This window comes from Amblyomma maculatum, chromosome 5, assembly GCF_055883805.1.
Source record: "Amblyomma maculatum isolate TAMU_Amacu chromosome 5, ASM5588380v1, whole genome shotgun sequence".
In the NCBI taxonomy this organism is placed as follows: domain Eukaryota; kingdom Metazoa; phylum Arthropoda; class Arachnida; order Ixodida; family Ixodidae; genus Amblyomma; species Amblyomma maculatum.
Window position 1 is genome coordinate 13,848,685 of NC_139348.1, and position 144,179 is coordinate 13,992,863.

The 144,179-nt window shown below is 47.7% G+C and overlaps 1 protein-coding gene, 1 long non-coding RNA gene and 2 pseudogenes across 2 annotated transcripts; 2 read left to right on the plus strand and 2 right to left on the minus strand.

Annotated features, from left to right (window-relative positions):
• Nucleotides 1-33,310: 33,310 nt before the first annotated feature.
• Nucleotides 33,311-102,314, minus strand: LOC146187785 (uncharacterized). The gene is made up of 4 exons (XM_084603442.1): nucleotides 102,309-102,314; nucleotides 100,037-100,179; nucleotides 48,434-48,531; nucleotides 33,311-34,672 (listed from the first exon to the last, which is right to left on the minus strand). The coding sequence occupies exons 1-4, from the start codon at nucleotides 102,312-102,314 to the stop codon at nucleotides 34,503-34,505; spliced, it is 417 nt and encodes a 138-aa protein (XP_084459568.1). The 3' UTR covers nucleotides 33,311-34,502.
• Nucleotides 56,464-60,827, minus strand: LOC146187786 (uncharacterized). The gene is made up of 3 exons (XR_014707445.1): nucleotides 60,431-60,827; nucleotides 59,274-59,678; nucleotides 56,464-58,579 (listed from the first exon to the last, which is right to left on the minus strand). It is a non-coding gene; the product is annotated as an uncharacterized LOC146187786 (long non-coding RNA).
• On the plus strand, nucleotides 81,986-93,796 carry LOC146187787 (uncharacterized; annotated as a pseudogene).
• Nucleotides 102,315-114,975: 12,661 nt separating the features above from the next.
• LOC146187788 (uncharacterized) lies at nucleotides 114,976-116,346 on the plus strand (annotated as a pseudogene).
• Nucleotides 116,347-144,179: the final 27,833 nt, after the last annotated feature.

Genomic DNA, 144,179 nt, shown 5'->3' on the forward strand with positions numbered 1-144,179 from the left:
GTTGTGACCTAGGGTGCTTGGACCTCTCTTCTGTCCCTGGCGGTTTCTGTTAGCGACGCCAAGAAGCGTATTTTGACAGCCGAGGCGTAGCGGGGCCCACCGGCCGCGCTGCCGAGCGCAGTTACAAACTGCTCTACGAGTCGTGCATGGGCCCCTCGCCGATCCGCGCAGCGTCATCCCTATCCAGGTACAGTATCCAGAGTTTTGTAATGTCCAGGATTTTTTTTTTGTCTGTGTGCCTTTGCTATTTACTTGAACGACTATGAGAGATGATCGCGAGTTTGTTTGCTTGGTTTGCGCATTACCGTCGCTCATCCCACTGGTAGATACTTGTTGGTGAAATGAGCGAGGATGCAATTTATTTTGAGATGAAAGAATCGTGCGTAATTTGACGTAAGTTGGAATGGCGCTTAGCACTTTCTTGCCTACTGCCTATGCCGTCGACGCAGTAGTTGGCACGGGTCTCGGAAATAATCTGGGGCTGCGCAAAAAAAAAAAAGTGTCGTGGTTATTTCTGCTTCCAGTGAGTGAAGATTGATTGGTGTGTGATAGGCGATGATGAGTTAATAAAATATTTGTAATTAATTGATGAATTAGTGAAATAAAGAAAAAAAAAGAAAAAAATGGAAATTGAGGGTTTAAAGGTGTCAAAATGCTAGAATGAAAAACCAGTCTTGGTGATGCTAATGAAGAAAATTTAGAATGTAATTGAATAATGGAAATAATTGAAGAATGCGTTCAGAGGTGTCAAGAGTGGAAAATCGATTGTTGCTGACCTTGAGTATTGGTGTATAAAAATATAAAACATTAAATAAAGTAAAGAAGGAAATGATAGAAATATGAAAAAAAAAATAAAAACTAAAAATTTAAAACGTGAAGAAAGAAAATATGCGTGTGTGTGTGAAAGAGGCGCTATCGCGTCATACCCTTAACGGCGGAGCTTATGTGTCCCCCTAATTTTTATAACAGTATTATATAATATAAATCTGACTCCACGAACACATCCAGTTGCACCAAGCACAGACACTTCGCAGTAATTTGAGTTGACTTTTCAAATTTATTTTCGTCTCAGCCGAGTTCCTCTTCCTCCGAGTTCCTCGAAGCTTCCCATGACATCGCTTTGATATGAAATTAAGGCTTCAAATGTCTGCTATCTGACAGAGGGAATAAACAAGAAATCGGCATATTTACGAAATCAACTGAATTTCAGGTGGCTGTCAATTAGCGAACCATCAGGTGACTCGACAAAACACACAAAAGTGAAGCGCACGCTTCGTTATTTTATCGACCGCGCTGGCAGGTATGAAGGCACAGAATGCAAACCTGAGCTACGCGCTCTGGACGTGGACCGAACTTCGCATGCATTATCACATGATATCTTTCGAAACGGGCTGGACGTGAGCATATTACAACACACTAGTGGGATGTCATCTTTTCCTGCTTTACTCGACGCCGACACAGCGAAGCGCTCAAAATCACAAAGGACGAGGAGGGGACAGGACAATAGCGCACTTTCAGACAGTGTCGACGATGAACCAACACGCCCAAAAATTTTCACTTCTGAAGTACTCGACGCCGCGGGTTTGGCAGCGGCTTTTGCAGCATGAAACACGCACCTCGGGCGCACTAGACAGCCGTATTGCTCTCTGCACCAAGCACTACCATTTCGTACGACTGTGAAACGTAGGTTCGGTAATCATGCCCTTGTCTTAAATGAAATACACAATGGTAAATGCAACCTACGTACAAAAGGTTTCAAAGAACGTATTTGAACTATGGCGTTCGTATACATGCATTGCTCCTTCTCCCGTCCTCCATTGAAGCATAAGCTTATCCTTCAAGTTAACAAGGCTCCATAGAACGCAAAACAACCTTGTTGTTTTAGGTGATAGCACGTTCTGTGGGCTAGCTCCTAGTCAGAGGCACGTGAAGTAATGCTTTACATGATGCAAGTGACACGTGTAAAGTCGGATTGCAAACGAGCGGTCGCATTCACGCGTATACCTTGATTCCGAGCGCGTCTACGACGGTGCGCTTGCCGCAGAAGGGCATGCAGCAACATGCTGGCATCATTCCGAATAGAGCTTGGTGCAAGCAGCGACTGCTGTGATGCTAAAAAATGAAACAATCGCTTGTGATCATTCCAATGCACCTTTCGGTGCAAGCACGGGTTCCACGAATGCGCACGTTGACAGCGTACCTGATGGGAGGCGCGGGCGGACTGAACAAAACATGCCCGCCGCGCACAGTTTCTGTCTCTTTCACTAGATGGCGCTAACTTTTGAAAAGACTGTGACAGTTGACAGTTGACAGCCGTGTGGTGCGGACGCGTGTTCAATCGCTCCTCCGATTGCACGTGGCTACCGGAAACGGACGGACTGGCGACAGCGGGAGCTTCCGAAGCGTCAAATAGATGAGTTCTTTCTTTTATTAACTTTGTTTCGTTTTCAGCTAGTTAGGTTAGGTGCAGCCAAAAGAATAGATTTTAGCTCTTGGTCCTAGCGGCCTGGTTTTTCGTGCCGGCAACTAGGTTTTCTTGGCGTTCATTATTTAGCTATCTTGTTTAGATAAATACTTTTTTTCTAGGCTATTGGCATTCGCAGAATTGGTTTTTAACGCGTGTTTGCTAGTCCTTTCTTGTGTCTTCTTTCAGCAATTTGTATATTCTGAGAATTCGTAATAGACATGGTTCGGTCGATGAGCGCTTAAGATGTGCAATCAAAAGAAGGTAAAGTGTACTCAGTGTGAGGGGCAGTTTAATCTCAAGGAAACTCGTTTTGACTGTGTAGGTGAAGCGGAAGGCAGCGACTTTTTGTGTCGGTGTTGCGTACTGAGTGCGCGGCTAGATAGATTTGATCAAGAAAGGGGCAGTTTTGGGTCTCGTGTGGATGATTTAGAAAATGAAGTTTTTTAAGAGCGAAAAATCAGAAACTGCTTGGATAGCTTACTCAAATTGAAAAAAAAAAAAAAAAAAAAGGGGCCGACTTTATCCTTGGAACCAACGAGGATGAACATTCCAATGCGGGCCACGTGGCAGGGGCCAGCACTGGCATCGAAGGCATAAGCAAAGTAGATCAGGGGGATCCGAACTGTCATAGTTATTTGGAAGCAGCTAAGACGCCGGAAAAAAGGAAGAAGTAAGCAAGAATGAAAATCCCAGAGATAAGGACACAGATAACCGAAAGCAGGAGCCAACAGTTGGGAGAGGGAGAGATAAGGCCCAAGTGCTTATCGCCGGAGATTCTAACATGAACAGGTGCAAGCGAGATATCTTGGAACGTGTAATAGGTGATAAGAGAGTGTTGGTTGGAGCCTTCCCAGGGAGAACAATGAGGGCAGTGCTGAAAGAGAGTAAAAATAGGCTGTTGAAGAATTCCGCAGAGCGCAGTATGGTAATAGTAGCCGCGGGGCTAAACGATGTCCTAAATGGTGACGCTGCAGGAGTGGTGGAAAGTTTAGCTAAGGGAGTTGACGAGATCAGGGAGATAGCACAGCAGACGCAGATAGTTGTATGCACAGTACCAGAGGCGCTAGGATTGAGCGGAAAGATGGAAAAGGACGCGGTGACAGTTAACCAGGACATAAGAAAGTTAAGCCTGGAGAAGCGTTTCGAAGTTGTTGAGGTAAACAGGGAGGTGCATAAAGCAGGTTCTGGTAGGGCTTTTCAGCGAGATGGCATTCATTTTAACAGAAGGGCGGGAGCAGAGATCGGCTGGCGCCTGGCAGGCAGGGCTGTAGCTTTTTTAGGGGGTCCGCGAGGACTCCGTGCACAGAGGTAGTTAGAAGTGAAGGAGAAGAAAGTGTAATAATGGAGGCTGAGCCCCCAAAAATGGCAAAGAGTAGGTCGAGAAAGAAAAGTACAAAAAAGAAATTTAACACTAGGATCAGCTACATAAACATGCAAAGAGGTAGAAAAAGAGCGACATGGCTAGAGATAGAACAGCAGTTTAAGGATGACAAAATAGGTGTGTACGCTCTTTGCGAGACTCATCTCAGGGATCTAGAAGATCCGCCGTTTATAGAAGGCTACGTCTGGGAAGGGTGCAACAGAACGAGAACGGAAAAAAAGGGTGGATGGGTAGGTATGTTGATACACCAGGGAACAAATTGGCAAAGGATTAAATCATCTTGTAAAGAGCATATCTGAGTTTCAGGAACAATTGCCGGCATAAGCACATGGCTAGGGGTAGTTATTTTGGAACAGGACATCAATGAAGGCAAGAAAACAGGGATCTTGTTGAATGTCTCAGTGACGATATAAGCCAGTTTGGAAACGGGGCCAATATTATTCTACTGGGGGACATGAACGGCCACATCGACGATCTGGATGGATACACGGATTGTAACGGCAAGCTAATGCTAGATTTCTCTGAGCGACACGATCTAGTTATAGTAAATAGAGAAACAAAATGGGAAGGCCAAATCACGTGGAAATTCCGCAACAGGCAGACGACCATTGACAATTGTCTAATGTCGCAGGATACTTATAGCAAGGTCACAAAAATGGAAATAGACGAAGAAGGGGAGTGTAGTCTGGGAAGTGATCATAAACGTATTAGTCTGCAGATGGGGCCCTTAATGAAAAGAGAAATGTAATTTAGACAAAACGTAAACACAAAATTAAACGACGATCAAATAGCGCAGATAGCAGCAGACATAGTAAGCAATAGAGAAAAGCCCTATGGAAGACTGGGATTATGAACAGGTAGAACTACTGATAAGGAGGAAAATTCAGGAGGTTAAAGTAGCAAACCGCTGGAATGGAAAGAGGAAGCCACGGAGCTGGTGGAATAAGGAAATCAAGGAAGATATTGAACAACGACGGGCTGCTTCAAGGGAACACCGAACGGCAAAGAAAGAACAGGTATCTCAGGAGGAAATCGACCAAAAATGGGAATCACATCGACAAAAGAAACTTCAGATGCAGGCCCTCGTCCAAAGTAAAATAAGACAGTCCACCGATCGCGGATGGCTGATATACACGATGCCTCTAGAGGCAGAGCAAGAAAATTCTGGAACCATATAAGCTGGCTAGGGAAGAAGAATAAAAAAAAGCAGGATCGGATTCAAGATAACAAGGGAAATTGCTTAAAGGGAGATAACGCAGTGAACTACATTACATCAGTTATAGCCGAGTCATTTAAGAGCGACGATAGGGTAATCTCCGCAAATCAGGAAGCAACACAAGGTAGCAGAATACAAAGCAGCTTAGAACTGACCAATCTAAACTGGAAAAAGGAAGAAAAAAATATTCCTAAAAACACATCTACAGGAATAGATGGAATTCCGATCAAGCTGATTAATGAACTCGGTCCAAAAAGTAAGGAAACGTTGTTGAAAGCTCTGGAAACAGTCATAACGAATAAGCAAATTCCGGACAGCTGGCGGCAGAGTGAAATGAATTTGATTTATAAAGGGAAAGGAGACAGGATGCGCATAAAGTCCTACAGTCCGATTACCATAACATCTGTTATGTACAGGTTAGCCACACAGGCGGTGAAATTAAAGGAGCAAGCATGGGTTGAAAGTAACAAGATACTCGGAGAACTTCAGAACGGCTTTAGGAATGGTAGGCGCTTAGATGATAGCCTGTTCGTGCTTACCCAATGCATCGAAATATCTAGAGTGGAAAATAGACCTTTGTATTTGGCCTTCCTGGACATAAACGGGGCGTACGACAACGTAAGCAGGGAACTCCTGTGGAACATATTAAAAGAAGAAGGTATCGGGTATGAGATAATAGAGTTCCTACAGGAAATATACCGGGATAACAAAGTAGAAATTACGTGGGAAGGGATAAGAAGTACGGAGGATGTGAAAGTATGCAAAGGATTAAGTCAAGGCTGTCCTCTATCACCGGTGCTGTTCATGCTTTATATGAAATACCTGGAACAGAGGATACAAGACAGTAACCTAGGTTTTAACCTGTCATATAGATTAGGTGGAAAGGCGGTAGAGCAGCGCCTCCCCGGTTTGATGTATGCGGACGGTATTGTGCTGTTAGCTGAGAGTCTGGAAGAATTGTAAACTCTAGTTAAGTATTGCGGAGATGAAGGGGACGCTCTAGGCTTCAGTTTCAGCGCAGTTAAGTCGGGTCTGATGATTTTCAGCGGCTGAAGTGATCAGGGTCTTATAATACAAGACCTTGAAATACCTAGAGTAGCAAAATATAAATATGGGGGGGTATGGGTAAACGAAGGATTGGCATACATTGGAAAGCATGAGCAATCACTTAAGGCCAAAGGGCGAAGGATTGCCGGGATAATGAAGCATAAGGCATTGTGGGGATACAATAGGTATGAGGTTTTGAGGGGTATTTGGAAAGGAATTATGGTGCCCGGATGTACTTTCGGAAATGCGGTTTTGTGCCTAAAATTAGAGGTACAGTCGACATTAGAAACAAATCAGAGATCCGATGGCCGATTAGCACTAGGTGCCCACGGCAAAACTACAAATAAGGCGGCACAGGGAGATATGGGCTGGGCATCTTTCGAAGTGCGGGAAGCTCAGAGTAAAATATTATATGAGGAACACCTGAGGAAATTGGACGGTAACAGATGGGCAGCTAAAGTATTTAAATACCTGTACCTAAAAAGCGTTGACTCAAAATGGAGGAAAAGAACTAGGAAACTAACTAGTAAGTATGCTAGTCACAAGGACGGAGAAATAAAGAGCATTAAGCAACAGTTGAAAAACACAGAATCTAAAAATTGGATAAATTCGATGGAAAAGAAACAGAGTGTGGATTTATACCGAAAGTGGAAAATGCAGATCAGGAAGGAAGATTTCTTTGATAACTCAAGAGGCAGTGCCCTACTTTTTGAAGCTAGATCAGGGTGCCTTAGAACACGCAGCTACAAGAAGAAATTTAACAATGGAGATGACGCATGTGCTGTATGTGGAAAGTAAGATGTGTTGTCGGCCTAGTTGGTGTAGTACTTCAGACATCTTATAGTAGCGCGAACAAAAACACACACAAGACAGGGTACAGGACGAGCGCTAACTGCCAACTGTTTATTGGAAGAAAAGAGGAACGTATATTTAAACCCTCGGCCACTCATTTGTTCATAGCCCCCAACGCACTCACCCCACCCGGTATCAAAATTCATCAATGACAAGCCTAGGCATGTGTGAATAAACACAACAAGGAAGCGATAAATAAACGATACATATCTTAACAACAGTCAAACGTAGCAAAGCATTGTGAAGACTTGAAGCAAAAGCAGTCAAAACTAAACAACGTAAAAATTAGAGCTCACAACAAGGTAATAACCAAAGGTAACTAGCAAAGAGGCAATAGCAGTCAATCCCCCGTAGCAAAAGCAGTGTCCATAGCAAAGCAAAAGCAGTCTAACAAAAAGCCGTAAAAACCAGAACAAACAACAAGGTAACAAAAGCATTTTAACAAAAAAACCAACAAGGTAAGACCAAGGTAAAAAACCAAACCCAAGGGTAACCAACAAAACAAATTGTAGCAAAAGCAGTCAATATCTCGTAGCGAAGGCAGTGTCATGTATACGAAGCAAAAGCAGTCAAAATCTAAAAATTAATCAAGGTAAAAAAATCTATATATAAAAATATATATATATAAAAAAATATATATAAAAACGCCACTAATACCAAAGACAGGTCGTCCGAAGCAGGTTACAAACAGTGGACAATGGAATACTCCATTGGAGTATTCCATTGTCCACTGTTTGTAACCTGCTTCGGACGACCTGTCTTTGGTATTAGTGGCGTTTTTATATATTTTTTTTTATATATATATTTTTATATATAGATTTTTTTACCTTGATTAATTTTTAGATTTTGACTGCTTTTGCTTCGTATACATGACACTGCCTTCGCTACGAGATATTGACTGCTTTTGCTACAATTTGTTTTGTTGGTTACCCTTGGGTTTGGTTTTTTACCTTGGTCTTACCTTGTTGGTTTTTTTGTTAAAATGCTTTTGTTACCTTGTTGTTTGTTCTGGTTTTTACGGCTTTTTGTTAGACTGCTTTTGCTTTGCTATGGACACTGCTTTTGCTACGGGGGATTGACTGCTATTGCCTCTTTGCTAGTTACCTTTGGTTATTACCTTGTTGTGAGCTCTAATTTTTACGTTGTTTAGTTTTGACTGCTTTTGCTTCAAGTCTTCACAATGCTTTGCTACGTTTGACTGTTGTTAAGATATGTATCGTTTATTTATCGCTTCCTTGTTGTGTTTATTCACACATGCCTAGGCTTGTCATTGATGAATTTTGATACCGGGTGGGGTGAGTGCGTTGGGGGCTATGAACACCTGAGTGGCCGAGGGTTTAAATATACGTTCCTCTTTTCTTCCAATAAACAGTTGGCAGTTAGCGCTCGTCCTGTACCCTTTCTTGTGTGTGTTTTTGTTCGCGCTACTATAAGATGTCTGATGTATGTGGAAACTCCAGTGAAACAATTGCCCATATTATACTCGAGTGTAATGGTATCCATCCGGAAGTTGGTGCAGGCGCAATCACTGTTCCTGAAGCTCTGGGGTTTAGAGATAACAGTGGCCGGGTGAATAAACCGGTGGTGGAAACTAGCAAAAAGCAACTGGAAGATTGGCGGCTTAAAAGCAGAGAAGTGACATAATGTTAGTAATTTAAAAACAAAAATTTAATAAATAAAATGACGGTTTACTTAACCAATCTAAATCAGTATATAAGATATAGGGAGAAAAATGAGCATGATAGCTACTGCTACCACCCCGTTTCAAAGGGGACGCGCCTATATTTCATCCATCCATCCTGTATTGTGTAGCACGTGTAAATAAGTGCTGATGCTATCGCAGGCATTTGGTTTCGCTGCTGCATATTCAAGCGTGTGAAATGCAGCAGAAAAATAAAGATGCACAGTGGACACACGTGCTTATAAAAAAAAACTTCAGTGAGACTTTCCCATTCCCATAGGCAACACTTTAATCATGTACTCAAACACATGCACACACACAAACATCAACATGCACGGTTGCAAGCAACAGTGAATGGGGTGTATGAAGACAAATTTGACTTGACAGATAAGGCGTTTTAACGCACGATTCGAGAAGATGCATCTTTACCACAGCAGGGTTCTTGGCATGAAACATGAAATGAGAAGCTGGACTTGGCTGCCTGTGACTAGTTGGTCAGCTACGTGTGGTATATGACGGCCGATTTTTGTGCTGGGATTGACGCCGCGGCTGTTACCGCACCATGCGCAGCTGTTCCAGGCTCTGGTGACACGTTCTGTGGAACAGGCTCACGACATGATTCTGCATGGCTTTTCCCTAGATATGCATGGCACCAGTGATCCCACTTCCAAGTAGCCAGTACACAGATGGGACCTTTTCTTGTCCAACCCCACCCTCCTCGTCTGCAGGCAGAAGACCTGCAAAGAAGTTATGCAACACGGCACATGCTACACGCCCTGGCTGGTAGAGGAGCGTCTGGTATTTTTGAAGCGGTTCTTTAGCAAGCCGATGCATTCATCCACCAATAATCTTGTGGAGGTGTATGCCTTGTTGTATAACTCTTCTGGGGTGGCCGGAATGGGATTCCATGGCACTGGCAGTCACTTCTCTAACAGGTGCCCTCTCACCAGCATATTCAAAAATGGCATGCTGTTAAGCACAATCATCATCGTTGTTGACCTCAATAGCCTCATAAGCTTTAACAGCCTTACTGACGCAATGAAATAGTCACATCAAGTAGCTCATTGCCAGGTTTTGCTGACAGTGACATTCATGGGCGTGCAGACAATGCATGATTGAACGTTTCAGCAACACTGCTGTAAGGACAGCCTTGCACTTCATATTTGTATAAATGACGCCCTATTCCTACTCAATGCAGGCATCAAACACACGCATTCCCAGTTTCGTTTCTTACGTAGGCATTTCAACAATGTACGACGTGTCTTATGTTTCAGTTTAAAAACGCAAGAATGGAAATACACGTGAGGCATGTGGAGCCTACTGTAACTTATCTTGCAAAGAGCAGCGCGGCTCATTGTTGTGAATTCAACGTCTTGCAGCAGGCCTGCATCGACCTGTGTGCAGCCGAGAATGCCGCCAGAAGAAAGCATCACGCCAATATCCCAGGCAGGGAGGTTCATGACCCAAATCATGTTGGCATCTCATATCTGAAACAGGGACATTACAAGGCTACTCGTGGACGCCGAGATGTGCCGTCGACAAGCTCGACGACGCCGGGTATGCTGCCGTGACGAAGGAAGCCTTTCTTCGCCGCTGCCTTAGCTGCACGCAGGACACGCTTTCGAAATGTCGGCTGCGTGAGCCCGATGTTTGCCTCGTTGCCATTAGCGGCTTGAAAGCCACTAGCAGTTCGCAAAAAGCGCAGTGCACATATTTATCTGCCGCAGCACAGACAGCGCACTCGGCCGCACACACCTATCTCAGTTCATCACGTCGCACAGTCACTGTACTATATCCTTCTCGAGTAGCAACATGCGTCGAAACATCTCGCCTGGCACGTCAAGCAGTCGTCGTACCTCATCCTTCACCAATTATCGCGCGGAGCGCCGCCGCTACCGCCTCAGGAGAACGCCGGCCGCTGCATAGATCTTCGCCATTTTCCCTTTGTGAGCGCTCACAAACGGGTTGTCAGCGGCTCGCGTCGCTCACAACCCCCGCTCACAATTGGCCCGTAGCCAGCGTCATCACTTCAAGTGTGTTCATGACGTAAACAGCAGACGCCGATGACGTAAAGAAAGGCCACTCCCGCCGTGTCGCCGCTGGCCAATAGGAAGATTGTGAGTGTGATTGTGAGTGTGAGCCGTCTGTAATACGGCCCCAGTTGTCGCACACATGAAGAGCATGTTCTCAGCGCAGTAGCGCCTGGTGTTGTTTGTTTGTTTTTGTTTTGTATGCTTTTCCGTTTACCCGGAATAAACCGGTGTTTTTAAGAGACTGGATTTTTCACTCGTCGGGCGGGACCATGGTTCGCAGACCCGTTTTTTGAAGGCGAGGCCTTTAATCTTCATTCAAGAAGATCATTCCAGTGTCCCACAGATAACCGAGATGGATAATCAGTACATGAAACCTATAACCACAGATTCTGCTGTAATTGCATCCCCGATCGACAATCTCAAGTTATCAAGTTTTGGAATTCCACGATGGCATCAATATTAAAATTAGCTGCGTTGTGCGCTGGACCCCTCGATACTCGCCCTTTTAGCTGCGGAAAGATCCTTGGTCTGTGGCCACTGCAGTCGACCGCCTTATAGGCATACAGGGCACTGTTTAGTTTTCTAACAACCACCAGCTTGTGTGACCAACTCTGAGTGCACCACGTCCCCTTTCTCTTCCCCTCTTTAATGCCGTTATTCCTTTTCTTCAGTGTAGAGTAGCCAACGGGAGGCCTTTCTGGTTAATATCCCCGCCTTCCATCCTCATCCCTATCTATACCATCAATAGTTGTAAGAATACCGTCAATAATTGTAGTGCTATCTTTGCTCACATCTTCGAACAATCACTGCCTACTGGGGAAATGGCGGGGGAATGGAAAATAATCACACTAGTTCCACTTTTTAAAGCTGTTAATAGATATAATGTCAGTAAATACCGTCCCACATCACTAAGCAGTATCACACACAAAATTCAGCGCTATGTCCGTCTTCTTCCCTGTGTCCATGTCTGTCTGCGCTACATAATATCTCAATCACACACAAACTTCTTAAAAACTTCACACACAAACTTCTTGAGGCTAAGGTGGAGTCATCTTCTACCTTAGCCTGGTGCATTCACTGAAAGATGGCGAGCTTCTTCTTACGATATCATCGCCTCATGGATCGTGCCCAAGCTGGAACACAATAACTTTTTTCCCATACCAATGTGGATTTAGGAAGGTAGTGTTCTATGGACGAAGGTTCCCTGACTGACTGCGGGTTCCTCGACTACTGTAAGGCATTAGATCGTGGTTCACACTCCCGCCTAACAGCCACACTTTCAGCGCTACTTGCATTCTTGAGGTATCTCCTAGGTGCGTAATTTTTGTCATTTCGCAAGCAGTTCATCGTCGCTGACTGATGCTCATCCGGTCTAACTGATGTGTACTCCTGTGTTCCCCAGGGTAATGTCTTGAGTTCATTACTGTTGTAAAGAAGTAGTTACGATTATGCGGACAGATGGTAGAGAGAGAGAAAGAAGTGCTTTTGCGGACTAGTTGTCTGCGAGCTCAACTACCACCACTCTGGTCCTGCCAGCTACCAGTGCCTGAACCACCGCTTAACACTTGGTGGAGGTCGCGAGTTTTATATTCCATTTCCTCATCTAGAGCTCCCAAGTCGCCACATTCCGACCGCAGTGACTGATTCCAGCGCCAAAACATTCGACCCCGCGTACTCGGCCCCTTCACTTCCATGGTCCAGGATGCTTCGCCAGCGGTACCCGAAGTCTTCTGTGGCATGGACGATCAGGACGTGGAAGACTGGCTTTCGTTGTACGAACGCGTAAGCACCCATCGTAAGTGGGATGTTTTGAAGCACAACAACGCCATATTTTAACTTACGCAAGTAGCCACATTATGGTACGCAAACCCCGAGGCTGACATCCTAACTTGGGCTTCATTCAAATCTCGCTTCGTGGATGTCTTCGATCGCCCTGCGGTGCGCAAGCCTCGCGTCGAGCATCGTTTGCACGAGTGGGCGCGGCAGGCCGGAGAAGCTCACCACCTACATCGAAGACGTTTTAGATTTGTGCCTACATGTAATCAAATCGATGCCTCAAGCCGAAAAGATTCGCCACATCATGAGGGACATTCATGACATCCATTCCACAGGTGCATGCCAAAGATCTCCGCACTGTAACTGGTGTTGTCACCATCTGCCAAAGTTAAGATCTTCGCCAACGCTTCGTCTCTCGACAACCTCAAGCTACGATCGCGACTTTGTCTGAAGCCACCGTCCGCTGCACCTTTATTCAACAAATCAAACATCGTGCAAGAAGAGATTGCTTGGCGATTGTCCCACATTTCAAATACTCCGCACTCCACCTCACACCTGCCACCAACGATTAGTCAGGTTATTCAGGAACAAGTTGCCGAATCCCTATCAACCACTCGATAACCGACTCTTTTTATCGCTCCGCTCACACCTCATCTTACTCATGCCGACGCTGTCCCAACACCAGGACACACTCCACTATATTAAGCTGCAGTTGCTGCGCGACCACCCTCTCCTACGCCATTTCCATCGTACTGTTCACCCCAGCGGGCATATTTCACTCATCGCCGTGCAGCGCCGGCCAATTTGCTTCCCATGTGGTCTCACTGGCCATGTTGCACGCCTGTGCCGCCGTCGTCTAACCCTGTAAGTCTCCGATCAGAGCCCAGCCACATATGATCAGCCGCCGTCCCCTGCCCGTGCACCTCCTCAGCCCTCTCCCCCTTTGCGAAGGAATTCTCGCCTGCACACCGCTCATCCTCTCCGCGTCGTCGCTATCCGTCGCCGATGCGTCGCTGTGCTACTTCACCAACGCCAGGAAACCACTAGACGCAGTTCCGCGAGCGAGAACTGCGCTTGAGGTGACCACTGAAAGTCCTGCGAACAATTTATAGCGCATTCGGTTGGGGGGACAAGAGGAGAGGCACCGTGTATTGCAGGAGCACGCCGAGCGAGGCTGTAACTGTCCTCCCATGGGAACGATTTCTGCGTCTGGAGAGAAGTGCGCCACCACCACATGACCACACTTCTCTCCCGTGTTCTCCTCCTGCACGCAGTGGCGGCAGTTGAAACCCGAGGAAAGGCCAACGCTCCGTGAAGAACCGCTTGTTTTGTATGCCTTTGTTCTCACAGCGCGGCGATTTGCCTCCTTTGGCCCTTTCGACGCCAGCAGCGACTCTAAAACAGCTGTACAGCACCTGAGCAATGCTTTCCGCTCCTGACGCAAATTCGCTTGATTCCGAAGAGCTCGCTTAGCGCTGACGCTTAGCAGCCGCCATTTTAAGCGTCGCCGACCAGAGAGGAAAAAAAAGATTGCGCGGATATGACGCTTTATGCCTTGCGAGTTCCCGTACACTCGCTTTAGGTGAGTGAGCAGCCGGGAGTGTACTTGACTGCTCTCAGCGGAGGAAAAGTCCTCCTCCTCCACCAAGCGGACAAGTCGAGGGAATGGAAATTTAAAGGTGAAGATGGAGACGTAATGAATGTGAATAGATTAATGGCATGTTTCCTGTTGTGCGATTCATGACTCCGGTTGTCGTTTGAATGAAAGACGACTCAAGCGGCAACCGCGTCAGCAGATTCTTTTCTTTAGCTAAGATTGTAGCATCGGTCCAGGAAATTTGGTGCTCCGTCTTGTGCGCGTGCTCTGCCAGTGCTTGCAGCAATCTTATTGTTTCGGACGGGGCTGGGGTAGGTAGGTCACCGCCGCTTGCGGCGGGGGCTAGCCTGCCACCGAATTTTTATCTTTTGTAGCCCGCCATTGCACCCGCCAACGCTTCGGTGGTGGACGACTGCTGTTGCATGCGGCGCGCGTCTTTCTTTCCCTCTTCCTTTTCTATCTTCTCTATTTTCTCTTCTGTCTGCACGAGGCAGCGGAGATGGCTCAGCTACAGAGCCAGTAGCAGGCGCGTCTTTCTTTCCCTCTTCCTTTTCTTTCTTCTCTATTTTCTCTTGTGTCTGCACGAGGCAGCGGAGGTGGCTCAGCTACAGAGCCAGTAACAGGCGCGTCTTTCTTTCCCTCTTCCTTTTCTTTCTTCTCTATTTTCTCTTCTGTCTGCACGAGGCAGCGGAGGTGGCTCAGCTACAGAGCCAGTAGCAGGCGCGTCTTTCTTTCCCTCTTCCTTTTCTATCTTCTCTATTTTCTCTTCTGTCTGCACGAGGCAGCGGAGATGGCTCAGCTACAGAGCCAGTAGCAGGCGCGTCTTTCTTTCCCACTTCCTTTTCTTTCTTCTCTATTTTCTCTTCTGTCTGCACGAGGCAGCGGAGGTGGCTCAGCTACAGAGCCAGAAGCAGGCGCGTCTTTCTTTCCCTCTTCCTTTTCTTTCTTCTCTATTTTCTCTTCTGTCTGCACGAGGCAGCGGAGATGGCTCAGCTACAGAGCCAGTAGCAGGCGCGTCTTTCTTTCCCTCTTCCTTTTCTTTCTTCTCTATTTTCTCTTCTGTCTGCACGAGGCAGCGGAGATGGCTACGCTACAGAGCCAGTAGCAGGCGCGTCTTTCTTTCCCTCTTCCTTTTCTTTCTTCTCTATTTTCTCTTCTGTCTGCACGAGGCAGCGGAGGTGGCTCAGCTACAGAGCCAGTAGCAGGCGTGTCTTTCTTTCCCTCTTTCTTTTCTTTCTTCTCTATTTTCTCTTCTGTCTGCACGAGGCAGCGGAGGTGGCTCAGCTACAGAGCCAGTAGCAGGCGCGTCTTTCTTTCCCGCTTCCTTTTCTTTCTTCTCTATTTTCTCTTCTGTCTGCACGAGGCAGCGGAGGTGGCTCAGCTACAGAGCCAGAAGCAGGCGCGTATTTCTTTCCCTCTTCCTTTTCTTTCTTCTCTATTTTCTCTTCTGTCTGCACGAGGCAGCGAAGATGGCTCAGCTACAGAGCCAGTAGCAGGCGCGTCTTTCTTTCCCTCTTCCTTTTCTTTCTTCTCTATTTTCTCTTCTGTCTGCGCGAGGCAGCGGAGGTGGCTCAGCTACAGAGCCAGTAGCAGGCGCGTCTTTCTTTCCCTCTTCCTTTCTTTCTTCTCTATTTTCTCTTCTGTCTGCACGAGGCAGCGGAGGTGGCTCAGCTACAGAGCCAGTAGCAGGCGCGTCTTTCTTTCCCTCTTCCTTTTCTTTCTTCTCTATTTTCTCTTCTGTCTGCACGAGGCAGCGGAGGTGACTCAGCTACCGAGCCAGTAGCAGGCCTGTGCATCTTTTTTTCTTTCTTCCTACACACAACAACAACAATTATTGTTTCGGACGTCACGCTGGTGTTCTTTCAATCCTCGTGTGAATTTCCCAGTTTTACCGATATAAACTCACTGCAATCGCGACAGGGTATCTTACAGACCACACCAGGGAATTGAACAGAAGGCAGGGGGTCCGTAACATTAACTACCATATTGTTCAATTCCCTGGTATGGTCTATAAAATACCCTGTGGAAATTGCAGTGTAGTTTATATCGGTGAAACTGAGAAAAAAAGGGTGTTCCTTTATGAGGATGACTTTCTTGTAGTTGTAGAAGGGTCACCAGACATCCCGTCAATCTTACATCATTTCAGAACATTGTCAGGTAGCTTCCCTTTCACTTGGGCAGCAGCTGAAAATGACGGTTCACTATCTAGATTTATGCTTATGTGCTTCTCAGAGTCACCTAAGCTGGTTTTACAACCTGCAGTCACGAAAAGCCCCACTTTCATTTAACAGCGCCCACTCTAAGCTTGTGAAGCGAGGCGTAGTTACCAACAGCCTTCGTGCTGCTTTAACAGAAAGCTGTGAGCAGTGTCAGAAAGATGGTTCCAATGCGTAGGTTAAACGAATAGAGAGAGCAGGCTATCCGCCCAATGTAATTTCTAGCGTTTGTGAGAGCCTGCTACATCATCATCATCATCATCATCATCATCCGCCGGACAATGCCCACTGCAGGGCGAATGCCTCTCCCATATTTCTCCAATTAACCGGGTTCTGTGCTAGCTGCATCCACTTGACCCCTGCGAACTTCTTAACCTCATCCACCCACCTAACTTTCTGCTGCCCCCTGCTACGCTTTCCTTCCCTTGGCATCCAGTTTGTTACCCTAAGCGACCATCAGTTATCCTCTCTTCGCACTACATGTCCTGCCCATGCCCATTCCTTCTTCTTAATTTCCACTAGAATTCGGTAGCCTGAGTTATTTCTCTGACCCACTCTGCACGCTTCCTAGACTGAACTTTGTTACTGCAACTTTGAACTTGGGATTCGAATAAAATTGAAGAAATCACACGTGGACAAAAACTGTTTAACGGTAACAAAAACACTGGATATATTCAGTAAAGTTTACACGCGTCTTTCTCCGACGAAGGGTGCGTTCCGCACTGTCCCGTCCGCTCTTCTCTCACTCTCTCTCTCTCGGCCAGTCGTTCAGAGCAGCACTCGCACCCCGCACGTGCGCACAGCCTCCTCGTCGCCGGCCCAGGCTCCTCCTTCTCCTCAGCGGGGTGCCACGCCGACCCTTGTTCCCAATCGCGCGTTCCCCGGTCGTTCCGGGAAAGTGGACCATGCCGTCTTTGGTTTGTAACTTGAAACCAAGGAACGTGCTGACATTTGTTGGCTGTTCTTTCGGGAGCAAGAGTTCGGCATTTCTTCTCTGCTTTGTGCTCAGATTTATGGCCCTTTTTCGTTTCTGAAGTGGAGCTACGGGATTGTCGGTTCTTTTTCTTTATATGTTCTCTACATTCCCCCCCCCCCCCCAAACAAAAAAAAATGAGTGCAACTCATTTTATGCGCGTTTCCAAGGGATAGAGGAGCTGCACCGGTCGCCTTATGATGGCCCCGGGTGGCATCTTTCTCTGCTTTCATGCCTCTCGTGAGGCAGTCCGCTGGGTTACTGTTTCACGCGCAATGCCGCCATCTCTCCGTGTTGGTGGCACCTTGTATCTCTGTCACTCTGTTTGCACGAATGGTTTCCAGTTTTTCGCTGTGCTTCTAATCCAGTGAAGAGTAATCATCGAATCAGTCCAAAAGAATACATTCATTTGATGATCAATTGCTCCTTGTAAGTAGGTGGCCATACGTGATCCAATTACAGCCGCCATCAGCTCCAACCGAGGCAGCGACAAGGCCTTCAGAGGCGCTACGCGTGACTTGGCAAGGATGAGATTGACGCTCACATGTTTCGTTGTCTTCTCCGATGCGGAGGTAGGCACAGCACCCGGCCGTCGGACTTGCGTCGCAAAAAATGTGGAGCTGCCCGGAAACTTGGTCGTTCTGTGCGATGCAACGTGGGAAGGAGAGTTGTCTCAGGTTGGCGAGGTCTAAACACCAACTTCTCCATTCCGCTTCCAAGTCGCTCGGTAATTCGATACCTCTCTCCCGTAGCCTTCGGAAAAGTATCTTTGCCCGCACCACGAATGGCGCGACGAGGCCCAAGGGGTCGAATATTCTTGCCGACGCCTGCAGCACCGCGCGCCTCGACGCAGCTCCGCTAGTTAATGAGCTGATCACACTGGCCAGGGATATTGTGATCTTGTCGTCAGCTGCGTTCCATTTCATTCCCAGGTTATTCTGTTCACCGTTCGAGGGTGTAGGTTCGTCGTCCCCAAGCGCCGCGCGGATTGCATCGGAATTCGAGGACCATTTCCTTAAGCTCATGCCGGCGTCGTTCATTATGTCGGTGGCTTCAGTGGCCATTCTCAACTCCTCGTTTACTGTAGCAGTTCCCGTCACCAGATCGTCCACGTAAAGGGAGACCTTCATGAGGCCCGCCGTTTTGGAAACTTCATTTGTCGTGCATTCCAGGTGGTGGAGAAGGGTAGCGGTCAGCAAATACTGGCTGGCTGTCGTATCGAACGGTACTCGAGTCATTCTCCATTCTTCGATATCCGGCAATGCTGACGGGTCAAGCGGTGGGCTACTGTACCAGAAGAACCGCAGGGCGTCTCTATCCTCAGGCCGCACGCTTATCTGCAGAAATGCTTTCTCGATGTCTGCTACGAGAGCAACCTTGTGTAGGCGGAACCGCAAGAGAATCTGCACCAAATCACTGACGAGGTTAGGCCCTTTTTCCAAGTGGTCATTGAGTGACCGTGATCACAGGGAGTCCAGCCGAAGCACAAGCGAACACGTCGCAAACACTGACTGACTGACTGCACAAGCGGCGCAGTCTCTTTAGGTAGGGCGCGTCGCGTCTGTCTGTTAGCACGCGCCAAAGCTAGCGCGCACACACACTTAGCTTCGCTGGTTATAGCGCTCTCTCTTCCTCCAGTCAAGCCGCGCGTCCTCATTGGCCACGACCCGTAGAACATTCTGGAACTTTCTGGCGTATTCCAGACTGATGAATCTGCGTCATCGCCGGGTGACGAGAAAGAGGGCGATGGCGACGCGTACAAAGCTAGGAAGGAGGTTTTTCGCGAGCTTTACATGCGACGCCGCGCGGGCCTCGCGCCGTGCCGGCTTGATGAAAATGTGCGCCAATTTCGTGACACTGCCCCTACCTTAAAGAATATTGTCCAACAATATTCACAACAACCACGAACATCGCGCGCACATGCATGCGCTCACAAATTATATGGGGCAAATGCCCACATCACAAACATAGCAAATTGCACAAGCTGCAATAACACATTACAAAATTCACACATCAATGCCACGATGTTCACAAACATAACAACGCACTGTTGTCAGGGTACACATAAAATAGGCAACACAGAAACACGCAGTTATTCAAATGTGAAGCGCACAAACCTAAATTTCCGAGCGTAATTCCAACCTGCGATCAGTGCGTGACACGCTTCTGTCCGCCAGGGATTCTGCCTTCGATCTATAGGCTCTCGCATTTGAGGTGTTTCCATGCTCCCAGAGCGGGCTACTGCAACTTCCTTTAGGCATGTCTGATAGTCACCTTTCAAGTCACACAACCAATGTGTGCAGATAAATGCCCCTACAACTAGTAGCGCCGAAGGATACACGGGAGCCTGTGCCAACGTGCACAGTCCAACAAAAAGAATCACTGTAGTGCTCTTTCCTAGGCACCGGTATTCCTTCCGCTGAAGGTGAAATATCATAAGTAATGCCCCCATAAGTAGGAAAAACACTTGGGCTACCTGCATCAACGAAGGCCTAGGCCTTCCTGACTTAATTTCCTGAGTCGTCTCTTTCTTTTCAGTTTCCTCCTGAAGTGTTTCCTTTTCTTTCTTCTTTTCTTGGGGCTTTTCCTCCGGCTTCTCAGGGCCTTGCTTTCCTCGCCTTGCCTTTTTTTTTAGATTCACAGCAGCGCACAGGCGCGGAACTTCGATCAGGATCCGCGGGAAATGTTGCGCCCTTGATATTGCCCACACCAAATCGTAGATAGGGCGTTCCATGCACAGGGCTGTTAGTTTTCCAGAATAATATGGCATTTGCACATCAAATTTTGCCTCAGGTAGCAACTGAATCGAGCCGTCAATTAGCCTCACATGGCATTTCTCACCAGTCAGGCCACTCTCCTGAATCAGACTGCGTTTAACAATTACGGCACTGCTACCTGTATCTCGTAGCACAGAACCTGATTTTCCTTTTATCTTTCCCTTCGAAACCGGCATCCGATTCACCGCAGATCCAGGTGGTGCGTGTACTACGGCGTTCACCGCCCGGATTTTCTTGCCCTTCTTCCGATTAACAACCTTCTCTGCTTCCTCCTCTTCTAGGTCGTGCACCACACGGACTTTTTTGCCGTTCTTAAGCTCAACGAAGCTATCGGCATCTTCTTCCTCCAGACGACACTCCGACTCTGACAGAGTCCTTGCGCATGCCGCCTGCGGAGCTGCCTTGTCAGCGTCGGGACAGGACATCGCTTTGTGGCCCTTCTGTCCGCATTTCCAACACGCGGATGGATTGTTGGTTGCGAGTTTGCGGCAGTTAGGTGCATAATGGCCTCGTTGTCCGTAGAGATAGCACCTCGGGAGTGACTTTACGCAGGTTGTGTCTGCCGGTATTCTGGCTTTCGAGGGGTTTCAGAATTTGCATTCCTGCTCAAATTTTCGCCTCCCTGGGCTTCCAAATATTGGTTTGCCAGATCGATCATTTCGGCCAATGTATGCGCTTTCCTTTCTTTTAAATAAAGCGACAGACCAGGGTGACAGCTGCCCAGGAATTGTTCCTTAATTAGGAGCTCGCGAAGTGCGCCATACTCTGGTATAATTTTTGAGAGTTCAGTCCAGCGGTCAAAATAATGCCTCAATCGAGCAACATACTGTGTTACCGTTTCACCGTCTATAAGTTTTCCAGTCCTGAACTTCTCACGAAGCCAATCCGTCGTAAATCCGAACCTTTTAAGTAATGCCTGCATCCTCAGGAGGAAGTCTTCCAAATATGCTTAATGCTTCGCCACTAAGGCAAGTGCTCAAGATGGTAGCCCATTCACTGTCTGTCCAATTTTCATTAATGGCGATCCTTTCGAAGCGCAAGAGGAATGCGTCGAGATCGTCTCTTCTCTCGTCGTACTTCGGGATCAATTTACTTGCGTCTATCCGCAAGCTGCTATGTCCTTCACTGGGGCTATGCACTTCAGCAAAACAGTTGTTCCCTGAGTTTTGGAGCTGTAGTTTCATGGTAAGTAATTCTTTTTCTCGCTGAAATTCCTCTTCCCGCTCCTTTCGAGCCTACTCTCGTTCTTTTTCTGCTCTCTCTCTTTCTTCCTCGGCTTCCTTTCGAGCCCACTCTCGTTCTTTTTCTGCTCTCTCTCGTTCTTCCTCGGCTTCCTTTCGAGCCCTCTCTCGTTCCTTTTCTTCTCTCTCTCTTTCTTCTTTTTCTCTCTGGCTAACCCATTTGCGCAGTTCGGCACCGGACAACCCCAGCTGGGTGCCAGCCTCAATCAACTCTTTCAGATTCATCTCTGAAGCGCGAACCGTTTGGGTGTAGCCTAAAGTCTGCTTAGCGAACCTCGCTTAAACGCTTCCGCGCGGCACAACCTCTCGCTATCACTCTGCTGCTACACAGTTTACGACCTCTTCGTAAACTCTTCAAACTCGTTCTCCGCCCTCTGAGCTTGAGTGCACCAAACGTCCTGTCGCGGACGCCAGAATAATTGTCACGCGTTAATAATTAGGGGGATTATTAACGCTGCGCCCTTAACGGTGCGCACACTCCCAGACACCCTTAGAGGGAGTGGGGGAAGCTGTTCCGATCGCAAAGGAGATGCCCTCGACCTGCGTGGCAAGCTCAGCCGGAATTCACCTACCTTGTAGTGACAGAAGGAGGTGGCCGTTTGGTGTCCTGCGGTCACCGGTTCAAGCCAGAGTAAGGTTCGGAGTCAGAAGTAACAAACGAAACAAACTTTATACACAGCAAGAGACGATACAAAGGAATACACAAGATCACTTGAAATGCACAGACGAGAGGTTCACAGAATAACAAACGCTAAGCATGCAATTACAGAGGTATTCAATAACATAGACGCTTTACCACACAGATGAAACACGAGAGAGTTACATAAACAAACACCAAATTGTTCACCGGGCAGTGTTGCAGTCCGACGCCTCAAGAGTCACGATGTGGCCTCCATACAAGACGAGCGCCGCTCCCTTGCAGGTCCGTGGGCTTGCCAGCAGCGGGTGATCCCCGGGAGTCCAGCCGAAGCACAAGCGAACACGTCGCAAACACTGACTTACTGACTGACTGCACAAGCGGCGCGGTCTTTTAAAATAGGGCGCGCCGCGTCTGTTTGTTAGCACGCGCCAAAGCTGGCGAGCACACACACTTAGCTTCGCTGGTTATAGCGCTCTCTCTTCCTCCCGTCGAGCCGCGCGTCGTCATTGGCCACGACCCGTAGAACATTCTGGAACTTTCTGGCGTATTCCAGACTGATGAGTGCGCGCCATCACCGGGTGATGGGAAAGAGGGCGGCGGCGACGCGTACAAAGCTACACGCTCTCTCGCGCGGGGAAGGAGGTTTTTCTCGAGCTTTCCATGCGACGCCGCGCGGGCCTCGCGCCGTGCCGGCCTAATTAAAATGTAAGCCGATTTCGTGACACCTTCTAACCCAAATGTCTGTCTAGGATTACTGATTGATTGTGCCACATACTGCATTCAGCTGTTTTGTTATTCTGTTTTGTTTCAGCGGTTATATTAAGCCTCTAAAGCCCTTTCTGTTCTTTTTTCGTTTGAATTATAATGTATATTAAAGGTTTTTTTTACTTATGTTTTTTCTGTAAATTTTTATTATGTATTCTTGCGTGTCAATGCTTCCCCCTACGTAATATCCTCGAGTGAGGACCGTTAGGTGTTTTGTGAATGAATAAATAAATAAATGTTGTGCGTATCACTGCTGCATTACAGCAGCACCTCCCCTTCCCCCCAGCCTCGGCTACTTGGGGACTGTGCAGTAAAGCAGACAGGTTCTGCCAAGTGTGAAACTGAATGGACTAGATTTTATCCAGTTATAAGGAAAACAAAGTGGAAACAAAAAGCACGAAAACAAGGCGCACAAGCAGCAGTTGTACTGGTCAATGTTATCTAACGTAACCAAAAGGCCTAGAGAGTGAATGAAGAGAAATGACAAGTAGAAAAGTGACAATCGCAGAGAAGGAAATGAACGCACTACAGTGCAGGCTGGAACGCATCCACAAAGGTTCGCAGGAATTTGTGCAAAGCCTGGAAACACCTAAAAAGAAGTATCGAAACACTGGCAAAAGAACAAAAGAGAAGAATACAACCAGCAATGCATATAAAAACCTACACGAATCTAACACATCACAGAATGACATATGATACAGCTTGAGCTCTACAGGCGAGCAGAATTAGTGGGGCGATCTAAACCCAGAACTGTTGAACCAGGCGCAAACTAGAACCTTTCAGTGGCAGGGAAGTGAAGGCACTGTTACCCATTAAGGAAATGATAACCGAGCATAACATGACCAATAAAACGGTGAAAGAACCCGATCACAGGAAAAGAAGAGGAATTGATTCCTATGATCGTGTCCTTGCGCCGTTACAATGGTCAGTATGAACCAACTAGCCCTACAGCAAATACTTCTACAAGCATAAGATGGGCAACACGTGTAGCTATTTGAGTTTCGAAATCACACATGGATTAGTTGCAAATGGCTATTACATATGCATGCGTCCACTGGCAGTTACGTAAAACGTCGGTGGTCCATACATTTACATTCAATGCTTTTGTAGAGACAGACTCCCTGACGAAGGACCCTGCAGTGGTTGGCCAGAACACCAAATGTGTTCTTTACGATACACATGCAGTTTGGCGACATTGTAAAATAACCCAGAAGCCTCCTGGTGCCCGTAAATACACAAACTCAGTGAGAATGAGCAGTCCAAAGCACGAAGCTACATTAGATGAATTTTAAAGCATAGGTGGCATTCATGAAAGAAAGCACTGCCAGTTTAAGGTGATTAAGGGAATAAGCGTAATACAAATTACAACCGTAATTCCAAACAGCTCAATGGCGGCCATCGCCAGCATTTTTTAATCAGTCTCAAACAGGTCAGGTGATTGTAAACACTCGTAAGCCTATTTCTTGAATTGAAAGATTATCTATCAGCTCATTATATGCAATAATAATATTGACTTAGTAAACCTCTTGCAGTTCAGTGCTGCCTTAATTTCCTATCCGTCTTATCTTAGCATTCGTTACTTCTTATACGAGCGACCGAGTACAAAACATGTGGGTTTGCAAGTCATTTAGCCTCCCATGGCAAGGACTCCTAACATCCACACACACTCGCGTTTCCATTTTTTTTTTTTTTTTGACAGTTCACAGTTCCAAGCACAGCTTTCTTTCCCAGGTGACGTTTTAGTTGTCAGAGATTTTTTTTATTTGATACCGCAAGGCGCAGTTTTGTCATGACTTTTTTGGAGAACCCGACTGTGTGTTTAGATGCCACTAAAACTCTGTTCTTTGAATTGTATTGAGGATATCTGTATTCACTCCAAGATGAGTCCTTAGCTAATGCAAGGCAGTGGGGGCTTAGCATTCAATACTTGGTGCCAACTGACCACTACAGCTGTGCATCATTAATATGCCATGCAGTGCCGCAACTTTTCAGTGCTTACTCTTAACTGGATTGTTTTTAAGTACGCAAAACACTGCAATAAAACTACAACAGAAGAATAAAAAACCCATTCTACACAGAACAAAAAAAAATCTACATATTTTTGTACTTAGAGTAGTAATTGCATATCACGCAATGTTTCGAAAACATTATGGACTCTTCCTCGGCAGCAGCACAGTTGTGCCACACCTATTGTTTATTGGTGCCCAACACTAACTGTGCAATTATTTCACCTGAAATGTGGCTGGCAGAGGCTGTATAAATTGGTAACAATTTTTTTCAGTACATGCCACAGCTGAGTAGCTTGAGCTGGGTTGCATGTTAACATTCAATCGCCAGATTTCATTTGTAACTTTCAGTGTCTGAAATGACAAACGCAGTGCACACATATGAAACCCAGGAAGAACAAATAGCATAAGTCAAGAATTGGAAGTTTATGCTGCAATATGGCATGAAGGCACTCAATATTATGGAGAAACTGTGGTATTTTGTACTAGGGGAATGCAAATTGTAGTTTTTCCAACCCAACTATTATGAATAGCACAGTCTTGCAGCTGGCACTGTTTGATACTGATTCATACTGTTTGTGTTGTATATGAAGCGGATCAATAACTCTACAGCTAGGGTAAAAAATAATTTTATAGCCCGCAAGAGCCACCGTAATGAGGAAAAATTTCCTCAAACCTTTGCCGCAGCCTCTATATGCTGTTTCGGCTTTCGAGACAGCCCGCGCCGGGAGCGCCAATCAGCGCTCACGGAGCGCCGCCTCGGTCGCATGCACCAAAAGCGACCGTGTAGCACCCTATGCGCCTCCCGTGACCGAACGCATCCGCCAGCTGGCGGAAATCGGATGGGCGCAGCGCCTCTAAAAACGACCGTACAGCGACCTTGACCTTCGCCGTACAGCGACCGTACAGCGAAGGTCGCGCCTAGAGCGCCGCCCGACGCTGGTGGTCGAGGCGGCAGCAAATCGAAGCGCTTTCGGGCATTTGGAAAATAGTTTGCCATTCTGCTGCGTGGTCTTCGGTCCGGATGACCATTCTCTCTTTAGCAGCCGGTTGTGTACACGCTTGGGAAGCACCCGAACGAGCTGATTCTCGTATGTCAGGCAAGTGCCTCTTCGCGGACTGTCACAGAATAGGCGGCATCAATTAATTTGCCCATGTTGCATTGATACACACGCGGAATTGTTGTTCTGCAAACCCCATATGTTCACGGGACCTATATATGTGACCATCGGTCGGGCGCGCAAGAACGCGCACGTGCACGTTGCCTCGGAACAGTATAGCTTTCCCTGTGTTAGCCATGCTCGAGCAGAAGAGTACTGTTGTGACCGGAATTCTGGCCAGACTTCAGTAGCTGACAATGGAGGCTGTTGTAACCGGAGTTCCGGCCAGGCTTCAGCAGCTCACAATGGAGGCGTACTTAGCGGATGCCGGCGAGCGACCGCGAACAAAAGCAGCGAAGCGACGGCGGCAATAGGGCACCTATTCTTGTGCTTAATGGGCACGAGACGCGTCGCCGAGCAGCATTGACCCCGCTCGCCGAATTCTCGAGGCAAGCAGGTGGCCCCCTTGGAATTTCGCGGGGTGAATGACCACCGTCAATAGGCGACTTCTCGGACCATTTCGCCCTGGTACCGAAACTCCATCGCCCGCACAAAACCGTCATCGATATCAGAAGATTTGCCCTCGCCACCGGAAAATGTGCAAGGAGGTTCATCCTCGGCAGTGGGAGGCACCTCGAGTGATCCCTGGCCCCCACTGATTGGATAGCATCGATGAACTTTGTTTCCCCAGCTAGGGAACTGGGGATACCAAACCATATTTAACTGACGAATTTTTGTATCTACAGATAGCTCCGTTTTTCCTCTCATGACTTGTACCCTCTTCAGTATGTAGAAAGTGTATATAAATTTTACTTTTTGCCTCTCCTCCCTGGCTGTCTTCCGTCTCGATGCATCGTCGCCTCCTGAGCCCGCTGCGGTGAAGCTCGCCCCCTGAACCCAACACACATCAGAACGTGCTGTCTGTGTCGTACGTTCCCCACTCAGTCACCCCTCTACGTCCAAAGTATAGAGCTCCCTTTGTATATCCGTATATTCTTTTTTCCCTGGCAACGTGACCCCTAGAAGAACCGACGTTGGGGGCGTACGTGACTGTTGTTTTTGTTGTGCGTTATGTTTTTGAAACCTAAGATGGCGGCCATGCAGTGCTAACGTGTGGTGTGTCTACGTGCGCCTTCCTCTGTGAGTGAACTACTTTGTGCGCTCTAAGTGTGCGTTTTGCTTCGGACCCCGACCCTGCGCAGAAGGCATCGTCGACAAGGGTTTAAAAAGGAGCCGCCGAGGCCCCAAAGTCAGTCCGCCCAGTTCGCTCCCGAAGAAGGAAACCCGAGCTGCCGCGTGCTCCCGGGGGTACCCGAGCGCCGCCGCCGGCACCGCATCCTGAGAGCGCAAGCTGCACCGGAAGGACCGTCGCCTTCGAGTGCCTCCCGTCTTCGTCGCCCCAGTGATGGACTGCCGCCGCGCTCCCCGGTCAATTGTATGTTCGAAACTGCTCTGATCTTTCTTTCCCTTACTGTTACTCGAATTGTTACTTCCATCCCGGAAACGCATGACCCTGTATACGTAATTCGAAGTACTTAACTAGATTGTTTCTTCACTCATGTCGTTGCCTTTTAGAATGTTAATTGCCGCCCTCTAAATGTTTTGTGTATTCCTCGTTCTGTGCCTATAAACGTCTTATTGTTGTTTCAAGTCAACGCGTCTTCGTCTCATTCTCCACGTTTGCTTACCGGCTACGCCGGGCATCGAACGACCACCCCCCTTTTTTCATGTCTCAGTGATGACCTCCGGTGATTACCGAGCGCGTGACAATTAAACTGGCGTCCGCGAACAGGGCATTCGATGCAAAGGGAACGTGGCAAACGAAGAAAGAGACGTGTTGATTCTTGAGGTGTGTCTCAGTAGACTGGAGGAGTGTGGTGCGTGAACAGGATTTTTTGTTGCGAGCTTTTATTTGAATTGTTGAAAGTGTTTCCGTAGATAGAAGCATGGATTTTGAAAAGTTGATTGCGATGGGCAGCCGGCTTGGCGTGAGTGGCACTGAGCTTAGGAAATGAGTAGAGGATAAGCAGCGTGAGGAGCGAGCGTTTACTAGACAGGCAGCGGAGGAAGAGCGTACGGCTGCAAAAGAAGCTGACGAACGTCCGATTGAGATGATCCGCTTGAGAATACAGCGCCAGCAACTGGAGAAAAGGAAGGAAGCCGAGAAAAGGGCGAACTAAAGCTAAACGCAAGTAAACTCCTTATCCCATTTGATGAAAAAAAGAATGATTTAGACGCGTACACAAGACGTTTTGAAAGCCTTGCGAAAAGCCAGAAGCGGCCAGAGAGCCAGTGGTCGACGGTTGTGGCTACTTGTTTGAGTGGGGTAGCTGTCAGGTAAAAAAACGGAATTCAAAGACCTGCGGGAGCTCCTGATTAGGGAAAAGGTTCTGCATAGATGTCATTCCCATATGGCGCTTTACCTGAAGGAAAGAAAGGCGAATACGCTGGAAGAGATGCTGGATTTAGCTGACCAGTTTTTAGAGGCTCAGGGAAGTCTAAATCTCGCGAAATCAAAGAAAGACAGCCAAGACGATGCCGGGAGGCCCGAGGTAGACGATAATAGAGGATGTCAAAGGACAGCTCCTCGATGTTATCTTTGCAAACGCATTGGGCATCAGGCTTCACAATGCCGGACTCACGACACTAACTACAGCCCCCCCCTGCTTTAAGTGCGGGTGAAAGGGTCCCAAGGCGGACGCGTGCCGTGCAGGGCCAAACGATAGGACACAGGCGTCATGTGTTTATTCGCAATCGGCAAAGCATTCGCGGTGGCTATGGGGAGCTCAAAAACAGGGAGAGAATCCCTGTCGTGAATGCAGTTATGATGACGCGACCAAAGTTTCGGGTCGACGGACTGCCGGTGGTGGCGGGCACGTATGATGGTAAAGAAATTTCCGTATTACGGGATACCGGATGCAATACAGCCACCATGAGGAAAGGGCTCGTCCACTACGATCACCTGACTGGAAACAGCAGGCCTGTTTACTTAGTCGACGGAACAGCGAAAATGCTGCCCGAGGCGCGGGATGAGGTTGACACCCCGTATTTTTCGGGGATCATCACAGCTCTCTGCATGGAGGAACCTCTTTACGACTTAATTCTGGGAAATATAGAAGGAACAAGGGCACCTGATGACCCGATCGAAGGAGGCGGTTGAAGAACCAATTTGTAGCGAGCCCGTCGACGAGGAAGCTGTAGCAGCAGTTGTAACTCGCGCACAAACCAAGAGAGTTCCAAACGCTCAAAACGCCCTATGTCGCGGAGGAGCCGAAAGGAAAGAGTTACGCGGATCAACAAGCAGAGGACAAGTCGCTCGAGCCTTGTGTTTCCCAAATTGACAAGAAGCTTACATGCCGGGACACAGAGCACAAGATAGAATTCAGGCGGGAAGATGGGCTAATATACAGAAGCTACACAGAGAAAACTGGGCAAGTGCTGCGTCAGATGGTTGTCCCAAAATTACACCGCGAGGCGGTATTGAAAACCGCACACGACGGTATAATGGCCGGGAATTTGGCGCGCAAAAGACCAAAGGAAGGATGTTCGGTCCTGGAGACAAGGTCCTGATTTTGCTGCCTATCGACCACAAGCTACTACTTCAGTGGAAGGGGCCCTTCGAGATCAAGGAAAAGAAAGGGAAAGCAGTCTACGTAATCGGGACCTCAGGAGGGAGAAAGATTTTTCTCGCCAACCTGCTTAAAAGATACGAGGAGCGAGAAAGCCAGCAAAGAGAAAGGGTATGCCAAGCTGTCTGCGGCGTCACTGAATCGGACAGTGATGGGGCTATTCCTGTTCCCGCTTGTCAGAAGACAGAGGGCGAACAAGACGTGAAGCTTTCTGATAGCTTGATGGTGGATGAACGACAGCAGCTTCGAGGTGTAATTTCAGAACGCGCTCGCATTTTCTCCGACGTTCCGGGAAAAACCGACTGGGCTGAATGTCGGTTAGAGCTCACCACCAGCACTCCGTTGCACGTAAGGCAATATCTCCTTCTATTCGCGACGACGAGACAAGGTGTCAAAAGAGGTGCAGCAGATCGAGAAACTCAGAATTATCGAGAAATCGCAGTCCCCTTACAATTCTCCAGTCATTTTGGTGAAGAAACCGGACGGCATGAACCGGCTTTGCATCAATTTCCGGCGCCTGAACGACGTATGGGTCGCCGATTCGGAACCCATGCCCAGAGCTGACGCGGTCTTCGCTACAGCCGGAGATAAAAAATACTTCTCCAAGGTGGACTTCGTCAAAGGATATTAGCAAATTACGTTGACCGAAGAGTCCAAGCCCAAGACAGCGTCTTGAACAACTGCGGGACTCTTCCAGTTTTATGCCATTTGGCATAAAGACAGCTCCCGCAGTATTTTCCAAGTTGATGCAGAGAGTTGTGGAAGGAATTCCGGGAGTGCAACACTATTATGGCGATGTCCTGGTTGCCAGTACTACGTGGGAAGAGCATCTCTCTTCGCTACGACAGCTGTTTGCAAGGAACCAAGCAGCCAGTCTGACAGTGCGACCCAGCAAATGCGAGTTCGGGATGGATAACATCGAGTTCCTCGGGTATCGCATCGGTAGTAGTGACCTCGCGCCACTTGGAAAAACGCTGGAGAAGATTCAGGCGGCACAAACCCCTCGAACAAAGCGTCAGGTACGAGCATTCCTCGGTTTGAGTGGATATTACCGCGACTTCATTTCAGAATATGCCCGAATAAGCGAACCCCTAACCCAGCTCACGAGGAAGGGTGAGAGTCACGTCGTAAAGTGGACTCCGGTCCACCAGGAAGCTTTTGAAGAACTCAAGCGGGGAGTTTCAGCGCCTCCCATACTACGAATCCCAGCCTTTTCCAAGCAGTTCGTGCTGCGCACGGACGCCTCTGACACCAGCCTCGGCGCGGTGCTAATGCAGGAGCATGGCGGGACGCTTCACCCAGTAGCTTACGCTAATATAAAGTTGCTCCCCAGGGAAGTAGCATACAGTACAATCGAGAGAGAGTGCTTGGCATTGGTTTCGGGGATTCAGAAGTTTTCCACCTACATGTACGGGGTGCCCTTCCTTGTTCAAACGGACCACCAACCGCTGAGCACCTGCATCGGGCCCAGCAACTAAACAGCAGGGTCCTGCGCTGGAGCTTGCTGCTTCAAGGGTATCAGTTCAGAATCCAGCAAATAAAGCGCAAGGAAAATATGGAAGCCGATTATCTTAGCAGGTTATAGATTCTTTCGCAAGATATTCACTGTATTGACATTAAAATGCTGTATCATACGTGTAGGTTGACTTATGTGCTAGCTTTATAGAACGGTTAGGTTTGCCCCGCAAGCTTACTTGTGTATAGTATAGGCCCATGTGCCGCCTTCTGTGTGTCTAGAATATTATGCGATAATATTCCGAAAGCGGGGGGTCGTATCACAGAATAGGCGGCATCCATTAATTTGCCCATGTTGCATTTATACACAGGCGGAATTGTTGTTCTGTAAACCCCATATGCTCACGGGACCTGTATATGTCACCATCGGTCGGGCGCGCAAGAACGCGCACGTGCACGTTGCCACTCTCTCCATGCTCGAGCAGAAGAGTACGTGCTGCCTGTATAGTACGTTCCCCACTCAAGGTTACCCCTACTACGTCCAAAGTATAGAGCTTCCTTTGTATATCCATATATTCTTTTTTTCCTGGCAATGTGACCCCCAGAAGAACCGACGTTGGGGGCGTACGTGACTGTTGTTTTTGTTGTGCGTTATGTTTTTCAAACCTAAGATGGCGGCCAAGCAGTGCTAAAGTGTGTTGTGCCTACGTGCGCCTTCCTCTGTGAGTGAACTACTTTGTGCGCTCTAAGTGTGTGTTTTGCTTCGGACCCCAACCCTGCGCACAAGACATCGTTGACAAGGGTTTAAAAAGGAGCCCCAAAGGCAGTCCGCCCAGTTCGCTCCCGAAGAAGGAAACCTGAGCTGCCGCGTACTCCCGGGGGGTACCCGAGCGCCGCCGCCGGCCCCGCATCCTCAGACCGCAAGCTGCACCGGAAGGACCGTCGCCGTCGAGTGCCTCCCGTCTGCGTCGTCCTAGTGATGGCGTGCCGCCGCGCTCCCCGGTCAATTGTATGTTCGAAACTGCTCTGATTTTCCTTTCCCTTACGGTTACTTGAATTGTTACTTCCATCCCGGAAAAAAGCATGACCCTGAATACGTAATTCGAAGTATTTACCTAGATTGTTTCTTCACTCATGTCGTTGCATTTTAGAATGTTAATTGCTGCCCTCTAAATGTTTTGTGTATTCCTCGTTCTGAGCCTATAATCGTCTTCTTATTGTTGTTTCTAGTCAACGCGTCTTTGTCTCATTCTCCACGTTTGCTTACCGGCTACGCAGGGCATCGAACGATCCTTTTGTCATGTCTCGGTGATGACCTCCGGTGATTACCGAGCGCATGACACGGACGCATCTGTTTCGTTCTGCATTTCAATGCCGCCATGTTAGAACAATGAAGCCTTATGAAGGGGAAATGTCTGGCGGTAATTCATTGCTTTGCGGATTAATCTGCACAGCAGATGCCTGCTCGCCTCTGCCGACAGCATGCTATACACGTTACATGTTTACATATGCTCTCGATTGCGGGAGAGGCAGTAATTTTTTCTTTTCGTATTCCTGCTAATAAATGTAGGCCTGCTCTTCTATATCTCAGAGTTATTTTACGACCCCCAGCTTGGTTCCTTATACAAAAACGATGACCGAGGACACATATATTGCAAGCCTCTATTACCGCTCCAGGTCTATCCTTATAAAAACTGGCATACATAGTAATTAGGACACGTAATTGGTTAACTGCACCAAGAAACAAGTTAATGATAGGATTATCTCATATAAATAAGTACAAATACTACATACAACTAAGTAACAATAATCGTCAATATATTGCCGCGAAACCTTCAAAACTGTATTTGTTGTTTTTTAACAGCAGCCGGCATACGGCCTTATAATTCTGATTCTGGATCGCATATCTGTTCTGTATGCTTTGTTTGTTAATGCCCGATGTGGCGTGTCGCAACATTTATCAGTTCTGTTGTAGCGCAAGAGGCTCCGAGATCTGTCTCGAAGATTCCGGCCACTCATGTGTCTTTCTATGTTCCACAACAGTTTGTGACGTTATCTAGATTGTTCTGAGCAGCCTTTAAATTGAGCGTGGACGATTGTGACGAGCATTTTTTGTTCGACGATCGACGAGCACGTTTTTTGCTATCGCCGCCGCCGAGTTGCTTAGTTCTTTGCGGGTGCAAGTCAGCCCAATAAAGAGTTTCTTCAGTGCAATACTGTGAAGAACATGTGATAATTGGATAAAAGACGAAGAAACAAAACCACGTTTGGAGAAAGAAGAAGAGGAAAACGTGGAGGTTGGCTCGAGGAGCGCGAGGCACGAGCGGGGGAGAACTGGCTAGCAGCGGAGCCGATCGGCTGTCCACGGAGCTCGGAGCTGTGCGTTTTCTGCCAGGCTTGTCCCGGGGATCCAGATCTGGGGCCTGCCGGCCGTATCCTGTCCTGTTCTCCTGTTGCCCACGAAGCTCGGAACGGTGGTCGGGCCCGGGAGTGCCACAACGCCAGCTCTTCACTGGCACGAGCGTTCGGCGCCGTGCTGAGCCCAGGCACGTCGGGGAGGCCTGACGCGCATCGGCCGTGGAAAGGCAACCCGAGGCCTCTTGCCTCTACTGGGCCCCGTCCGCATCAGCAGGACTGGGCGATAGTGCAGGACTGGGCGATAGTGCGAAGCTGAGCTGTGCTTGGCCTCGATAAGGTCGATAAGGAAAGCCATGGCTGAAACTGTACCGGCGACACTTCGGGAGACTTGCATGAGCAGATAGGAACGCATTTTGTTGTAAGTTATGTCATTGGTTGTGGACAAACGTGGTGTTGTTACTGTTACATAATATGCCAATATTGTGCATTAGGTTTAAATATTGTCACCTGGTGGTGACAAAGTCGATGATACAAATGAAGAGTCGAGTATTGCACTGAAGAAACTTTTTATTGGGGTGACTTGTGCCCGCAAAAGAACTAAGCAACTCGGCGGCGGTGATAGCAACAAACGTGCTCGTCGATCGTCGAACAAAGAATGCTCGTCACAATCATCAACGCTCAATTTAAAGGCTGCCGTATTAAAGAACCACGTAACGGTTTATCTGCGTTGACCAATCACCTCAACACTCAGTGGGGATGCGAAATTATCGTTGCTCTCCAAATAGGCCTTTGAAAAGGCTAAATGCACACACGATTAGAAACTGGTGCCTAAGTTGATAAGACAAGAGGTTGATTGGCTTCTATTAATTCTAATGCGCATATTTTTTTTCTTTCACATCTTAAAATAGGAGCATATCCTATTCGCGTTTCAAGTATCTCCAACACGCCTGCTTTTAAGCTTGTAGCTTTTGCAATACGAAGCTAGAGAAGCTTTAACAAATTGCTCGGAGTCTCTGAACCTGTCCCTAAAATAGATCCGGATAGCACCCTTTCTCCCGCTCAATTACTTGCCCGTGGCCCAGAAAACGTTCTTAACAAAGACCACGTCGTGTAAATGTAAAACGTTTCTTCCTAGCGGACTCTGTCCGGCTGAAAGGGTGATGCGAGGTCATTAGGCTGCATTTATTCCAGTACACCATTTGTATAAGGCTCATTGTAACAACGCTAGTTAATAAGGAATAACTGTAGAAAAACGGCGTCTACTCTGGAGAGCAGTTCTGCTCATGACAGGGTTATGTGGTCGACGCTCGGGCTGCCCGATGTAGCGGTGCGCTCGACATGACGGGAGCGGCACCGCCAGTGGCGATCGTTGGCGACGTGCTTTCCCTTGGCGCCACCGTCGACGACGGCAGCGTCCCAATCTCGGACCTCGTGGGGATGCCACTGCTCCCCGGAAGAAACACTGCGACCAAGATGTTCTGGTTCAGATCCATGCGGCTGACACATATCAGCTGGCGAAATTGAATAACACCAGCAGGAACGTTACTGAAAAAGAACTTACAGAACGGTTACTGTATTCTAAGTTCACAAGAGATGAAAGAAATTTGATAAAGGCTTCTTTGGCGGCCATTGCTTCTGTGCGAATTGATATGGTGCCACTACAAGCCGGATGCCGTGCAGAGACCGTGGGGGGATTGCTTTCAATCCATATGTGCCTCTGCGAAAAATTCCAAAGTATTTTTATTTGTACGATTCAGACTGGCTAGCGATGCACCTTCAGCAATATCCCGATTACCAAAGAAGTAGGGCAGCACACATGTGTCAGCTTTACACCTCTTCTAAAATTTCCGCTCTCTCATGAGGAAAAAGCTTCCCCGTTCTCAGCATCACGGATATTTAGCTGGGATACCTAGGGAGCGAAACGTGGTGGCTGCGTTTTTTCTTCATTACACGAGCGTTAATCGTGGATTGTATTTATTCTTCTGCTCCAAACGTGTCTTGAAGGTAATCTGGTATGTTCACAACTCGTTTTTTCTTCTTCTCTCATAAATGCAAATGCACGGTCCTTGCTGTCTATTAGGGTTCTCAAGATGTAGGCATTATACACGTTCTCTTTGCTCTTAATAATAATAATAATAATAATAATAATAATAATAATAATAATAATAATAATAATAATAATAATAATAATAATAATAATAATCTTTATTGCACACCCAGGAGTAAAAACAGCAAAACGGGCCCATCTGAGCCAATAATGGCTTGTTACGTGGCCCGGCATCATCGGCTGGGCGATGTGGATACAATATACCGGCATACATTAAAATACCATCGAAGAAAAGAAAACAATGATTTGAAAAAAAAGATTCCACATAAAATGAGACCAAAAGTAAGGAGCAGTTAGAGCCAGAAGGTTTGACATGTAACATTCATATGTGAAAAACGCGGAATGAACAAAATGTTACATGTCTACAAACACTTCAATTCGACCGGGAAGCAACAGAAAAACATTACGCAAACTGTTAAACACATTTGGGACATACATACAACGTCTTGCTGCTCCATATCTAGTCGTGAGAACCGGAATAACACGCCGTTCTTTGCGAAGCAGGCGTGAGCGTATGTAAGGATGTTTGAAATCATTGGTCCAGAAATGTCGCGGCGCTACCGTAGAAAGGAAACAGAGTTATAAAGGAAGGCAAGCCAATCTCATGAAAAACATCTCTGCCCGAACATGCGACGCTATTGCAGGCAACTCTTTTAATTATGTTTTTTAACAAGCTATCAATTTTGTTTTGCCAACGTCGGGAACAGAAATCGTAAACAGTTATAGCGTATCTCAACACAATGTATGTAAGATAGTGCACTATCATCTTTTTGATCTGAAACGGCGCCAAAATTTTGATATTAAAAAGCAAACAGGCCACAGCTCTAAGTTTGAATGACACATGCGCCCCATGGTTTTGCCATGACAAGCCACTGTCAAAGGAAACATCGAGATATTTAACAGTGCTTGTGTATTCAACAAGAGTACATTCACACGATCTACAGGCTTCCTGATGAAGGAACAATGGAGTTATCGTAGCCCCAATATTCAAGGGGTTTTTGAACCATACAAATTTTCTATTGCTTTGATTGACAGTAAGGTTACTATCAGAAAACCAGGACCTAGCTTTATGTACCGACTGCTGCAGATACTTAACTGCCACATTATAATCAACATCTTGTGTAAGAAGGACAATGTCACGCGTAATAAAATACTTTACCCTATGAAATAACTGAACCAAAATCATTTTCAAATATATTGAAGAGAAGAGGGGACAAAATAGACCCTTGAGGGACCCCGGCACCGAAAGGTAATTTGCTGCTTCTATTGTTATGCCAAATACGCTGCGTCACGCTGCATTGTGCTTGTGAAAGAGAAGAACGAGGTGGATGGGTGAGGACTGGTTCTGGGACAAGCATTACTGTGAATGTTCCTGGTTTTCATGCATTCTGAAGTCAAGGAAAAACGTAGTGTTCAGACAGGACTAGGGAGACGAGGAGAACTCTGAGCTACAACTTAGAACTGAATGGAATCGTACGACGAAAAAAAAAAAAAAAACCCTTCATTAACCACTAATACACATGCGCATACCTTGAAGAACTGATAACACCCTTCATTGGCGAACTAAAACCGACAAGAAAAAAGAGCAGTTACTAATCATGAAATGTCCCGCAACCTCATTAATGTTTAAAAAAAACTTTTTGTTGTTTTTTCATATAAAAAAAAAACAGATGGTGCGCTAATGCACGTGTCACTGCTGCATTTCGCAATCTCGTGTTTAATGAAGGGATGTTTTTTTACTTTTTCGTCTTACGATTCCGTTCAGTTATAAATTGTAGCTCTGTCCTGTCTTCGTCTCCGTAGTCCTGTCTTAACGCTTGTTTTTATCGTTGAGCTATGCAGTGCAGCGGTGGCGTAGCGGTAGAACATCCGCCTCGCATGCAAGAGGACCGGGGTTCAAATCCCGGTCCCGCGCAATTCTCCACCGGATTTAAAGAAAACGAAAACAAAAAAGAATAAAAAATCCGCGTGCCGATGGAATTGCATAAACAGGTTTGGGGTGCGACCTGATGCCGGTGAACACCTCCGGCAACGCACTCCCTCACCAGAACATAAGTTGGCCACCCTGGTGCAGTAATTGGCCGCAACCTATCATCATAAGGTCCATAAAAACCCTGCCCTCAGTCACCAGAGGCTGCGGAACAACTGACCACGGCGGCGGTCAGACCTGTGACGCGGCAGGGGGTAGTAAGAACTTCTGGCTCCGCTCGACAGGCCGCCACTGGAAACTGACATTGGCAACGTTTAACGCTAAACCCTAGCTAGTGAAGCTAGTTTAGCAGTGCTGTTAGAGGAACTAGAGGGTATAAAATGGGATGCCATAGGGCTTAGTGAGGCTAGGAGGCCGAATGAGGCATATACCATACTGAAGGATGGCCATTTACTATGTTATCTAGGCTTACCAGAGAGGCGATAACTAAGAGTAGGTTTCCTTGTCAATAAGTATATAGCAGGTATTATAGATGAACTCTATAGTATTAATGAGAGGGTGGCAGTCATTAGGCCTAATAAACGGCATAAACTGAAGGTTGTACAAGCCTATGCACCTACATGTAGTTATGATGACCAGGCAGTTGAAAGCTTCTAGGAAGCTTCTAGAAGATGTAGAATCGGCATTGCGAAACGTAAACACGCAGTATACTGTACTAATTGGCGACTTCGATGCCAAGGTAGGGAAAAAGCAGGCAGGCGACCAGGCAGTAGGTGACTATGGCATTGGCTCTAGGAATAGCAGGGGGGAGTTACTAGTTGAGTTTGCAGAGCGCAAATAACTTAAGAATCACGAATACGTTCTCAGCAAACGGAAGAACCGGAAATGGACATGGAAAAGTCCTAACGGGCAGACTAAAAATGAAATTGACTTTATAATGTGCACATCCCCAGCCATTGTGCAAGATGTAGAGGTAATCGGGAAAGTGCGATGCAGTGACCCCAGGATGGTGAGGTCCCGAATTAGCCTAAATTTGAAGAAGGAACGCAACAGATTACTAAGGAGGAAACCCATCAACGATTTAGCGGTGAGGGGGAGGGCAAAAGAATTCATGATCTTACTACAGAATAGATATTCTGCTCTAACCGAGGATGGCGACATTACCCTAGAAGCAATGAACAATAATTTCAGATATATCATTACTGAGTGTGCGGTAGAATTAGGCGGTAGGATAGTTAGACAGGACACCGGTAAGCTGTCTAAGGAGACGAAAGATTTGATTAAGAAACGCCAGAGGAGTATGCAAGCTTCTAATCCAACCAACCGGATCGAATTGGCCGAGATATCAAAGCTAATCAATAAGCGCAAGGTGGCCGATATAATGAAGTATAAAAATTTAGCATGCTGTAAAGAACGGGGGAAGCCTTAAAGCGGTAAAAAGAAATTGGGCATAGGCAAAAACCAGATGTATGTGATATGGGACAAGGCGGGCAACGTCATCACGATAATGGAAAAGATAGTCAAAGTAGCAGAGGAGTTCTATACAAATCTCCACAGTAGCCAAAGTAGTCAGGACCGTAATGAGATTGGCGGTAGGGAAAAACAGTCAGACGTTCCACCAGTGACGAAGGTTGAGGTCAAGAAAGCATTAGAAACTATGAAAAGGGGGAAATCTGCTGGAGGGGATCAGATAACTACAGATTTGCTAAAAGAACATTGAGATAGGAAGCGTGCAGAGTGGTTCAGAGAAATAACTCAAGTTACCGACATTCTAGTGGAAATTAAGAAATGGGCATGGGCAGAACATGTTGGGCGAAGAGAGGATAACCGATGGTGGCTTAGGATAACAAACTGGATTCCAAGGGAAGGAAAGTGTAGCAGGGGGCGGCAGAAAGTTAGGTGGGCGGTTTAGGTTAAGAAGTTCGCAGGGGTCAAGTGGATGCAGCTAGCACCGAACCGGGTAAGTGGAGAAATATGGAAGAGTCCTTCGCCCTGCAGTGGGTATAGTCAGGCTGATGATGATGATGACAGTGAGAAGTTTGACTAATGCTTTTTTAATTGCTAGTGTTTTCATGTACGCTATCTTTACTGTTTTGCCTTAAATGCATGTAAATGCTCATGTCGTATAATCCTGTGTATATTACTGAGAATATATTGTTGTTCCATCATTGACTTCGTGGCTTTGTTAACATTCGCAAAGCTGAACATAACCGGCTAACGCTGGGCGTAAAAGTTCCAACTACCTTTGCCTCGGATCGAGAAGGTGTCTCGCACCCCTTCCGGAGCCGTGACTGAGGGCCACCTTTAGGGATCAAGCGGGCAAGCCCAAACTGGGCTTGCCCCTGCTTTTTCCATCTGGGCATTATATAGGCGCGTAAAGGGCTGACTGAGTACATAATCCCACAGCTGGCTCTCAAGGGTCCTGCTTGGGGAATTTTACGGACGATGCGAAGAAAATTTGAGCTTTGTGTAGGAAAAGCCTGGGCTAATCTAAATGGAGCTGCCCATTCAAAAGCCGAATAGGTCCCGCATGGGCCGCGGCGGGGCTAAATGCGGGTATGCCCTCACATTGCCTACACGGGACCCTTTAGGGGTACTTGAGGGAAGGTCAGACGAAAATGTGGGATTCATGCAGAAAATTCTTGGGCTGACCCAAATAGGGCTGCCCAACAAAAACCTAGATAATTTCCGCATGGCCGTTAGCGGGGCAGGCAAGTGCTCCTTCCCGCTTTTGTCCGCATCGGTCTTTTGCTGAGCAATTTAGGGCAATCCGATGCAAATGTGGGCTTAAAGCAAATAGAAGACGGGCTAGTCCGATTGGGGCTGCCCACGCAAAAGCCGAATAGGTCCTGCATGGTTTGCGGCCGGGCTGAAAGCGAGTACGCCCCCACGCTGCCCACACGGGTATTTCTTGGCGTACTTGCCGGAAAATGCAACATATATTCGTAGTTCATGCGGTAAAATTAAGATCAGCCCAATTGGGGCGGCCCATGAAAGGCCGCAGTGGGCCCGACATTGGCCGTAGGCAGGCTCACCGCTCTGAAACGTCTGCACCCTATTTTTAAGGCACCATTTTATTTATGTAAATCATGTTATACCGGCCACTAATTGCCTCTTCTGGAGGTTTCACATTACTTTCCTAAGCATATCCATTCCATGAATAAAGACTATCTATTTTCACTCTAAATACCATGCAGTATTGACAGAAAATATGGAACAGTAACTGTTCCGCTTTACGAGTATGTACTGAACGACCTCCAAATGTTCCCGGCGGCATTGCTATCCTACACACTCCACCAAAATAAATATTCAGACCAACATGTTGGGGGTGATGTGGGCCAGCCCATATTATTGTAATGTTGGGAATAAATTTCTCTTAAGTTACTGAGTGTCGCATACAAGGCAAAAAGTACTGATTAATGTTTCACACGTGATGATTATTGGAACTTGGGCAGCCCTGAAAATGCCAGATGCAACCCATGAGGGCAGCACGTGGGTCAGCCCGAAACGGACTGGCCTCCGCAAATCCCCCGCCTGTACAATTCAGGTACTGGAGGGATTAATTGACCTAAAAATTAAAACCTTGATCAATGGGACGGCACTGCCGGCACGAACGTGGGACCCATTAATATTTCTCTTGGGCTGCCCACAATCGGCTACCTGGGCTGAATGCGGGCAGCCCTATTTGGGCTCCCCACACGCATACAGATTGGGACCGATCGGGGCAAAATTGAGCAGCCCACGCGGGGCCCCTCTGGGTACGTGTTGCAAATCCCGCATGGGGCCCGTATGGGCTGCCCCCTCGGGCTCAACGCGGGCCCCCACGTCATAGCCCACTTTGTGCTACTTGGGTACGTCAAGCTACAAAACAGTGATACGATAACCCTTGCATGGTAACGCAAGATTACAGAGAATGATTGAGGGAACAAACAGCTATATGGTCTAGCATGATGTCACTAAACGGTCATTTCGAATACCTTGTCTTGTTGGGCAGTTATGATTGAGGAGAAACTGCATGATTCAAAACGGATAGATAATCCCATACAACAGCATTTGTTGGTCCACGGACGACCATGTCTTCAATAAATCGTCTAATTCCAAGACAACACAAGCAGCACTGTTTCAAGGGGGCCGATATACAGCTAACTGCATGAGTTCATAATTGAAACATTGAATTTTCATAGCTAGGCATTCCGCATATATGAAGACAAAGTCTACCAATGAGGTATCATAGTTTTAACTGGCAAAAGAAACAATGCCGTCACCTCTTCGATTCGGCCGCGTTACACTGTGTACTTGCAGCCATTTAAAAATGAGCTGAGAAAGTCTTCCTCCATGTTAATGTCTCTCACCGCAAACGTATCTACAAAGTCAGCCAAGTGCTCAGCGAGTGTCTTTAATTCCTCTCCGTATTTCTATAGACTCCTGATGGTGTGTTCACAAGTGTAAAGTCCCGTGGAGACGCTTGCTCGAAAGACCTTTGCATTACAGAGAAATCAGCTAATTCATTGAACGTAGATGGCATGTGGTTCATGCAATTATTTTGATATGAGATCAGCGGTTTATGCGAATGAGAGGGGCACTTTCAGCTGTTTCCGCGAAGATCTTTCCGCCTTTTACCCAATAAAACTTGAAGCCCGTTTCTTTCGCGGCAGTACGCCTTCATCAGAACAATTCCCTGTCTGACTTTGGAAGATTATCATTGAAGAAAATGTTCGGATCTAGTCAAGTCTAGTGCAAGCGTCGAACGTGCTTACAAGCCTCAAAGCACGACTTCTTTGAAGCCACAGCAGTCGAGAAACGGATAAGAGCAGTTCGAATTTTCTTTTTGCTAGGCGACCGGTTGGTTGTTACTACATCAGAAGATGAAAACGCTCATTTAAGGTTGTTAGCAACTCGCACAGTTTTTTGTTTAGGTTTTCAAGGAAGAAAGAAAGGAAGGGAAAGGCGCTGTATCTATCACTCTTGTTCTGTAGACACCTGAGCCGCGCCCTACGACAAGGAACTTGGAAGGAAAGTGGAAAGACGGAAACAATTAGCTGTGGTTTAGCTCCGGTTAGACCTGTATGAAAGCGGAAGCTTTTTTTTCCTGCTACATTAATCGGCTATCACGTCCTATAAGTATTGGGGAAACTTTATCTCAGCCTTTAAGTGTATGCCATGAGAGAGCAATCTAACAGCCCGCTCTAACCAAGCCTACGGACATGCTTACATGTCCTCTGGGTAACGCGAATGCTAAGGGTTCTGGCAGGCTGATTCTGATACCGCCCTCCCATATAAAAGCAGCAACCCGAGTTGGCTTCTCCTGCCCGTGGCATAGGAGTAACGTGAATTCAAATGCCATGGCATGCTGGTTTTAATCTCACCCTCCCACATGAAAGGAGATGCCCGAGTTGGCGGCCACCAACACTGACGCTGAAGGCTTGAGCTAGCTCTCGTAGTGAAGCGTCCGCTTCAAAAGCTGCCGTAGTGGAGGGCTACGGAGCAATTTCGACTGCCTGGGGATCTTTAACGTGCACTCATATCGCACAGAATGCTAACGGTTGTCACTTTTCTACTACATGGAAACGCAGCCCTACTTTTTCAGTAGGGCTGCGTTTCAATGTAGTAGAAAAGTTCTACGGGGCAATAACCTCACAAAATCTCACCAAATTGCATAGACTTTATACGGTGGACACCATTATCATAAAATATTTCGCATAATTTATGATAATGTACAAGAAACTAGGAGATCTTATGCAATGCAATTATATGCAACCTGCATGTGATTTCTTATGCGAATTAAGTGAGATTGTGTGAAAAGTGTGAGTCTATTGCCTCATAAAATTTTTTCTTAGGGAGCCGCAGGTGATTGGGATCGAATAACACGAACTGCCGGGTTAGTTGGTTGTGGTTGCGATCCATTTGTATCAGCAGCGCGCACAATCAGGAAAAAGGAGGCGATAGAACAAAGCGCTGAACCCGGCTACTCCGGCACATTACGGCTGGGCATTCTTAGAAAAATGGTTTGTTTTATAGGTCTGAACGCTCCAAGGCAGTTCAGCCTACAAGAGAAGTCGTAGATTGGAAAACTCAGGACTTTTCCACCCCCCAGGGTTATTTAACGTGCACTGGCATCGCATAGCACACGGACGCCTTGATTCTAGACTGCATGAAAAAGCGGCCGTCGCGACCGGGAACGAATCCACCTCCTAGGGATCAGCTCACTGACCACTGTGCCACCCTGACATGGTAACATGTAAAGGTGTGCATACCTCACAAGTTTCCTCTATACTGACACCCATTTTCGTAGTTGATTTTCTTACACATGCCGTTTTCTACACAGGAGTAGACGCTTAGGGCAGTTAAAGGTCCCCTGAAACGTTACTTGCTTTAAACGTCTGATACATGAAATCTTTGCGAGTGTTCGAGTAAATTTTGAAAGCTTTGCGTATAGCGATATATTCCATGTGATGTTTAAATTGTGCTACTGGCGACGATATAATTGATTGATTGACTGAAAAAAACTTCATTTTCCACCAGAAAAAGCCCGTCACGCAGGCCTCGAAGAGCCGCGTTAAAGGCTGGCTGGCTGGTCCTTCCGCCAGGTGGACGATGCTTGACCGGAGGTCAGGGTCTCTACTAGCTATTTTTGTCCCACCCCGGGAGAATTCCCGTATTATCTGATGGAGGGTCCCTCTCAACCCACAATGACAACAATCATGCTCCCTCGTATCGGGGTTCATATACGTATTAGTTTGCAAGCACCTCCAAGCAGCAGCTTCAATTTCGGGTCTGGCGGGAATACCAGCCTAGTGCCGATCGATAATGGTTCATGTCCCTACAATTTGTCAACAGCTCCCAGTTATCAGGGGACCTGCCCGGTGGTAGAGTGCTCAGGCTAGCTAATCGGCCGTCTCGTTCCCAGGGAAAACAGCGAGCACGGGCGGCGTCACGATTTTCTAAACTTTCCTGTTCAGTGGCTGTTGGCTAAGGATCTTTGCCGTCTCCGGTAAGATCCTGCATTTTGCAAAATTTAGAATGGCAGTCTTACTGGCGCTGATGATCAACTTTTCTTTTTTTCTTGGGCAAGCTGACGCGATCGTCATTTCCTCCGCAGCCTCTATATTGCGTCCACGGAGAGCCGCAGCGCAGACTGGCACTCCTCAGCACTCCTCAGAACATGCGGCCTCGAGCTGTATGGCTCATTGTCCGGCCCCGTTGTCTTCAATATTTCAGAACCTTAGATTTAAGGCATCAGCCTCTCTTCTCTCTGCGGTCTTTATTTAGCTCCGGATACATATAATTAGAGAGGGGGGGGGGGTAATATCAGGGCATTCCTTACTTCCCTGTGCTCTTCAACTTTCTTTTTCAACCATCTCTCCCAACTCGGCCAACAACATACATTTCCCCGTGTTTATTCCTATATTTGCAAAAATTTCCCTGTCCGTGTTCGTCGTGCTAAGCCTCTCTATATGAGAGACTAACCACCTCTGCTAGCTCTCTGCAAGTATTATGCACTCCCAACGCGAACAGTCGTTCTGTTGGGCGAAGCATAAAGGTAGCCATAGTGCTCCCTTTATGCATTTGCGTACGAGAGCGTGTATCCTGTTCTTCTCAGCTGCTTTGGCGTCCAAATATAGCGTCCGTGTGCCCATTCTGATAATCAAGTACGCTTGTAGTACTTTCATGAAGTTCATTCTTTCAGTCCTGTGCCCTTGACTGCTTTGCGCCTCGAATTTGACCATCGAATTTGATCGAATTTGACCGAATTTGATCAGCGAGGAATTGTGTCGCTCTTGGAGAACTTAAAGGATAACAGTGCCACAGGACCTGACGGCTTATCCACGGTGCTGCTCTCTTCTTGTGCTCTTGCCTTGTCAAGTTACCTGCAAAAATCTTTTCACTAAATCATTACAGGACGTCTCATTGCCTGAAGAATGGAGCTTGCTAATGTTGTACCAATATATGAATCGCGACCTAGGAACGTTGTTTCAAATTATTGACCAGTGTCTTTGACCAGTGTAGCATGTAAAGGTGTTTTATACTAATTCTATTGATTATCTTAGTATACAATTATTAATAAATAACCATCAGCATGGCTCTCGCAGTGGTTACTCGTGTGTCACCCATGTTACCGAATTTGTACATGACCTGCCAAGTGCAATGGATAAGAGATATTCTGTCGACTGTGTATTTCTAGATTTCAGGAAGGCCTTTGACGTTGTATCACATTCCTTATTAATACAAGCATTATTCTGGTCCAACATAAATGAGAACGTTATTAGGTGGATAAAGGAATATTTGAGCTCTAGGCGTCAGTGTGTTGTTGTCAACGGGAAACAGTCGCATGAGGTTGCTGTAACATCAGGGGTGCCGCGGAGGTCCGTCTTGGGCCCATACTGTTCATTATTTACATGAATGACATCTTTTCAGCTATTTCTTCACGCATAAGCGTCTTTTCGCGGACGATTGTGTATTGTATATAATTATTAACGATCGAAGTGACTGCGATGCATTACAACTTGACGTGTGTAAAGTAGCCCAGTGTTGTAACAATTGGGGAATGCATGTTAATTTACAAAAATCTCTACATATGTGTTTCACTAATAAGAAGGTTCCACATAATTTCACTTATAATAATAATAATAGTAGATTGATTCCTGTGTTCGAATTTAAATATCTTGGTGTTCATTTAACCAGTGCAATGTATTGGCATCATCACGTGGATTTTGTTACTGCCAAAGCCTGTAGTATATTGGGCTTCCTGAAACGTAACGCTAAACTTTTCCCTTTAAAGACGAAAGAACTGCTGTATAAAATGTTAGAAGCATACTTTAGTATGCTTGCACAATCTGGGACTCGAAATCCTTGACTGGCATTCAAAGCTAGAAAGAGTTCAGAACTTGGCCGTTCGTTTTGGTTTTAATAATTATGGGCGATAGTTTAGTGTAAATAGCGCGAACAACGCTTTGGGTTGGAACTCACTTCAAAAACGTAGGAAAGTTCTGCAAGCAATGCTGTAATGGCGGCTAGTTGGTTTTGCATCATCAAGTAGGCGCGCTATACTTTAACACAAGGACGATTCACTAAAACAAGACAAGACTAGTACTAGCCTTGTCTTGTTTTAGTGAATCGTCCTTGTGTTAAAGTATAGCTTGCCTATCTGATGAAGGTTTTGCGTTGAAAATATTTCATAATATATTTCGTTCAAGAACTGGAATAGACAGAACGAAATATTTAGTCAACCCTGATTATGTGTCTTTAGGGAGAGATCACTCACTTAAAGAATACAGATGCCGGATTGACCTTTTAAAAATGGCTTTTTTTCCCCAAAACGATTTCGGAATGGAACAAGCTGTCCGAGGAATTAGTGTCCATATTATCAAATGATTTATTTTCTTCCATGCTGTGACATTTTCTGTGTATAATAATTCCCTGTTCTTTCTATCTAAATATTATCTTTTTTGTAGCCACCTGCATGCGCGGTGGAATTTGTTTACTTTTTAGTTTTCAACCCCCACCCCTGTAATGCCAGACAATGGCGCTGTGGGTATGATGATAAATACTTAAAAAATAAATAAAAAGGCCCAGACTCTGCATCACGTGCTGATCGCGCTTCTTAATGATTCTTCATTGTACCCTTTGGCCTGAAGGATGAACCCTAACATTCTCACCCGTTACATCTTTGGTACTGTAAAGAAGAAGTTCCGATTAAACGGACGGACAGATAGCCGAGAAGGAGGAAGAGGAAGTGCTTTTGCGGACCAGCTGACTCAAAGTTAAGCCACCACCGCTCCGGTTCTCGCTACCAATGCCCGCTACCAGTGCCTGGATCCCCGCTTAACAGTACTTCTATACCTGCCACTTCAATCGTTATGTCCGCTGATGTTTTGCATCCGAGGTGCTTTGAATTATACACTAAATAGTTGTGATTTTCACGGCGAGCCCCTGTCATCTGCATACTCGACAATGATCTCAGTAACCGCATTGCTCCCCTGCTTAGGGAAAGACTGATGCCATCCGCGTAGATCTCTGCCCCTCTGTGAGGTTCCCTGGTAGTTAAAAAGAAGGGACATATCACCGAGTCATGTGGCGTACCACTTCTTCACAGTTTCGTTACAGGCTATTTTAAATATCCAAACATTATGCGAGCAGTCCTGCCCGATAGAAAGTCCTAGATGTACCTTTATATTTTCTTCCCTACCCCGACTTCAGAGGATTGCGTCGTCTTTAACGTTATGAGCCTTTGTGATGATCAGTTCCAGCATTACCTTTGCGTCTGTAGTGTGCATGTCCAAAATGGCATGTTTGCAACTGATAATGGCGCCACCACACCACTCGCTCCCTCCCCGATGATGTCATCGGCGCTTACTGGGTGCTCCCACTCAAAGTGCACTCCCAAGTAGCGCGAGTGGGAAACGGTGCTAATGAAGCTAGCTGAGAAATTTCCGCTTTACGGTGAGGGATGATGGGACACCTATTGCTCTAGGTAAGCTCGTACTCCACTACAAGCAATGAGCACGCTACCCTGATTATCACGCGAGCACAATTCTGGAAACTTCCGGAACCAAAGTGGTCGGCGAACTTTTCAAAGTTGTTTCATCCTACAATGAGCTCAATTTATGAGCGCATCTTAAGTAAGCATAACAGGATGCTTGCAAGTACAGCCATACACAGGGGCCTGTGGCAAGCCGAGTGCGAACGGAAATTTTAATCGAAATGGCGGGCATTTATGAGCAGTGCCCTTCCTTGCCGGAAACGCTGCTTGTAGCTCTTAGCCCGTGTCCTGTTTCCATTCGTATGCCGTCGTTGCCAGCGTATCGGAGAATGCAATCTGCAGCGACTCCTTTATTACAGTGCCTGCAGCGTCACTCCCATTTCCAAAGTCAATCTGTTTCATGGGAGACCGCGTGGTGGGGCTAGCTTATTACCCAACCTCCGCAATAGTATTTAGTGAGCAATATAGGCACAAAAATGCAGGATGTGTTCAATTGTTATTGAAGACTTATTATCGTTGACAAAAAATGAGAACATTTCTGCAGGAAGTGTCTCTTGGAGGGTAATTCTGCGTTGTGGACGCGAGGCAGCCATGCGCTATTACCTAGTTCGTATGAGAGAACTGGAGAGGGATGCGAGGTCATTTGGAGTGTTCACGATACCCGCAGTACCAAAAAAAGGCACTGTTTGAAGCGGTTGTTATTCACCTCTGTTGGCGACAGCAAACAGGAACAGTGAAGCAGCCAGCGCAATGACGAAGATGAAGCCGCAGGCAAAGTACAGCGTACTAGCAGCCTCGAATTCCCTGTAACAGAAATTAAGCATTGCAATAACTACTGCTGTATACAGCATTTCACGCCACTGCCGACAAGGCTCGTCCGTTTGAAAAGGCGTATATGGTTTTATAAAAGCCCAAAATCGCAAAAACGCACGCCTTCGCGCACCGTTCAGTGTGGTGTCGTTTAGTTTCGCTGTCCATTGAGCAGTTATGTTCTAGCCATGTAGGCACCTCTGATTGTGCGCCGTTCATTGTAAATATAGGTGTCGAACGAGAGACGCTGTTCTTTCATTTCCCTAAAGACCGAATAGCTAGAGATGTTTACCTTTGCCGCCGTCTGAGTTTCGATGGAGGACAGATGGATAGGAGTCCATGTGCTCTTAAATATCATTGCACGTTAACCATCCCCAGAAAAACTCATGGCCATTCAATTGCAAAACACCTTCGAAGAGCTGCACGAGGCACAGCTTGAGCAGCAAAACTTCAGGCTGCAGCGGACAACGACTGCAAGAGCGCTCGTACAGAAACTCGGATGGCACGAGCAGATGCGAGAAATGGCGAGGACGGAAACACTCCCCGACGAGCCTCGCAAGTCCCCCAAAGTAGCGCCAACACCGAGGAACCTGTATCCCAACGTCCCACAGTTCACAACGGCAAGTCCAACGTCCAACGTCCCAACCTTACACAGTATCCCACAGTTCTCTCAGCAGAGTAGTAGCTGTCATTTAGTGACAATTACAGGCAGGCTCCTTCCAAACCTACACATAATAAACAAAATGCACCCTACGATACAGGTGGACGTGTATCGGCGCATGAGGGACGTGTTTCGTCCCTGGTGCGACGAAAACCCTGCACTGTATCACATCTCATGCGCCTGTCAAAACATAGACGCGGTCCCCTGAATAGAAATCCGATTGTGGAGCAAGGGAGACTGCTGTCTAGCGACCGCTGCGAAGATCAGCAAGGTCTGGTACAGCGATCTCAATGGGCGGCAGTGGCCAGCGTAACCCTGCACTGATGGCAACCTACCGTTGATTGGAGGTGGACAAGTTGGACGGAGAAGACTCCTGGGGATGCAACAAGGGGATGTTTCTGAAGACGCCCCAAAGCCGCTGAAAATAACATCGAGCCAGAAAAGTTTTGTAGCGATAGCTACATTGCGCCGATTTCGTCTGTTCGCCGTCACCGCACCTTGAGACATGGCCGCACTGTCACGGCCTTCGAATCTCCAGCAACTCAGCTTATCGTGGTCGCCGCGTGGCCAATGCGCTTGCCGTTGGGCGCTCGCCGCGCCAACTGTATGACGTCACAGAACGGCCGGCGATTCTCCAGCAACCGCTCGGCCACCGCTCCTACAGGCACACGGCCGGCGTTGCCCGGCAACCGCCAGAACTGCCGCGGCGCCGCAGTACTAAGTTTGCGCTGAGCCTGTCTCCTCCTAAACAAAAAAACAAAAACAAAAACGTGTCCACCGGAAATCGAACTGCCATCCCTCGGATCCCCAGCCGAGCGCTTTACCCAATGCGTCACACCCGGGACTGAGAGTAGCACATCTTAATATTTCTCTAGCGTGAGGATGATAGCAGTGATGATAGGCTAGTCAGCGGCGCATTTCGGGTGAGCGTGCACTCAGCACTGGACATGATTGGATTGGACTAGATTAGATTGAATTGGGACTAACTAGTCACTAACTATTAGTAATCAGTCATGAGTAATAACGACTGCCAATTCTATCTGGTTTGTTGGATTGAAACGTTCATTTTTTGGCGTTTCTTAATCCAATCCTTCGTCTCCTTAGACAGCTTACCGGTATCCTCTCTAACTACCCTACCGCCTACTTCTGCAGCGCACTCGGTAATGATATTGTCACGACTCGAGCTACAGGGAGCCGAAAGTAGACATAGACGAGAACCCGAGAATAAGGTCGGCTTCTAGTTCTGATCACAGAGTCCAGCACCAGCGCGCCTCTGTAGCCAACAACCACTTCGGCGTCGTCGACACCAAGCACGGCAATCGCGCGGAGCTAGGCACGTGGCATTATTCCCCCCTGAGACGAGAGAAAAAAAATTAGGCGTGAGGTCAACTGTACAATAACTCAAGGTCTCACTTGCAGGAGGCGCTCAGTCACGCAAAAAGTACGGCTTTAAGCGCACCGCATGCACAATTTCAGGCCGCTGACGCTGAACACTGACGGTGACAGTTACATCTGGAATAACTTCGTAATTAACGTTGTTTAAGCGGCGCAGGACTTTGTAGGGTCCGAAATACCAATGGAGCAGTTTCTCGCACAAGCCTTTGTGGCGCACGGAGGTCCATACCCAAGCTTGGTCCCCTGGTTCGTAGCGGACTTCCCTGTGCCGAAGGTTATAATGTCGAGCGTCGGTGGCATGCTGATGTGCAAGCGTGCCAGCTGACGGGCTTGCTCGGCCTGTTATGGGAAATGGGCGGCATCGGAATCGACAGCTTCATCCCCGAGCGGGATCGCGTCTAACATCGCGCGGGCCTCCCTGCCATACACGAGACGGAACGGCGTAAACTTCGTGGTTTCCTGCGGCGCCGTATTGTAGGCGAAGGTGACATGCGGCAGGATCTCGCCCCACATTTTATGTTCAACGTCGATGTACATTGAGATCATGTCCGCCAAAGTTTTGTTGAGTCGTTATGTTAGGCCATTTGTCTGAAGGTGGTACGCTGTTGTTATGCGATGCTCGGCATGGCTGAGAGTTAAGTTGTCCCACAGTAGCCGAGCTGTAAACGCCTTTCCTTGGTCAGTAATGATAGTCGACGGTGCACCGTGTCTGAGCACAATGTCGTTCATAAAGAATCGAGCAACTTCGCCGGCAGTACCTCGGGCAAGGGCCTTCGTTTCAGCGTAGCGTGTTAAGTAGTCTGTGGCGACTACGATCCACTTGTGTCCGTTCGAGGATAAAGGAAATGGGCCTAAAAGGTACATGCCCACTCTCTCGAAGGGTGTGAGGGGTGGTTCGATATATTGTAACATGCCGGATGGCTTGAGTGCGGGTTTTTTCGCCGCTGGCATTGTCGACAAGTCTGTACGTAACGTCTAACGCTCGGAGAAAGATGTGGCCAGTAATACTTCAGCCGGACTCGGTTTAGGGTGCGTGTAAAGCCAAGATGACTTGAAGTTAGTTCGTCGTGGCAGGCCAGGAGCATTTCGTGCCTTAGATCAGCCGGTATGAGTAGCAAGTATGTTTTTGCACTCGACGTAGAATTTTTCTTATAAAGCACCCTATTGCGGAGGCAATACGACGACAGCCCCCGAGCAAGATACCGGGGTATTGTATGGTACCCACCTTCAAGATGGTCAATAATCAGTCGCAGCTCGGCGTCGGTACGCTGTTTGGAAACGAGGTCGGACGTAGTGACTGCTCCTAGGAAGCTATCGTCCTCGGTGGCATCTGACAAAAAAGGGCCGATGGGCGCGCGGGACAGACTATCAGTATCGGTGTGCTTTCGGCCGGACTTATATATAACATCGAAATCGAACTCCTGCAGGTGCAATGCAACAACGTGCTCAGCGGCCACAAGGATCCTTTAAGTTTTACAGCCAACACAACGAGTGATGGTCAGTGATGACACGAAATAGTCGGCCATAAAGGTACGGGCGGAACTTGGCAGCGGCCCATACTACCGCCAAACATTCTTTTTCAGTGGTGGCATAGTTGCACTCAGCACAGGAAAGTGCACGGCTGGCGTAGGCAATTACTTTCTCGACCCCGTCTTGGTGCTGAACTAGAACGGCATCAAGGCCGACGTTGCTCGCATCCGTGTGTATCTCTGTGTCGGCATCATCGTCGAAATGTGCCAGGGTCGGGGGTGACCGGAGCCGGCGTCGTAACTCGTCGAAAGCCATTTGCTGCTCGGCGCCCCAGGAAAATGATGCATCATATCGAGTCAGGAGTGTCAGAGGGCTGGCCAACTGTGCAAAGTTTTTTATAAAGCGACGATAATAGGAGCACAGCCCCAAAAATCGTCGGACTGCTTTTTTGTGGGCTGGGACGGGAAAGGCAGCAACAGCAGCACGTTTCTCAGGGTCAGCTCGGATGCCATCAGCACTCACGATGTGCCCAAAAAACTTCAATTCGGTGAACCCGAAGCGGCACTTTTGAAACTTGAGAGAAAGGTTGGCAGACTGAACGGCTTCTAGAACAGTTCTCAGGCGGCGCAGGTGTTCCGTGAACGTCGGTGAAAAGATTGTCACGTCTTCGAGATAAACAAGGCATGTCTGCCACTTAAGACCTGTGAGTACAGTGTCCATCATCCGCTGGAAGGTGGCAGGAGCACAGCAGAGCCCGAATGGGAGGACGCGGAATTCATAGAGCCCATCTGGTGTTACGAAGGCAGTTTTCCCACGGTCCCTCTCATCAACTTCTATTTGCCAATAGCCATTCTTGAGGTTAATAGAGGAGAAGTACTTGGCTCGGCGATGTTGGTCGAGAGAGTCGCCGATCCGTGTCAGCGGATAGACGTCCTTCTTTGTCATACTGTTAAGTTTCCGACAGTCAACGCATAAACAAAGTGTTCCGTCTTTCTTTTTAACGAGGACTACAGGCGACGACCATGGGCTGCTTGAAGGTTGAATGATGCCATTGGCGAGCATCTCCTTGACTTGCTATTGGATAGCGTCTCTCTCCCGAGGAGACACACGATAGGGCTGCTGATGGATGGGTCGAGTGCCTTCATACGTAATAATACGGTGTTTAATAACCGACGTTTGCTGCACTTTAGACGAAGACGTGAAGCGCGCGCGAAACTCCAGCAGTAGACTCTAGAGTTGCCTCTTTTCAGCGGAGGAAAGACTAGAATTGATGTCGACAGCGTATACGGCACCATCCGGTTCGGGGCTAGGCGTAGCTTCCTCGGAAGCAAAACATTCTGCGACTTCCTGCAGATGGTCGACGTAAACAATGACAGTGTCACGGAACAGATGTCGATGTTCATTGCAGAAATTGGTGACAGGCACCTCCGTCTCTCTGCACGAAAGAAAGAAAGACCTGTTGCCATAGAAACTCCCAAGGCGAGTGAGAGGGAGACATTAGGCTCAACAACCTGCAGGCCGTGATGGGGCTCGTCACAGGTAACTCTGGCGAGGATGCTGGCGCGTGGTGGAACTGTGAGGCTATCATCGGCGACTCGCAGCATGGAGTGGGACCCACGGTACTCATGCTTTTCAGTGGTCAGTTTGGCGGAAAACGTCACCAAGCGGTTCGGGAGATCTATAGTGGCACCGTGCTCACGAAGGAAGTCGATGCCAAGAATAACATCGCGGGAGCATTCGCGTAGAACAAGAAACGTCGCGACAATGTGCAGCCTCGCACCGTAACCCGGGCTGTACACATACCCAGTGGTGCAACTACATGTCCGTCTGCCGTACTTATGTCTGGTCCGTTCCATGGCGTCATCACGTTTCTCAGTGTCCTTGTAAGCCGCCCGCTAAGGATAGAATAATCGGCTCCCGTATCAACTAAAGCGCCGACCGCCTTCGTGCCGACTATAACAGGGATGTCCAGGGAGACCTGACCAAGACCAGGGCCTGTCGACGTCGGTTCGGAGTGAAGCGAGCGGTGCGGCGGCGGAAGCTGGGCGGCCTTTGGGTGGTTTGCGTCGGGGCGGTTCAATGTTGACAGCAGATAGGAATGAAGCGAGCGGTGCGGCGGCGGAAGCTGGGCGGCAGTTGTGTGGTCTGCGTCGGGGCGATTCAGCCGACACGGCGGTGATAACTTGTCGGCGATGCGGACGACGCCGGGCCATCTGGGCCCGCTTGCACGATAAAGTCCGCGCTAAGTCGAGACTTAAACAGTGTCTTTAGTAAGACCAGACTTTTTCAGGACCGGAGTTATTCAGGGCTGTCTTAACATACCCATAGAGACAGTGGATACCTAGTTTGAGGACAGCGGGTACCTATACATGGGAAATCTTGGCCCCTGCTTAGGGAACGCGCCGTGGCACCTGACGGTGCTTTCCGTCTGTCCGGCGTGGTGAGGGCGAAAAACTTTATTGAAGAAAAAAAAAAGAAAGAGTGCAGGTCAAGGGTCCTTTGCATGAGTGGAATGCCTAGTATGGGAGGCCACTGGACAAAGCTATCACCATTGCCCGTTGGCCAGGGCCAGTTGGGACTCTAGCGATGAGCAGCTAAGCAAGGCCGCCTCCAAAGTCGAATTTTCATGCATGTGTAATCTCTTAGGGGGCATGATGCGAGCGCACGTTAAAGCGTGCTGCAGTCGTTGCTGTCTAAAAAAGAGCTCAACTTCGCATGCATATGACGCGACGTTCACGTCTTAAGCAGCAGACACCGTAGCCGTCGTGCGTGCTTCATTGGCAATCAGAATGTTCATTCTAGCAATGACAATTAAAATGTTAAGCCACTAGTTTTTCTCAAGCATTTGCCTCATTTTGATTAATTACCACGTCTTTGCTTGGGTTTTTTTTTCCCCTCATAATATGCCTACAGGAATGCGCCACGCCCTTCCACAACACGTTTTCGGGATGACTTCAAAAAGCCTCCTAGGGCAGCGGTTATATGCATTTGGGTAAGCAGTGTAAGTGCGTGCGCGTACTGGTGCTGGTGTGTGAGGTGGGAGGGGGGGGGGGCAGACAGGCCGCGGATATCAGACTTGTACGTAGCAGCGCTTTTAGGGAGCTTTAATTAACTGCAGTCCTTAAAAGCAAGTATTGTGCTGACGTCAGTGCCGGTTGAATCGCTACTGAGGCATATTATAGGAATCGACCAGTTACATTTAGACGCTGTCCTAACAGCTATCAAAAGCTGAGAGTTGTCTCCCACAATTTTAGAGCACTCTACGCACTGCAGCTACAATTGAGGTTATGTGCGCCGCAAATGTGACCTAAAATCAGGTTGTGACAAAAGATGCCGTATTGGAAGGCTCACAGAATTTCGACCTCTCTAAAGGTCGCTCATTCACGGATCGTGCGTTTTATCTCGACGCAAGATTCACCAATCATGCATTTTATCTTGACGCGAAACTGTCGAGTCGCTCATTCACCAATATCAATCCAATATTCAATATCATTCCGTTTTTAGAAAACGCCTCACTAGCTGCCACGCTCACACATTCCAATTTTTGGAGCCGTCACCACATCCTTTCTTCGACACGGTTTCCTTACCCACTGCTGGCACAGGCTCGTCGCTCGGAACGTTGCCTGTAAACCTACTTACCAGCGGTATACAAAACGGACCGCAATAGCACTAAAAGAATAACTTGCGCTTAGCAGCGGCACAGGTTGGAAAACATGCCTGCAACACCCCTGAATAGAAAACTTCAAGATATGCGGTTTTCGTTTTAGAGGGACTTCGCGAAAAAACCCATAAGATTGAAATATGCTTGTTAATCTATCTGTCTTCCGAAAAGTTGATTTGAATTTGTGACTAGTGTAAAAATACCAAATATACCGTTAATTTCTCAATCACCTTACTTTGAAAGCTTCCACGCTTCACCGTGATCGCGTGGACCATGCAGTGAAGTATTCTCAAAACGCGACGGGGCCGTTTCGTAAAGAGGGCCATTGCGACGGTGTGCCCAATAAAGCGCTTTACGAAAACCGATAATAACGTCGTTCTCAATGCGCTTTCATTTAAAAAGCAGACAAAATCGCGCAAGTGCACGTCAGGTACAAATGGTTTCTGTCAATTTATTCAGGCCCCTTAAATAAATAATGCTTTCTTATAAAGCGCCGATTTTTCTGGATCCTTAAAGGCTGATATAGGTATATGGAAGTTTACTGCATTCTGCCACGATATGACAACTCCCACTAGTTTTATGCAGGGCCTTATTGAAAAAAACATTGTATGTCCAAAGCTGTGTAACATTTGTAATGTACTTTTAGTTTCGGTGTATGCCTATGCACAATATCAGTCATTAGCAAATGTTAGGCAAAAATGACAAAATTTTATTTTTATTAATTTTTATTATTTTTGCACCAGTTTGTAGAATATTCTAATGCATTCTTCCCCACAAATGTACTCGATTTGTATATCAAAATATCAGTACTCCACACCCCAATTTCTGAAACACAAATGAACACAAATATGTTACAGTATTGTTGACAAATACAGCTGTTCATATGACTACAGCAGTTGCCACCATGACAGTAATGTGGTATACTTGTGCAACCACAGCATTTGCTCTCACCGTTTTTTCCTGCAGATAAACAAAAACGACCAGGTACTTTTCTTCCAGTCATATAATTTTGGCCTGTTCTGGGTGTTGGATGTGCACAGGTTACGAGTGGTATTGCAACCCTATACAGATATGCAAGATCAGTAGCCCTTGAGGTGATTTAATCCACGCATGCGACCAGCACCAGCACGACATTGAGCAAAATCATTTGCACATACTGTTCTCGCAGCATACAATTGAGGAAATGGTGGCCCACATTGGCAAGAAATATTATCATACAAGCAAAACAACATATACTTGAGAAAAGTACAGAATGACAGTTGTAGATGCCTTACACACACCAGACATGCTGATATTTGTTCTGCAGGTCACGCTACACAGTGAGCAGCAGAGAATAAATAACAAACAACAGTTTGTAATGGTTACAGGTATTGGTCTCAAAGGGTGGAATTAATACTTTTGAAGCACTTGCAAGAGTATAATGCAGAAAAGCTTAGTTGACATAAAAACTTGACACAACAAAACATGCACATGATTTGAATCACGGTGGGTGAGGAGTGCTACAAAAGGCTATAAACATTCTAATACAAGGTTAACCAAAATGTTGTTGAATATTGTACCTGCAAATAATAAGACAGTTTTCTGTGGCCCTATATATACTCTTCAGTTGTTGCAACTGTAATTGCAATGTAAGCACTGCCAACAATACAGGTGTGATCACTGAAAGTTGATGGCAAAATTACTCGTTACACTTTGAGCAGGTAGTTCGCATTTTATTTTTATGCCACATGGCTCGTCCAAGCATTGCTGCCATGGATGCCATACGAGACAATTTATACAAAACCTGGGGCTGTGAACACCTACCACAATATGGTAGCCCGTGCTTCTACTTTTGCATACATTCACCAAGTCTCCCAGAGTTTGCCATTGCACTCTGATGCCATGCAAGTATTTGACAAAATGGCAATCTTTGAGTGATGGAAAAACATATTGACTGTAACAAAATATATATTGTAGGTATTAAAATAACAAACTCACAGCTTAAAAACATATCTGTAATCTGTTAAGTACCATACTTTACCACACTGAACCTACTCTTGGTGTAACCGATGTTAAGGTTATGCTTGGTTTCATTTATTGGGCTTAACATCCCACAGTGACTCAAGCTATGAGAGATGCAGTAGTGGAGAGGTAGGAAAATTTCGACCACCTCGGATCTTTTAAAAATCACTGACATTGCACAGCAGACGGGCGCCTATGTTTTTGTCTCCATCGAAATGTGGCCACCATGGCCAGGATTCAATCCTTCATCTTCGGGTGCAGTAGTTGAGCACCCTAACCACTGTAACTCCACTGCAGGTAGACATTAAGCTTAGTGCTCAAATGTAATCTCCTGTTTACATGTCTCGAATTGGATGTTACAACCAAAATGAAGTAAAATGAAGATGTTTATGCTCCATCTGTTATGCTCTATAGTACTGCAATGTTAAACAGCTCAACAGAAAATACTTCAATGCACACTCTTGCGTAGGCTTCAGGATGTCAATACAAGACTGACGTAGCACATAGTGAAATAAGCACATTTGCATAGTTATCCGGTCATGAGAAGTCACCCAGTGAAAACATTAAACTCAGTGACTAGCACAGGCGTAATTCATTTCACATAACTGTACTTAAAGCAGGAGAAATCTTGCTCCACCATGCCTTTGTGCAGCATAAATCTATAACCCCAGTGAGGATAAGCATGTACAGACACTTCATCTTGCACTTCCATTTCCTTGCCTATGCTGCACGCATACTCCTGGGACACGTTGTGGAGTTAGCACCTCGTCATGATGCTGGTCCACACATGGTCCAGTGACATGTGCTGCTGATCATGGAGGGAATGGAAGCAGCCTTTCAGCTGCCCTATTGTCCTAAAAAAAAAAAACCATCGTGAGTGGGCTATGCAATGCCACTATAAAGTTGGTTACGCGCGTAACGCAAGTTGCTGCAGTAAAAGTGAATGCATATGCAGAATAATAAAAATTTTCTCTCCATCATGATGCATTTCAAATAACGCCACATCTGCTCTGAGTAACCTGTGGTTTATGGAACTGACAGCTTCATAATATGCTGTACATGGAATGTATGTTTTGAGTATTTGTTCTTCCAGGCTATCACACAACCTGTAAACGCGTCCGGTGAAATGTAATGCAGTAAATACCCTTGCATCATTAATGAATGGAAATATTTCGATACCTTCATTTAAGGAAATATATATCATGCTCAAACGACAAAATAATGCTATGATTTTTGAACAAATCTAATTGCTAAGTAAATATTGATATGTGTCATTCAACAAATATAACTTAACTGACACCCAACCATAATTTGTTTGTTTGCTGAGAAGCTTCCCCCCCCCCCCACAGGCTTGGCCAAAGTTATTTGACTGCAGTGTTATTTAACTAGTAAACAAATGCGACATCAAAGTTAATTTCTTTCAGCATACATTGTTCGCTCAACAACACTTGCAACTGTACCAAGCTGTTCGAACAACACGGACATCCACAACCGGTCAGTGTCCAGGATACCATGCAATCCAATATTTAGAATGTGCTGCGCACCTACCTATCAATCACTGCTCTGGTGGTGCCGTGAGCTGCACTGTATCGCTTTTTGCCGCACATGTCCGCATTCTGGAGCCAAAGTCTGCATGGATAGCCACTGCAGCAGGATGCCGGTGTAAGTGCCCGGTTTGAAGAGCTGAGCGAGGGCGCTGTGTGTGAGCACTTGTGCGTCATATGTGCCACCGGGCCACTTTGCGACCACATCGAGGATCTGGCACTTGCTGTCCACCACAAGCTGCACGAAGATGGTGTGGTAGAAACGCCTATTTATATGTACGCTCCCTCGTACAGCTCATGGGCCTGGATCTTGACATGAGTGGCATCGATGGTGCCCACGATGCCAGGGAAACCTCCAGCAGCACAGAAGTCACTCATGCAGCCCGGCAGCTCATCCTGGGATGGCCAGCTGTAAAGCAGCAAACCTGTATCACTTCTGGTGCGCATATTCATCGGTTACAGTTGCAGGTAATCATGTGGCGGCACAAAACCGAGATTGAATTCCATGCTGATGCTATTACGTAGCAAGACTTGTCGTCCCTTACTCCATCGGTGACGTGCCGATGAGGCTCTGAAGAGAATGCAGTGCAGAGCACATGCCCTAAGTGTCCAAGGCTAGCTGCCGAGATGGATCTTCGCCACATTTTATGGACATGCCCAGGAATGCAGCCGTCAAGAATAAGACGACTACAAGAAGTTGGATCGGCTGTCGGCTACACAGGAGGAACATTTACACTTGTGGCTAATGGACAAATAAGAGTCGGAGCTCGCTCCGATTCCTTGAATAAAATAGACTGCATGATTCCCTTTAAGTTAAAAGACAGCCTCATTCTATGCCACATGACAAGCATTAAAAAAAAAGAAAAAAAACTTGTCGTAGACCCCGTATGATGCAAACCCCGTCAAGGTGCGCAATCGGTACCGTTGTGCTCGATCAAGGCAATAAACGCTTATGACCGTAATAGGTGAAAAAAAAAAAAACGTTCCTGAAAATATTGCTTCGCTGTTGCTAACGTCCGCTATGGGCCCTGTATATCACAACAACCTCTAAATAAAGGTACACGATTTAAGCACTTTCTTCTATTTCTTCCTGCCTTGACTCTACTGGTCAAGAAACATCACAATAGGCAAAATGGGTGAAATGACAACGGCGGCTCTTACCGTGTCCAGGCTGCGGCGTTCCGTTTCAGTGCGACAACGACTCTTCTTACTGCCCGGCTTGCGTCGACTCGTCCGCGCCGACCGGTTCACTAGCCTTTATGAGAAAGCCGCCGGTAGCAAGAACTTCAACGCCAGAAGCACCAGGCAGTATGAAGTTACCGCATGACTGCGATGAGTCGGGCTCGGTTAACGGATGCTGACCCTGCCAAAGCGAGATCGCAGCTGCAGCTCAAACTCGCAGGGATATTTCCTGTCCCTGAAAGCACGTTCACGACACAAGTGGAGATCTGCAACGGGCAGCACGCGATACTGACGCTCCGCAGGCATTCGACGAACGAGAAAACGTGAGCGAACGCACACCACGCCGATCAACACACAACGAGTGACCATCTATTTAGTTTTACGGCCTCCCAAAACATGACGACGGGATTTAGTGCAGTTTCAGTTATTTTGTAAAGCTGCCGAGAAGCGGCGCGCACATCCTTATTTGACAAAACAACGCAAGAAAGGCAAGGGGTTAAAACAAAAACAAAAACGCGTATATGAGCGTCAAGCCAAGTGCTACTTCTAAGGCGTTGCCACCTCTCGGTGAAATATTGCGGCAAACGTCGTGACTGTCCAGCTCGTTCATAGGCTTTGTGCAGGCATCAAGTCTATCTCGGTTGGCTCTGTATGTCCCTATGGCCAGCGTTCTTAGCTTAGATTTCCCTACGGCTTAAGTCGCTTGCACAAAACTTTCAGTGCGCGTTTAAGACAGCGGTTAAGACGGAGCTTAAAGACAGCGTTCAGGCAGTCTTAACTGCGAACTTTATTAAGATTCAAAATGGCTGCAGTGCGGCTGCTACGGCTGGATACACATGATAGACCCCTTCGAGCGTGGAAAGCGTGCAACTAAGTTTTTCTGTTCCCCTTCGTGTTGATGCAGAGGTGACACGCGTCCTCTCGGAGTTGTTTAGTGACTGGGAACTTGTGTCGACGTTCTTCCGTTGCTCTTTGGACTGCCATGCGAGTCGCGCTGGCTTCGTCGGCTTGAGGTGAGCTTGAACATTTTCGCCATTCTTTTGCGCGGGTGCTTTGCTATGATATGTCTCTCGTGTATTAAACGGTGAATGCAGTAAAAAAAATAATAATAGTACGCGAAACGTAGTGATGCTCTTCATCACCGTTTTGTTTGTACTATCATACCGGGCGATACAGAATAATTGATGGTGCGTTTCCGAACCCATTTCTTGGTTGCGCTATTTGTCGTCGTAGTTGCTGTGACGCACATATTTCTTTTTTTTTTTTCGTTTTCCCTGTTGTGTGTACTGGCACCGTATATCCCACGGGGGCCTTTAGTGGTGTGACTATACGGCTAAACGCGGCACGAGCTGCCGGTTTCAAACCTCGCATGAGTCTCGCTTGCTAATCGCCTCTTTCTTTCCGCTCAGTGTGTAAAATGGGGCGTGCAGCTCAAACATGCGTTCGTACCGCTACATGTAGGTTCCAAATCAAGAGCAATTGAAACATGTGTCACAAGTGAAACACGTACGTCTTGTTTCCAGCCATCATTCACCGGAGGATGGGCCTGGCGTGAATACATCAAAGCTTTGGGAGGCTTCCAACGTGTCGTGGGCGCCATCCATTGCACTCTCTTCAAGATCCTAGTGCTGGGCTGCATCTGAGAGCGTGCACAAACCAACTGATCGTCTTCGCATTAGTGCTTCAGTGATTTTGCGCTGTTCAAACAGAGCTTGTTCTGCCATCTCAGGTAGCAGCTCGCAAGTAGCTCATTGATGGTTGGATGTTTATACGTCCCCGCTGCTTTTGGTGTCAACGCTGCGTGCTTATTGTGTGGAGCCCTTCACAGCGTCACCAGAAGTGAGACCAGCTGCAGATCGTTTTGATTGCTCATGTGTGCTTGGTGTCAGCACTATGTGTTCAGTGTGTGCAACTTGGATGTTCACAGTGCCGCTAGAGAAGTGAGACCTGTTGCACCTGTGCTGTTGGTGTCAGCCTTGTCAGCTTTGTGTGGTGCCGAAATAATCAGTGTCAACACATGTGAAGCTGCAGCTGCCAATGTTGGACTTCTAACATATCTAGCAAACCTTAAAAGTTGCTGTATCAGGCTCCAGCATATTTAAGCACTCACTTTTGTGGAGACAATTGGTGGAGTCCTGACCGGCCTGCTTTTAAAGTGTGATTCACAAGAATGCAGATGTTTGCAAAGTGTTTATGCAATTAAAAAGGCAATTGCATTCATTTATAGCAAAGTATCAATACACTGTTTAAAATGTATTACTGCATATGCAACTTTTGGAACCCTTTCATTATCCCACAAAGTTCACATACTCATACTCCTGTATCCAATGTGAGCAATGTGTTTTGAATACTGATACTACCTGTTGCTGCAGGCAGGTACGTTATGTGTTTGCCAAGAATGTGAGAGATGTTTCCAACTCCCTTGAATATTCTGTCCCATGTCTTGAAGACCTTTTTCTCAGGCTTCATTACCACGATAAAAATGTGTTGTAGCAAAATCCACCTCTGAACCAAGGCTTGTCCTTTATGCATTATTTATTTATGTATTATGTTACTGTGAAAGCTACTGTGGCAATCAGCAAAAGACGATAAAGACGCAGGCACAAAAGTTAAACTTATCCGTGACAAACTGACAGTAAATGGTGTAGCCTATACCTGGAACATGGAAACTAACAGTCGTGTTAAGCTGAGCAGCACTCGCGGCAGCTCATGCGATAAAGACCATTGATAAATATTCAATAAGGAACTCAATCTGCTAAATGTTAATGCCCACAGTATTATTAATAAGCCTGAACTATTCGAATTTTTGTCAGTGTTGCACGAACCGCACTTAATTGCTGGCACAGAAACTTAGTTGCACTACGACGTACAGAACGCTGAAAACCGTCTTATCTTTACTTGCCGTTGGCTTAGGCTTTTTCAGATAGTAGCATCACAATATTTTACATGACAAACTACAATCCTTCAACAATCAATCCTTTAAGGCTCATGATCTTTTTAAATTGCTTAGTTTTTCTTTAGGTTATTGAGCAGGCTGAGTGCATGGAAACAATGTGCACAACAGGCTATTTTGCTAAGATTCTGCATCATGATATATTAATTGTTTGTACACATTTCCTTGTGGTTGTGCTATGCCGCACTTCACTTCCAAATGGTCATCATTGAAATATTCGTGTGAATCACAAAAGGCCAACAATTGAGTGTAATGATTGCAATATGCCAAGTTTGAAAGCATTTTGTTCCAACACATTCCTGCTTACAAAAATTTGAATATTTCAGCAGAGAAATAGCTCGATTGTGGTACAGCAGAACAAAATTGCATACTGTTCGTCACGTCAGCTCTATAAGTGCAGTATCGTCACTTTTCTAGCATCTTAATCTTTGCTTTTGCTGTTAAGTGAAAGCCTCCTACAAAGCCTCCAGGCATGAGGTTTTCAGTGGTTTTCAGCCTCCAGGCAGAGGTTTTCAATACCTTTAATGATTACAGCAGACAAAGTAGGTCACGGTCACAACACCCAGCACCAAGAAATGGTTGTTGACATATTTATGCACTCTCCTTCGTACCTGATTTCATAAGGGATGTTAAATACCGTTAATGAAAGTATGTTCTTTGTCCTCGCTAATATCCGAACACTGTGATTCTTTAACTGCATGTGCACTAGCAGCTCATATTGACAATGGTTAACCTATTATTTGAAAGTAGATGGGATGCTACAATTTTAATGGGGTGTTTGGCTGGGTTTAAACGAAACTTCAGGGGAAAAAAAAAAGGGGGGGGGGGACATGCCCACCAATATGGTATACAGAGAAATACCGTAAAGCAGTCTTTTAGGCCCCCTTCTTTTCATTCTCTACAGTAATGATCTTGTTTCCATAGATTCATCTGCAAAACACATTTACGCTGATGATACAAGTCTGTTTTTCTCTGTCACTCGGGCAAAGAGCTATCCAGTCGGGCTAACATAACCTTGGAAAAAAACTGAACACTGAGCGTGTCAAAACAGTCTAAAACTCTCTGACAATAAAACAAAAGCAGTTCTCTTCCATCCCAGAAATAAAGCAATCGAGCTTTATCAATACACTCAGTGGCACTAAAACAGAAATTGCTCACTCTGTGAAAACGTTAGACGTGTACTTCTCAGGGCACATGACATGGGAAGTTTACATAGAATATTTAGTCAACAAACTACCACACACAATAGGTTCTCTACGCCGACATTTCCCAGTATTTCCACTTACCATTAACATTATGCTTTATAATTCACTCTTTTCGTCAGTTCTGAACTACTCCTTGCTAGTATGGGCAACAACAACAGCAGAAAAACGTACAATAAGAAATATTGCTAAAGCTTCTTACCTCGAACATACAGGACCAATATTTAAGCAGCTAAAAATGGGTAAAGTAACATCTTTGTATACCTACAGGCTTTTGTGATTATATAAACAAGACATCAATAAAAAGGACAACACACTAACGCTCATAGCAGCGCTTCAAGACAACACACATACGACACCCGTAACCCGGAGCATTGGCATGTTACAGCATGCCGGACGAACTATGTCAAGCAGATGCTTCGCTTCAGGCTTTCTACCATATTAAATCAATAATTCCCTTGTAGTGGTCAAGATTTCTCTCTTCCTCCCATTAAATTAATCCATAAAATGTTCTATGAATACATATTTTTAAATTAAGTGTTCTATTGTGCAGCATGTCTCTGTATTATTTTCATGTATTTTTCCTAATTTACCTTGTGCTTTTTTGTAATCTAATTTAATTATTTCTCCATTCATTATTTATTCATTGTGTAAGCGTGACTTCTCTGCTGTTAAATGCCATCACATACAGGGGCAGCCGGGGCGTCAAGCTGCTCTTCGAAGCAGCTTTTTAGCGGCTGCTCCTTTCCTTGTATTAAAGGGAAAATAAAGTATATTATAATATTATTATTATTAAATTGCTGTTTTGTATTACACAATGTGATGCATGGTGCACTGAATTTTTCAAGAGGTACCTGCGTAACATTTAGAATATTACAATGCAATTTTTATTAAATACATTAAATATTAAATAAAATTACATAAACATGCAACATTCCTATTCAGTGGTCCTTGTTTGGAAATGCTGACAGTTATTATTAGGACTGTTGGGGGGGGAAGGGGGTCACTGATTTCAGTCTACTGCATGTTTCCTTTTTTCAGCCGTTCTATGAACATCTTTGCCGATGTCATTGTGCAAGTGCATGCAAAATGTTTTCAGCCAGCAGCAAGAGGCTCATGCTAGTTGGTCACTGTCTAATAAGGCCAGTGCCCAGCAAGCATTTGCATGCCTGTTGCTTATGAGTTTTTTTGTTGTTTTTTTTCAAGAATAATTTTTCTCAGTAATTTTCTCTTGCAAAATAAACTGTTTCCTTCGTTAGTTGCCTTGTTTTCAGCCTCAATAATTTCTCATTACCAAGCCTTTGTGTTGTTCCTAGGCCCTAAATTACATCATTCACATCACAGCTTGCAGCTCGGCGGCCTATGGGTACTAATGTTGTCTCAGCACAACGCAGTGGCCCAGTTTATGGAACTTGACTGTTAGATTTGGAGAACCCTACTTCGATTCTGCCTTGGTGTCTGCGTTTCGATGGTGACTAAACACAAAGCTGGCCGTGCACTGGGCAATCTCAGTGTATGTTAAAAAAAAGGCACAGTAAGCTTGTGCACATCCCGACTATGACATTGCTTAAAACTTGACATGCTAAATCCTGTAAACAAAAAAAAATCATGCTCTCAAAACGTATGGGCAGAGGATGTACAGACAGCACTAAATGTTTGCTTGAATGAAGACATAGTCGATTTGTTAATTTTCAGTAGGTGAGCGGCGGACCGGTCACCGGGAAGTGTCTGTCATATGAGAACAGGTGAAAGGAAAAATGATAGTGGTATTGATTATTAGAGGTTATGACTTGTGGTGACCCACATGTGTACCGACGACCTGTATTGCAATTGATTAGAAATGACTAAAATGACTTGTAATGACCAAATGTCTAGCAGTGACTTGTTACGACTACAATTGATGCATGAGTGCTTGGTATTCCAGCCAAGCGGCAACAAGTCCTGTCATTGACACCGCTTAGTAAGAGTCGCTTAAGCACTTGATGTTTTATGTGCATGCGCTGTTATGTGTATGCATGTGTATGCCCTGTTCACAAATGTGGAGCACCACCAAATCGTCTGACAGCTGTTCCGATTTTTGAAGACATGTGCCACACTAAAAGTCCTGTCTGTCAAGCTTACTATATTTAATCAACATCAAGCAACACAGGTAACGAATATACCCCTTGTTAGCTATCAAACTAGACTGTTTTCTGCAGTGCAACACACCATACCGCAATTCCTATTATGTCAAAAGGTAAAAATACGGCCAGCAAAAACAAAGATAATAGCAAGGTTGAGTCTTTCCCAATCTTCATACAAAGAGCATATCTGTACTAAAGCGGGGGGAAAAATGGTAGCACATCTGTGGCGCACATTGCAAAAATAAAGGAATAAAATAAAATGCTGCGATAGCAGCAACTAGTGAAAACGTGGTCTGTGCGTGTCTCTTCCCGATTTTTCCTCACATCCAACTTCATAAAACCTTTCTTGCCATTTGTGCGTTAATTGCAGCGCGAATGTTACTGCAATTCACGCCAATCGCAGCCCAAATGCTTTGTGAACACAAACACGACCCAAGGACGAAAGTTTGTGCTGATCACCGGTCGTTTACAGTACGGAGACAGTAAAATGGAGGCAGGTAGAGAGCACAGCATTGCATTAAAGCCACCGACGACCACAGACGTGACACAGGCGTGATCACGCGCACAACTCATCACTTCGCCACGAGACGTATCCACACGGTGCACAGCGCGCACACATAAGCGCGCACACACACATACGTCGAATAAAATTACACATCACAGCATGCGCGTTGGACGCGGAAGCTCTTCGGCCATCACCGGAGACGCACTTAGTCACGAGGACAATTTTATCGCACATTCTATTTTTTTCTTTCTTTTCACTGAACGCTCACTGATTAACGGTGTGCTTGGCTGCCTTACTGCGCCGCGAAAGGGGCCCAAATGCTTCGTACGCTTGCAGCCGGATGCCGAAACGCAGAACCAGTGATTTCAACAGTTGCAGAGAAATAGACTGCTGGAGAACCAATGCTGACAGAGGAAAAAACGAACTAGTGAGCGCACAGGCCAAACAGCAAAACACCCGACTGCAATCTTCGTTGCTCACTTCGGCTCGGCCCGTGTTCACCAGAGTGGCTTCCACGAACACCCTCAGCAACCACGTTAGTCATTTTACTTCATGACACAATCTTAAGTCGCAAAAAAGCAACGGCACGGATCTAGCACAACGCAAGAATGGCAATGTTTACATCTCAAAGCTGGGACGGGGCCAGCATGTCCCTGCTTTCCCCTGTTTCGCTACTTAGGTACCTGCCGTCCTTGTGTCTTAGCTAAGACGGCACTAGAGTCGTAATCTTGCAAGCGACTTATTCAAGTCAAGACTGAAGCCCAGTCTTGGCTCCAGTCTTAAGCAGCCATGCTAACGGCCTATCCTTAAGACTGCAGTTAAGTCTGGACTTAGCTAAGACAGTCTTAAGATCGTTTGTGCAAGCGGGCCCTGGTCTGTGCGGCAAAAACTGGACGGGAATTCCGCGTTCGACGTCGGGACGAATCAAGCGGGGCGGCGGTGGAGGCTTTGCGGCAAATCGGTGTGCGGCGGCCTCACCCCCAAAGGTCGCCGGAGCTAGTTTTCCCGACGAGGGCTCGAGGAACCAAGGTGTGCAACGGTATAACGTGGCCCAGAGGGTGAAGAGCGGCTTGGCGAAGGCGATCGGCACTCACGACGAGGAGAATGTGGCGGACTACTCTGGTGGGTGACGTACTCGGCGATGTCTTGAGGCCGTTGACCAGGTCGTGGACGAGGGCTGTCGGGAGCAAATCCTCTCAGACCTATCTGGTGATAAGGGCACTGTCGGTAGAGGCGACCTGCCTCGCCACAGTGGTAGCAGAGAGCGCAGTTATCTGGAGCGCGCCAGAGATCAGCCTTCCGGAGCGCCTGGCGCCGATCTGCCCAGAGGGGCAGCGGTTCCGCAGCATGCACAGCGACCTGAGGTGGCGTGTAAGGCGAAGGGGTAGAAAGCAGGGCTGGGCGGCGTGTGACATCAGCATAAGTCATCGGCTGGGTGAGGCCCGGGGGTGCCGGTGGAACGACTGCACTTATCGGTGGCGTGAGTGCATTCCTGACCTCCTCGCGGATGACGCTAACCAGAGAAGTCGTGCCAGGAAGAAATGTCCCATGAAGTTGCTGGAGCTCCCTGCGAACCAAAGTGCGAATGAGGTCGTGAAGGGAGCTTAGATCTGTCCCGGGATTGTAGTCGGTGCGGTCAGTCGGCGGTAGTGCGGAGATGGAATTTCGTGGCCGAGCGTACTGGCTGCATCGCTGCTGCAGCAGTTTCTCCATAATCACAGCTTCAGCCAGAAACACCGCGATGGTGGTGGGCGGGTTCCGCACGAGGCCAGAAAAAAGCTGGCCTTTAACTCCGTGCATCAGGTGCCGCACCTTTTCATTCATGGAGGGGTCGGCGCGATGGCAGAGACGCATGACGTCTTCGACGTACATTGCAACCCCTTCATTCGGACGCTGAACTCGAGAGGTCAGGGCGCGCTTGGCGTTCTCCCGGCGGTCACTGTTGGCGTACGTACCCAGAAGCTGGTTTCGGAAGGCCGGCCACGTAGAGAATGTGGCCTCGCGGTTCTCGAACCACGTCCGAGCAGCGTATTCAAGGCTGAAGTAGATGTTCCGCATTTTCGCAGCTTCGTCCCAGCCATTAAACGTGCGACCCTTTCATAGTGAGCTAGCCAGTCCTCGGCATCTTCGATCTGCTCACCGTGAAATGGCTTCGGGATACGTGGGGTCTAAAGAATGAGACAGGACGAAGAGGTGGAAGAGACATATATTATGGTGAGGCTACCAAAAAAAAAACACAAAATAATGTGCCTCTGCCCGTGCCACTAGTTATGACGGGCTTAGGTGGAAGAGACATATATTATGCTGAGGCATCCAAAAGGAAATAAAAATAAGGTGGAAGAGACATATGTTATGTTGAGGCAGAAAAGGAACGAAAAATAAAGAGCCTCGGACCGTGCCACTAGACAGTCGTGGTACGGGCGGGTGATGTCGTTGCCATAGCTAGGGTCTCTTCGTCAAGAGGGAAGGCCTCGGGGGGCAAGCCTCGGAGCCGCCGGCTTGTACGATGAACAGGAGTGGTCACGAGAGGCAGCCGCGTCGGGTCGTCCGCAGGAGAAGGGATCATCGACGGCACCTCCACCAGTGTCACGACTCGAGCCACAGGGATCTGTGAAGGTACACGTAGACGAGGAGCCGAGAATATCGTCGGCTTCTAGTTCTGATCACACAGTCCAGCTCCAGCGCGCCTCTCAAGCCAACAACCACTTCGTCGTCGTCGGCACTAAGCACGGCAGTCGCGCGGCAATATCTCTGAAATTATTGTCACCTCATATAGTAGGCGAAGATATCAATTTAGGACAAGTAGTAACCGCAGTTCAGGACCATGAACGGGAAATAACTAGGAGAATAAGACTGGAATAGAGCGCATTTGGCAAGCACTCCCAGATTATGACTAGCATACAACAGTTGCATCTTACGTGTACTTATCTGAAACGTGGAAGCTAACAAAGAGGGTTCTACTTAAGTTCAGGACAACGCAGAGGACTATGGAAAGAAAACTGATAGGGATAAGGTCAGAGAAATAACTCAAGTCACTGACATTCTAATGGAAATCAAGAAGAAGAAATGAGCATGGACAGGGCATGTAGCTTGAAGAAAGGATAACCGATGGTCGTTTAGGGCAACAAACTGGATTCCAAGGGAAGGAAAGCGTAGCAGGGGGCGGAAGAAAATTAGGTGGGCGGATGAGATTAAGAAGTTCGCAGGGGTCAAGTAGATGCAGCTTGCACAGGACCGGGTTAAATGGAGCAATATGGGAAAGACCTTCGCCCTGCAGTGGGTATAGTGAGGCTGAGGATGATGATGAATAACAACTGGTTATGATGTAATCACATGGTGACGTTACCGGCTGTGACGTCATGACTGGATGTGATGTCATCATGACATCTCATCCGTTCTTGTCTAATTCAGCGTGTACGCCGACGACATGAATATTTGAATGAATAGCGGAAGCGACGCTGAAATTGAGTGGAGTCTGCAAAGGGCCGCAGCCGTAGTGGTGAAGTATGGGGCCGAAAGAGGCCTGGCGTGTTCACCGCAAACGTCAGAGGGTTTCGTGTATAATATTAACGGCAGGAACAAGACAGAAGTAGAAATTAAAGTAGTGATTGAAGGCCTGGAAGTTCCCAAGGTCTAGGAAATGAGGATCCTAGGCATGTTTATCAACAAGAAGGGCAACAACACCAACATCATAAAGAAATTAGCCACATATGCAGACCAAATGGTAGGCATATTCAGGAGGGCAGCAGTAAAGGGGAGAGGACTAAAAGAAAGGAACCTCCTGAAAGTGTCACAGGCGTGCATAATAAGTCAGATCTGCTACGCGACGCCGTACCTAAACATGAGCAAAATAGAAATAGAGAAGATAAACAGAATATTGAGGAAATGCGTCTAGCGAGCTCTGGGACTCCCCATATCCAAGTCTACGGAGCGGCTTGAGAAAATGGGGGTTCACAAGTGATGGGTTGAGCTTGCAGAGAGGGTGAGAATATCCCAATTGGAACGGCTCGGCCAGTCTGAAGCGGGAGGACAATTTTCGAATGGGTCGAATCCGGCCAGAAAGTAGCACGCACAAGATGGTAAAAATCCCGCTAGGAATCAGGGCAAAGATACGTATCAGACCTATGCCGCGAAACATGCATCCTGACTAGAATAATGAAAGGTGAGAGCATAGGGCTAAGGCCTACGAGAGGAAGATGAGGAAGCGAACGGCAGACCAGGTGGCTTATGTAGACGCGGCGTGCGGACAGCACGGGGCGGCTGTATCCGCGGTGGTCGACGGGGCAGGAGCATCAATGGTAGCGGCTTCGAGCAGCACGAGATATGCCAGCGCGGCGGAAGAGTTGGCGATAGCGCTCGCTTGAGTCGGTACCAAGGCCAGGACAATTTTATGAGACCGCAAAAATGCAGTCAGGAACTTTGAGAAAGGAAGAATCTCGGAAGAGGCCAAACGCGTCCTCGAGGCGAGGCCAATAGAACGTAATATAGAGATAATATGGATTCCAGCGCACGAATCTATTGCAGGAAATCAGGTTGCACACGAGCTTGCCCGAGCTCTCTATCACCGGGCGGCCGTAGAGTAGCCATCTCGCATACACATGAAAGATAGCTTGATTTCATACAACGAAATCACGGAACATTATAAGCTGAGCAAGAGGGTCTATCCGCTGCCTGACCGTTCCTTCGGAAACGAGGAGGCAATTTCGTGGAGAAGATTACAAGGGGAAGAATCATATAAGCCCCTTCTGGGTATACATGACAATCTCTAAAGAGGAGAAAGACCAGTATTGCATAACTTGCGGGGAGAGGGGCACTCTCGACCACGTAATTTGAGAATGTGCTAGCAGCCCAGGCGCCGAGCAGAATATAAGATAGAGAAGCCTGGTACACCTTGCTGCGGAGCGGGAACCCCGCTCAACAGCAACAAGCCACCTGCCTGGCGGCTGAGGCCGTGAAGCAACAATGTATCTTCACCAGACCTTAGTTTGCGAGGCTCCTGAGTAAGGTTCCCTTAGGCCTGCGCGCCGGAGGGTCCAAAAAGGAGTTTCATTTCGGTGGAAATAAAAAGTTTTGATGATGATGATGATAAAAATAATAACCAGACGTGACGTCATAATGACTTAATGTCTTGTGATGACGTCACCAGGCGAAGTTAACCCCGCCAGGCGTTCGACCAAGGCGTCCGTGCGGCGCCATTCAGTTGACACTTCCTCGAACGCCGCACCATACAGCATATAGAAACAGACTCAGTGCAGTATGGCACAATTCTCCGCGGACACCTTAACCGATTCGTAAGGAAAATGAGGAAAGTGGGAGTGAAAATAGGGTGAAAGAGATGCCGTAGTGGAGGGCATTAAATCTGCATCACTTTTTGATACTTCGGCGATAGTGAAGGATTTAAATCTCTATAGGCCGTTGGTAATGCTTGCGAAGTGTTTGCACTATCATTAAAACAAATGACGTAATCGTCGAGTAAAATTGGAGCTTATCCTAACAGCACTGAAGGACTGTGTAGAAGCTCGGTGATATTTCTTCCTTTCGTTGCCTTCGCTCACATCCTGCGGTCTTTTCCGACGGCACCAGACAATGTTGCTCGGCCTTTAATATTGGTAGCCACGTTTTTAATTCTCTAAAACAAGCCGTTGTTGTGGCTGCAGGGAAAAGGAAAAGAAAATGCACGGGCCCATTACTGGCTCTGTAGCTGAGCCACCTCCGCCGCTTCATGCGGACCGAAGAAAAAATAGAGAAGAAAGAAAACGAAGAGGGAGAGAAAGACGCGCGCTGCAACAGCCGTCGTCCACCACCGAAGCAGTGGCGGGTGCAATGGTGGTGGTGACAAACGTTTATTCATTTCAAAGGGGTGGATGTACGCATGGGCCGGATCTTTGACTATCAGCCCTTACAGATACTGGGTGGGGTCCCTAGTACGGGACCCCAGTGGCGTCGGCCGCTGCCCGGGCGCGCTCGACCAAGGCATTTTGGGCCTGCAGGTCATAGCAGCCGAGCAGGGTCGCCTCCCAGTCCTCCCGAGTGGGGTTGGGGTGAGGAGGAATAGCTGGGTTGCATGGGCAAGTCCACACCATGTGATAGATGTCCGAAGACTTCTCCGCACAGTGCGGACAACTGGCCGTGAAGGAGGGATTAAAATGTTTTAGTGCTGCCGGGCACAGCAGAGTATTGGTATACAGACGGAGTAGAAGCCCAAAATAACGGCTTGAGGGGCAAATTGGTGCATCATCGTATTCAGATACGTGGCGCAAATAAACACAAACACAGGTGAAGATACACAGCACACGCGCACGTGTGCTGTGTATCTTCACCTGTGTTTGTGTTTATTTGCGCCACATATCTGAATACGAGGAGTAGAAGCCGCTCCTCCGTCTTAGATAGACCTTTACTCGGGCGAGGATAAAGGCTATGACAAGACTGATAGTAAAGAACAATGTCTTTAAAAGAATACGCGGGTTCGAATTCGAGATCCCGATCTAGGGGGTCGAGATGGGAAGCCCGGAAAGAGAATGCGCGGGCGGCGGCGTCGGCTGCCTCATTCCCTTCGAGACCCATATGAGCAGGAGCCCATACTATTTTCCGGTAAGCGGGGTCCCCGGTATAGGTACAATTTTGAAGTAGTCGGAAGGCTAAGTATGGTGCCCAGCCTTGCTCGACGTTCCGACAGGCCCCTCGCGAGTCGGAGATAATTGTTTTAGAATCAGTGTGAGTAGCTGCCAGCGCAATGGCGACCTCCTCCGCGTGGGTTATGTCACGGGCGCGAAATGTAAGCCCGTTAACAGTTTTGGACTGGTGGACCACTGCGGCCGTGTACCATCCCCCATGCTGGGGGCCGGAGGCGTCCACGTAGTAAATGCCGGGTTTCGACCCATAATGGCGGCCCAGGGCTTCGGCCCGCGCCAGGCGCCGGCAATTGTGGTCTTCACGTGTCATGTTTTTAGAAAGAGGGCGTACGTGGAGGGCGCATCTCCACTCGAAAGGGAAGCGTACACGATCTTCCAAAAGAGTGGTATGTTGGATGTGTAGCCGGGCAAGGAGGCGGCGACCCGACAGTGTTTTAGAAAGACGTGTGTATTGGTTGGTTAGGTGAGCCTCTCGGATCTCCCGGAACGTATTCACCATGTCCAGGCCCAGTAGACGCTGGTTGGAGGTGTTCACGGGGAGGTCGAGGGCTCTCTTAAAAATTTTGCGCAGGACGACTTCGAGTGCATCCTCGTCTTGTTTCCGAAGATGGAGGTAAGGAGTCGAATACAAGATTCGACTGGTCACAAATGCATGCGCCAGCCGCAAGGCGTCTTTGCACCGCAACCCCCCACGTTGGTTAGAAACCCGGCGGACCATGCGGCCCACCTGGTCCCCCACCTTACGGAGTTTCGCCAAGGTAGTGTCCGACCGTCTATGTTGATGAATGAAGAGCCCCAGTACCCGGACTTCTGTTCGTTCCGGAATTGATCCTGTCTCTAAAGAAAGCTCAATTTTGGCCGTACACTTTGGTGAGGGGCGTATGTGTACAGATTCAGATTTTTGAGGGGAGCATTGAAGGCCGCAGCGGCGAGCATAACGGTCCACTATGGTTGCCGCTTGCTGCAGGTTGGCCTTATTATCTCCAAGAGAACCTTGAGTGGCCCACAGGGTGATGTCATCGGCATACAGCGCATGCTGTACACCAGCGACCGCACCCAACTGGGCCGGCAGGTGCATCATAGCCAGATTGAATAAGAGAGGAGACTGCACTGCACCCTGTGGTGTTCCTCTGGTTCCAAGTTGGAACGGGCCATGTTCGGTGTCCTGGATTTTAATGTAGGATTGGCGATCTGTCAAAAATTGCCGAATGTATCTGAACGCGTTGCGACCGCAACCGGTTTGTGAAAGATGAGTGAGTATTACCTCATGAGTAACGTCAAATGCTCCTTTCAAGTCTAAGGCGAGTATGACCTTGTCGTTGTGAGGGCATTCGACAGGATCAAGAACGTCCCGATTAAGTTGTAGCAAAACATCCTGTGCGGACCTGTACGGGCGAAATCCGAACATGGAGTCTGCGAAGATGTGTTGATTTTCCATGAACTCGGACAACTTGTCACGCACCATCGTCTCCGTTAGTTTGCCCGCACACGAGGTTAGAGAGATGGGGCGAAGGTTGTCCGTGTTGATAGCCTTGCCAGCTTTTGGAATGAAAGTGACCAGAGCAGTCTTCGAATCGATGGGGAATGGCGCGTCCCCAAGCCAAATTGAATTGATGTAATCCAATAAGGACTGGTAGGCCGGGTCGGGTAAGTTAGCTAGTAATTTGTAATTTTGTCCCGACCCGGGGCTGTGCCACGTTTCATTTTCGCCAGGGCCGCCCGCAGATCGTGGAGCTGAAACGGCTGATCCAGCTCAGCGTTCTCCGAACCTGCATAAGAGTGCGCCGGTCCGCGGGGGTCTTCGGTAGTGCACAAGTATTGGTCCCGCAACTTGTGCGCTAGCTGGCTTACAACATAAACTATCGGTGGCAGTCTAACCCCCGCCGCAAGCGGCGGTGACCTACCTGTTCCAGCCACATCAGGGCCAGGAGCAGCCACCCTCCTTAGTCTAAGTGGACGCAGCGGAATATACGTCAGGCTACCGTATGATCCCGGCTGTAGCCGAAAATCAAGCAAAGCTGCTTACTGCCAGCTCTATAATCACCAATTCCAACACAGAGGCAGAGAAGGCAGCCATCGCGCTTGCTCTCATCTGTACATCTACCACAAAAATTCTCTCTGACTCCAAACCTGCAATTCTAAATTATGCCAATGACTATATATCCCGCACCGCTGCTCGCATATTAAGCTTCTGGCCGCCCCGGCGCTCCATAAGCCTCATTTGGACGCTAGTACATGCCGGCCTCCCTGGCAACGAGGAGGTTAATTTGTTTCATTCTTTCTTTCTTCTCTTTTCTTTCTTTTCGTTCTTCTCTATATTCTCTTCTATCTGCACGAGGCAGCGGAAGTGGCTCAGCTACAGAGCCAGTAGCAAGTATTTTCCTTCTTCCTACAGCCCCAACAACAACAGACAGACGCGCCGTTGACACGACGCTAGACACCAGCTGTGTGAGTGGCTGTATTCTCTCCGGGTCAGCTTCTCTGCCCGTTCCTTCATGATGTTGTAGTAAAGGTTGTTTCGTTAGAAGACGCCTCGTTTTTGCTGGGACCGTTGATGCCGTTCGCCGAGCCACGGAGTCGCCAGGCCAACGCTACCGAGGGGCCGCGCGCCGCATGTAATAACTGCTGGCAGCGGTACGATACTCAGGCGCACGCGACCCAAACCTAATAACTGGCGTCAGCGCTGGGCTGAGCACGAGAATCCCAAACGTTATAGGGTGCAGCGGTGGAAGCTTTCCATGTATTTGATGGAATGCGGCACTTTGGTAGCATCAAATGTAATTAGAATAGAATGCGTCATGCCCATGCGCCGGACTGCTAGTATGGTGTGCTTTAGATGTGTTCTGGCCAGATCTTGATATAGCTGCGTCAGGCTCTCGTCGTCATAGGCGTTTGTGATACCTCTGGTAGCCCCGGTGGGGGTGCCACATATACCGTGCATGGTATAGGCTCGCTCTCCAATGGTGACGGAGGTCAGCGTCTTGATTGTCTCGACAGTTGGGACATGTGTTGTTTCCACGGTGAACGCATTGGCGGTCGGGTGAATGCGCAGGCAGAAATCCTCCGGTAGTATGATTTTGAGCTCGGTCTGCACTACTTTCCAGAGTCAAGGTTTTGGAATATCTCGAAATCGCAGTTCTCCGCACTGTCGGACTACTCGAACAGCGTTGGGCGGGCGTGGTGGCAGCTGTTTGCTACGCTGCACTGTGGTATGGGCCTCCTTGGTCGCAGGCGGAAGGTGGGCCCGTGCCTTGCTGCTGCCGGTTGTATTTGCACCTCCGTGGGACACTTGACGAGCGCTCAGATTATATGCCTCGCTGGTAGCGTTGCCGGAGTGGTGAGGTAGGGTCATTGACGGGGCTGGTCATGAGGCATTGGCTTTATATATAAATGGCGTCCAGCCGCCAGACTCGAGCTCTTCTGTAGGTATGGTGTGACCTTCAACCGTTACTACCATGGTAATGGCCGGTGTCGCCGTCATTCTCGGCGAGGAATCAGAGTTGCGTTAGGCTTAGATCGGTGGCTGTGCGTCTCAGTGCAATAATCGCTTAGAGGGCCGAATGTCGCCCAATATTGGCGGCTTCCTTGTCTTCCTTGGGCGCTTATGTCTCTTACCGAGCAGATAGGCGGCCTTAGGAGATAAAAGGTAGGAACAGCACGTACTGTTAGCAGCAGTTGTTGCTGCAGGCATCAGCTCATGATGACCCCCTAGCGGCCAATCCCGCACACGGTACATCCGCCACTACTCGTCGAACACAACCAACGCACCGCTGATCACATCAGTTCACTGGTGTTCTAATAATTATAATAATTAGTTCACAGTAAGACAACGACAGTATCTGTCACCCTTGTTCTTTGTACTGATTGATTTATGAAAGGCGCGGTAACTGTCTCACTTGTTTTCTGTGGACACCTCAGCCGCGGCGTAAGGGAAGGGAGGAAGGTGAGACTGAAAGCGGAAAGAGAGAAAGAGGAGCCGTAGTGGAGGGCAACGTTACTAGACTAGGTTCAGTTTTCAAACTTCTGTGCTTGCACGGACCTGCCACCGATTCTCTCGTTGAGTGGCGCTGCCGCCGCACTTTGGTCACATAAAATGCACATTGCACACAAAATGCAGATGCACATAAAATCCTACAGGCCGATTACCATAACATCTGTAATGTACAGGTTAGCCATGCAGGCGGTGAAATTAAAGGTGCAAGCATGGGTTGAAAGTAACAAGATACTCGGAGAACTTCAGAACGGCTTTAGAAATGGTAGGCGCTTAGATGATTGCCTGTTCGTGCTTACCCAATGCATCGAAATATCTAGAGTGGAAAATAAACCTTTGTATTTGGCCTTACGTAAGCAGGGAACTCCTGTGGAACATATTAAAAGAAGAAGGTAGCGGTTATGAGATAATAGAGTTCCTACAGGAAATATACCGGGATAACAAAGTAGAAATTACGTGGGAAGGGATAAGAAGTACGGAGGATGTCAAAGTATGCAAAGGATTAAGACAAGGCTGTCCTCTATCACCGGTGCTTTTCATGCTTTATATGATAAACCTGGAACGGAGGATACAAGACAGTAACCTAGGTTTTAACTTGTCATACAGATTAGGTGGAAAGGCGGTAGAGCAGCGCCTCCCCGGTTTGATGTATGCAGACGATATTGTGCTGCTAGCTGAGAGTCTGGAAGAATTGCAAACTCTAGTTAAGTATTGCGGAGACGAAGGGGACGCTCTAGGCTTCAGTTTCAGCGCAGTTAAGTCGGGTCTGATGATTTTCAACGGCTCAACTGATCAGGGTCTTAAAATTCAAGGCCTTGTAATACCTAGAGTAGCAGAATATAAATATTTGGGGGTATGGGTAAACGAAGGATTGGCATACATTGGAAAGCATGAGCAATCACTTAAGGCCAAAGGGCGAAGGAATGCCGGGATAATGAAGCATAAGGCATTGTGGGGATACAATAGGTATGAGGTATTGAGGGGTATTTGGAAAGGAATTATGGTGCCCGGACTTACTTTCGGAAATGCGGTTTTGTGCCTAAAATCAGAGGTACAGTCGACATTAGAAACAAATCAGAGATCCGTTGGGCGATTAGCACTAGGTGCCCACGGCAAAACTACAAATGAGGCGGTACAGGGAGATATGGGCTGGGCATCTTTCGAAGTACGGGAAGCTCAGAGTAAAATATTATATGAGGAACGCCTGAGGAAATTGGACAGTAACAGACGGGCAGCTAAGGTATTTAAATACCTGTACCTAAAAAGCGTTGACTCACAATAAAGGAAAAGAACTAGGAAACTAACTAGTAAGTATGCTAGTAACAAGGCCGGAGAAATAAAGAGCATTAAGCAACAGGTGAAAAACACAGAAGGTAAAAATTGGATAAATTCGATGGAAAAAAAAACTGAGTGTGGAATTATACCGAAAGTGGAAAATGCAGATTAGGAAGGAAGATTTCTTTGATAACTCAAGAGGCAGTGCCCTACTTTTTGAAGCTAGATCAGGGTGCCTTAGAACACGCAGCTACAAAAAGAAGTTTAACAATGGAGATGACGCATGTGGTGTATGTGGAAACTCCAGTGAAACAATTGACCATATTATACTCGAATGTAATGGTATCCATCCGGAAGTTGATGCAGGCGCAATCACTATTTCTGAAGCTCTGGGGTTTAAAAATAGCAGTGGCCGGGTGAATAAACCGGCGGTGGAAACTAGCAAAAAACGGCTGGAAGATTGGTGGCTTAAAAGCAGAGAAGTGACATATTGTTAGTAATGTAGGAGCAAAATTTAATAAATAGAATGATGGTTTAGTTAACCATTCTAAATCAATAATTAAGATATATGGAGAAAAATGAGCATGATAGCTACGGCTACCACCCCGTTTCAAAGGGGAAGCTCCTATATTCCATCCATCCGGTCATAAAGATATTGGTAAAGAGCGGTCACTCGGCGAAACGTGGCCCCAGGAAATGACGTGCGATTTTTTGCGCTGCCGCCGATTGATGGACGGCGGCACCAACGTGCGCATGCGTGGACGCGCGCGCGACGGCACTCGCTGCAGCGGTAGCCCGCCGGAGCAGACGACAAGAAGTTGTCCAAGAGAGCGAGTCGTTGTCTGCTCGTGCGTCGCCGCGCCTGTGCGGCGCAGACCGCATATTTTATCTCTCGCGGGCTGCTACGCGGAACGACTGCGGTTTGGAACGACGTCAAGGTGAGCAACGTTGTTTGCTGAACTACGCTGCATTTGAAGCAGTTTACCATGACCACGCCGACCGGTGCCAATTAAGTTTCGCAGCTCGTGAACAGGCGCGCCGGTTGTTCAGGCATAGAGAAATTCAGGCGCAGTTCGTGACGCTCCGGCAGTTTCCAACCGCGGTGAGGTTTAATATGTTGTGCTCTTGCGAAACTGAGCTGCATTTCGAACAGTTTATCTCAGCACACTGGACAAAGTGGCATGCGAAGCACCAAGGTACGCCGTTGCGCCAACATGGCGTTGCCGGCCGCTGCGGCCAGGCCTGACGCAGTTTGCCGAACGACTAGTTTTCCTGAGTGTCGCGTTTAACAGGGTGACGGTAAGGTGAGAAATGTTGCATTCTTGACTTTCTTGTGAAACTGCGCAGAATTTTATGCAGTTTCGCTCAGTACGGCAGTGACTGCGCTTCACAAAGTCGCGCGTGAAGGGCAAGCAAATAGGCATGACAAGGCGTGCTGGCCGCCGCCGTGACGTGACATGGCATGAGGCGGTTTCGCGAACGGCTAGTTTTACGTGGTGTCGCGTTTAACAGGACAATCGCAAGGTGAGAAATATTTCATTCTTGTTAAACTGCGAGGCATTTCGGGCAGTTTAGCCCAGCGCGGCGGTCTGCGCTTCACAAAGTCTCGTATGAAGGGCAAGCCAACATGGCGTGCTCGCCAACCGCGGTTTTGCGAACGGCTAGTTTTGCGTAATGTCGCGTTGCATTTAAAGGTACAACGATAAAGTGAGATGCTTTATTATGCTGCAAGCTTCATTGCTTCAGCTGTTCAGTGCTTTTGAGGAGTATTAGTTTAGTGGCTGTTATTTCACTCACTGTAGAAATGCATTTTCAGATAGGTTCGGTTAGCCTGCATTTCCTGACCCCTACGTTGCAAGAGTAGCCTTTGTATCAATTTTACGAATGACATCTTTTCTGTTCTAGACCATAACTGCTGCTCACTAAGTCTTGAGTACGCACCCACATGCTCAGATGTGTGCGCGGTGCAGTGGCATTACATTTCATTGCAACCTTCTGCATCATGTTCATTCCTTTTCCAAGAGCACCGAATGGACCCACGGACTGCAGCCAAAGCACGGCAGATGCGACGAGTGAACGGTGTGGCCTTCCCCCAAGCGTCAGTACTCCTCTCTGCCCTGAACAAACAAGTTACCCTTGCTAAGGTAGCCGCGACTGGGACTGTCTAGTTTATGTATAATGCCTGTTTTGTTACACATCATTTGCAATAATTCGGAAATCAACGTTATGCTATTTTTTTCTCTAAGTGCTGTTTCTCGGCTTCTGTATTTTTACTTTTCTGTTGTGCACAGCGTCTAATGTGTGCCAAGTTTGTCAATGCATCCTTCTACATCTGTTGTGTCTCTTGTGTGTTTTATATGCAGCAAAATAAATGTTCATTTCACACAGCACTTGGCGTCTTTTCTGCAACACTGTTTAGCAAAGGCTGTGGCGCAGCTGCGTTGATGGCCAGTTTAGAGAACTGGGGATCTATTTTTCATGTTGTTATGCACGCTGAAAATAAATAGAAACCCAAGCAGACCATGTAAAGCCAAAATAATGCGCCAAAAGGGCAGGGAAGGGCGCAGCGCATGCTAGCATTCAAATCGCGCGCCTTTCAGCAGGACCGGAAGTAGTTGCCGCCGGCCGCTTGGTGCGCTACAGCCAAATGGGCCGCTGGGCCCTATGGGAGTGTCCGCTCTTTACCAATCTCTTTCTCTATGCTTTGGTCGGTCAACGCGGCGTGGCCGGTGCAGCGTGACGTTGTTGTGGCTAGCTTGTCGTTGTGTGCGGATGCGTGTTTCTGCTGTCTCGGTACTTTGTGCGACCGTCGTACGCGTTTTTCATTCAGCGGACGGATAAAGAACAACGCCGATGTGCTTCGTGCCCAGCTGCACCAGCGGCTATGCAACTGATACGAACAAATCAGCCCGACATTTCTCTGCTTCCAGCGACGAGACGCTTTGCTCCGCATGGAACAGGGCCATCCCACGCGCCGAAAAAGAGCTCTCTGCCAAGTCTAAGGTATGTGACATGCATTTCCATGACCAAGACATCCTCAAAACTATGTCACCCTCTGGAGGTGGGTGACAATACTGAATTTTTCGTATGTAGCTCTAACTCTTTGTATCAAATTTTAAAACTCTGTACTCTCTTTTCAGCGTTTTTTTGGAGTCGTGAGGAACTTTGGTGGCGATGAAGACCAACAATTATACATTTTAGTCAGATATTCAGGCTTCTTAGATTGTACACACCACTGAAGATGGCAACAAAGGGGAATTGCTCTGGTGATGCAGAACCCGTGCTTTTCTCTGTTGAGGAGAGCCTTACCACAGGCAAGTTGGCAGCTTTTTCAGAGAAGCAGGCCCGGCAAAAAAGGCTGTCTCACATTCTCCAAAAGGTTCACCTGAGGGAGCATGCACCTCATGATGAATTGCAGCACAACTACAATCGGCCTGTCGCGAGAGATGCTGTCCTATATTACCTTGCTGGATATGTTTTAAAAAAGCAAAGAAATTCTCCAGCTGCACTGACTGTCTCGCTACTCTTGTGGCATCCGGCCATGTTCCACCAGCAGCAATCCTGACTGAAATGCGGTCACATGTGCCTGGTGCACTGCAGCAGCCGTCAAGTGCCCTGACTTGCTTGCTGGCGGGAATTGAGCGCGTCATTGAAGAAAACACAAGATTCAAGGAAGTGTTTGGGGACCTTTTTTGGGCCATTGTGGAAAAACTTGGCCAAGACACTCTTGTGTGTGTTGGATGCTGTGTGCACTTTGAAGAGTTTACTGCCCGCATTATCAAATTTTATTTGGTGACACGAATGCATTTTTATGCACGGTTCATTCAGCGAGAGCGTGCCTTGAATGTCCAGGTAAAGTCTGCTCGCAAGCGTGCTAAGCTCATTTAGGTGTGAATATTGCTCCTGTGGTTATTGCACTTTTACAATTAAAAAACGTGCAAGCTCCACTTGTTTTTTTTTTCAACAGAAAAGAAACTGCTAAAATACACAGTGTAAACCTGCCTTTTAGAATTCTAAGAAGGCATATATTAAATGCTGGCTTGGTTTTATTCCTATTATTTTAAAAGAACAAGTGCACCGGTCGGCCTGCAGATTGATACTTGAATTCTTTCGCGGATTATTTGCATTTTCCTGTAAAACACTGTTAACCGCGGCTGACAAACGTGTCACGCGTTTTCAAGCCAATTAATGCTAAAATACTGTAGAATGTGCTATCGCGATCAAAAGTTTAGGGGAAGCGACTGTGCAGAAAATATTTCGAAGGAATCGTGAAGCCCAGTAGTCTATAACATTGTTTTTTTCCCCGGGAACAGGCGTCCCATTAACTTTGGGTCGCGATAGTACTCCTGCTGAACTGAAAGGCAATGAACGAGCTTTCAAAAGCAGCTTTGGCGTGTGAGGGGCGGTGACAAAATGTAATGGAAATCTTGATCATGATACTAATCTACACACTCGAAATCGAAAACCAGGAACAGCTGATTAGCGCACGCCAAGCTGCTGGAGCCACAACAGCATTTTCAGAGCTCATTACAGGCTTTTAGTCAACCTCCTAACCGCGAGGCTTTGGAAGTATTAAAAAAAAAAGATACCGTTAGGTGTGTTAGGTCGTGTTCGTAAGCTAGTATGTCCATCGAACTGAGCGCCTCCGCCAACGCAGAGCTGCACCCGCGTAGAGCTGCCTGCGGCGCTACCGCCATCTGGCGGCGAGTCAAGAAATGGAGGCGCCCGCAATACACGGCGCCTGTGGAGAGTTCGACAACTGAACCTAGGAGGGCTATGGAGTAATTTCGGCCACCTGGGGATCTTTAACGTGCGCTGACATCGCACAGCACACGGACGTCTCTTCGTTTCGCCTCCATCGAAACGCAGCCGCCGAGGTCGGGACTTGTTCTTTGTATACCTGAGCCGCGCCGTAAGGAAAGGGAGGATGGTGGGAGTGAAAGTGGAAAGAGAGAAAAAAGAGCCATAGTGGAGGGCTATGGAGTAATTTCGACCACCTGGGGATCTTTAACGTGCGCTCACATCGAACAGCGCAGGGACGACTCTTCGTTTCGCCTCCACCGAAACGCGGTGGCGGGCGCAACGACGGCCCACAACAGACAAATATTCGCTGACAGGCCAGCCCTCACCGCAAGCGGCGGTGACCTGCCTGTCCCTGCCCCGACGGTAGGTCAACGCCGCTTGCGGCGGGGGCTAGCCAGCCACTGATTTTTATCTGTTGTAGGCCGTCATTGCACCCGCCACCGCTTCGGTGGTGGCGGACGACGGCTGTTGTTGCGGCGCGCGTCTTTCTCTCCCTCTTTTTTTCTTTCTTGTCTCTTTTCTCCTCTGTCCGCACGAGGCAGCGGAGGTGGCTCAGCTACAGAGCCAGTAGCAGGCCCGTGCATTTTCTTTTCTTTCTTCCTACAGCCACAACACCAACAACCACTGCACCACCGCGGCGGGACTCACCGGTGTTCTATAATTAAGGAAAGGCGCAATATCTGTCACTTGCGGAATCCCGCTACCATCATCCTCACGGTAGACAAGGAGAATTAAGATGTGCGTTTCACGATCCCAGGCGTGGTGCCAGATCACCACCAAGTTGCTCGTTTCTTCTTTTTCAGTAATAGGCATATCCAATTATCAGAGCATCTCTGCAGACTAACTTAGTGAACCTTCTTCCAAACTTAGTGGTCTCTTCCAATTTTACCGACCAGCCTTTAATATTTGGTTTTATAAAAGAAGTTTACGATTGAGTGCATTTTCTTGCAGTTCGCTTTTTATAAAGATGGTTTGCAAAAAATTCATATCTGTGCTGTTCCCGCTTCAAAATTGTTCCTTGACAAGAGTACGTGAAATGCGCAGCTCGCCATGTACTAAAACGTTTTCTTTAAACTTCATGCCGAAGTTATGCCTGTGAAAATGTGACTTGACAAAACATATTTTTGTTTCTTCTGTTGATCGTCATGTATGTGCTACACCTGAAACCATCGAACACTGCTTGATTTCCTGCAAAGATGTGATATTATTGTGGGACGTTCTAGAAAGAGCAATAAAGAAAGACTATTTTTAATACTGAGAGCCTGCGTTACCTAATGGCCACCCAAAATGAGCATGACCCCTTTGACATGAATTTCCTCTTGGACTGCGCAGCATGTGGAAAATGGGGATGTTAGACCGGAATGATGATCCTCCCGTTTCCCTCAGTACTCATTTCAGCCAGATGGTGCACCAGCTACGAGGCACGAAGATAGCTACTATCAACACAATCGGTTCCCATTATTGATGTGTTGTTTTCCTTTGCCACTGTTTTAGTGGGGTTGTGTTAAGGCATGTTTCAGTTGCCTGGTGTTAATGGACCTTTTTGGTGCATTATGTGGTGTCAGATAATATATATGTATAGCTCTTTCTTGCATGGAACAGCGTGGAATAAATACCATGTTGAAAACAAATCTCGGGTGTGGCACTGTTGTTTAAAGCGCTCTGCTAAGGATGAGAGGGATGGAGGTTAGATTCCCGGTGTAGACAGAATTTTTCAGGCTTTTTATTTTTTCTATGACGTGAGCAGGATGATGACAAGTTGAATCCCGCGTCATCTGCAAAATAGAGTGGAACGAGGTTCGCGGACGCTCGCTGCTAACGCACGGACGCGCTGTCGAATTATAAAATTGGTAACGCTTTCCATATGCCGTTTCTGACCGTCGAAGTGCGGCTTCCTGGTGGTCGCAATGGCAGTAGGTGTCATCTCGTCGAGTACAGACATGTTCGATAAAAGGATTCGCAGCTACATCAAAGTTCTTCAAAGTAAGCGAACTTCGCATTCTCGTGAAATGTTGGGGTTGACGCATGAAGTTAGTCACTAGGATATCGGTGTGCCCCCTGAAATGCTCGACAAGGTTACAAGCAATAAAATTTGCCGAACTGGTATATAGCAGCGACATATTCGCTTCTGCAATGCCACGATTACCGAAGTTGTGAATAAAGTTTAATGTGACGAACTTGGTCACTTGCGGAGGGATAATGATGTGGTCATCACATCAGCGCAACTTGCCAGAATCAGGTCTTTTGAGCACTTGTTTAGAACTGCAAGGGTTCCAGTCAGACTACGATATCTGATATTGCCGCAATGTTATCTTACTGGCGCCGCCATGTGGCGAGCTCGGGAGACTGGCACGCGCTCGTCTTCTTCGCTCTCGGTGCTCGCCTGCCAGTCGGTTCCGTGCCTGATCTTGCCGGTACTTTTACTTAGTTGTAAGTAAACCTGCTTAACCAGTTTCACTGGCTTCTGGGACATTTTTGGTGGAGCTTCTGGGTAGATCCCATGTATGAAGAGCCTCTGGCTGCCCCCTACGCCCATCTACACACCGTGCACACGACACCTGTGCACAAGGCGAGCCGTCGCTTGAGAGGCTTAGCACCCGAGTGTGGTCCTCTTGTTTCCCCACCGCGAACCAGGATGACTACAGCGGCAATTCAGACCACTCAGCTTCCTGTGAGTGCCCAGCAGATGATCTGCCATACTCCACGTATGCCCACACCGTTTCATGGCGACAAGTTCGAAGACGTTAAGGACTGGCTGACCAGCTACGACCGGGTCGCTGTATTTAATGCGTGGGACGAGGAGCGAAAATTGCAGAATGTTTATTTCGCACTAGAAGACTCCGCCAAGATGTGGTTCGAAAACCACGAGGCTTCCATTTCCACCTGGCAGGATTTCCGGCGGCTGCTGCTCGCAACATTCGGCAACGATGCAAGAAAAGAGATGGCCGAACTCGCTCTACAGTCCCGAGCACAGCGGCCTAATGAAAGCGTCGCCATGTTTGTGGAAGAAATGATTCGCCTTTTCAACCGGGCGGATCCCTCCATGTCGGAGGTAAAGAAGGTGCGCTACCTTATGCAAGGCGTCAAGGAGCAGTTGTTCGTTTGCCTTGTACGTGACCCTCCACGTACTGTTGCTGATTTTACGAAAGAAGCAACAAGAATCGAGCGTGCATTGAATCAGCGGTTTGTACATTTTGATCGCTCAGCAAACATCGCTGCCATAGACTGCCGCTTGCCAATGGCCGGAAACGACAGGGAAGCCCTTCGCGAACTTATCCGAAGCATCGTGCGCGAAGAGCTGCAAAAGCTGCCCTCTCTCGAACAACATCCACGTGTTGGGGGCATCTCGGATATGGTGCGCGAAGAGCTCCGCCAAGCAGTGCCATCAGTACCGTCACCCCAGCCGCCTGCACCACAGATCATGACGTACAGCGACGTGCTGCGTACCCCTGCGCCTGAACAATTGGCACCCTGCAACCCTGCTCCTCCCGCACGTCCTCCACCGCAATATCCAGTTTCGACTGGTGTGCCTGAACCTCGACCACCAGTTCGCAAAGCACACGCGTGGCGCACGCCGAACAATCTGCCTTTGTGCTTCCACTGCGGCGAAGCTGGTCACGTTCTGCGCCACTGCCCGTACCGTCGGATGGGCTTGCGCGGATTTTCCCCGGATTTTCCTCGGCCGCGCTATGGCGAACGACCTCGGGATATCGACCAATACCTCAGCGACCACGTCCCACCTGCGTCCCTCCAGCGACGCCAGTCCAGGTCACCACCGCCGAGACAGTTTTCAACTAGCCGCCGTTCTTTCCTCAGGCAGTCCCCAAGTCCGCACCGGGAAAACTGAAGACGGCGACCCTCGGGGGTAGGGCCGCCGTCGATGGACATTACGACCAACATCCTCCGCTCACCGATTCGATCACACATACCGACCTCCGACCCTTCGCTCCGATCAACAATCCGACCACTTTTCGACGATCGCCGAAGCTTTCCTCCGACGCCCCCAATCGACGCACCGCACGACCAACGAGTCCGACGACCTCCCGACGATCACAGAAGCTTACCTTCGACGCCGTAATTCGACGCAACGAACGACCCGTCAGCCCGACGATCCCTGACAAGCAGCACTTTGTCGACGGTGAGCTACATTCCGCCGAAATACCGATCGTCGTTGATAACCACAACACGACTGCCCTTGTAGATACCGGCGCTGATTTTTGCGTTATGAGTCATGGCCTTGCTACCATTCTGCGAAAAGTCCTGACTCCTTAGCACGGAGCCCCGATAAAGACAGCCGGAGGGCACGTGGTAACGCCGCTCGGAGTGTGCACCGCTCGCGTCGAGATTCACCACGTAACTTTCTCGTGCTGCTTTGTTGTGCTAGCTGAGTGCTCCAAGGACCTGATTCTCGGCCTTGATTTTCTTAGAGAAAACGACGCAATCATCGACCTCCGTGACTTCATAGTGACGTTTTCCACTCACCGCGCAAATTCCGACGAGTACAGACAGCACAGCGACGACTACGCAGACAGGCCAGTTTTCCGAGTGTGCGACGACCATGTCACTCTACCTCCACGCACCAGCATGTTTGTTACAGTGCAGTGCGACAACCCCCCCGCCTTTCAAGGCCTCGCCGAAACGAACGTGAATTTATTGTTGAGCCTAGAAGTCTGCGTTGCTCGGGGGGTCTTCGCCTTGAAAAGTAAACGAACTGAACTGCTTTTAACGAACTTGAGTGCCGAATACCGCCATTTACCGCGAGGTACAGCTATCGCTTATTTTGACGAAGTCAGTGCGCCATCCGCCCATTGCGCCCTTTCGCTGGCCAACGAGAACCCTCCCGAGAGCACTGGACATACTGTTCAAACTGACGTGAATCCAGCTTTGTCTCTTACCCAGAAACGCCGCCTTCAAGCAATTCTGGACACTTATCGTGACTGCTTTGCCGTCATTTCCAAAGTGAAACAGACGTCAGTAACCAAACATCGAATTATAGTTGATCCCACCGAGCGCCCTATCCGCCAACACCCCTACCGAGTATCGCCGAAAGAACGAGAGGCTATTCGGGCGCAAGTTGATGAAATGCTCCGCGATGATGTGATCCAGCCGTCCACAAGCCCATGGGCATCACCAGTTGTGCTGGTCGCTAAAAAGGACGGATCACTCAGATTCTGCGTCGACTATAGGAGGCTTAACAAAATTACGAAAAAGGACGTCTACCCATTGCCTTGAATCGATGACTCGTTCGACCGACTTCGCCACGCCCGATACTTTTCATCGCTCGATCTACGCAGCGGGTACTGGCAGATCGAAGTCGACGAACGTGATCGAGAGAAGACGAGCGCGTGCCAGTCTCCCGAGCTCGCCACATGGCGGCGCCAGTAAGATAACATTGCGGCAATATGTATTCAGAAGCTGCAGAAAGCAATCGGTGTCAACACATGGCCAACTGCGTTGCATATTTTTGCTCCAGACCAAGGCATGCAATTTTGCGGAGAGTCATAAGCGCCGGTATCCGCGAGTTCGGTCACGCCATAATTGTTGCAGGTACACATATTTCAACGCAAACCTTGCGTTCATAGCTCGTCGTCGAGGTCATGAATTAAGTCGTTTTCCCTTGGGCCGTCACGTGAAATGTTCTGGTGGAGGATGCTGACTGAGCGTCAGCGGTGGCGCTGCCCTCGGAGGATACCGTCTTTAGTTTTACTGCCATGGGGATGTGCCTCTGAAGTGACTGAGGTTGACGGGCGGCCAGGGGAAGAAAACCTCCTTGGTAATGGGCACACGCACTGGTGTCGCTGCGCGGTAGTACGGAGTGCACTTTAGTGGCCAGGTAGATCTGCGGCCCTTAATCGTAATGGGGTGGGCACGAATCCAGAGAAGTGCCTCTTTACCCAATCTGGCAGTAGAACCAGTTGGCATCACGTGGCAGGGCTCTGTGCAGCAGTAACACAGTGGCCGCTTCTTAGGCATTCGCCCCACGTGCGCTTTGCCAATAGCCGGTTCAGCGCTGTTGCTCCACGGGGCGCATGTAATGGTTGGCGCATATATTAATTAAGATATAGGGAGAAAAATTAGCATGATAGCTACTGCTACCACCCCGTTTCAAGGGGACGCTCCTATATTCCATCCATCCATCCACGTCACCGTCGGGATTGCGGGCTCGGGGCGCGCGGTTTTGTTCGTGTCTGGACGCGTTCGCCTCAGGTCGGCGTAATCAACTCAAGTTTTATTGCGTGCGCGCGTGTGAGCACGTTTACGTCTAGACGGGACGCGTTTACGTTGTGTGCTGGGCTCGCTTCGGGCTTTTTGCTGTGCGCACGTGCGGTGGTCAATCTCACGCGTACGGCGCAATGCCGCGAAACTGCTGTGTGCCGCTCTGCGACACAAACGCGAGAAAAGACCATACCGTGAGATTTCATGAGTTCCCATGCGACCTCCAGCGTCGGGAAGCGTGGCTCAAGAATATCTGACGCCAAGGACAAGCGGGACAAAGTAGCAAGTGGGCGCCTAGCGACAGGTCTCTGGTATGTTCCTTACAATTCACAATGACTACAAAAAGAATACCAAGGTGAGGCTCCTGCTTCCAACTGCAGTCCCGACTGTGTTTCATAGATATCCCCAGTACATGCAAAAGGACAATGTCCAGTCTAAAAAACACCGTCGAAGCAGCTCTACTGACGGAATAGTAGTTGGGATAGACGATGATGAGCGTGGAGGCTCAGGAGAAAACCTTCACGATAGTGAAATTCCTCTGCACTCTCCTAGCCACGCTGCAGAAGCCCTTTCTTCACAGGATGCCGTAGAGGCATACGCGGAATGTAGTTTTCCGGTTGATCAGGCCTGCCAAACTACACTGGATATTTTGCATGTGTTGGAAGCGGCGAAGAAAACGGAGAACAGACTGAAAAAAAAAAGGTTGCACGCCAAGGAAAAGAGTTCCAAAGATTACAAAGCGATCGTGATGAATTTAAAAAACGTCTCCAAATCTACGAAGAGAACAAATATTTGCAGGCATTTGAAAAGGTGTTGGAAGCAGCGGAAAAGGGTGACAAAGCGGCTCTTTTTATCAGCAACCAAGTGCAAAATTTCAGCAAGAAAAAACCGACCGACAGTGAAGGCATCCTGCGGGAATGCGTTTTGTAGAAGGCCTGCTCAAACAAAGGATATGAGCATGTTCGAAGCAAGGGCCTTTTAAAACTTCCATGTCCTGCTACGCTTCAGAACTACGTAGGAGAATCAGCCGGGGAAGATGGTGTGACTTCACTGATAAAGGAGCGGCTCCGTGTGGAACACGCAGGACTAAGTGTGGAGCAGGAAGTGTACTGTTCCCTTATCGTCAATGAGACGGCTATTGCCCAGAAAGTTGTATACGACCGTCAGGTGGATAAGATATTTGGTCTTGTTGATATGGGCCCCGAATAAGAGTCAACCACAGTGCCCAAAGTGGCTAACCGCTTGTTGCACTTTGTTTTGCGAGCACTATCAACAGCCTATGTTATACCTGTTGGTTATTTCTTCACACGGTGCCTCAAGAACGACAAGCTTTCTATAATTGCTATGGAAGTGATGAAATCAGTCGAAGATGTTGGCTTTCTTGTAGTGAGGATCGTCACTGACAACCACCAGACAAATGTTGCTTCTTTCAAAGGTCTTTCAGAAGATGACACGCTTGTTCATGCAGTGCCTGAGCCTCTGCGAAAAGACTACCCACTGTTCTTGTCATTCGACCCGAATCACCTCCATAAAGCACCTTCGCACTAACTTTCTTGAGCGGGAGATGATGGACGGCGAAGCACTCATCCAAGGTGGTCTCTACTTGAAAAATCTCTACGAAATTCAGTCACAGCTACTGGTTAAGCCAGTCAAGTTCCTTACTCGTGCACACGTTGAACCAAACAACCTGGAGAAAATGAAAGTTTGCAGGGCCACTCAAATCTTTTCTCCGGCAGTAATAGCAACGCTACAACTTCAAGAGAACCCAGAATGTCATCCTTAAGCATGCCACTTCAAAGACAGCTCGGCTACAATCTATTTCATGCGAATGGTTGCGAAATGGTATGCCCTACATGATATCGGTGCAGTGAAGGCAAGCGGGACTCATGAGGAAGCATTCTTTTTAACAGACGATGAACGGAACTCCTGGCTGGAGCTAGATTTCATCTGTTACTTGGAAGACCTCCAAATGAATGCTGGGCGGTCGAGGCGAATGACAAAAGAGAAGCCACACTTCTGACAACACGGTCAACAGTGGCACTGATTGAATATCTACTTGACCACCTAAAGTAGGTTCTTTTTTTCTCGGCTCAGTTTTACGTTGTTTACAACAGGTTACTCAAATGAATTTCATAATTCAGCTTCCACTATGTCTTAACACGCGGGCTAAACAGTGACCCTGTGGAATCACTGTTTAGCTGTCTTCGGCAGTTCAACGGCGGCAACGACCGGGTGGATGCCAGGACTGCACTTTTTACAGCGGAGAAACTGCTAAAGGCACTGCTTAAAAATATTCCAAAGTGTGCTCATCAAGGTAACATTAACATGGTGACCACTTGGGCCAGTTCTTGTGTTCCCGTGTCTTTCGCTGGTACAATATGTAAGGTCACATTCCTCTCTTTTTTTCAGGTTGGCATCCGTCAAGCAGCGAGAAGTGGCAATGCACCCACTTCTTCTGAAATGAATGCAGTGCTGAGGGTAACAAGTCCAGATGCTGAAACATATGCCCTGCCAACTGCCATTGAATTTGCTACCAGGGAGCTGGCTAGTGAACTCCGATTTTTAACGCTGTGTTCTGAAGCAGAGAAACACTTTGAGGTGGCACCAGTAGCGTTCCTCGCTGATTATGTTGCGAGAACATGTCAGGAAAAGGTATGAACTGTTTTTTTTTTTACATAAACATACACATTGTTATAAATTTTTATCTAGTTTGAACGGCCTTGGAAGCAAAGAAACCTGTGCATACAATATTTGTTTATGCTCTTGAGATTGTCTGAGCAGGAGCCAAAGCGATAGCGTTAAAAGCCCCGTTCCGCAGAAAAAATGGCGACCGCCTATCGGCAAAACGCCGTGAGAATGTCTGTGGCAGGAGGTTTTTCACAGGTGATGTGTGGCGGGATGTGTGGTGCAACGAGACCACATGACATGGATAAAGTTGGCGGGAGCTGCGAACTCTGCAGATGGGAATGGAAACCGGGATCCTTGGATCACGAGTCAGGCACGCTACGCCGAGGCTACAGAGACGTTCCTATGACTTGGTTAAGCGGGGCTTTATATCTGTGTCGGGTGGTATATTTCACATAAGGTTGTTGCATCCGACTGTATGCTAAAGAGTATGTATGAGGGGGATAGAGGCGGTAATTAAGGGATGTGTTGAATAAGCGGGTAGCAAGTGCATGTATGCTAATGAGGATCCGTAAGGGGAATAGCTTCAAATTTGTTTACCACTATACCAAGTTGTTGTTTTATGTGATATTTTCTAGTGGTTTTCAGGTGATGTTCGAGTCGTGCAAGACCCTGTTGCAGGAACCAGAGCCAACCGACCCTGTTTACGGGTTAATGAAAAACATGGACAACGGAGGCTTGGTGTAAACCAAAATTGAAGCAATCAAGCTTTGTCAGCGTACGTGCGTCTTCATTAACCGGATAATGAAGTCACAAGAGTTGCGGCGAAGCAGCAAGCTGTGTAAACTGTTAATTTCAGTATTGCTTCCGCACTTTACACAGTGCCCGCAGCTAATCTGCGAAAAAGACAACCGTGCCCACACTAAGGAGCATTGCAAGATATTCTTAAGTAGGTTGCTGCGCTCACTGATAGCGAACTGGGCCGCGGCAATGTCAACGCAACCGTGGAGCGACTTTTAAGGCTATGCCATTAACCTCTCTCCAGGAAGGTTCTCCGTTTGTGAACGTCTTCTTCCTCTTTTTGTGTGACTGTGCAATAAATGTATGTAGTGCTTGCTGAAGCAGTTTGTAGTTTCCTCGGCTCCAGTTGCGCTTAGAAAAATTCACAACTTTACTATACTAAATGTATTTTTTTTCTAAATTACGACAGTTTACAACCTTGATGTTCCACGGAAATGTGCTGAATATTATCGAAGCATTAAGCAATTCTTCCGATCGCGGGTAGGTTAATTTCAAACTGGAAGACTTGATGGGCAATCTTGAGACTAGAAATTGTTCAAGAAAATGAGACTAGAAATTGTTGAACGCTAGCTGGAAGTCACACAGTAGAGCACAGTCGCCAAGTCACAGTAGGATTGCATTTTGTTATTTGATTGCGCTGGCAGCATAGAACAGGTTGACATCAATCTTTTGTATACGGGTTTTATGCAAGAATGAGTAAACGGTGTGAAAATGACACACAAGGAATTCGCGACATTGTGATGCAAAAGGTAATGCATTGGGCTACCTTGGCCGCTGAACAGCTCCGAATTTCTCACAGACGAGTGAAATTTTCCTCTGACAACCGATTTGACCCGAATGCACATCACGGTAAAGCGCGAACGCCTATCGAGCGGCTTTGAACTACCGTCACAATAAGTTTTTGGTGTACAAGCTAGTATATACATCCTTGTCAAGAAAACGCTGTAGTTCTGACATGTTCACACTAGACATCACAGTATATAGGAATTCATTTTTCAAAATTGTGTGAAACGGAGCTCTTAAGTCCTTAAAACAGTAAGCTCCGACGTACCGACACCTCGCTCAAAGCGCAGCCGGCGCAGCTCTCCGCTCGCGGCTGTCCCCGAGCAGTGGCGCCGCGGCGGTGGCGACGGGAAGTAGGCGCCTCCCGCCGGTTTCGGGCGACGTAGCAGGCCGCACCTAGTGCGCTTTCATCGAGCGGCCATGACACTGGCTAACCATCTACTAAATCCTCTAACCTGCCACTGTGAAATGACGATGACTAGCGAGGTGCGGGAAGGATAAAAAGCGGGGCGTTGCCGAATTCATTCCCTGTCTCGCTGCCCGTGGTGAATGTCATGGCTGGTACGGGCATTTTCAGTGGCTCGAACTCAGGTTGCAGGCTTCGCAGATAATGACTCGCTTTCTGGACGGTTGTGGCGTCCTTGCGTGGGGCAGCAGCGTCAATAATATCTGCCGTTGGGAAGCTTACATGGTTTGCTACTAAGCGAATTCCAACAAATGTCAGCGAAAAACATATGGAGAAGCAGACCAGAATTTAATGAGGCGAAGCTGGCCGAACACGACCTCAGTCGAAAGAGGAAGGACACGCTTTGCCACGCCGCAAGATGAATGGTTCGGCCACTTGGCGGTGCCAGAAAATTGTCAGCAGTGTGGTTATGTCGTTGTGTACCTAATGTAGAGTATAATAGCGACGCGTATGTTATACACTGTATTAAATATGGAAATTTATGTGACCGCACCGAGTCATATGTCACTGGATAGCTTATAGCGGGTAAAATGCCACTACGCTAATTGCTGGCTATGATCAATTGTTCGCAGCAAAAATTTAGCTGTATTCGAAAGGTTCAAGTAATATATCGATAAAAAGATCTTGACGAGCGCAATCAAATAAGAGGCAATAAACAACGCAATAATCGAATAGAGCTGAGATATGTCTCGACTAACGTTTTAAATCTAGTGTTAAATCACGTTACTTTCCCTCCAACCAACGCTTCCGAAAATACCTACTGTTGACTCAGAAGCATGATATGTGTCGACATTCAAAAGTGCGAACCAAGGGAAGCTGCAGGAAGGCACTGCAGACAACACGCTGAAAAATTGCCAAGAACAATTCACATCTTTATTTGTTTCCTTTCGACAGCCGCCGGCACGCGGCTTTATCACCAATTCCGGAGCACGGATCGTTTCTGTATTCTTTGTTCATTGTCGCAAGACAACACTTTATCATTTTCGTTGTCACTCAAGATGCGTCGAGATGTATCTCGAAGATTCCGGCCACTCGCGTGAGGTTCTGCGATATTTCAGGTCATACTAGTCACCGTTTGCGGCTTTATCTAGCTGTTTCCTAGCCGCCTTTAAATTGAGCGTTGACGTACGCGACAGGTATTCATAGATCGATAACCGCTGAGCATGATCGTTCCTATCGCCGCAGGGGAGTTGTTCAGTTCTTTTTCGGGCGTACGTCAGCCCAATAGAGAGTTGATGGTTATAACAAAACAGAAATGCGCGAAGGAAACGGGACAAGAAGGCACGAATACACACACACAAATCGCAGCTTCCTTCCGTCCCGTTCCTTTCGCGCAGTTCTGTTTTGTTATAACCATGAACCGACTAGCCCAATATCACGTCTTACTAGAGAGTTGATTCTTGTGAAGATCAAGTCTCCTCATTTGTTGCCGACGGCATTGTCATCGTCACGTGATATCTGTGGAGGAGCTTAATCTCGACACCGAGAAGTAGCCACGAAGATGGCACCCGTCGAACAGAAACTACCTTTGTCTTTCGTCCAGCCCCGAGAGCCCCCCTGCTTCCAACCACGATTGGATGAGGATGTGGAAGACTGGCTCAACCTATTTTCGCGTGTGTGACTGTACCATAACTGGAATGAGGAAACGAGGCTAACCTAATTCTACTTCGCTCTTCAAGAGTCTGCCCGAATCTGGTTCAAAAATTGCGAGACTTTGTTAAAGAATAAGGAGGCATCTAGGAGAGAGTTTTTGAGGGCTTTTCAAAATGTCTGAAGTAAAACGTTTTGTTGGGCTAGTTGGTCTATAATGATTAGAAAAACTTCAGTGCAAATGAAAATGCCCGTAGGCGAAAAGAAGAAGGGACAGGAAACAGCGCTCTTTCCTGTCCCTTCTTCGTTTCGCCTACGGGCATTTTCATTTGCGCTGAAGTTTTTCTAATCATTTGCAAATGTCGTATGAAAATAAAAAGGCCAGGCCTATATTCAATCCCGAATTCATGTTGGTGAGATGAAGCGTCTCTGCCACCCCGCCGATCCCAACGTAACAGAGGAGAACAAGGTCAACTTCTTGATGCGCGATGTAAGAGGCCAAATTTTTGCCGGTCTCCTACACCAGCCATGGCGAAATTCCCCCATGTGCGAGCATTGAAAAAAAAACAAAAAAACATTGGACGCCCGAAGCCACCAGTAAAACCGACCGCTTCAAGCCTTCCCTGCATGCCACAATGACGTCTCAGCTACAAGCAGAGATAACCCCAGGGTAACGTATCTGCGATATCGTCCGAGCAGAATTACGACAAATGCTGACATCGTCGTAAGAGCCACAAATAGCCACGATTGCGTACGTAATCCGTGAACACGTCCAGCAGGCACTGTGTGTCTCTCAAGCGACGGTTCCAATGTTTCTGAAGGCTTTGACGCAAGAGCCCGCTTCGATAAACTAAGCTGCCGCATTAACCTGTCCTTCGCCCGACGAGAATTCCCAAGCCGCCATCAACGCGAACAAGTACCTTATGAACGCCACTCCTTGGCCTCCGCCCTGCAAGCCTTCGAACCACCCTCCAACCCCAGAAAGTGCGACGCCTGGAGGACATCCAACAACCACCCGCTGTGCTGCCGTTTCGGTGAGGCAGGCCACATTTTACGCCACTGCCCGTACAGACGCATCGGCCTGCGCGGCTTCGCAATCGACGCCCCATTACCCCGTCCTGGCGAACTATCATTAGAAATCGACAACTGTATGCGCAAGGCAGAGGCAGCAAGCCGTCGGTACCGCTCCCCATCGTCGTACAACGCCCGTTTTGCATTGCTGGGCCGAAGCTATGTGCAAGAGAGGTCGCCTAGCCCCGTAGGCGAAACTGAAGACAGCAACCTTTGGAAGTGAAGTTGCTCAACAGTAAATATACGAAGATCCTGTGCCACCGAACACTAGTAACGACGACGCAGCCATTACACATCCTCTTGACACAAAGATATCGACGATCAGCCGACTGCAGTTGCATCCGACACCACCGCTCAACGAAGGGGCAACTGTGTGCGCCGGCCGATACCAGACGACACGACGGAGCCGAGATAGAACACCGAGACAAACACGTAATGCAAGGACGCGAACCAGTGACCGTAAAGGGGCCATCGACGGTCGCGCTGTTACCGCCTTAGTGGACACCAGAGCAAACCATTTTGTCATCAGCGCACCGTTCGCCACCCAGCTCAAGAAAGTGACTACCAATTGGGATGGTCCACTAATCCGCACCCCTGATGGTAACCTTATTACTCTGTCCGGATGGTGCACCGCGAGAGTGACGGTGCATGGACGTACTTATGCTACGAGCTTCGTGGTCCTACAGAACTCCTCGCGAGGTCATTCTGGGTACGAATTTTCTCAGCGAACATTGGGCGATCATCGACCTGCGCTCAAAGCTCATCAAGCTGTCGGACAACGCCATAGTTTCCACGACATCAACGCATTATATCCCTCTAAACGTCCTTCACGGAGACTTGGCCATGCCACCCCGATCAAGCGTCGTCAAGCGATTAGCGATCAAGCGATTAACAATGAAGTTCAGGAAATGCTTCGCAGAGACGTGATCCAACCATCGAACAGCTCCTGGGCGGCACCAGTCGTCTTTATGAAGAAGACCGCATACTTCGATTCTGCGTCGATTACAGCCGCTTGAACGATACATACATACATACATACATACATACATACATAGTTTTATTACCATTCATCAGTACAGATTACATTTTCGTGCCCGCAGAAGCGCAGGAGCGCTTGTGGGCGGGCCACGGCAATCGACGGGCGCGTGCTCCATGCCAAAATAAACAATAATGAACTAAAGGTACATCATACAATATAGTACATGGCAAAAACACTTTCACGTAGCATGCTGTGTAGAATTACTAAACAACCATTTTTGTGCTTCTCGCTTAACTTGAGCAAGAGACGTCAACTGTACAATTCCATTTGGCAATCTATTAAAGTGATAGGGAACGGAATAGGCACGACACCTTTTTCTGTAATTAGTGTACCCTTGGTAGTTTAAAACGTTCATTCCTGCGAAACACTCTAGTTCTATCCTCCCAAAAATTTCTTGAATCTAGAACTTGAGCTATCGGAAGACAATGTATGTCTAATGTACTGCCGGCACTCCCGAAAGAGCCTTCTGCCATTCCAGTCGGCGCAATGAAAGATAGTTAAGCACGGGATAGCAAAAACCAGCAGGAAATCACCTTTTTATGGGTCATGCATACATAAAACTCAAACCAGCTTTGACACGCAGATCACTTGGCGTACTACTGCAGGCCACCGAACAAAGATTCTATCAAGCGTAGCAGAGTCAATATTGTCAGAAAGCAGGATTCAGAAGGTGACACACGATTCAAATAAGAACACTGTACGTATACTGTATGCTCATAAAGTTTCGCACAACCTGAAAAAGATCGTGAGCAAAGCCGGCGTGAAGCGGCTTTTTTCCGCCAATAATAATAATTTACGAGTACTGTGCAAGAACGTCAACCAAGAAATTAGGAGGCACGCGAAAAGTAGCACCGACAGAAATTTTTCAACTGTTGTTGTGGTGTTGTGTACAAGATTCCGCTATCATGCGGCCGATTTTACATCGGGGAAACTGGACAGTGAGTGAATGAGCGACTACGTGAACACGCGAAAGACATAGAAAACCGTTCACGCCGAAATAACATAGTCACCCATTCCACCGATTGCAAGGACTGAAAGATCTGGCCTGACGGCTCATTTCAAAGGCATTTCACATTCACAAATTTGATGACACATGTGTCAGCCAGCCGTTGGTAGTTCTATTCCCACAAGAGCTTGCCTATCTCAATCAGGGACAGTTTGGATAGCTCCTGTGTGTATCTCAGCACCATGATTGTGCCTCAAATGATTTTTTTCCTTCTATGCTCTCGCTACCTGCTTTATATTGCTTCTTTTGTCGCAGTAAGCCACTTGGTTGTTAGCGCATGTGCATGTCTCGCATTTCCACTCGTCCTGTCCGTTAGCGCTGTTTCTTCATTTCGTTCAACATGGACTAACCAGCCCGACAAAGCCCTCTCCTTGAATACCATTCTCGGGGCTGTACGAAAAATGATAAGGTTGCATGAAAACGGAATTGTTGGCAGCAACAGAAAATATTTCAATGGTTAGCTGCACTGTTGCGGTTAGGATGGTCAGCTTTGGACAGGCGTACCTCTGCGCTTCGAGTTGATTGTGGGCGATGTGGACGAGGCGCGGAAGTGTTCCTGCCACGTGACGGATGCTTCGGGCCAATTCGTCGTCGCAAGCCTGCTGCCACGAGTAGCCGCTCGACCGGGTAGTGCTGCTGGCAGCCTCCTGCAGTGAATGCGCATCGCGCAACCGCAAGTGTTTAAAATACAATGCTTAAAGGGCTCATGGCAGCTAGCATTTGAGCATAAACTGATTATTGCATTTCGCTCCTCACATGTTAAATTATAAATGCTCGAAATTTGATCTCATTCGGTGCTGTATATATAGTTTTAGAATTTAGAATTAAGAATTAGAATTAAGAAATGGTAGGGGTAACATTAAGAGATAGAAAGCGTGCAGAAGACTAAGGTAATGTTCAACAGCTTCGGGAAGGAACAGGAGTTTACATTAGGTAGCGAAATACTGGAAGTAGTTGGCGAATATATCTACTTAGGACAGGTAGTAACCGCAGATCCGGATCATGAAAAGGAAATAACAAGAAGAATAAGATTGGGATGGAGCGCATTTGGCAAGCACTCGCAGATTATGACTAGCAGCTTACCGGTATCGCTCAAGAGGAAAGTATACAACAGTTGCATCTTGCCTGTACTCACCTATGGGGCTGAAACGTGGAGGCTAACCAAGAGAGTTCTACTTAAGTTGAGGACAACCCAGAGGGCTATGGAACGAAAAATGGTAGGGGTAACATTAAGAGATAGAAAGCGTGCAGAGTGGGTCAGAGAAATAACTCAAGTTAACGACATTCTAGTGGAAATTAAGAAGAAGAAATGGACATGGGCAGGACATGTAGTGCGAAGAGAGGATAACCGATGGTCGCTGAGGGTAACAAACTGGATTCCAAGGGAAGGAAAGCGTAGCAGGGGGCGGCAGAAAGTTAGGTGGGTGGATGAGATTAAGAAGTTCGCAGGGGTCAAGTGGATGCAGCTAGCACAGAACCGGGTTAAGTGGAGAGATATGGGAGAGGCCTTCGCCCTGCAGTGGGTATAATCAGGCTGATGATGATGATGATGATGATTAATATCGGAATCAGCATTCTGGTCTGGGAACCACTGGCCGCTGCCGTCACAACGAGATATTGTGCCCATGGGCCCTATTCTCGACAACTCGCCATTTTGTTCAAATTGTGACGTACGCGTGACGCGTGCAGTAGAACGGTGCCAGGTTACGTGGCGCACAATCTGGTTACGCATTCTGAAGAAAAAGCGCGCTGTCATCTGCTACTATGTATTGGCGCCAAGTATGAAAAGCGACGATGCTCCTGCAGGAACACTGCGGTGGATTCCGTGATTCTGAAGACTCGGGTTGCAGTGAATTATGTTGTGGCGTTGCGGTATTAGTGTGCCATGACATACTTGCGGTCGAACATTCGTCATCAGCTACGCACGGAAAGGCTGCGCAAGTTTCAGCTGAACAGCAAGAACGGCAACAAAATATTCGCAGTGGTGCAAAATGGGAGCGGAAAGTAGCATTGCTATTCATAAGCGCCGATGATCTCTAAAGTTCACTTACCAGCGGCTTTTAAATGCAGGAACTAAAATGTTTAAGAACTAGGTCGTAAACAGAAGGAATCGACAGAATTCCAAAGTAGCTCCAGTACTGACGAAGAGGCGCCGGCGCAGCCGGCATTATCCATGTCTGAGGACAACGCTCGTAGTCTCAAAGTATCAATTACGTACTGGCTGTGCTACCCACCTTTTTCGAACAGCCGCGTTAGGACCAGCTACTGTCAGGTCACCAGGCTGCTTAAGTTTCTAGCTATTGTGTCGGCATGAGTTGTTTAGAGCGCGGAAAGCAGCGCAGAGAGAGAGATGGAGGGAGACAGAGAGAGAGAGAGAGAAATAGAGTCTTCCACACACACACGAAGTGGAAGGCATACGCTGGGCCTTACATCTAGTCGGTTAAATTTTCATGCGCTGGCGTGCGAAACGCTCTTGCGAAACGCAAAAGAGATCCGAGAAAGAGAAATAAACACAAGAACGAAATAGCATGAAGGTTAATTAGGCGATGCTCAGGCTACTGTACACGTGGAGAGGGGGATAAACGGAAAATAAGGAAAGAAAGCGAAATATGATCGAGGAAATCTTGGTGTGAAACTAGGGCAGCGGCGCGCGCGCGTATTCCTTACTGTCGAAACGGTAAAATGGAAATAAAAAAGGGATATTATTTTCCTGCTGTACTAAAAAAAGCAACCAATAGGAAGTGTGACTCAACTACATGATATGATTAGAGCGTACCATCATAACGTGCTCTGGAGTGCTTTTTTCTTAAATAAGCAGATGGTGAGCCCGCATGCATAATAAAACAAAACTTAATATATGAAACACATCACACGTGGCTAGCAAACGTGTCATATACATTCTTTATTCTTTATTCTTTATTCAATCATTACCCCGCTTAGCCCGAGGGTGCTACAGCAGGGGGGTTACAGAGTGGAAAAAAACACATCTTCATTTATGGAGCACACTTGATGACTTGAAAGCCGATTCCATTCACTGATAGATCGAACAAAAAAGGAACTGGCATACATGTTAGTTCTGGCACTGTATTCCAAAATTTTAAAACAATGATCTGTGCGAGCAGAAACATAATGTGGCCTATGTAAGTATATTTCCTTTCGAATGCCTGTTTTGTTGTGGTAAATTTGGTACAACAGTTTAAGTCTTAATTTCCTTCTTCGAGAGGAGAGGGTTTCCCATCCGAATTCATTTTTCATGACGGTGCAGCTATCAGTTCTCGAGTACCGACACAGGACAAACCTTGCTGCTCTATTTTGAATGTTTTCAATTTTATTGCTGAGTGTTATTTGCCAAGGGTCCCATACGGCACAAGCGTATTCGAGCAGTGGTCGAACGTAGGTTAAGTATGCTATTGATTTCAAACAAGGCGGCACGTGTTTCAGATTTCGCTGTATAAAGTTTAAGGTCCTGGCGGCTTTTGCAACTACGGTATCCACATGTGTATTCCATGAACAGTCGGCGGTAAGTGTCACACCTAAGTATTTATGCGCCACTTTTTGTGTCACTACAATACCGCTGATGCTATACTGTGAGGCTAACTTATGTTTTTTACGTGAAAACGTAACATGAACACATTTTTTAGTATTTAACTTCATTTTCCATTTAGAACACCATTCAAGAACACATGATAAGTCACTTTGTAACTGGGCAACGTCGTCTTGATTTCTAATTTGTCTATATAAAACACAATCATCGGCAAACAACCGTATACTGGAATTGATTCCGGAACAAATGTCATTTATATATATTAAGAACAAAAGTGGTCCTAAAACTGAGCCCTGTGGGACACCTGATGTTATATCTACAAAACTAGATTTCATTCCATTTAATACCACGCACTGTCGGCGGGAAGATAAATAACTTTCGATCCAGGCAAGTATTGTAGGATTAATATTTAATACAACAAGTTTTCTTAAAAGCAATGGGTGCGAAACGGTATCAAATGCCTTATGAAAATCCAGGAAAACGCAATCGATTTGGCCACCCTTGTCAAGACTGAATACAAGGTCATGATAAAATTCAATAAGTTGTGTCGTGCAAGATAAGCCCTTACGGAACCCATGTTGTTCTGAAGCCAGTAAGTTGTTTGCCGATAAGTGTGTTATTATCTCTTTATGTAAAATGTGTTCCATTACTTTGCACGGTATGGATGTAAGTGAGATAGGCCTATAGTTGGCGACTTCTTTTTTTGACCCCCCCTTATGAATGGGAATAATGTGTGCAATTTTCAAATGATCTGGAAGGGCACCGCAAGATAGCGACTTGTTGTAGATTACATAGAGATAAACAGAAATAGGTTCAGCACAATGTTTTAGAATTCGAGGAGAAATGCCATCTGGTCCGCTTGCCTTATTATCGTTAATTTTATTTATTAGTGCTCTGATTCCATTCACAGATAGCTCTACTGGTTTCATAGCCTGAACAGCACTTATTTGATGTAAAGGACTGCAGCTGTGCTTTGGTAAGTATACTGACCGGAAGTAGTTATTCAAGCAAGTAGCCTTTTCAGTATCATCTAATAACGCCTCATTATTAAAAACTATTTCGCTGATTCCCGTTGGATCTGCTCCGTATCCTTTCATGTACTTCCAGAAAGCCTTGGCATTCAATTTTATTTCTCTGCCAAGTTTTTATAGAAGTTATAGTTTTATATGTACATATAGAAGCTGTGAGTATTTCTGCTTTCTTTTCCCATCGTGGAAAGGCCGCTCAATTCATTAACATTGCAGTGATCGCATAGTGCAAGGCAAAAAAGGCAGTGTTTAGGGCCGATGTTTAAGACAGTCTTTGGTGATCCCTCGCTGCCTGTCGCGCGAAATTCGTGCACAGCCATCGAACGTTCATATGACCCTGACCCCTCAGGTTGTACTCACGAACCGACCTTACAGATAATTAGAAAGCATCGCGGCGCACTCTGAAATTCATGATGGTTTGGTGAGCGCGGTTTAACACACACAATGAGAAGAAAACACGGGACTGCTGCTTTTATTTATCTTCTTTGTATTGTGAAAAAGCGCCCTCGAAACCATTGTGAACAACCTACAACTCGCCCAACTTTCTCTTCTGTTGCTCTCTGAAATGCCTCTTCTCGCGCAAATAAACCGCTTGAGTTAACCGGCCGCATTGCTGCGCTTGACAATGAGGGCGTGGATCGATGGTTTCTCTGTGAGAGCAAAGCATTTGCAACCGGAGGATAGGCACGACCCTCGTGCGGTTGTAAATCTGTGTCTTTATTATTAATCCTCTAAAAGATGACGCAGCTGGAAAGTTCCCTTATAACGTCGTTTCAGTGCTTTATGCTATTAAAACAAGATGTGTCAGCTTACTTTACCACCCAGCAAACTGTCTACCAAACTGCGGTGAGCTAACAGTCGCCTGCACTGCACGTCGAATTCGCCAGTGTGTTTCGCGGCCGCCTCAAGTGGTTCGAAATGCGGCGCCCAAATTTGGTCATTTACAGTAATGGCAGAACATCCTTTACGCAATGAAACATCATTTTAGTTGACTCTTGACAGTGGGCAGTTCATTTCAGCTCATCCGTAATGCAAATGTAAGTGCTTCCCTCTCTATCATGTATACGTCTGTTTTCTCTCCACAATTAGTTTATATATACCATCAATACCTCATGAATACCGCTGCTAAAAATCCATTTTAACGCTGACATCATTTTTACGTTACTCCAAAAAGCCATTTCGACACACCGAAATTTCGCGCCAAAAATTTGAAACACGTGACTGTTCTGAGAACCAATCAGAAAAATAAAATGGCACCGAATGGCGGCCATGTTTGTCGAGAATAGGACCCCATTTCGCCTACTACTCGCGGTGTTGGCTGAGTTTTTTCTTTCTTCAGCAAAAATATTTTATTCACATATTTTCCTTTCTTTGAGTAGCCTTCACTATAATGTGCGACCTTAGGGATCCTCGGACTTGTTTTGGACTTCGTCTAGAAATTGCCGAGGAGGCCGAAATCGATGGGCACATGCTGAAAAATTTAGGCATACAATCAGAGGCATATTATTCTTACGTTATGAGAGTTAGCTTGTTTTAGCAACAAGCGCTCCCGCATATAAAAAGTAACTTGTCCGACGTTTCCTTCTGCCGTGTAGTACGTGCGCCGCGACAGTGGGGAGGGGTTAACTTTATGTTCCTGATTACTGAGATTTTGGTCTAAAAATTAAAACTCAGACAAGCATACCTTGAAGCGAGAGCATACCTTGCGACATTAGAGGAGCAGACAGAACTTGACCGAAGCGGTACCTCTTGACTTGCTGCTATATGCCCTTGTTGGACTTTATTATTTTTGGTTGGCAAATCATTTTTGCAAAACTATCTTCAGTCTGGCCACAGCCATCGTACGAAAGCATGTGCCGCCACCGCCGCTTGAGTTCCGGCATCGCAAAGCCCAACGCGAGTCGAATGCGCTTCACTGCATGCTCGCACCGAACAAGAGCCTCCAGTGTCGCCGCCGTCTCCGTCTCGCCTCCCCGGCAGCCGCGCGGGTGACTGTCACCGACGCCTGAGCCTTACCTTGCGTTTTATAGCGTAAAGCTAGACTACTCTGGTCACAGCCGAGTTTCGCGTGAGTGCATGGCGGAAGTAGAGTGGTGGCGAAGGCTGGGCCCAAAAGAGGTTTAGCGGTACCACAGTATAGCCACGGGTCGGGGGCCCAAACACTCATAATAAGAAATTATATTACAAATTAAAATGTATGAAGCAGTGTAAGAAAAATATATATTTTAAAAATGGTGCATGTGAATGCGGTAAGCTTTTTTATCACAACAGTCTTAAATTTTTAAAAATCTTGCAAAACTCTTATCCTCCCCCTCACCCTTGATGTTGCATTGGTCTTGGTGAGACTTTGTAGGCCTTGTTAGGTTCTCGTAAACTTGCGAAGTAGGCAATCACGGAGGTAACCCAGGAAACGTAACTGACGGAGCCACGGAGCGATTTCTTATATCTGTCTGCTGTGGTGTGCGCGGGAAAGCGTATAACTTAGGTCGCATGACTCAAAATGTTCCTTTTGCGAAGATTTCGACGTCCTTGCTGGTCGCTGCACTGTCGCCGTTTGGTAAGATTAATATCTCCCTGCAACCGAGATTTCTTGGTTTCGTTTCCTTCGGCGTCCGGGCAGTGCGAAGTTTTTTGCAGCATTGCATTAGGCTTCTCCGTCTTCGTTTGAAGCGTATAACGCTTAACCGCAAGATGAGCCCACGCTGAGTGAGGAAGCGAGACTGAGGCACGTTGCGGCAGCGTGGACTCAACCGTCGGTGTCTTGAAACACCGCTTCCCGCCTGCTTTTACCGGTGAGTGAGCTCTTGTCATTGTCGACTGCTTCTAGCTCAATTGCTTTTTTCGGGCTGCCGTCGCCTGTTTCATAGCTAAATATTTTCGTGCGAACTAGGCTTCATGTTTTCCGGAATATTTACTAACTCGTAGTACACACCTTGCATTTTTAGGTTATGCATGGGTTAAAGGAAAGGCAAGCGAAAACAACTGCTAAAAGTCCTTAAAGAATTGTGCCACCCTTCCTTCGTGTACACAGTATTTTAGTGTTCCAACTCCGGGATTGTTCTTTCTTGTGTCCATAAAGGTTTTATTGTTGCATCTTTCAAAGCTGAAATTGCGTCTTGCAAAGCTGAAAACTTTTATTCAGATATTGGAGGCTCATGTACAGCGTATGTGATTATGCACACCTCTACAATCATTGAAGTGGGCTAGTGGAGTAATCATTACCTCTCTTCTTGATGTTTACGTCGCTAACAAAGGTAACAAAAGCATGTTTTCCTCCTTTTTCGACAACTGTCTGTGAGTTAATTTTATTGGAGCTTATTGCATGGTTTCGATGTTCAACAACTAGTATAGGAAACGGGCAAGCGATATGATGCACATCACTTTGAGTTTTCGCTCTTTGCGTGAGATCTTCAAGGTGACAGTGCACATATAAAATTATAAATGATTTATGCAAACTCTAAGCCTTCTTATTTCATTGAAACTGGTAGCGTATAACGAATTGAAGTGCTAAGCAGAACTTCAACAGAAAGCATTTTTCCTCCCCGAGTGATGCCGTATCTTAACCGCATGGTGTGGAAGTTGCAGTTGTTTGAAAATTAATAGCTACCGGGATATTGATACGTCTCCTTCCTTCTTCGAAATGTCACTTCAGGTGCCTTGAATGAACGCAGCAGCCACATGGGTGCTTCACCGTCCAGTCTAAGCTGAAATTCGTAGCTCTATCAGAAAGAAGAGTCAGGTGCGAAGGATTGTAAGCATTGTGGATACCTCTCTGGGAAATGGTGATAATACAGGGCGAATTGCTTTAATAGGTGCCATGACCATTGAAACAGTTACAAAGGGGTGCATTGAAGCCTGTCCAAAATCACTGCAACTCATCACAGAATGTGATTGCTATTTCCAATCTTTAAATACAGTGCAAGAAAGGATGGGACAGAAATATGCTACAGTATCTTCATTGTGTGCATTACAGATGCAGGCGCCGCCCAATTTTTGGCAGAGTAAAGCGCAGACCCACGGCAGTGCTTTGATAGAAGTTCATTGTAAGGGTGATTTTGCTTTAGGGGCTTAGAAAATGTTTTGCGCATTGTTTAGTTTCTGGCTGCGCTTTCGGAACTGCGCTATATCTATATTTTGTTCTTGCATTACTTCCTGTTGTCGCAGCAGACCACACGTACGTTCGGACCAGCACGCCACCTGCATAAACAAACACGGCTAGAGAGCTTGCAGCCTGCATGCTGAATCATCCCCGTGAGCCCTCGCGCAAAATTTAACCGCTTTCTTTTGAAGGTTGGTGTTGCAAAAATTACGACGCTTTCACACTGGCATGCATTTCTTGGTTTTGTAAGGATATATGCATATGTGCGGCCCCGACAGCTACTAATTGCTCTGCTGCTTATGCTTGATCTTGCAGGATCTTTCACCAGCTCCAGCAATGAGTGGCGGCCACTTTACAAGCTCAGAGCCAAGCTCAGACAGCTCTGTGACCGCAACAAGGGACTGTAAGGACGGCTGCTCTAGCGTCGCAACACCTTAGAGTGTCAATAGGAAACTGGAAAAAACCGGGAGATCAAGATCGCAGTGCACAGTGTCCTACAAATCTAGATTCACCACATGCAATAAGAATGTAGTTTACCACATTCCGTTGAATTGTGGTAGAAACTACTACGGGCAGACAGGCAGATGTTGTCTAAACGCACGCCTTAAAGAGCGCTCTAACTCTTCGGCGGGGTAGGCCAATTTCAATCTGGCATTACACTGCCAGTATCGGGAATGCAGGTCGGATGGCAACGCATATGTGTGTATACCTGACTTGCATGAGACATCAGTTGTGTAAAGAGTAATCAAGAAATCTGCCGAAAGATTGTCGAGGCTTACTATATCCGTAAAGCGAAAGACACGTGTGTAGCGAATCCGTCGGTTAGTCTTCACAAGAAAGGAGTTGCATTCTTAGATAATGGGTTAGAGCAACGGTGAACGATGTTTGATGTCCGCCCTCTGACTGCTGGGGGGTCATGTGTGCGCGCTCACCTTTGTGCGAGTCTTCGTTTATCCTTTTCCTTCAATAAACTATCAGTTACTAGCCCAGCCTTCATCCTGTGTGAACCATGTTTTCTGTTTATCGTATTTTGGCTGGTTTATATTATGATCCAATACCACCTCGCCCAGTCGACAGCCTTGCTGTACCTTAGAGTGTTACGAGATGACTATATGAGATAATGAGGTGGCTGTATTTTAACATACAGTGCAGTGATAAGAAATGTTCAATATAATGTAAGATGGGGGGTTTATTCGGCAGATCAGCAGGACTCGATCAGCAGGACTGGGCAGATCAGCGGCGAATACAGCGGCAACGAACACTGTCACGCGCAGCGATCACGATGCCACTGGCTGGAATGTTCCTCGTGCACTTCTTCCTCTTGACAGTCACCCGCGGGACAAGGAGGAGACATCTTGGCGACTTACGGCGTGAGCAAGGCGGCAGGGTCGTAATAGGGTTTGAGGCGCTGGATTTGAACAATCTCGCGTCCGTGCCGGCGTAGATCATGGGACGGCGTAACAGGTTCCACCACATAATTAACCGGAGAAGTGCACTCCAAAACTCGGTATGGCCATGGTATTTAGCAAGAAATTTTGAAGAGTGTCCAGGAGCATTGGAAGGTATCCACAACTACACAAGAGCACCAGACGAGAAGTCCGGTGTCGAGTGTTGGCTGTCATGGTTGGATTTATGGCGGTACTGGGTGTTAGCCGTAAATGCGCGGGCAATTTGTCGGCAGTCTTCGGCATACTGGGCTGCTTGAGATGCAGGAGTACACTCTGATATGTCTGGCTGACACGGGGGTATGGTGTCGATTGTAGCAGAGGGGTGGCGGCCGTAGAGGAGAAAAAAAGGAAAGAAGCCAGTAGTAGACTGCGTTGCGGTGTTGTATGCGTACGTGACATACGGAAGGACGAGGTCCCAGTTTGAGTGGTTGGAGGAGACGTACATAGAGAGAGGATGATAGGCAGAGGTGGTTCTATGAATAATGTTTCACTTGGTGAGCAAGGCTTTCACAGCGTCGCTCAAGAAAACGCGTCCTCTGTCGCTGAGCAGCTCTCCAGGTGCGCCATGGCGAAGATCCAATCGCTGCAATATGAAGGAAGCTACTTCTGGCGCTGTGGCAGATGGAAGTGCGGCAGTTTCTGCATACCTAGTCAGATGATCAACGGCTACAATAGCCCAGCGGTTGCCGGCCGCAGTGTAGGGCAGCGGGCCGTACAAATCAATGCCGGCGCGGTCGAAAGGACGTGGTGGGCCGGGTAACGGCAGCAACTTTCCAGCAGAAGGTTAAGGAGATAGCCTGCGACGTTGACAGGTGAGGCATGAGCGAACGTACGAAGTTGTACATGCCCCGCCAGTAGTAACGCAGCTGAAGACGAGTGTATGTCTTGAAGACCGGATTGCGGGTCAGCGTGGAAATAGTCACAGATTTCCGAACGTAGCTGCCGGGGAATAACTAGCAACCACTTGCGGCCATCTACGCAGTAGTTGCGGCGGTAGAGGAGGTTATCACGAATGGCGAAGTGGGAAGCATGGCGGCGGAGAGCACGCGATGGAGAAGCAGCTGTAGGATTGGAGATAAAATCGAGGATAGAATTCATCCAAGGATCTTGTCGCTGCGCTGACGGCATGTCATTGATGTGAAGCGGTGGCGGGCAATCGTCGGAAGAGGAAACACTTGCGACCACAGCTGTAAGGGGGCAGCGGGAAAGTGCATCGGCGTCGTGATGCTTGCGGCAGGAGCGGTAAACAACGCGGACATCGTATTCCTGAAGGCGAAGAGCCCATCTTGCCAGTCTGCCGGACGGGTCTTTCAGTGAGGAAAGCCAGCAAAGCGCGTGGTGTTCCGTCAGTACGTCAAAAGGGCGACATTAGAGGTAAGGGCGGAATTTAGTAAGAGCCCAAATAATCGCTAAGCACTCTTTTTCAGTGACAGAGTAATTGGATTCAGCCTTCGTGAGTGTACGGCTAGCATAAGCGACCACGTATTCAGTATAACCTGATTTGCGCTGAGCGAGCACCGCGCCGAGACCGATACCACTGGCGTCTGTGTGGACCTCAGTAGGCGCTGTTGGGTCGAAGTGACGTAGGACAGGCGGTGCCGTGAGGCTGTGGCGTAAAGCATTGAAGGCATCGTCGCACGCTGGTGACCACGACGAAAGGTCGGAACTGCCGGACAGAAGTTCTGTCAAGGGAGCAGCAATGGAAGCAAAATTCATAATAAAGCGGCGAAAGTAAGAGCACAGCCCGAGGAAGCTACGTAGACCGCTGATGGAAGTCGGTTTTGGAAAGGCTGCTACGGCACGAAGTTTGGCAGGGTCTGGAGATACACCTTTGGAAACAACGTGGCCGAGAATGGTGAGCTGACGGGCGGCAAAACGACATTTTTTTTTAATTCAGCTGCAGTCCGGCATCAGATAGGCAGGTCAAAACGTGCTTCAGACGGCAGAGGTGTGTGTCAAAGTCAGGAGAAAAGACGACAATGTCGTCGAGGTAGCAGAGGCACGTCTTCGACTTTAAGACACGCAAAATGGTGTCCATCATCCGCTCAAATGTTGCTGGAACATTACAAAGGCCAAATGGCAGAACTGTAAATTCGTACAAGCCATCGGGAGTTACAAAGGCAGTTTTGGGGCGATCAGCCGCTTCCAAGGGAACTTGCCTGTACCTGGAACGTAAATCTAGGCAAGAAAAGAGCTCGAAGCCTTGCAAGCAATCGAGAGCGTCGTCGATGCCTGGGAGAGGATAGACGTCCTTTCGTGCAATCTTATTAAGGCGACGATAATCGACACAGAAGCGGATAGAACTATCTTTATGTTTTACGCGGACAACAGGTGACGCCCAAGGGCTGCTTGAGGGCTGAATTACGCCATTCTGGATCATTAAGTCGACTTGCTCTTCAATAGCCTGGCGTTCGGTTGCAGATACACGATAGGGGCGCTGTCGAAGTGGTGCGTGGGTGCCGGTGTCGATGCGATGAGTGACTCTAGATGTTTGACCCAAAAAACTTAGATGAGAGTCGACGGAGGAGTGAAAGTGATGTAGTAGGTTCAAAAGCTGAGTGCGCTGCTCTGGAGGAAGATTGGCGTCGATGGAACGGAGGAACAAGTCTGTAGAAGGGGGAGCGGGCGCAGGTGAAGGGGGGCTGAGCGCAGTTACGGCAGAGTGCGGCGCGTCGTCAGGTTCCTCGGAGATCAGAAGATATGCGATTGGCTGGATACTACCGAGGAATCCACCATGGCGCAAAGCAGTAGGGGAGTTAAATGGGTTAGAGACCCATAACATGGAAAGGCCAGCGGAAATAGCGAGCACAGCGTAGGGCAATGGAAGGCACTTGCGGCGCAGGAAAGTATGGGCTGGTGTGAAGAGAACGGTGTCATCTCTAACAGGGCACAAGCGACACGAAAAAGCACTGAAGAGCAAGGAGGAAGGTCGATATCTTCGGCGACAAGGGCTTTAGCACAGGAATTTGATTGATCAGCGTCTGGTAAGGCATCGGGCACAGTCGAGAACCCTACTTCAGCTCGAGCACGATCGATAATAGCAGCGTGACGCGACAGGAAATCCCAGCCTAAAATTACACCGTGCGAGCAACTTGGCAGCACGACGAACTCAATCGTATAAATGCAATTCTGGATAACTACTCGAGCGGTGCACGCTGCTAAAGGCCTGATATGTTGAGCACTGGCCGTTCGCAACGAAAGTCCCACAATTGGCGTCTTCACTTTCTTTAAAGTGCTACATAGTTTTGCGTCCATTACCGAAATCGCAGCACCAGTGTCAATTAGAGCCATGACAGCGACACCCTCGACGAAAACTTCAATTAGGTTTGCCGGCGACAGATGAGGACTTGGGAAGTTCGACGGGGTTGCAGTTGTCGCCTGAGTAACTGCGGCCTCTAGTTTTCCTCATGTGAAGCGTTCTGTCGACGTCGCATCGGAGAGATAGAGCGGCGTCGCGGCGACGGTGAACGGCGGTCGGACATGGCTGAGCGGTCTGGGGAGAAATGACGGCGGGCTGGAGGCTCAGTAGGCGCGGAATACTGAGGCGTCGGAGACCAGTACCCAGAACCATTAGGTGGTGCCGACACTGGGAGACGGTTGCGGCAATAACGAGAAATGTGTCCAACAAGCCCGCAAGTGTAACAAATCGGCCGGTTATCCGTCGTGCGCCAGGGATTACGTGGTCTTGGAGCTGGTCGAATAAACTGCGCAGGTTCTTGCGCAGGTGCAGGAGGCGGCTGAACGTAGGCAGGTGGCGGCGGAGCATATGTAGGTGGTGGTCGCGCAGAAACATCCGCATATGTTAAGGACGCTGCGACAGGCATGGATTGAGGGGCTGGAGGAAGAGATTCAGCTACCTGTTCTTGAATAATTTGGCGCAAACCGGGAGGTTCTTGATGGCAGGACATAAGGGAGAGCTGTCGAGCAACCTCTTCCCGAATGAAGCTCTTAATTTGTGGCAGGAGCGCAGAATGTTGGCCTGCATCTGTCAGGCCAGCAAGAGACTCAGAGTGCATGGTGTTTGCGCGAGTTAAGGCCCTTTGTTTCCGCAGTTCATCATAACTTTCACACAGTGTGACTTTGACACAGTGTGACCACTTCCGCGACGATGCGGATATCTCGAGCCGACAGCATCTGAAAGGTGTCGTCATCGATGCCTTGCAGAATGTGCTTGATCTTGTCGGCCTCTGACATCTGTGCGTTCACGCGCTTGCACAAGTCGACGACGTCCTCGATATAACTCGTGAAATTTCGCCAACCTGCTGAGACCGCTCACGCAAGCGCTGTTCAGCGCGGAGCATCCTCACAGCCAGACGGCCGAAAACTTCCGAGAAGCTGGCTTTGAACACGGACCATGATGGAATGTCCGCTTCATGGTTCCGAAACCATAGATTGGCTACGCCGGTGAGATAGAAAATCACGTTACTTAATTTCGTTTCCGCGTACCATTTGTTGTAAGCGCGCGCTCTTTCGCAGGATGTGAGCCAGTCCTCGACGTCATGGTCGTCAGTGCCGCTGAAGATAGCGGAGTCTCGCTGGCGGAGGGAGCCGGAAGAGATGATGGCCGAGCCAACTTGTATGGCTTGGTGGTTAACATCTTCAGACATCGCAGGAGGTGGTAATGTGCGGCTGCGGAGTTCCAGGGCGAGAGGATAGATCTTAACCGGAAGCTCCACCAAATGTAAGATGGGGGGTTTATTCAGATCAGCAGGACTCGATCAGCAGGACTGGGCAGATCAGCGGCGAACACAGCGGCAGCGAACACTGTCACGCGCAGCGATCACGATGCCACTGGCTGGAATGTTCCTCGTGCACTTTCTCCTCTTCACAAGATTATTTACTGCCACTATAACGCAAGCCAGCTTCACTGTAAACTGTACCATATGCATCCTTCAGGTGGATCGCATTTTCTTCAAATTATGGTTACTGATCAGAACCAAGTTTGGAGGTTGTACACAGACTCAATATATTGTGGCCGAAGAAGACAAAGTGCAAGCGTTCGGTGAAAAAAGAAGACGCTGATGCGGGCGATCGTTTCGCTGTTCTGGTTTCGCCGCCGCCGTCGCGCTGGTTTCTGCTGCTGCCCTGCGGTCGCTTTCATCGTCCCGTCCTTTTGCTAGGACGTGACATTTGGTGGAGTCGCTGGGTACGAATCCCATGCAGCGCAGCCCTACACGTAATTCGAGCCCAGTTTTAAGTCCAGGCTGCCGAAGTTTCTTAGAATCTGCAGCAGTACCTGAAAGCCGCGCTAGTCGACGCCAATAAGGCCAAGCTCCGGAATTCGGACTCTTGCCGAGGGGAAGACCGCCAGGGCTAACATCACCATGGCCTTCCAGCCGCAGGAAACCTACAGTGCGGCTTCTGTGCGGATCATCTACATGCCAGTGACCCCAAGGACTGTCACCCCGTTTCGTGGCGATGGCCTGGATGATGTTGAAGACTGGGTCCAACATTACGAACGGGTTGCGCGCCACAACGGGTGGAGCCTCGAACTGTGCCTTCAGAATAATATCTGGAGGCAACGGCACGCTACTGGTTCAATAACCACGAGGCATTGCTTACCTCTTGGGAACTCTGTAAGAACGAATTGGTGCGCACGTTTGCCAACCAGCACCGGCGACAGCACGCCGAAGATCTCCTACACGCTCGAATTCAGGGCCCTGCCGAAAGTGTGACAAGCTTTGTAGATGACATGCTGCGCCTCAGTGCTCGCGCCGACCCACAGGCTACTGAGGAAAATAAAGTGCGCGCCTTTATGCGGGGCGTCCGAAACGAGATCTTTGGCGGACTTATACGCGATCCGCCGATTAAAGTAGCCAGTGTCGTGGCCGAAGCGACTAACATTGAGCGCGCATTGGCCACCGGAAAAAACCACTCAGCGGCAGGGCACTTACCCCAACGTCTCTAGCCTTGTCTCATCTGACCATAGGTTTGCTGGCCTCACCGACGTCCGCGAAAGCATTCGAAAAGTCGTGCGCGAAGAGCTCCGGAGGCTTTTCCCAGCTCCTGAGCAGCCTTCACCACTATCCATCGCTACGGCCGTTCGTGAGGAAATGCGACAGGCACTCACATCGGAATCTGTCTCTACTGGGCCAATGGTTGTTGCTGCAGAACAACAGCTGGCTGAAAGTTATGCTGCCGTTCTTCGTCGGCCTCCGCCCGTACCTCACCAGTACCAACGGACTACGGATTCTGGGCCTCGACGCCGTGAATTCCTGGGGCAGCATGGCACATACTCGGAGCCGCGGAGACGACGAAAAGCCGACATCTGGAAAACTGCGGACAGCCGACCGTTGTGTTTCCACTGTGGTGAACCTGATCATATGTACCGCCGCTGTCCATACCGAGATCTCGGCCTGAGAAGATTCAGCCGGAGCGACCGGCTACCTCGTTACGGCGAACAACCCCGAGAAATCCAGGAGTATATTCGACGCACTTCATCCCCGATGCGAACAGATGACCGTGAATATCTTCGACGCACTTCATCCCCGATGCGAACAGATGACCGTGAATATCTTCGACGCTCTTCATCGCCGATGCAAACCGATGACCGTGTATCCATCTCACACTCGCCATGCCGCCCTACCACGCCTCCTTACGGGTCTCGAAGTGAGAGCATGTCTCCTCTTCCTCGTCGGGAAAACGGAGTTCGGCGACGCCTGGAGGTGGCGTTGCCGAATTTGGCCGAAAGATAGAGCCTCCACGTACATTTGACATCACGAACAACGGCACACGCGGAAACGAAAATGGTATGGCGGCCTCTAGTAATGTAGGGTCATTATCGACGGTCACGCGGTCACTGCACTCGTTGACACTGGCGCCGATTACTCGGTGTTCAGCGGAAAATTATGTCGCCGACTTCGCAAGGTGACCACCTAGTGGGATGGGCCTCTGATACTACCTGCAGGAGGTCACCTCGTCGTTCAGTTGGACAATTCACCGCCCGCGTCGAAAATCACCATGAGACATGTCCCGCCAAATTTGTGATCTTAGAAAATTGCTCCAAGGATGTTATTCTCGGAATGAACTTTCTTCGTGAATATGGCGCAGACATCGATGTAGGACAGAATACGTTGACCCTCCTAGCACGTTCTTCATAGCCGAGGTTTCGTAGAGCCACCCCAGTTGCGCTTAAAGTTGATGCCGAGCATGTCACTTGCCACCGCTCTCGACAGTATTTCAACCTGTTCGAGCCAAGACCTCCGCATGTGGCGAAGGCCTCCTGAAAGGAAGTGTACAACTTTTGCTTTCGAGGGGTATTGGTGTTGCGAGAGGAATAGCCAATATTCATGGAGGACGTGCCAACATCTTGATGACGAACTTTAGGAATGAGCCGCAGCACGTGACAAAAGGGGCAGTTATAGCCCATATAGAAGAGATAAGTGACGCTCGTGAGGCTCCTGAGAGGGATATTCCGCCAGAAGTGCACGAGGAAGAAAAACCCTTGCAACTTAACATCGACGAAAAATTTGAGTCGTCACAGACACGCGAATTACTCGTAATTTTGCATCGTTACCGCGATTGTTTTTCAACGACATCCAGGGTTGGCCAGACACCCGTCGCGAAACATAGAATTATTTGAAAATCAAACTAGCGCACTTCAAAACAAGGACACAGAGAGAGAACGACAACACAGCCTGTCACAGTGTTGTTGTTCTCTCTCTGTGTCCTTGTTTTGAAGTGCGCTAGTTTGATTTTCAACATGAATTACCAACTAGCCCGTTCTTCCACCCTTGCATAGAATTATTGTCGATGGCGCGGCCCACCCGATTTGCCAACCGCCGTACCGAGTTTCCCTGAAAGAAAGAGGAGCAATACAGGAACAAGTGCGGGAAATGCTACAAGACGAAGTCATCCAGCCTGCAAAGAGTCCATTGGGCCGCACCAATTGTGCTAGTAAGAAAAAAGACGAGACGCTTCGGTTCTGTGTGGACTACAGGCAACTCAACAAGGTGACAAAGAAGGATGTATATCCACTGCCGCGAATTGACGACGTCCTCGATCGGCTTCGTCGCGCCCGCTATTTTTCGTCTATTAATTTGAAACGTGGATACTGGCAGATCGAAGTGGATGAGCGAGACCGAAAGAAGACTGCGTTTATAACAGCGGATGGCCTTTATGAGTTCAAGGTGATGCCGTTTGGCCTATTTACAGACATTTCAACGCCTCATGGACACTGTGCTCGCCCGACTGAAGGGGCAGACGTGTCTAGATGATGATGATAACAACTTTATTTTTCCCCCAGATAAGGAGGCCCCCAATTCCCGCCCCCGGCACGCAGGCCTAAGGGACGGGAGCAGAGACCTCCGCGATCAGAAGCAGGCAAAGAGGTCTTGACTCTTCGCGGCTTCTTCCGCCAGGCGGATGATTTGTAGTTGTGGAGCAGAGACCTCGCTCCGCAGCAGGGCTTCCCAGGTTTCTCTACAATTTATATTTGTTTTAGCCACTGGGGAGCTAATACATACCCAGATTATATGGTCGAGGATCCCACTCTCCCCACAGTGCTTGCATTTATCGTTTCTCCTGTCGTCCATTTGGACATAATATGCCAAGACCGGGTTTACAAAGTTCCCAGCTTGCAGGCGCTGCCATGCGACCGCCTCCCTATTTTTTAGGCTTTTATCCGGTGGTGGCACTAGTCTGCTGCTTAACCTGTAATTTTGAATAATATCCGTATAATTTTGCAGACGCTCGTCCATGTTCCGGCAATCGGGCGGCTCCACTTACCCGAAAGTAGAGAGCTCGGGCTAACCCGTGAGACGCTTCGTTGCCAGGAACGGACGTGTGTGCAGGGGTCCAAATTAGGCGAACTTTCCTGTTTAGTCGTCTACTGGCCAGAATCCTTGCCGCTTCCGGCGAGACCCTACCCTTTCCAAAATTCCAAATAGCCGTTTTGCTATCACTGATTATGAAATTGGCTTGCGTTCCGAAGTAAGCGAGCGCTATTGCAACTTCTTCAGCTGTTTCGGCGTTGCGGCTTCTAATGGTGGAGGCTGATACCGGGGCACCTCGGCCGTTGACTACCGCCCCCGTTTTGCCACTTGCCGCATCCACGTATGCAACCGACTTGCTGTCCATCGAATCGAAGCGTCTGATTTGTGCTTATGCTCTCTTCTCCCTCCTCTCTGTGTTGAATATGGGATGCATGTTACGAGGGAGGGGGGAATGACTAGACTTTCTCGGCAGTCCTGTGGGATACCCGATTTTTCTCGCAGTCCCCTATCTGTCTGCAGGCCTACCATTTCGAGTATAGTTCTGCCCGTGGTCGGTCGACTTAATCTTTCCAGCTGCGAAACTCTGACAGCCTCCGCTATTTCGTCCCAGCTATTGTGCACTCCCATTGAAAGGAGCTTCTCTGCGGATGTGGTAATTGGTAAGCGCAGGGCCCTCTTTATACACCGTCGAATGAGAGAGTCTAACCTCTTCTTCTTCTCCGACCTGATATTTAAGAACGGCGTGGCATAGCTCACGCGACTTAGTACGTAAGCTTGGATGAGTTTAAGCAAGCTTCTTTCCTTCAGACCTCGTCCTTTCAACGCGATTCTTCTAAATATTCCAATGGCTTGTATGGCGAATCCCTCTAGCTTTCCGATTGTTCCATCATTATATCCATTTTCCTGAATGAATAGTCCTAAGATGCTAATTTATTCTACCTTTAGAACTGGTTTTCCTTCTACTTTATTGTCAAATTCCCAGCTGCGCTTGCATCGGAGTGACTTTGGGTTATACACGAATAATTCTGATTTTTGCGGCCAGCATGATAGACCCCTACTGGCAGCGTAGTCTACGACAGTGTCCGCCGCCGCCTGCAGGCGCTCCTCAATGCTCGCATCACTACCCTGGTTAACCCAGAGATTGATGTCATCCGCATAAATACTGAAATTTAGCCCCTTTATGCTCCTCAGTGCTTCTTGGAGGCCCCTCATCGCCACGTTGAAAACGAACGGGGAGAGAACTGAGCCCTGCGGCGTCCCCCTGCTCCCTAACTTCACTGTGGGGGACTGAATGTCTTGAAACGTTATGCAGGCAGTTCTGTTTGACAAGAAGTCCTTGATGTACTCATATGTTCGTTCACTTGCTCCGATTTCTTGGAGACCGTGGAGGATCGCTTCGTGTTTAACTTTGTCAAAAGCCTTTGTCAAGTCAAGGCCGAGAATCACATTGGCGTCTCTAGAACGCGAGTCGATTATGTCTGAAGGCCTCGCGTTCCAAAAAAACGGGTCCGCGAGCCATGGTCTCGCCCGACGAGTGACAAATCCAGTCTCTTAAAACACCGGTTTATTCCGGATAAGCAAAAAAAGCAAAACAAAGAAACATAAGACGCTACTACGCTGAGAACAGGCTGTTCATGCGCGCAACAATAGAACACCAACGGAAAGCGGGAAGAACGTCAGGACCTTACCGCGGAGAAACAAAACACACTGCGGAGCGAATAAAGCGAGCAATTGGGCCAAAGCGCTAACGGCGACACAAGAAAGATTGCCCCCGCGGGATAGCAACTCACAGGAATACGCCTAGGCTGTTCCTGCAGGCACTGCCATAGAGAAAGGGATTGGAAAAGAGCGGACATTCCCATAGGGCCCAGCGGCCCATTTGACTGTAGTGCACCAAGCGGCCGGCGGCAACTACTTCCGGTCTTGCTGAAAGGCGCGTTATTTGAAGGCTAGCATGCGCTGCGCCCTTCCCTGCCCTTTTGGCACATTATTTTGGTTTTACACGGTCTGCTAGTGTTTCTATTTATGCTCAGCATGAATAACAACATGAAAAATAAATTCCCAGTTCTCTAAACTGGCCATCAACGCAGCTGCGCCACAGCCTTTGCAAAACAGTATTGCAGAAAAGGCGCCAAGTGCTTTGTGAAATGAACATTTATTCTGCTGCATATAAAACACACAAGAGACGCAACAGATGTAGACGGATGCATTGACAAAACTTGGCACACATTAGGCGATGTGCAAAATACAGAAAAATAAAAATACACAAGGTGAGAAACAGCACTTAGGTAGAGACAAGAAATAGCATAACGTTGATTTCCAAATTATGGCAAATGATATGTAACAAAACAGGCATTATACATAAACTACACAGTCTCAGTCGCGGCTACCTTAGCAAGGGTAACTTGTATAGTTCAGGGCAGAGAGAAGTACTGACGCTTGGGGGACGGCCACTCCGTTCACTCGTCGCATCTGCCGCGCTTCGGCTGCAGTCCGTGGGTCCATGCAGTGCTGTTGGAAAAGGAATGAACATGATGCAGAAGGTTGCAATGAAATGTAAGGCCGCACACCGCGCACACATGTGGGTGCGTACTGGAGACTTGTTGAGCAGCAGTTATGGTACAGAAGAGAAAAGCTGTGATTCGTAAAATCGATACAAAAGCTACTGTTGTAACGTAGAGGTCAGGAAATGCAGGCTTACCGAACCTATCTGAAAATGCATTTCTACAGTGAGTGAAATAACAGCCACTAAACTAACAACATTCCTCAAGAGCACTGAACAGCTGAAGCAATGAAGCTTGCTGCATAATAAAAGATCTCACTTTAACGTTGTCCCGTTACATGCAACGCGACACCACGCAAAACTAGCCGTTCGCAAAACTGCGGCCGGCGGGCACGCCATGTTGGCTTGCCCTTTAGACGCGACTTTGTGAAGCGCAGACCACCTTTACCAATCTCTTCCTCTATGAGACCGCCGTGCTGAGCTAAACTGCCCGAAATGCCTCGCAGTTTGACAAGAATGAAACATTTCACACCTTGCGGTTGCCCTGTTAAACGCGACACCACGCAAAACTAGCCGTTCGCAAAATCGCCATGTCACGTCACCGCGGCGGTCAGCACGCCTTGTCATGCCTGTTAGCTTGCCCTTCACGTGCGACTTTGTGAAGCGCAGTTGCCGCCGTACCGAGCTAAACTGCCTGAAATACTGCACAGTTTGACAAAAAAGTCAATAATGAAACGTTTCTCACTTTACCGTTGCTCTGGTAAACGCGACACTTAGCAAAACTAGCCGTTCGGCAAACTGCGTCAGCATGGCCGCACCGGCCGGCGAACGCGCGATTTTGGCGCAACGGCCTGCCTTGGTGCCTTCACATGCCACTTTGTCAAGCGTGACTAGCTAAACTGTTCGAAATGAAGCTGTTTGCCGGGAACACAACATATTACACCTTGCCGTGGTTGGGAACCGCCAGAGTTACGGCGTAACGAAATGCGCCTGAACAGCCGGCGCGCCTGTTCACGAGCTGCGAAACTTATTGGCACCGGCCAGCATGGTCAGCGTAAACTGCTTGAAATGCAGCGTAGTTAAGCAAAAAACGTTGCTCACCTTGCCGTCGTTCCAAACCGCTGCCGTTCCGCGCAGCATCCCACAAGAGGTCTGTGCCGCACAAGCGCGGCGAGGCACGAGCACAGAAACGCTCCCTTCGACAACTTCTTGTCGTCTGCTAGTGCTCCGGCGGGCTACCAATGCAGCGAGTGCCGTCGCGCGCGCGTCCGCGCATGCGCACGTTGGTGCCATCATCCATCAATCGGCGGCAGCGCAAAAATTCGCGCGTCATTTCCTGGGGCCAGTTTTTGCCGAGTGACCGCTCTACCAATCTCGTGTCGGCGATCTTTCAGTCGTCTGTGCACACCCTGCTGGCCCATGACGCTCGCCGGTTGCCCCGCGCCGGCCTCTCCGCCGGGGCAAAAAAGCCCCGCGCCTCGCTTCCGACGCGCTTATCTACCGTCGTCTGTCGCCGCTAACATCACGCCCCCCCCCCCCCAAGATTATCTGCTTGCTCATGCGCACTCGAGCTCCCCGTGCAAACAATACAAATAGAAAGACGCGAGCGCGGTTTAAAACACCTAAAGGGCCTGCGGAGTCCCACATGTCGTATTTGAGTCGGAGCATCACGTCCTGTGTGCTCAAACCCGGTCGAAAGCCGACCATCTCGTGCGGCCACAGGTCGCGTTTCTCCATATAGCGCGTCAGTCGTGTCTGGACTACATGCTCCATCAATTTTCCCATGCATGAGGTTAGTGAAATAGGTCTTAGATTTTCTAGTTTCGGGGGTTTTCCCGGTTTTGGGATTAAAATTACGTTTGCCGACTTCCACTGCAGAGGCAGGTACCCTTTAGTCCAAATTTCTTGCATATACTCAGTAAGAGCGCTGATGGAGTCATATCATCCAGGTTCCTTAAACTTTTTGTTAGTTATCCCGTCAGGGCCCGGGGCCGATTTTGTTTTTACTTCCAATATTTCTGCCCTGACCTCCGCCTCCGTGATGGGTGCGTCCAGCTCCTCGTTGGGAGCTCCGTCGTACTCTGGGAGTATCGCCTATTAGTATCGCCAATGTACATGTTGACTAGTGCATCCATAAATTCCGCGTCTGTACCCTTAAACGCGTGCCTGGCTTTTGAGAATCTAATTCCAGACGTGTCTAGTTTATCTGGATGACGTCATTATCTTTTCAAGCATCGGGTGCGCCTCGAAGCTGTTCTTCGTGCTATACGGAACGCCTGACTCACGCTCAAGCCTTCGAAATGTCGATTCGCGTATGGTGAGCTGAAGTTTCTTGGGCATATAGTTAGCCACAGGGGGGTAAAACCAGATCCCGAGAAAACAGCGGCCGTGGCGTCCTTCCCGCCGCCGTCAGACAAGAAAAGAAAACTGTCAGAAGCTTTCTTGGTCTCTGCGCTTTCATCAGACGTTTCGTTCGCAACTTCGCCCAGATCGCAGCGCCACTTATCAACCTTACGAAAGACAGCATCGACTTTGTGTGGAACGAAGAACAAGTTTTAGCATTCAGGCAACTAAAGCAAGCCCTTTTATCACCACCTATATTAGGCCATGTCGATCAACATGCAGACACTGAATCGCACACGGACGCCAGCAACGAAGTACTAGGGACAGTGCTCGTACAAATCCAGGATGGAGCTGAGTGGGTTATTGTGTAATCAAGCCGAACTCTTTCCAAGGCGGAAGACAATTAAAAACAGAAAAAGAGTGCCTCGCCGTCATCTGGGCCATAACCAAGTTTCGGCCCTATCTGTACTGCCGCCTGTTTCGTGTGGTCACCGACCACCATTCGCTGTGCTGGCTAGCCAATCTTAAGGATCCTGCGGGCCGGCTTGCGAGGTGGAGCCTTCGGGTATAGGTATACGAAGTCACGATCGTACATAAATCCGGAAGAAGGCATGATGATGATGACTGCTTGTCTCGAGCACCCGCGGGACCTGTCGTCAGGAGGCGCAGATGATGAGGAAGACAGCTTTCTTGGGGCCTTGAACCCGGAAGATATGGCAGATCGGCAACGACATGATCCACAGCTTCGTCATCTGATGGGGTACCTCGCAGGAGAAGAAGGTGGGGCACCTCGGGGTTTCCTGCGTATTCTCCCTGCTTTTAAGATCCGGAATGGTGTCTTGTACAAGAATTTCGACAGCAGCCAGAAATCGGGGCTTCTTGTCGTGCCGGAAGACCTACGCAGAGAAGTCACTGAAGCGTGCCACGACGATCCTACTGCTGGTCATCTAGGAACAGCCGAACGCTTTCGCGTATTCGAGAAAAATATTACTGGCCGAAACTCGCAAAGTACGTGCGTCAATATACGAGAACCTGTCGCGAGTGCCAAAGGTGAAAAACACCTCCTACTCGACCCGCGGGTCTTCTCCAGCCAATTGAGCCACCGAGTGCTCCGTTTCATACCATTGGAATGGATTTTTTGTGCCCATTTACGACGTCGCAATCAGGCAACAAGTACGTTATCATAGCGACGGACTATCTAATGCGCTACGCGGAGTCCCGCGCAGTTCCGTCGGGGACGGCTGGCGAGGCAGCGAAATTTTTCATCGAGAGCATTGTCCTCCGGCACGGTGCCCCTGCAGTGCTGATTACTGACCATGGCGCCGCGTTTGTGGCACAATTCACTCAGGAGAACTCGCGTCTAAGCTGCACCAGCCACCGCTGAACTACAGCGTATCATCCGCAAACCAATGGACTAACAGAGAAGCTCAACAGAACTATATCCGATATGTTCGCAATGTACGTGGACATCGACCATCGGAACTGGGACGAGGTACTGCACTATGTCACGTTCGCGTATAATACCGCAGTCCAGGAGACCACCCGTATGTCCCCTTCCCAGCTAGTGCATGCAAGGCAAGTCACTACCATGCTTGACGCTATGCTGCCACACGCACCCCCAGACGACGTAGCTGATGATGCTCGGCTAGCATACGAACGTGCAGAGGAAGCTCGGCAACTGGCCAGACTCCACATATGCCAGCAACAGGGTACCGATGCTCGTCACTACAATCTCCGGAGACGTAACATCAATTTTCGGCCTGGTTTGGGTGTGAACACCGGTTCGCCATCGAGAGCTTTCAGAAAAAGTCATGAAGCGGTATTTCGGGCCATACACAGTTGTTCGTCGCATCGGTGAATTTAATTACGAGGTGCTGCCCCGTGCAACGCAACCGTCGTCACGCCGTTCCTCGCGTCCTGACATTGTGCACGTAGTGCGGCTTAAGCCGTTTTCAACAGTGATCACCGAGAACCTTTCCTTTCACTAGCAAATGTTCCGAGACCGTGTGTACTTCTGCGCGGCGGTTAATTCATTTTGTGCTTAGCATCGGGACCATGCTTCTTTTCGGAGGGAGGCAGTGTAGATGAAGAAGACAAAGTGCGAGAGTTCGGTGAAGAAAGAAGACGCTGATGCGGGTGATCCTTTCGGTGTTCTGGTTTCGCCGCCGCAGTCACGCTGGTTTCTGCTGCCGCCCTGCTGACCCGCGGTCACTTTTATCGTCCCGTCCTTTGGCTAGGACGTGACAATATGCTCTAATGTTCCTGCGTTGAGCGCGTTTTTTGATGCTAAAGCTGTCTGGACCATTGCCTTGAAAACTGCTGCATTATTTCAGCCGAAGAATTTAAATGTGAAGAGTCATCCAAGTGTTTTATGCTCCGCGTGTATCTTAATGCACCTACTTTTATGTCAATTTTATTTCAATTGCAGCCGTCACAGCTTTCTTTTCTGTGCATGTTTCTTATCTGGTGAAGTTTTATGGCACTTCAAATCTTTTCCATGCCTTGGCTGTGATCATTGAGATGATTAGCCTGCTCAAACAGCGCTACTGTTTGTGCTGTCGGAGACATGCATTTTTTGTTTTGTGCTTTAGTGCTGTATTTGCTTGATTGATGCAATGAATCACGGTTATAAAAACCGTAATTGTGCACTTGGTACTCTGTTGCGAACTGGGCACGCAACCGAGCTCGACTGTCCGGATGCACCACGGTTTCTGGACAGCACCTTGCTGTCGGGAGGGACAAAGTACATGGCCAAAGTACCTGCATGACTTGTAGCTGTACTTGCATTATGAATTTGCATGCTTGGCCTATGTTTGGAAAATTGCTGCCTTCCTACGCCGCCACTTTTGCTAACCATTTTTATTGTGCTGGAGCAACTGCTCATAAACAAGGGCTAAGCAACAAAAACTCGAGTTTTTTTAGATGGCAAATGTTGGCGCGCGTTGAAAGGCAACAACCTTCAAAAGGTGCAGGCTCGTCAGTGCCATGCGGTGGTTTAATAAAAAGACATGTTTATATTTCGCGCCAAAGTAAACATACGCGTGACGTCATTCAACGTCATGACCCCCAGTTTTTATTGGGCGCTGGAGTGCTATGGCGTGCCGCTAGTGGAGCGCACTACTTAAGTTTATGGGCTTCAATTGTGGATGTCCGACAGCCTCGCGAGTCGCTACTATAGTCAAATGGCACATTGTCTTTGGCTGTACAAGGGCACATTCTGGCACGGGCACGGTGGGCCTGGGCACGGTGGGCCTGGCAAGAGCATGGCGTTAATCAAGCCCTTCTTTTACTTTGTACAGGGATTATTTCTCTGCCTCTCTGGAACGTCGACGCTATGCTCCTGCGCCGGAGACCCGTTGCGCTTGTATCAACCAACTTCTTTTCACGTGCCAACAATGCAGCTTGATATTTGCACGATCGGCGATGATCCAAGATTTCAACTTCATCATGACAGCCATGGAACTGTGACGCTGCCGACCGCGCCTCACGTGGGATCCATGACGTCACCAACCGGTGTCTACTTAAAGGACTGTCTTCACCGCTTCACCTTCAGTGGGCACGGTGGGCCTGGCAAGAGCATGGCGTTAATCAAGCCCTTCTTTTACTTTGTACAGGGATTATTTCTCTGCCTCTCTGGAACGTCGACGCTATGCTCCTGCGCCGGAGACCCGTTGCGCTTGTATCAACCAACTTCTTTTCACGTGCCAACAATGCAGCTTGATATTTGCACGATCGGCGATGATCCAAGATTTCAACTTCATCATGACAGCCATGGAACTGTGACGCTGCCGACCGCGCCTCACGTGGGATCCATGACGTCACCAACCGGTGTCTACTTAAAGGACTGTCTTCACCGCTTCACCTTCAGTGGGCACGGTGGGCCTGGCAAGAGCATGGCGTTAATCAAGCCCTTCTTTTACTTTGTACAGGTTGGTCCGTATTCTTGTTCTCTTAAAAGTGACTGCCGTTTTTTGCTTGTCCTGCCGTGCCCACTACGGTGTCTGAAGATAGTGAATGATTGTTACCATGTTCTTGAACTTCTTTTGTGTGGGGACGTTGAGCTAAATCCGGGTCCTATTTCCAACAATGAATTACTGCAAAGGGTATTAGAAGGACAAAATTCTCTGCGGGATGAGATACTTGAGCTGAAATCAAAAACGGACGGCATGATTGCGGACATTCGAGCTCAGTTCACCTGTATTGAAGACCACATTTCCGAAATTAAAGCTAAAACCTTGAAATTAGAAGATCTTGAAAATGCGCTCCGTACATACCAATCTTCTGTAGGCCATCAAGCTCGTAAGCTCACAGATTTAGAAGATAGAAGCAGGCGATGTAACCTTATCGTTTACGGCATACCCGAAGAAATAAATGAATCCGAATCTGATCTTAAGCGCAAAGTAATCACGGAAACCTTTGAAGGAAAACTTGGCGTGAAATGTGTATCAATTGGTCGCATTCACAGGCTGGGTAAGAAGGCATCAAAACGACCGGTTATAGTCTTTTTTACGGATTTCAATGAAAAAGCATCACTCTTTAAAAAACTGCAGCAAACTAAAAGGGTCAGATATTTCTATCCAGAACGATTACTCACCGGCTACTTTAAAAAGACGAAAGATGCTGTGGCAGAGTACTAAAACTGAGAATTTGCAAGGCAGAAAAGTATTTCTTGTTCATGACAAATTGCACATCGACCGTGACGTGTATGACTGGGACGAGGCGAAACAAGAACGCCAGTTAATTTCTAAAGCCCCCCAAGAACCATGCACATGACGCGTCCAGGATAAGCGTGTTAGGCTCCTAAACATAAATGCCCGGAGTATTGTAAACAAGACTAGCCTACTTGAAGGAGTTCTTTTATCATACGACCCACACATCGCCGTCATTACAGAAACCTGGTTGCATAGTGCGGTCAGCAATGATGATCTAGTTCCGCCAGCATTCAAAATTTATCGCAAAGACAGACCAACTAGGGGCGGAGGTGTAGCTGTAATAACCAAATCTGATATAGAAACCGTTCTGCTTCCAGATGTCAAAGATGTTGAATGTTTATGCTTAAAAGTGAACCTATTTGGGCATGTTTTCTTATTGTATGCAGTATATAGACCACCAGAGTCGATTCCCGACCTTCTAATAAAGCTCAGAGATCATATGAGGGATTACAGTAAACACAAGATGATATTGGTTGGTGATTTCAACCTTCCGTGCATTCATTGGAACCGCTTGTTTTCCAGGCCCGACTCTGAAAATGAAGCCAATGCTATGTTCGATATCATGTTTGAAAATAATCTCGTTCAAATTGTCAATGAGCCCACGCGTGTAGACGGTCCGTCTAGTTCTGTCCTTGATTTGGTTTTCTTGATCGTTGTTTTGATGATTATGTTGTGTCGGTCGATTCAGGCTTATCCGATCATAAAATAGTATCTGTTTGCTTGGAATTTGTTTCCAAACGTGTAAAAAATAATCCAGTGGTTAGAACGGTGAAGGATTTTGAACGTGCCGATGATGATGCCATTTTAGATTACTTAGAATCGCAGATTACTGACTTCTCTGAAGATGATGCTGCTGTTCTTTGGAACAAATTTAAGAAGATATGCCACTTTTGCTTGAGCAATTTTGTGCCTGATAGAACAAAGAAAACAGGCAAATACACACCATGGATGAATAGACATATAATACATTTAAAACGAAAGGCCAAACGCCTACGAAAGAAAAGAACAGCATCTCATGCTTTCAGCGAAGCTCGCGCAGCTCTGTCTGCTGCCATACGTCGTGCAAAGTCTTTTTATTTTAATACTACTCTCCCGAACTTTATTTCTGAGGATCCTCAAAGGTTCTGGAACTTTATGAAGGAAAACAAAAGGAGTGTACAACAAATATCTCATAACGGTGCAGTTTTAACTAATCCTAAGATTATTGCACAAAACTTTAACCAATACTTCCACAGTGTCTTCTCTACTTCAGCTGGACCTTCACTTTCTACTTTCCCCTCGCATTTCCTTAATGTTACCGACTTGATTTCAAACGAAGGGGTATTGAACATGCTGCTTAGACTAAAAGTTAAATCTTCTCCAGGACCTGATGGTATACCAGGCGCATTCCTTCGCCGTTTTGCTGAAACACTGTGCAAGTTTCTCGTTTTGATATTTCGAGCTTCTATTAGAACTGCATCCATACCTGAAGACTGGAAGACTGCGCGTGTGGTGCCCGTCCTGAAGAAGGGGGACCCACTTTTATTATCTAACTACCGACCCATATCTATATTATGCTCTTCTTGTAAATTCATGGAGCATATCGTAGCCGACCTCATTTCTAAATTTCTCCAAGATAATAACATTTTGTCGGAACACCAGCATGGCTTCAGGAAAGGGTTTTCTACGGTCACACAGTTAGTCACTTTATTTCACTTTCTTGCTTCCGTCGTGGATAGGACCGGCCAGGTAGACTTAATTTTTTTGGATTACAGCAAGGCGTTCGACCTAGTACCGCATAACAAACTAATAGAGAAACTTCAAATGATAGGATTGCCCGATTTCCTAGTTGCCTGGGTTTCTATGTATTTATTGCAACGCAAACAGTATGTTACAATTAACGGAGAAAGTTCTTGTGCTCTTCCGGTTACATCTGGTATCCCTCAGGGCAGTGTTCTTGGGCCGCTGCTGTTTTTGATATATTGCAATGATATTGTCAATATAGTTAATGAGCCTGTGCAGATCCGCATGTATGCTGATGACTGCATTATTTTTAATGAGATCCGGTCAGTTGACGACCAGGTAGCACTAAACATGACCCTTAACAACATATTCACATGGTGTTGTAAATGGGGAATGAAACTAAACTCGGAAAAGACGGTGTTACTACGTGTTACAAGAAAACATAATCCGTTAAAATACTCTTTTTCTTTGGATTCAGGTCTAATAGCTGAAGTTAACGAATTTAAATATCTTGGTGTGACATTAACAAGCAACTTAAACTGGAACACTCATATCTCTAACACTTGCTCGTCTGCATTTCGAAAACTTTGCTTGTTGCGCCATAAGCTAAAGGATGCCCCTCTCAAAGTTAAGATTAGCATACGAAACTTTTATAAGGACTAAATTAGAGTATGCCTGTATTGTATGGGACCCGTATACTGTCACCAACATAAACGCTCTAGAGCGGATCCAAAGGAAAGCCGTCCGTTTCATGTTTTCGCAGTACTGTCGAACAATCTCTGTCTCTACACTGATGCAATCGAATTCAATACCTACCCTTCAATCCCGGCGAAAATTCCTTCGACTGAAATTTTTATACTTATTGTTTAACCATAAACTTGGAATAGATTCTTCACCGTACCTGCTAGTATCGAACACCAGACAAACCCGACACTCTCACCCCCTTTCTCTTACCCCGTACTTTGCTAAGACTAGGTTATTTCAACACTCTTTCTTTCCGCAGACCATCAGTGATTGGAATAACTTGCCAGCTACCTGCCTACAGTCTCTTGACCTGATTTATGACCATGTTTAGCTTTGGTTATGCTGTGCCATTATCTTTTTCATTTACCGCTGTTTGTGCTTTGTTCTGTTCGCATCTTGGTATTATTGCTCACTCGTAATAACTTGTTTGTAATCCACTCCTGCTTGGGCCTCACGGCCTGCAGTATGTACTAAATAAATAAATAAATAAATAAATAAATTCTGTTGTTACGCCCATGAACCGCCATGTTTTGAACGTACGGGCGCCTATGGAGCCTTTGCTACCATCCCTATTGCAAAAACCAGCGTCTCCAGTGCGAAACCAATAAGATTTTCGCGCTGGTTTTGCACTGGATCTGCTGGGCACGCTGGAGGTCTGCGATATTCACTGGAGCAGTAACGGGAAGACACTGGCTGCACTGGTGCGATGGGAGAAAAACGCTGGGATTAGACTTTTGACGCTGGGTGTGTCGCTGGCATCCGCGATGCACTGGGAGAAGCGCTGTATGTGATCTGGGGCCGCACGGGTCCCGGTGCCCCAGTATAGCCGGTACGGCCTGCGGCGTCAGCCGTAGTAGCATCCCTCAGGGGCCAACAGGGCAACAGCGTACTTTCAATCGACCATCGGGGGGCATATGAAAAATATGGTTCAAGCAAGCGCTTTTTGCTGCGAAGCCGTCGCGCATTTGTAAGAAAATAAAGAAAGTATCTTTTTTCTAGTTTCCATGTTTCGATAGGTCGTTTCGAGCGTTTCGAGAGAGACAACGACCGCCGCGCCTCGATCTCATAACACACTGGCGATTAACGCACAACTAAAGCTGGAATTGAATAATGTGGGCTACCATGCATAACCAACTTCACAGCTGATCTTAAGCACTCTAACACAATGATTACTGCCAAAATGTTCAATGCGGGCTCAATCGCAGGCGAGCGTAGCCTGCACCACGGCCCAGTATAAACAGCAGAAAGAAAAACTAAAACCAGGAAGAGAGTAGTTTACCGAGCGATGGGCCCATGAGAGAAAAAGCAGCAACATACAGCGCTTGTAATACATAATATTTGACGCGTTTCTCAAGCTTTTGCGCTCCTTCTTACTCTGCATCAAGCAGCCGAGCCCTCGGTCATCGCAACGCTTCCCGCAGTGTTTACATACAAGTAAGGTTTAGTTACACGCAATTAGGGTCATCGCTGCGGCGCTTGCCGGCATTGAAGCTTGGTCGCACTTTTTTCCTTCAAGGCTTCTACTAAAGCTCCGGGTTCAGCGAAAATTACGTCCATGGTAGCACGGCACCACCCAAGAGCCGGCGTTGGTAAATTTGCCAGTGATGTCAAATTCCACATGTTGAAATGATTCCAGTGCACAAAATAGCGTGCATAGGCACCCAGAACATTAGTTGCAAGTCGTGAGAGCAGACAGCAAGCTAAAATGATCAAGAAGTTGCAATTGTTAGAGCGGTAGCAATGGCCTGTAGACTACGAAACATGAAGTCCCAACCTTATAAATGCGGATCATGACATAAAAGGCAAAAATGTTTCAAGGAAGTCCAGTTCTCGGCGTGGCCGAGTGGTTAGCGTCCTTAGCTTGTTATTGATATGAGCCTAGGAACTTAGTTCGAGGCGCGCTTGGCGCAGTAATTTTTCTTTTTTTTTACTTTTTTCGTTCTTTTTATGTACCTAACTTGTTTCCTTACTTTTTAATTTTTATCCCACGCCTTTTTTTCTCCGGGCGAACAGCGCCGCCAGTGCGGAGCGTCCCAGTATGCCGCGTCCCAGTGCGCCCAGTTTCCAGCGTCATGCTGGGACCATGATCAGGTATGGCGCTGGGGCGCTGGGGCGCTGGCACCCAGTGGCACTGGTTTTTGCAATAAGGATAGTACATACACTTTCTGAGTGTGCGTCGCCCGTTATGCGCATGCCGAGTGCCGCCGAATTCGAAGCAACCAACCTTATGCCCAATCGCCAATACTTACAAAATAAATTAATAAACCTTGTCTTCCACCGGGGATTCCAACCTCCATTTCTTGGATCCCCAGCCCTGCGCTTTACCACTGGGCCATGCCCCGATTTTGTTCTTCATTTTCTGTTAACAAGGAAATTTACAATGGGGCAAAGTCAAAGTTTAATACCACGAAGACCTCTAGCGAAAGTAAGGGTTCACAAAGTTATAAAAACGCTTTAGGTTAGCCAGTTCGCTCAGAACTGGCATCCATTCAGGTTTCTCACTTTGGGCATTATAAATGTCAATGAGGTTGTTAACACTTTCAATGAGATACTCCCTCGCAGAGCGATCATCCATGTCCGTGTGCCTCATAGCCATTCTCGCTTTCTATACACTCTGGAGGCAAAGCCACATGAATACGTCGTATGGTACACCCCGTTAATTATGGACCGGCAGGAATCCTGTACCATATGGTGTAATTGGCAAGTCCTTTTTTAAAGGCCACTGCGGGATATCCCACAGAAAAGCTGCATCCCAGCAGTCAAGCAAAATATGGTGTATGGTTTCCGGCTTATGGCAAGGAGTCCATCGACCACGGGACAAAGACAACCTTTTCTCTTAACCACGGTTTACCAGATAATGTAGCACTGTGTAAAAGGAAGAAAAACCATTTTGCGGACGACCGTACTGCCACCTTGCTAACTCTTTTTAAGACATCCTAACCTTCCTATCCACAGTGTAAAGATCGATACAACGGCACTGGCATCTTTATATCAAGCAGGCCCTTATACGGTTGCTTTTAGGTTACGGCGCTTAGGTATTTCATTGGGAATCTAACTTTTAAAATGGTAAAGGAGACCACAATCTCGCATCAAAAAACAGCACTCAGTCTTCTATCTTTAAAGCTGCTAGAGTACACCAAAAATTCGGGTAAGTCTTGTCTCAGTCTAACTTGAAAAATCGTACGCAGAAAAGGGTCTGTTTGGTTGCGTAAGAACGTAAACCTGGATACTATTTGTCATTAAAATAAATTCACCAAACCAAGTCCTCCACTTTTTACCGAGCGAAACAAATTTGTACGAATTGTTGTCTCCCAAAGCGAACCCCAGACGAAAACCGCCGGTAATCTGTGAAATTTCCGGACGCCAACCCTTGACATGGACAATGCTTGCGGCACACACCAGACTTTCGCAACAATGAGCAAACTGCATATAGTTGAACGCGCAAACATTGATAAAGCAAGGCCACCCCACTTAGTTGTTTTCGACTGGACACGTTCACGATCAGCACTCCAGTAATCTTTTCGACTGCACACGTTCAAGATCAGCATTCCAGTAATCTTTATCATAAAAATAAACGGGCCAAACCAAGTCCTCCACTTTTTACCGAGCGAAACAAATTTGTGCGAATTGTTCTCTCCCAAAGCGAACCCCAGACGAAAACCGCCAGTAATCTGTGAAATTTCCGGACGCCAACCCTTGACATGGACAATGCTTGCGGCACATACCAGACTTTCGCAACAATGAGCAAACTGCATATAGTTGAACGCGCTAACATTGATAAAGCAAGGCCACCCCACTTAGTTGTTTTCGACTGGAGACGTTCACGATAAGCACTCCAGTAATCTTTTCGACTGCACACGTTCAAGATCAGCATTCCAGTAATCTTTATCATAAAAATAAACGGGCCAAACCAAGTCCTCCACTTTTTACCGAGCGAAACAAAATTGTACGAATTGTTGTCTCCCAAAGCGAACCCCAGACGAAAACCGCCGGTAATCTGTGAAATTTCCGGACGCCAACCCTTGACATGGACAATGCTTGCGGCACACACCAGACTTTCGCAACAATGAGCAAACTGCATATAGTTGAACGCGCAAACATTGATAAAGCAAGGCCACCCCACTTAGTTGTTTTCGACTGGACACGTTCACGATCAGCACTCCAGTAATCTTTTCGACTGCACACGTTCAAGATCAGCATTCCAGTAATCTTTATCATAAAAATAAACGGGCCAAACCAAGTCCTCCACTTTTTACCGAACGAAACAAATTTGTACGAATTGTTGTCTCCCAAAGCGAACCCCAGACGAAAACCGCCGGTAATCTGTGAAATTTCCGGACGCCAACCCTTGACATGGACAATGCTTGCGGCACACACCAGACTTTCGCAACAATGAGCAAACTGCATATAGTTGAACGCGCAAACATTGATAAAGCAAGGCCACCCCACTTAGTTGTTTTCGACTGGACACGTTCACGATCAGCACTCCAGTAATCTTTTCGACTGCACACGTTCAAGATCAGCATTCCAGTAATCTTTATCATAAAAATAAACGGGCCAAACCAAGTCCTCCACTTTTTACCGAGCGAAACAAATTTGTGCGAATTGTTCTCTCCCAAAGCGAACCCCAGACGAAAACCGCCAGTAATCTGTGAAATTTCCGGACGCCAACCCTTGACATGGACAATGCTTGCGGCACATACCAGACTTTCGCAACAATGAGCAAACTGCATATAGTTGAACGCGCAAACATTGATAAAGCAAGGCCACCCCACTTAGTTGTTTTCGACTGGACACGTTCACGATCAGCACTCCAGTAATCTTTTCGACTGCACACGTTCAAGATCAGCATTCCAGTAATCTTTATCATAAAAATAAACGGGCCAAACCAAGTCCTCCACTTTTTACCGAGCGAAACAAATTTGTGCGAATTGTTCTCTCCCAAAGCGAACCCCAGACGAAAACCGCCAGTAATCTGTGAAATTTCCGGACGCCAACCCTTCACATGGACAATGCTTGCAGAACATACCAGACTTTCACAACAATGAGCAAAGTATATATAGTTGAACGCGCAAACATTGATAAAGCAAGGCCACCCCACTTAGTTGTTTTCGAATGGACACGGTCACGTTCAGCATTCCAGCAATCTTTCGTATCCTTGTAGTGTTCCAGTGGCACTCCAAGGTACCTCTGAAATGTGACTGCCCAACAAACATTTTAGAAAAGGGAAGGTGCGTTGCCCCAGATCCCGCGCCCCAGCCCGAAACATTTGTCCCAGTTGACTTCGCTGGCCGTTTGCCTACAAAATCGAGTAGCATCTTTGATTGCTTCTGAAACGCTGTCTTAACCTTGACAGAAAACGGTTATGTCGTAAGCATATGACAATATGTTTACTTCGCTTTCCATGAGTCTAAATCCGCGGATCCTTTCCTTTTTAATCACCTTTAAGCAAAAGGTTCTATATATGAACTTCCCTAATATGATTGAGCCCACATTTACGTGATCAAGTATTGAAAACAAAATTTCGTGGCTAACCCAGTCAAAATATTTCTCCAGGTCTAGTTGCAACTTTGCAACGTGATCTTTAAACACCGTCACAGAATTCCAAAATGCTTCTAGCTACGTGAATATTCGTATATATGCTTCCTTCCTCGTGTTTGATGTGGCCCTGAAACCGTTCCTCTAGGACCTTAATGAAGATGAATGAATAGGACCTTAATGAAATGTCATAGGCCAGTATGACTTGACTGGGAGCAGTTTGATGGGGTCATCGCTCTTTGGTATCAACACCATGTGCGTCCTTCTAAATGACGGTGACATTTCTTTTTATCATATGCCTCGCTCAGAACTCGATGCAATGCTTGAGCAACATCACCCTTAAAACCTTTGCAGAAAGCTGCGCCCAATACGCCGGGATCAGGCGATTTTCCAACGGTCAGGTCATCTACAGCAATTTATATCTCTCGTTTGCTGATGGGCTTCTAAAAGCTTGTTTCCACAGTGTCATCGATTCTTGGCATCAGTGGCAAAAAGTCTTTTTCAAACCTTTCCGCCACTCGCCTTGCGTGACCTAGCAAGAAGCGAATATATTATACGAACGCTTGTTGTACTCCACCCTGTGGCTTGCGACCCCATTGCTGTTGTTTATCGTTTAGTTCATTCATCATTATCATCACCTGCCCGACTATACCCACTGCAGGGCGAAAGCCTCTCCCACATTTCTCCAATTAACCCCGTTCTGTGCTAGCTGCATCCACTTGGCCCCTGCGAACTTCTTAATCTCATCCGCCCATCTAACTTTCTGCCGCCCCCTGCTACGCTTTCCTTCCCTTGGATTCCAGTTTGTTACCCCAAGCGACCATCGCTTATCTTCTTTTCGCCCTACATGTCCTGCCCATGTCCATTTCTTCTTCTTAATTTCCACTAGAATGTCGGTAACTTGAGTTATTTCCCAGATCCGCTCTGCGCGCTGCCTATGTCTTAATGTTACCCCTACCATTTTTCGTTCCAAAGCCCTCTGAGTTGTCCTCAATTTAAATACAACTCTCTTGGTTAGCCTCCACGTTTCAGCCCCATATGTGAGCACAGGTAAGATGCAACTGTTGTATACTTTCCTCTTGAACGATATCGGTAAGCTGCTAGTCATAATCTGCGAGTGCTTGCCAAATACGCTCCATCCCTATCTTATTCTTCTTATTTCCTTTTCATGGTCCGGATCTGCGGTTACTACCTGTACTAAGTAGACATATTCGCCTACTACTTCCAGTGCTTCGCTACCAAACGTAAACTGCTGTTCCTTCCCGAGGCTGTTGAACATTATCTTAGTCTTCTGCATATTGATTTTCAAGCCTACCTTTCTACTTTTCCTGTCTAGGCCATCAATCAATATTTGCAGTTCATCCCATGAGTTACTTAGCTAGGCAATGTCATCAGCAAATCGCATATTACTAAGGTATTCTCCATCTACCCTTATCTCCAACAGCTGCCATTCCAAGTCTCTGAATACTTCCTCAAAGCAAGCTGTGAATAGTACTGGGGAGATCGTGTCTCCTTGCCTAACACCCTTCTTTATGGGAATTTTGTTACTTTTTTTTATGCAGACCTATGGTTGCTGTGCAGCCACTATATATATCTTCCAGCACTTTCACGCACGGCTCGTCTAACCCCCGATGTCGCAATGCCTGCATCAACGCCGAGGTTTCTACTGAGTCAAATGGTTTTTTGTAATCAATGAATGCTGTGTATAAGGGCTGGTTATATTCCGAGAATTGTTCTATCACCTGGTTGATGGTAGGCATATGATCGATAGTAGAGTACCTTTTCCGGAAACCTGCTTGATCCTTTGCTTGTTTGCAGTCTAAGGTTGTCCTGATTCTATTAGCGATTACCCTAGTAAATACCTTATACGTAACAGACAGTAAGCTGATTGGTCTGTAATTTTTAAGGTCCTTAGAGTCCCCTTTCTTATGAATGATGATAATGTTTGCATTCTTCCATGGTTCCGGTACCGTCGATGACACCAGGCACTGCGTATACAGGGTGGCCAGTTTTTCGAGCACGATATCCCTCCGTCCTTCAGCAAATCTGTAGTCATCAGATCTTCTCCAGCTGATCTCCCCCTTTTCATAGTTTCTAAAGCTTTCTTGACCTCGTCCTTTATCCCTGGTGGAACGTCTGACTGTTTTTCCCTACCGCCTATCTCATTACGGACCTGACTACTTTGGCTGCTCTACAGATCTGTATAGAATTCTTCGGCTACTTTGACTATCTTGTCCATATTCGTGATGACGTCGCCCGCCTTGTCCCTTATCGCATACATGTGGTTTTTGCCTATGCCCAATTTCCTCTTTACAGCTTTAAGGCTTCCCCTGTTTTTTACAGCATGCTCAATTTTCTCCATGTTATACTTCCTTATATCGGCTAACTTGCGCTTGTTGATTCGCTTTGATATCTCGGCCAATTCTGTCTGGTCTGTTGTACTGGAAGTTTTCATACTCTGGCGTTTCTTAATCAAATATTTCGTCTCCTTAGACAGCTTATTGGTATCCTCTATAACTACGCTACCGCCTACTTCTACTGCGCACTCAGTAATGATATATCTGAAATTATTGTTCATTGCGTCTAGGGTAATGTCGCCATCCTCGGTTGATGGGTTTCTTTCTTACTAATCTGTTGCGTTCCTTCTTCAGATTTAGGCTAATTCGGGACCTCACCATTCTGTGGTCATTGCATCGCACTTTCGCGATTACCTCTACATCTTGCATAATGGCGGGGGTAGAACACAGTATGAAGTCGATTTCATTTTTAGTCTTCCCGTTAGGATTTTTCCATGTCTATTTCAGGTTCTTCCGTTTGCTGAAGAAAGTATTCATAATTCTGAAGTTATTGCGCTCTGCAAACTGAACCAGTAGCTCACCCCTGCTATTCCTGAAGCCAATGCCATAGTCACCTACTGCCTGGTCTCCTGCCTGCTTTTTCCCTGCCTTGGCACTGACGTCGCCCATTAGTACAGGGGGCGGCAGAAAGTTAGGTGGGCGGATGAGATTAAGAAGTTCGCAGGTGTCAAGTGGAGGCAGCTAGCACAGAACCGGGTTAAGTGGAGAAATATGGGAGAGGCCTTCGCCCTGCAGTGGGTATAATCAGGCTGGTGATGATGATGACTTTGTCGTTACTTTTATAATTGCCGATTCTACATCTTCGTAGAAGCTTTCAACTGCCTGGTCAACATAACTACATGCAGGTGCATAGGCCTATACAACCTTCAGTTTATACCGCTTATTAAGCCTAATTACGATGCCTGTCAACCTCTCATTTCTACTATAGAATTCATCTATATTGCCTGCTATATACTTATTGACAAGGAAACCTACTCCTAGTTCTCGCCTCTCCGGTAAGCTCGATAACACAGTACATGCCCATCCTTCTGTGCAGTATATGCCTCATTCGGCCTCCTAACCTGACTAAGCCCTATGACATCCCATTTCATACCTCTAGTTCCTCTAACAGCACAGGTAAACTAGCTTCACTAGCTAGGGTTCTAGCGTTAAACGTTGCCAGGGTCAGTTTCCAATGGCGGCCTGTCCAGCGGAGCCAGAAGTTCTTAGCACCCCCCCTGCTGCGTCACAGGTCTGATCGCCGCCGTGGTCAGTTGGTCCGCAGCCGCTGGTGACTGAGGGCCGGGGTATTATGGAACTAATCATTAGAGGTTGCAGCCAATTACTGCCCAATGGTGGCCAACTCCTGTTCTGGTGAGGGAGTGTGTTGCCGGAGGTGTTCATGGGCATCAGGTCGCACCCCAAACCTGTTTATGAAATTCCATCGACACGCAAATCTTTTTTTATCCGGTGAAGAATTGCGTGGTACCGGGATTTGAACCCCGGTCCTCTTGCATGCGAGGCGGATGCTCTACCGCTACGCCACCGCTGCACTGCCATTCATTCAACGCGTACCGTTTTTCCTCTCCTAATGCTCGCTTGGTGGGCGCTTCTTAGAAAAATAATCGTTCTGCGCGTGCTCGGACGACAGCCCCTTTGTACTTGTGTATATTTATAGGCTCTATGTGGTTTGTAACCTGTCTGATTTCTATCATATATTGCCCTGGTTATGCACGTTCTAAGCTTAACAAAAGGTCAAGTTAAACTTGCAATTCTTTCTCTTCAATCCTTCATTCTCTAGATAAGGGAACCCGATCGCTCAATTGCGGGCATATTAACCGCCTCCTTAAAATGCTCCCATAATTCAAGTACTGTTTCAGGTTCCACTTCTAACAAGGTTTTTATGCGTCGGTGCACAGTATCTACAAAGCTTTCATCTGTTAGTAGACAGTCGCTAAGCTTCCATACCTTCCAGTTAAACCACGGCTTCAATTCTTTGGATCCAATGGTACACACTACCAGGCTATGGTCACTCAGCGAAACAGGCTTTACCATGTAGTTGTTGCAGAGAGGTTCAAGCTGAGCAGACACATATGCTCTATCTAGACATGCGTGTCTGTCTCTCTAGTAATGTGCGAATTGCGGCACATCAAAATTCGACCGTAAATTATCAAAATCTTCGAGCTAACCCTCTTGAAGAAGCTCGTTTAAAAAAAAAAGAGCTCTGGTTTTGCGAACAGGTTGTTTTTTTTTTAACTGAATTGAAATCTCCCAGGAATATTACATTCCGATCACACCTCACATCAGGACCAATCCGCTCGAATAACTTTGCGTTCCTGCTCTCTGTTCGGCGCACACACACAAACAACCCTCCAGTGTGAACCAGAAAAGGTGAAGTCACAAACTATAAAACGGCCTCTTTGACATAATGTAACATTCTCCATGTTAATGCCAATTGAATTATGGAGGAGGAGAAGACACCCCCTGATTTACCTAAAGCAGTGCACACACTAGGATCGTACCGGGATCGGAAAGATAGCACCATGCACTCCGTCTGGTGTTGACTTTCAACTTTTGTTTCTCGGATGCGTATAACGTCCAGATCGTTTTCAAGTAATAAACGGCTAAGTTCGGACTGCCGGCCTCTTGCAGCCAATCACCTGGTGCTTAGTGTAGCGATTCTTATTGGAGTAACCATTTCTATAGAATTAGGGTACTAGACCAGACTGCCACATTATGCACTTCTCAGGCAAACAACAAACAGGACTATGAATTTGGATTATCATACGACAAGATACCATAAAAGCCTCACACCGGCATAGCAGCCGGCACACTGCACTGGAAGACACCATTGGTGGCACGTCGAGCTGTCGGATGTGCCTCTGAGACGCTTCCCCGCCACGGAGGAGGGTTACGTTGGCGTCGTCACCACCGCTTGCCTCCGGTCTGGAGGCACGTTCGGCCGCAAACGCAGAGTAGGTTGACATTTTGGAGCAGCCTTTGCCGGCGGCTCCCTATGCCTTCAAGCGCCGAGGCATCAGCGGTGTCCTCCCGCGAACACTTAGACTTAGCGGCCGCGCTTCCTTTAGACACATCCATAGGCTGCTGCACATCTTCGTCCTTAGCCTGAGATGCTGCAGCTTCACTGGTGTTATTCAATTCAAGGTTGGCCCCTTCAGGTTCGACCATCTCATCTGGATTGTCGCCAATATTTGGAGGCTCTTCCCCAGCGGAGGGGGTGGCGCTGCGAGCACTGGTGACAACGAACGAATTCCACATGACCTCTGCTGATTTCGTGCATTCATTCTAGACAGTGAGACCCTACAATACAGTCATCAATATCACCGGTTTTCTGAAGACGAGCGGAATCCAGGGACACGACAAGTTTTGACCATTTTAGGTCAACTTTTCCCCACGACCAAGCCAGATGCCTTGCTAGGCCTATTGCGCCGCGGTGGCGTTGGCCACCTGCGTCGCAGCAGGGCTCGCCAGCTGGGCTGCGCCGTGGACCACGCCCGCGCGCCATCGTTCGCCATGAGGGTCGTGGTAGAAGGCATCCCAATTTCTCGAGAAGAATTAGCAGCCAGTTATTGGTTGACTAAAGTTAACAAGCTCCGGGAAGCGCGAACATCAGGGCCTGCAGTACCAGATTTCACCGGAAACAAAGCGGGACCTAACCAAGCATCTCAAATCAACAATGAGCTACTTGCAAAGATGGCCACTGAACTCAAGCCTCGGCACCGAGGACGCTTACTAGCCTAGAAATATGTAGCTTCGAACCAGCCTTGCTTATCAAGCAACACTCTCAAGCTGATTGTGCGCCCACGCGGCGGACTGTTAATCTGCAAGATTACAACCTGCCAACTACTAGAAGCGACCTACACGCATGCTCACCAGGGACACCGTTCGTCACGAAGACCTAATACAAGCTAACCTGATTTAGAATACTTTCGCTTACTGCACCCCACTCGTCAGTCGAGAACACTGAACGGGTCGTGCAACTCAGAGAGCACCGTCGATAACAAGGCCTATGAGATATCCGTCTACTGCGATCCAGATGATAGCTCGAGCCGTGATGTGATCCGCTGAGTCGATCTCATACTGGATCGAAATACAATTCAAGCAGAGTTACAAGACAGCCGTAACCCACCCATTGTGGACTTTCAGCGGCTCGGGAACACCACCGCAGTATTCATGACGTTCGCACGTTCGCTCAGCGCCAAGTGCCTACCTGAGTCTACTTTTGCAATAGTTGCCATAGTGGCAACTTATTCAAGAAGTGTGAGGTGTGTTATCACTGTGGCGAGCTCGGTCATCGAGCCGACGTTTGTGCAAGCACAACTACAAACTGCAGAGGTTGCGGACTATCCAATTCTAACAACGACCACACGTCCAAACCAATCTGCCGCCCCCGCGGTTGTCACCCGTTAATAATTAGAAGGATTATTAACGACGCGCCCTTAAGGAGTGCGCACACTCCCAGACACCCTTAGAGTGAGTGGGGGTAGCTGTTCTTATCGCAAAGGAGATGTCCTCGACTTGCGTGACAAGCTCAGCCGGAATTCAGCTACCTTGTAGTGACGAAGGGTGTGGCCGTTTGGTCCCCACACTCCTAAAAAAAAGGTCGGTGAATTCACTAAGTAACTACTAACCTTTTACTTGTCCCATAGATCACTACCTTCTTAGTAACTCGAGGTAGTAAAAATACAGCTAGTGAAATTTACTACCTCAGGAAGTTAGTGAACAGTACTAGCGGCAGTTAGTAGTAGGTTAGTGAACACCAACACCTTCGCGCATTATAGTTTGCCTTTGAAGGGTAGTGGAATATTCTACCTTCTAGGTAGTACGCAGCACTACCGCTCCTAGAGATTCGTACTACATAGGTCGTAGTACTTATTACAACATATACCTAGTTCTTATTATGGGCTACCATTGAAAAGGTAGTATAATGTGCAACCTTTTCTTTAATATTGTCACGTAGTGGTGACGAGGTCGACGACACAATTGAAGGGTCGATGATTGCACTAAAGAAACTGTTTATTTGGGCTGACTTGCGCCCGCAAAAGAACTAAGCAACTCGGCGGCGGCGATAGAAACAAACGTGCTCGTCGATCGTCGAACAAAGAATACCCGTCACACTCGGCAACGCTCAATTTAAAGGCTGCACAGAACAATCTAGATAACGTCGCAAACAGCTACCAGCACGGGCTGGAACATTGTGGAAAGACACCCGAGTGGCCGGAACCTTCGAGACAGATCTCGGTGCATCTTTCGCTACCACGAAGCTGATAAAGGTGTGACTTGCGACATCGAGCATTAACAAACAAAGATTACGGAACTGATACGCGGTCCAGAATCACAGTGATAAGCCTGTATGCCGGCGGCTGTTAAAAAGAACAAATACTGTTTGAAGGTTTCGCGGCATTACTCCCCCCTTAAAAAAACATCGCCTCGATGTTCCAAAACAAAGAAACTTTAACATAAACACTGCAAAGTTTAAACACCACAGATTCTTTAACGCGCGTAATATGGCTTCATTCGTACAACATGTACAATTTCTGGGCGTGCGTGTCGCCGTTGTGATGCTGACGTTCCGTCGGGAATGACTTCATAGTCCAGTGGTCCGACGCGGCGAAGGATTTTGTATGGCCCAAAGTATCGACGCAACAACTTTTCACTTAATCCGCGACGGCGAATTGGTGTCCAAACCCACACTTGGTCTCCTGGATTGTACTCTGCATGGCGTCGTCGTAAATTGTATCGTCGACTGTCGGTGCGCTGTTGGTCTTTAATACGCAGCCGTGCGAGTCGTCGGGCTTCCTCTGCACGCTGCAGGTAGGCGGCGACGTCAAGGTTGTCTTCGCTGGTTACGTGCGGCAGCATTGCGTCGAGCGTCGTCGTGGGCTCCCTGCTGTA

What these genes read in the sequence shown, in the direction of transcription:
- LOC146187785 (XM_084603442.1), bottom strand. An exon ending in AATCAACTCGAAGCGCAGAG is followed by an intron (nt 48,532 to 100,036) that starts GTACGCCTGTCC and finishes TTTCTGTTACAG; the next exon opens with GGAATTCGAGGCTGCTAGTA. An exon ending in GTTTGCTGTCGCCAACAGAG is followed by an intron (nt 34,673 to 48,433) that starts GTGAATAACAAC and finishes TCTTGGTCGCAG; the next exon opens with TGTTTCTTCCGGGGAGCAGT.